The following is a 144,179-nucleotide window of genomic DNA, read 5'->3' on the forward strand; positions in this document are numbered from 1 at the left end:
TTAAATTCTATTTCAGCTTATTTAAGGGGTCCCTGGGTTGCTCAGTCAGTTAAGCCTCCAACTCCCAGTTTCACCCTAGGTCATGATCTCAAGTCACAAGATCAAGTCCCTTGTGGGGCTCAGCACTCACTGCAGAGTTTGCTTGGGTTTTTCACTGCTTCTCTCTCTGCTTCTCCCTTAACCTTGCACGTACACGCATGCATGCTCTGTCTCTCTCTCTCTCTAAAAAGTAAAATAAATCTTAAATAAATAAATAAATTCTATTTCAGCTGACTTGAAATAACGGTAAAACTGAAGACAGAGTTCACACTGGGAAGGAATCCCTAGTGGGGTTTGCCTGCACTTTTGTGAACTGCTAAGAAACTGAATAAACAAGACTGTGAGGTATCTTATCATTTTAAAAAATAATAAAGGAAAAGGCAATAAAACCCTTCTAATAATTACAAAAATAAATTCTCTTTTATAGATTAAGATAGCAATTGTTCGGAACAGAACTGCCGGCAGGCATGCATCATGTGCTAGTGCAAAGTGCTTGTTCATTAGCTCACATGCAGGCAGAATTGTGCAAGGTAAGGGTGCCAATACGTAATGTAGACAAAGTTAGTTGAATAAAAGTGAAACAAGTGAAAGTTGAAGACTACCTGTATTTATTGTTGTTGGCCTAAAAGATCAACTCATAGCATTGAAAATATTTTATTAAAAAGAGGACCAGGGTTAGAAATCCTGGTTATGGGTTAGAAATCCATAGAGTTGAGTTTCTCTGTGATTAGTAAGATGACTAAGCTAAATGTAAGAGAGATGTTGACTGTGTGCTTAATAAGGAGATAGTGAATATGTGTAGTGAGTGATGGTGAGGTGTTGGTACAAAAGTCACAGAGCACACGTGCAATCAGCATAAACACCGGTTGCCTGGGAATTCTTCATTATGTATTTAAATACACAGGAGGCACTGACTGGGTGGGGACTTTGGTATCAGGGAGACATGAGCCACCAGGTGTGGGGAATATGAAACTAGATAGGTATTTAAAGAGAGAAGAATAAAAAACCAAATATTTATTTATTATTATGCAAAGGATTACACTAATTGCTTTTCAAACATGTTCTTCTTTAATCCACTTATGATCTGTCTTCCTAGATGGATAAAACTGAGGAAAAGAAAAATTATGGGAACTACTGTGACCTAGTTCCAAAGCTCATTCATTCATTCATGAATTAAATGGTTTTTGATCATTTCACTATCTACCTGTGAGCTCATTGCTAGGAGTAGAGAGGTAAACTAAGGTCCTTGTCTCACAGTCCAATGCAGGAAGAAGTAGAGTTAAAATGATTTGACAACCGTTACCCAAGAGAATAAGTGAGTACTATGGGGGAAGACTGGGGGCATCCAGGCAAGTGGGAAGCGCTTCTGAGGCAAAATGACCTTTCAGCTGAGCCTGGAAGAACCCAGGAGAAAATGCCAGATGAAGAAATGGGAAGGGCCCTCAAAACTGGAAAGAATAGGAAAGAAGCAGAGAAACAGGGGACATGGAAAAAGAGATTAGCTCTTCTGAAAACTAGAAGTAGTTTGTTAAGGCTGGGGAATGAAGGAAGATGGTAGTATAGATAAGAAGTCAGAAGCCTAAATATAATGACATGCTAAGGAATTCTCATTTTAATCTAAAAGTTAAAGAGAACCACTGAAATATTTAAAGAATAGTGAATTTTATTTTATTTTATTTTTTTTAAGAATAGTGAATTATAAATCACTTGTAACGTTTGCTCTGGTACAGATGGGGCATGAGGCTATTGATAAGATCAGCCAGCCAGGAAGCTGTTCCAATGAACCAAGGCAGTGAGGGAATGATTTGAGTTTCATCAACTCATCATAATCTTTGGGATATTGGACCGATTAACTGCCCATGTCACAAAATGATATTATAATTGTGTATTTCATGTGACACCTGAGTGGCCCAGTCGGTCAATTATCCATCTCTTGATTTTGGCTCAGGTCATGATCTTAAGGTCTTGGGATTGAGCCCCTCATCAGGCTCCATGCTCAGTGGAGAGTCTGCTGAAGATCTCTCTCTCTTTTTCTCTCTCTCTCCCTCTCCCTCTATCCTTCCCCTTACTCCTCTCTTCCCAAAATAAATAAATCTTAAAAACAATTGTTGGGAACCTGGGTGGCTCAGTCAGTTAAGCAACTGCCTTCAGCTTCAGGTCATGATCAGGAGTCCACATCGGGCTCCCTGCTCATCAGGGAGTCTGCTTCTCCCTCTCCTTCTGCCTCTCCCCTGACTGGTGCTGGCTTTCTCTCCCTCTCTCGCTCTCACTCACTCACTTTCTAAGAAATGAATAAAATCTTTAAAAAAAATGTGTATTTTACATCATCAATAAATGGTGGCAACCAGTTATACCAGCCATGTCCCAAAGATGGCACTGTAACCTAAAGCCACCAAGCCCAGTAAATGCCCTTGAAATAGTAGTACTCTCCCTGAAGGACTATCTGCTAAAGGAGCAGAAAATGGATGCTAAGACCCAATCTTTCACCTCAAGAATAATATGCTTTCTACATTTATAAAGGTGAGGAACGAAAAATTTTGAAACAAATCAGTGTTAAGATTTTAAGGGTTTTTGCTTTTTATTTTTGCTATTCATGCAGCTTTCATTATTTTTCTAGTGTAAAACTGCTGTGTAGTTATTGTGAAAATATAGAAAGGTAATGGGAATCATATACCATTACCCAGAAACAACTACTGTTAACACCATGATAATTTTCCTTTCAATTAACACTTTCCCAGTTACCCTTTAGCTGATAGATTACCGCCCAAGAAACCCAAGTTCATGACTGTTAAACATTGTTTCTACATCCTTTTCTAACACGCTTATTTGTTGCATATCATTTTAAACTTGAGATTATTATATATAAAGGTTTGTGCCTATTTTTTATATTTAAAGTTTATTTATTTATTTATTTTTAAAGAGAGGGAGGGACAAGGAGAGAGGAAGAGCCTTTTTTTAAAAAAAAGATTTTATGTATCTATTTGAGATAGATAGCACATGGAGGGAAGGGCAGAAGGAGAGAATCTCAAGCAAACTCCCCACTGAGTGCAGAGCCTAATGCAGGGCTTGATCTCACAATCTTAAGATCATGACCTGAGCTGAAACCAACAGTCAGGTGCTCAACCCACTGCAACACTCAGGTGCCCCTATTTGAAATTCTTAATAAAAGTATTTTAAGGGATATTCAAGCTATGAATGAACACGGAGGTTTCCTTCATTCTTTTTATATTATAAATAATGATGTGGGACTTCACATGCACTTTACATTATTTCCATTGAAATTGAAATTTCTGGGCCAAAACTATGCATGTATTTAAGAATTTGTATATTACATACAACACTTATTAACAAGATAGCCCTAGATATTCCTGAAAACACCCTATACCCCAAAGTGCAATAACCAAAGCAGTAGTGTATATTTTTTTACTTCTAGGGTTCCAGTTTCCCTTCCAGTACTCTGATGGAGACCATGTGCCTAATAGATTTATCATTGAGTTATGATGCTTATATTTTCATCTGTAAGGATGCCAGCATTATACAGAAATATTTGGATAAATATCCCTTGTTCTCAAGGCTTAAATTATCCTAGGTGAGGGGCACCTGGGTGGCTCAATCGGTTAAGCATCCGACTCTTGATTTCAGCTCAGCTCTTGATCTCAGTGTCATGAGTTCACGCCCTGTGTTGGGCTCCACACTGGGCACGGAGATTACTTAAAAAAAATTATCTTAGGGCAGCCCAGGTGGCTCAGTGGTTGAGCACCGCCTTCAGTCCAGGATGTGGTCCTGGGGACCCAGGATCGAATCCCACGTCAGGCTTCCTGCATAGAACGGAGCGTGCTTCTCTCTCTGCCTGTGTCTGTGCCTCTCTCTGTGTGTCTCATGAATAACTAAATAAAATCTTTAAAAGAAATTATCCCAAGTTATTTTTGGTGGTCCTAAAACTTACTCTTTTTTCTCAAGTGAAGACAACATATCTATGTGTTCAGCCCTGATTGATGTATAGTATGATCCTAGAACCAAAGTTATGGGCTATAATTTTTTCTAAAAAGAACCCAATATTGTCTAACAATTTGAACCCTGAAAAAAATCTCTTCCCCCAAAAAGTATGAGAAAACCTAAACCACAATGCCACACTGGCTGGCATCTCCCAAGTATAGCCTATAGGCTGGTTGCTAGAACTAAGTTCACCATCCACCAAGAAAGATCTTTAAATTTAAATACATGCTTTAGAGGAAAAAAATTACACCCAGTAAAGATAGAACATGATCTGACATGATGATTGTAGATCCCATCCTGAAATGACACTTACTACTTATATTTGTTCTTAATTTAAAAAAAATGAGATTTTCTTACACTGTCCAGAATATATTTAACTATGACTAATCTTCCACAATGTGTGGATTTCAAGTACTAACCTGTTCCTCATGTTTTTCATTTCCACAATTTCAAATCAATGTTTCTCATCTGACTTCCTTAACTTAGGGAATTTACATGCTCTGTTTCACCTGCACTGAGATATTGGCAGGAGAGAAGTGACTATGACAAACGATGTTTAAAAACTACCATAAATGTTTTGTTTTACCCTTGAACAGCGAGAATGAAGACCTGGACACCTGATGGAACATCTGGCTTATACAGTAACCACTTTCATAACAATTACAAGCAAATTTCCCCCAAAACAAATATCACAAGCTAATAAGAAGCATTAGCTCTTGCTGATGGGTATCATCTATTCAATAGCACCATACTCTTCACAGTGTGGCTAGAGCCTAGAGCTTCCACCAGCTACCAAAATTGAGTAGTACTTTAGGACTGTATCACACAGCAAGCGCTATAAAAAGTCAAAGGGAGCCTTAACACTTTGTCACCCACCCCAATTTCAAAATATGTCAGTGAAAAATAATTGATTACCTAAAGAAATGAAAAGGAAAATCCATTACCGTATTCTGGTAACTGACTAAGTATTTAGTGCCTTCCTCTCTCAATCTTCAGATTTTCTGATGAGAGACCCTGGGTAGCCTTCCTTTCTACTGGGAGGAAGCAAACAGGAGACTCTGAAAGAGGGAGCAGTTCTTTATTGGAACAGGAGGGAACAGGGGTGCCTCCCCTCCTGTAATTCAAGCCTGTCCCAGTCTCTCAACAAGCCAACTGTGCCTTTCTGCCCTCACCACAGGCTGACTCAGAAAGGAAAACCCAGCAGGTCAAGAAGGCTGCACACTCCTCTTGGATTCCTCTCTTCTCTAGAGAGCAAAAGAAAGGGAGGGGAGAAAAGACTACAGAAAATCCCACTGGTTTAGGAATTACAGTTTCTGTGGAATCAAAGAGGGTGTCTTTTCTCTGAAATAAGGGTGTGTTCAGTTCATTGCATGTTTTGGCAGAGTACTTGTTACGTGCCCTCAGCTAAGACAGAACAGCATGTAGCTCAACAGGAAAAAGGCTGAGAAGTGAAATCTGAAGTTGGAACCACTAAGCTCCATGACATTCAGACTGATTAGCAGTGAATACATAAAAGAGAAAACATCCATCACTTTGTCAACTGGAAAATCTGGCCAAAATAAAAAGATGCTTTATAATTGGTTTTGAAATTTGGAGCAGTTGGTGATTCTTAGGGTTGAGTGCATAATTAATAGCATCATACTTCCTGGATTTCCAGGACAGGTTCACAATGATCACCATCCCTTTCAGTCTTAACTTTAAATCATCTATCTATTATCCATTACATACTCATTCTTGTTAGACAAGTTGAGTTTTAGAAAATACAGTCACCACTGTAAGCATTCATTTAATATTTGTCAATTTCACATGATGAGTTAGTCATGTAAAATCCTTCACAGCACTCGAATTAGTCACTTTCTTTCTATGCAAATGGGCACACCTTGATTCAAGATTCTATCACTATCTTATTCATTTCTGTGTCTCTAGGCCCAAACTGTGTCTGATACATAGTAGACAGTAAATGTCAGTGGAATAAGTACTTGTTGATTGAACTAGCCATCTTTGATCAATTCTTAATATTGTTTTAAAAATTACCTCTTCTACTAGCTATAGCTGTAGATAATGGGAGAATCTATCTTTCTAAAAGAGAAATCATTAAGAGTTATCAAAAACTTATCAGGAGGGAAAAACAATTAGATATTCATCTTCTGCCTCTCAAGGCTTGCAGCTCTACATAACTGGACTGAGAATTGTATTCATATTTGGGATCAATACATGAGTCTTGCATGAGTCACTTAAATCTGTTCACCTTACTTTGTTTATTTGTAAAACTAGAGAATTGGATTATACCAGTGTTTTTCACACTGTGAGTTATACTCCTTAATAATGGGTCTTTAAGTCAATTTACTATACCTATCTAGATGAACATTTTTAATGGAATTAAATAGAGTATAAAAGAAAAGGAAATAGAGGAGTACATCACACTCAGCAAGAGTATGTTTGTGTACATGTGCATTGGTTGGTGATATAAACTGTATTTTTGACTATGGTTAAAAGAAGTTTGAAAACCACTAAGATCATCTTAAGCTTCCTCAGGTTCTCAAATGTCTGAATTTTTTTAGTAAGTCAGAAGAGAAGTAAGCAGGGTTTTAGTGCTAGAAATGGGGAAGCTAGAACAACAGACAATGGGCACTGCATCTTGAAGCACAGCAAAAGCAGTGGAGGTAAGAGTATCAGAGTGTGCTTAACATTATTCAGATCACATGAAAATAAGCACTTAGTGATCCTCACCTACCATAGACCAATTGTAATTGTTCATAAAGAAAGGTAGTTCACGTACATAGAGAAAAGCCAGTGGACTGTAGGTGCATCAGATATTCATTTAAATTGAACCTAGTAAACCCATTTTTGACCCATCTTTGCTTTGATCTTCAACTTTTAGAGTATGAAATCGATGGCATATTGTAGATGCTGAGAAATGTGCCCATGATTTCTCCATGGCAATTTGTCATCCTAACCTGGACAGAGGATGGGATTCTTACCTATGCTTTATCACTGATGAGCCATGCAATGGTAGGCAAGTCCTTTACCCATCTGGACTTCCCAGTTACTACCTTCCAAATAGAAGTTTCTGGAACAACATATGTCCTTGAGTATCGAATTATATGAACTGCTCCTGCTTAACAAAGTGATCCCTATTAGACATTAAATCTTTCCTAAAATAAGAGTGACCTGAGGATTCCAGGCATTTTGTTCAAAAAGAAACCAGTTTTGGAGGAACCTCTGTGAGTAAAACTCCAGGTATGTAATCCCCAGGATGTTTTATGGTCAAGTGACAAAGTCAAGGATAAAGCCCTTAGAGAACAGTGAACTACTGTTCCCTGAGCAATAAGTCTTCCTAAAGAACCTCCACGATTTCTTGATATTTTGTTTCCCTCTCCCCATGTTGTCCTTCTTTATGGGCAGGGGGTTCCTGGGAGCTAGGCTCAGTGCATTCACTGCTCTCACCCTCACCAGACATACATGCTCCAGCAGAGTGGGTTTTAATTAAATTTAAATGAACAGTGAGCAGTTTTATTAGTTGGATCTTTTTGTTTAGTTGGATTTTCCTTTAAGAGTAAAAAAACAATGGGGGGATTTATGTTTTCCAGTGGAAAAAAAAAACAAAATAAAATTTTATCTGATAAACAGACTAATACAAATTTCAGATCTACACTCTATCCAGAGGTCATGAGGAAGAGGGAAAAGAAAAAAGGAGAAAACAATAGAAAGAAAAGAAAGAATGGATGGGAGGGGGGCCTGAAGAAGCAAGAAGGAGAAGGATGAGAGGGAAGGAGAGGAACAGGAATAGAGAGAGTGAGTTGCACCCATAGAGACAGGCTGGAGGAGGGCCATAGCAGAAAAGGAGTTCAGAGCCTGTACTGGACTCACTAGTCCTAAAATGCCTGCTGCACTCTGGAACCAGCCACACCTGCCCAACCTGATCTCTGACCTCACCAGGAAGCCGGCATAAGGCAGAGCAGAGACAGTTCTTGTTCTAGGATAGACAGTCATTTCCTGGTTTGGACCTGGGTAAACGGACTAGTTGCCTATTCTGATTCTTATTCCTAATTTGTATTCCATTCCCATTGTTGTTGTTGTCCTCATGCTAATCCTAAATGCCAAACTCAACTTTTATCAGACTGCTTCTCCCTCATACCTAACTTGGATTTTTGACTGCTAACATAACAAGAACTTTTCCAGACACTTAAGCTTGCCTGCAATGTACAGCCTGGTCTGGAAACTCTGAACCCAATCCTGGATTCCCCCCAGGACTCTCTGATCCATTCTTTCAATATAACAGAGGCATGATTCCCAATCCACATTTTGCTGACTTCAATCCACTAATTTCATTTTATTTCAAGAAATATGTGTTGAGTATCTGACGTGAACAAAGAGGAATAAGACACAGTTCCACCCTTGGGGACATTACAGAATAGTAAGAGGGATCAACTCTTGAAGCAAATACTTCAGTATAATCTTTCAGAAAGCTCAACCCAAGATGCTACGTACAGGCATGCAGACACAGAGCCCCACCTAGTCTGGGAGATCAGAGATGGTACTTGAAGTACATAGAATGGATTCTGGACAAAAATGTTTGACTTGAATCTGACAAACCTTTAAATACAGAATACAAGGGATTAGAAATACAAGGATAGGGGACAAGTTTAACACAAGGCCAATCCAAAAGTGGGATGTTTTATAAAATAACTGGCTCAGGCTCTTCAACAAGTCAGTGTCATTTTGAAAAGGAGCAGGGGCTGTGGGAGCAAAATAAATTTAAGGTGGAGGTACAGTCCTGAGTTAGATCCTAATTTGGAAATCTCACCTATTGCAAAAGCCATTTTTTGGATCACCTGAGGAAATCTGAATGTGGATTGAATATTAGAAGAGATAAATGTTTACTTTCATGGACAAGGAGAGAACACATAGGAGAAAAGTAAGTGACAAGAGAGCACATACAGCAGAATCTCCATTTAGCTAAAACAAAAAAAATCACATATATCTAAATAGAAAAATGAGTTGAAGGGACACATGGGTGGCTCAGCGGTTGAGTGTCTGCCTTAGGCCCAGGGTGTGATCCTAGAGTCCCAGGAGCGGGCTCTCTGAATGGAGCCTATTTCTCTCTCTGCCTATGTCTCTGCCTCTCTCTCTGTCTCTCATGAATAAATAAATAAAATCTTTTAAAAAATGAGTTGAAGAATTTCAAGCAGGAGAAGAAAATTATATTTACCTTCTAGGTACATATATGTTATGCTAGAAATTTTCTTTACATCATGTATTTAATTCTCCCAAATACCCTACAAAGAAAATGATATTAGCCTCATTTTCCAGAGACATGTATTTGAAAGGTGTTAATGGAATTAATCTCTGGGTGGTTGAAATTTGATGGCTTTATTTTCCTTTTGCTTGCTTGTATTCTCTAACTTTCTACAATATATGTTTACTACTCGTGTAATAATCAAAATCTAGGATGTTTTTTCCTTAATTAAGAAGAAAATGAAGACAAAATAGGCAAGTACAGTATTTTTCAATTTCTGCAAAGCCATATCTTCTATGTCTCTCTTTTTAGAGTCACTGGGGTTGAGTGAAGAGCATAAACTTTGAGTCACACAGATCTGGTTCAAATCCCACCTATAGCACTTACCAGTATGATGATCTTGAAAAAAACTACTGAACCTTGGTTGTCTCATCTGTAAAATGGGGTTAATAACATCTTCCTTGCAGAGTGTTTGGGGGAAAATAAATAATTAAATAAATGATGTAAAGAAAAGACTTTGTGCCACAATTAAGTACATAGGGAGTACTCAATAAATATCAGTTCGCTGCTGCCTGAAATGAAAGTGTGTTCAAGAGTTCAATGAGCTTGGGGCTCCAGCTTCCTTAGGGAAGCTCTGTGCCATTCATTCACCTACCAGGTCCTCTGTTCTACATCTTGCTCCGAACTATTATTTGGCTTTCCAGCTCAGTCTGGAACCCAACTAAAAACCACAGTCCAATTCTCTTCATTTCTAACTCCCCATCCAATCATTCATCCATTCACTTATTTACTCAACAAGTGGCTGTTGGGAGCCAAATGGTACACCAGATGAGAAATGGCCCCAGCTCTCTCAAAGCTTGTGGTCTAGATCTTATGAAGCAGGCGAGCTATGTGTTGTTTCCTGCATTGCTTGTATTAATTCAGGACTGCCTTGATTTATAATGGAGTCACTAACCTGAAGTAACTGCCTAGGGGCCCCACCATCTGTCCTCATGAACCACTGGATGGAGATGCTACCTCACAGCTGACTAGACTCTCCAAGAGAGTCCCCTTGGACTTGGTGATGAAGGCAACTGATCCCACTCTCACATACTGAAGTCATCTACCTACTACAGGCAAGGCTCTCCCACCAGGACAGCAGGGATCACTTTTTCAAATCTTTCATGCTTCTAGAAGTTGCCAATAAATCCAAGTGTACCTAGTAACATCACTTTTTGATTAATCCTCATTGCCAGAAGAGCAATTGCCTCTATCTTCAGCATTAAGAATGTTATATATAAAATAGTAAAATATTCTCTTCGGGATTTTCATTTCAAATTGTTATGAAAAATAATGCTTTTCCTGATTTTTGTCCTCTTAATTCAGTGTACATTTTTTACCAGTCATACCAGAAAATAATGCATACAATTGATCACTATGTCAACACCTTCAGCAGCATGTACACACCTGATCCATGTGTTTTCAGATCACATCATTCTCATTTACAGCAAAACACATGACTCAAGGGAATTCGATACCTCAGTATTTTATGCTTACTTTGTTATTAGACAAAGCCCTAAAATAATAATTATACATAACTCCTCATGTTTCTGGCCAGGTTTATCTTTTTGTAAATGTTTTAAACATAGAATTGTAAAATCTCTATTTTCTTAATAGCTAAGGCTTTGAAAGGAAAAATATTAAACATATAATTAAAATATTTTTAACTTGTAAGTTATATATATGTTTAATTTGACATAAATTAACAAATGTGCTATCAGGATACATTTTCAGTGCAATTAATTGGTTTTTACATTTCCTCCTCAGCTTAATTACCCCTCCTACTCCTACCCCTCCTACTCCTGAACACATAGTAATAGTATTCTCTTGCCTGAAAACCGATTCTAACAGTGTAGCGTTGTCCTTCAGGCTTTTCTCTATGTTCAAGTATTCATTTACAGTAATACATATATACATACACATCCACACAGACACACACACATACGTGAATGTTATACATGCTATTCTATATCTTTCTCTTTTGCTCAATAGTACCTCATACAAATATCTCTAAGTCAATTGGTATATCTTTAATTAATTATTTTTATCATCTGCAGAATATTCTACTTTCTGTGCTTTATCTATTCCTAGATCAGTACCTTATATTGTCACTTCCTCATATCCGAAATAATTGAGAAATAAGGCATAGGAGAAATAAATAAATATCAGTTTTACTATTTGTGACAAAATGTATGTGGATGATGTGGTTGAGATGGGCAGTCATGATGAGCATCCTAAGATTCATTCCAGAATTAAACTTATTCACTCAGTCACAAGCAACTCCCCTCCACCAGGACCAAAGGATGGAGCCTGCTCCTGTGAGCTTATAGCTAGAAGAAATGGAAAATGTGTCTTGTCAGCAGGCTGGCTCCAAAAGAGAAAAATCCTGCCTGGAAAGTTAGTGGTAGGAGGGAGCAGTACGCTGAACCCACTGTCTATAATTCCTTTTCCCAAGTTCATTAATCAGACTGTTTGTCCTCCATCCACAAAAAGGAGCACAGAAGAGATAGGGAGGGAATAAAGTCAGGTTTCCTGTAGCTGAATCTCCGTCACATAAAAACATGAATCCAGAAGCAACAGCTGTAGCTGAGTTGCTCTTATAATAAAAGCAGCATTAGAGTGATTTTTGATATCTAGTAAGACAAGAAAGACCCTACTATATCCTTCTTAATCATTCTTTTATTGGCTGTTGAGGGCATATTTTCTTCCATATATAGACTTTAATATTTTTTGTAACCTCCTCTGTTTCTATCCCTTGCAGAAACCAAGGGTCAAGTTTGAGAACTACATTCAGATTTTTGTCTTCGAGAAAGCTACATTTTATACTAGTAAGTCTTTTCATCCAGGAACATAATAATATCTTTTTATTTTCTTAGATGTTATTTTATGTCCTTTATTAATATTCTGTGCATTCTTAAGAAAGTTATTTCCACATATTTTGGAGTTTTTAACTGAGACTGAATGGATTCTTATCTCATTTCACTTTGTAGATCCTTATCATTAAGGTAAAGAATAGTTACTGATTTATTCTAAAAAAATCCACCTTAAAGTATCAAAAAAAAAAAGAAAGAAAGAAAGAAAGAAAGAAAGAAAGTACCATGTGAAAATGTGTGGTAATAAATTTGAAAACACTGGATGATATAATTTCCTCTCAAAACGTAAATTAATAAAACATACCTCCCCCAAAATGGAAAACCTCAACAGACCAACTCAATATTGAGGAGCTTTAGTAGAATAAAATGTGGAGTAACTGAAGACAAATTTCATAAACTCAAATAATTTCCTTCAAGTGTAGGCTAAACAACACAACTTATTAGAAATTGCACCACTTCAAAGTCTAAAGGAATAAAAAAGGTGTTTCAAGAATCTGTCAATCCTGCCATCACATGGAGAATTGGAGATTAACGTTAAATCACCATGTTGCACAAGTTAATCAGCATGCACAAATATCCATAAAATTGGCCTTGTGTTTCACACATCAAAAATGAAGCCCAAAGTGACTCATGAATGTGCTGTGCTAACAAGGAGAATAGCTTCTCTGCCTTTAATCTCTCTTTAGGTGTAGCCTTCTAGAAATAAGCCAAATATGTTGCGGCTGTGCCAGCACTGGATCAAAGAACATAAATTCACACTGCAAAGATTGTGCTTTGAGAAACATTCAGTCTAAATGAACCCATAGGAATATTCAGAAGTTTCACTAAAGGAAAGTAAATTGAAATGATGTTCAAAAAAGTTAATGTGATATACAATTTTAAAAAAATAGAAAAAAATTCTATAGCTAAACGTTTTTCTGTAAGGCATGTATTTATGACCAATTCAGGTAGGTAATGGATTCTGATCCTCTTCTTAATGTCAGTGAATAGAATAATGGTGTTTATCCAAAGGAAGGCCAATTAGACATGCCCAAAACTGAAGGAAAAACATGTTCATGTGTTTGAACTGAAAGTTCCGTGCTTCCCTAAGTACTATGTGAATACAAATCTGATCCACATGATATAAAAGCTACTCTGCCCCAGAAAAGTGGCAGCAAGAAAATAAACTTGAAATTCCTATTCTCTTTAATTAATCTTTTCAGAGGTTTTGTGGCCCCTCATCAGCACACAAATTATAAAATGCACAATGAGTTGTACAAGTTTTAAGGCTTACCAAACTTACTTGGAACTTATTAATCATAAAAGGATAGATACATGATGCCTCACTAGGGTAAAACACATGAGCCTGGTAGAGAAATGCACATCCCCTGAAGAGTAAAGAAGACAAGCTGCTTATTTTTAGAAGCATCCCCCTTCCTTACCATAGAACAGCTAGCAATATTCCCTGAAATCCTTGGAGATTTTTTTTTTAAGTGTCCCTGGTGTTTTTAGATTCCATCTTTCTGCAGATTGGTGTCTTTGGCATGACTGGGAGCATAGATGCATTGTATCTGTTTCCACTGGCAGTCACACCCTGTGTGTGGCATGTGGTTTAAGAAGCTGGTGGATCATTCCACATACTTCTTCCCATGGGTGGAGTAGTGGGTTGAAATTTAAATTAAAACAATTACAATTTTTTTTTTCCTCCTTAGGCATTACCAACAATATCGGTACAATTTGATTACTAGAAAAACAGAACATATAGCTCCCATTAAACCTAAAAATACTTGAGGACATATGTGACATGTACTACATATCATCAAAATGAAGATTAAAATGTATAAGTAAAGGGATCATAACAATAGCAACATAATATAGGAAATTACTATTTGATTGTGTATTTGTTTTCTCATATTTTTTCTATCCTATCATTATATCACCTGAAACGGTGAAAAGGCCAGGATGATGTTAGATCCAGGAAGGATGCTAGGCCCTTAGGATCTAATCAAAATCCAGAACTTACTTAGGTCTAGGTCCAATACATTAGATTGTTATGCTCAAAATCTTAACTTTAATTTATTATAATCTAATAAAGTATTAACATCTAAACAAACAATATTTAAATCTCTTAACAGAGCTAAAAAAATTTTTTTCCACAGGAGTACTATTTTCTCATAAAAGAACCAGAAAGGAATTACCCGTGACAAACTTTATGCCTGGCAGGGAGGAAAAACTGGCATTTTCTTACACTATACCTGGGAGTGCAAACTGGCACAACCTTTTGGATGACCATCTATTAAGAATTGAAACTTTCTGTGTCCTTTGATCTAGCAGATACACGCACAAAATTTTTAAGGATATGTTCATTTGTTCACCCTGCAAAGTCCTGGGAATATGCTATTAAATGAAACAGACATGATTGGTCCCTGATAGAGCTCATAGTCAAGTGGTGGAGAAAGACAATATAAACAATTTGACTAAGAAAAAGCAGTTTACACGTGGTAGGTACTAAGCCTGACCATGATGACTGATATAAAGATAATGACAAAAAGAGTGTCCAAGTGCAGGGAGTAGGAAGTAAAGACCTCTCCGAGAAGGTCATATTAGCTACTACCTGATAAGTTAGAAGAAGCTAGTCAGGAGAGAAAGAAACTAAGTAACGGCCTAAGGCAGGAAAAGAGCTGAGGGTTTTGGAGAACAAAAGAAGACACATGTGAGGGGATGAAGTGTGGGATGTGGTTGGAAAGGAAGTCAGAGTCCATGGGGCAGCTCCTTGTAGGCCTTGCCAGGCAGTGTTGCTTCTGTTCCAAGTACGCTGGAAGTCATGATCCTTTTAAAAGTAGCAGTCAGGGAGCAGAGTGAGGGGTGGAGTGGGTGAGAGAGAAGGTAGGAACAAGAGGTTGTCAACCTCCCACTGCCTGGGCTACATGAGAGATGTTAAGAATCTGGCTAGTGCAGAAGCCCATAGAAGTTGGGAACTATATGGATTCTGAATACATTTTGCAAAGAGATCCCACCTATACAATTTGATCTCCAGTAAACCACAGAACCAAATAAAAGCTATTCCTAAGGAAACTCTTTGTTTGAGTGAGCATGACGCACATTTTAAATATTCCTCCTTCATGCTAATTACCTGACAAAAATACTCTCACAAATAAGCAATTGATTAATCAGATTAAATCAAAGCAAAAAGATGTTGACCCCGGTCCATACCTTATGTAAAAATTTTTTAGATATGGAGTCACCCATAATTATCCTTCTGAAGTTTGGGCTACAGTCAATATATCATAAAAATTATACAAATCTTTTTAAAGAAGTAATTCCAGGAATCACAGAAACACGGTGAACCATGTTATACACCATCTAATAGAAAATTAGATTAACAGCTCTATTTTCACTAATGATTAAAGTGTAGACTATTTTCTGCTGATGCACAGTTATTGTATTCTCTGACATTTCTGCATGCCTTCAGGTATGATTGTAATGGAAGACATCTGATTTCTATCACCTTCAAAGACCAAGGATGACGGATCACAACTTTTGCAGGCCACTTCAAGATGTATGTATAATTCTGTTAACATATTATTCGTGAAATTAATACCTTAATTCATTATTTTGTGGATATTCAAGAACAATTAAATATCAGAAACTAGTAACATCTGGCTTATAAAATATATAACATACATGTTTCCAGTCAAAAAAAACAAAAACTGGCGAAGACTTGCCAGTGAAGGCAAAGTCTCATTAACAGTCTCTACTTTGTGAATAATAGAACTAGTATAGATAACAAGTGTTAGAAACATCATGGACACTTCAGAACTACTGCCCACTTGAATAAATATTCATCCTTATTACTTCACTCCTTATGCCATGGTTCAATTTTTAGCAAATTGATGAATGGTTTCTTTAGCTTTTCAAACCTATGATGTGCCCTACTGTCCAACTGTTATATAGTCAATATTGTGCATCAGTTGAACCACAATATACACATGCAATGAAGCTCCCTTCTAATGATTATAATTATTATTGTTATGATCCTCATTTTTATTTCAGCCTCCTGAGTCAGAGCCAGTTTCAAGTTGGGCTTAGGTTTCCAAAGCCATTATTCAGAGAGTAATAACCTAAGTATTCAATAGAAACCACTGGAAAATGCTCCCTTCTTTCCTTATCACTAACAAATGAAATGGCCAGTGAAAACATTGCTTAGTCCAAAGATGTTATGCAAATGCACTCCTCAGCTGAAGCAACCTCCACTACCTACCTTCCTGTCACCATGCAAATCAGGCCGCAACCTTACTGAGGTCCCAAATCCTTCAAATAAAAGGAAGTGTTGGCTTAAAGCACTGTCAATAGCACATAGAAGATCAGAGAGCACTGCCTGCCTGTAGAATGCACAACGGGATTTGTAATGGATTTCTACAATCCTCCTTGAGGGACACATAGATGGAGCCAGGCTGCAGTAGGCCAAGTCTGGTGTATTATTTTCCTACATGGGTGCCCACAGCTTTTATATACCACTTGGTTAAGAATCTGTAACTAGTATTTTTAAATACAAAAATAAAATACTTCTCTACCTATATTCAGGTAAGGAAAGTGTGGAATGATAATTTACATATTTAAGCCCTAAAGTTGTCAAGGAACTGGAATTTTAGAAAAGGTAAATGAGAACAAGTAAGCCGTATCTAGAATTTAGATTCAGTGCAACCTGCAGATATGCCTAGAAATATCATAATTCACTCCTATCATCTCTTTTGTCTTTAGTAGAGACTTTGAAGAATTACAAGATATTAAATCATGGAACAGGAAAGAATTGAAAGTTAACTATATTTTTCTCTTCTTTCCTGCCCCAAAGCTTAGAATGTTATTAAAAAAGGCTCTGCTCAACTATATCACAAAGGCAGTCATTCATAATATATAAACAAATGGCCATATCTATGTTCCAATGAAACTTTATTTACAAAAGTTTTATTACAAAAACAACATTTTTCTGGATATGGATGGTAGTGATGATTGCACAGCAATGTGAGTATACTTAATGCCACTCAGCTTTACGCTTAAAAATTTTTAAATAATAAATTTTGTTATGCGTATTTTGCCACAATTTTTTTTAAAAACCCACAAGATGTTGTCCACAAGGTGCTTTTTTTCCTAACATTTTTTTAAAGATTTTGTTTCTTTATTCATGAAAGACAGAGAGAGAGAGGCAGAGACGCAGGCGGAGGGAGAAGTAGGTTCCCTGTGGGGAGCCCAATGCGGGACTCAATTCCAGGACCCTGGGATCACAACCTGAGCCAAAGGCAGATGCTCAACCACTGTGCCACCCAGGTGCCCCTTCCCTTTTATTTATTTTTTTAAAAAATATTTTTATTTATTTGTTTATTCAGAGAGAAAGAGAGAGAGGCAGAGACACAGGCAGAGGGAAAAGCAGGCTCCATGCAGGCGCTCGAAGTGGGACTCGATCCCGAGTCTCCAGGATCACACCCCAGGCTGCAGGCGGCGCCAAACCGCTGCGCCACCAGGGCTGCCCCCTTCCCTAACTTTTAGACAAAGAAAATCCTTTTTGCCTAAAATACTCTGATGAAATGGTTTTCCTGAAACTAAAAAGCTTCTACAATCTGGTGCACAGATATTTACAAAGATAAAATTGTTCTACTGAAACTTTCTTTAAACGTTTTGAAATGTTTAAAATGTTTTTAACTCGAATGTTATAAGCAAACTAAAATGGTTAAGTAGATTTTTTCCCCTATCCCCTAACTTGGGTGGTGTGCACATATATAGAAGTGCATAAATACACAGCAGCAAGAAAGTTGACTACTCCAGAGGAAATGTTTTGAGTAATTAAAAGTGCACAAAGTTTATCTTCTTCACTAGGCAACCTACCTTTTCAAAAACTTATAAATGAAAAGGAATACAAGAGGAACGATGTCATCTGATTATTATCAGGGATGTGGTCTTGCAATGCATTATTTATATATTTCAAATATCCAAGGCACCCTATAGCTGTTTACGTTAATTTTATTCCTAATTATTTTCAATTATTTCTAATTATTTTTTTATTGTATTTCAATTATTTTTAACTGTATTCTTAACTATTCTTAATAGTTGCTTATCTTGATGGTTTTCTTCTTTAGATGTGTATTACTTTCAATAAAATATATTATTACTTAAAACCAACATTTCACTTAGTTCAATCTACCCACATATATGCAGGCTAAAAATAAATGCTCTTCTAGAAGTTAGTTTTCAGGGGATTTCTGTGTTTCATTTTGCTTTTCAGTTTTAATTGCAACCCTGAAGAAAAGCCAACTGGATTCTTTTTCAGTGTGGTCAGGACTGGCTTTTGCACTTCCATACCATGATTAATTTATTATTCATCTGGGACCTTCCTATTAAACTTTGTCTTCAGCCTGTGAACTTTTCTTTCAGCCTCCAACAAAGGATTTCATTGCTTTTGGAATTGAGGTGTGTCTAAATTTTTACCTGGGAGCAAAAGTGATGCAAGCGTTTCTGGTGAGACCAATCCTTGGTTTAGGGTGGGGAGGAGTCGCATAACAGACCATCTATAGACTCCAAGAGGCAGAGTCGCTAGCAAAGGGCTTTTCTTAGACTTATGCAGACAGTTGGAAGGATCCAAGCAGCAGCTTCCTTGGATTCGTCCAGCAGGGAAATCAGAGAAAATGACTTGGCTCCTGTTCAGAACATCAGGGGCTCTGGCCATTTTAATGGTAAGTCCAATTTTTTTTTTCAAATCATCACAACTTTCTCTGTTTCCTTCCTTGTTTGATCATACTATATTTGATTGCTGAATCCGTATTATATATTCTAAAAGGACTGCAGTGGAAATAAATATTAGAATAAAATCATAAAGATTATCAACCTCCTCCTTTTGCTGTTTTTTTAATGTTGTATTTTACACAGAAAAATAAACCAGAGAGAAGTAGAATTTGAAAGTCAGTATTTAGCATTTCTTTAGTTAATGAACTAAATAATCCTGGTCTTAGATCTATTTTCCACAAGGCCTTCACTTTCTTCAACATAATGCTTTTATTCATCTTTCCAAAACACGAACTAAAACACATGAAAGAGAACCAGGTCTATTTTCCAAGGTTACATATCTCTTAAGCATGTGGCTAAGAAGTGTACATGCCTGGTCTTGATACCTGGCATGTTTTTAAAATAGACCTTTGAATTAAAATCAAAGCAATGTTTGTAGGGAAGTTGACAGGATTATTAGGAAAACTATGGTCAGCCATTACGTTAAAAAATATCCCAACTTTGGGGGAGAAAAGACATACAACATTTTAGAGGCCATTTTATTTTCAGGAGAATAACACTTCTGTTCATTGAGGGGCACCTGTGTGGTTCAGTGGGTTAAGCGTCTGCCTTCAGCTCAGGTCATGATCCCACATCTGACTCCCTGCTCAGAGGAGAGCCTGCTTTATCCTTTCCCCCTGCCTGCCACTATCCCTACTTGTGTTCTCTCTCTCTCTCTCTCACAAATAAATAAATAAATAAAATCTTTTTTAAAAAGGAGAAAAATTTACATACTGTTATCTAAAAGAGAAGTGAAATCTGAGGAGCTGACTGGTTTGTTCCTTAATTATGTTGTTTCATGAAGAAAAAAAAAAGCCACAACTTTATCAGTTACATTAGGATATAAAATAGTGACATATACCATAAGTGAATTTTTTTAAAATCCTAATACTAATTCCCACTTCATAATAAACTGAGTTGACCTAGGCACCAGTTTCCCTCATCTCCTCATCTAAAAAGTTGAAATCATAATTGGACTTCAAGAAGTTACAGGAAGACAGATCTTCAGAGAGAACTTTCTAAAAATTAAAGGTGTCTAAAATTAGAATAGGCTGCCTCATGAGCCAGAGTTTCCCAGGTTGCCCTCTCAGGACAACATTTAAGCAGAAAATTGTTATCTTCCCTTCTGTTAGAGTCTATTTTCATCATAACAATGTAACTAATTGTTTTAGTTGTCTAATGACTTTGAGCTAAAAATATTCCAAAGAGAAATGAGACAGTTGTATGACATTCCCACCTTTCCAGATGGTAATTTCTAGACTAAACCTCAAAGAACCTGATAATCCACATGTCCAAACCAACGACCAACTTGGAAAGCTATGGCAAGGGTGGCGGGGGTATCAGAAGGTGTCATAAGAACACAGAATTGGGGATCCCTGGGTAGCGCAGCGGTTTGGTGCCTGCCTTTGGCCCAGGGCGCGATCCTGGAGACCCGGGATCGAGTCCCACATCAGGCTCCTGGTGCATGGAGCCTGCTTCTCCCTCTGTCTGTGTCTCTGCCTCTCTCTCTCTCTCTCTCTCTCTCTCTCTCTCTCTCTGTGACTATCATAAATAAATAAATAAAAATAAAAATAAAAAAAAAGAACACAGAATTGGACCACCACAAGCTTTGGGGAGCTCTTTTCTCTGCTTCGACACAGATCATTCTCAAGAACCTCTCTGGTTCTAGAGTGACCATTACATCATTATACTAAGGGCTGTTTCATCCATCTTCATATCCCTAATGCTTCCTATGATCTCTCTTACAATGGACACACAATTGTTTAAAAACTAGATAGATGAAGCCTCTCTATACTATAACCTCCCATAGTGTCTCTATAATGCTACTCATGAAGGAAAGTATGAAAAGGAAGACATTTTCCTCCCCTTAGAAAAATTTTACACACACACAAGCTATTTAAACAACAATATAACTTCATACATAATTAATTAAACTGAATGGTCTAGACCCGTTCTGTCCAGTATGGCAGCCACAGGCCACGTGTGGCTAATAGCCACTTAAAATGTGGTTGGTCTGAGATGAAATGTGTTGTTATGTGTAAAATATACATCATATTTTGAAGACTTTGTATGAAAAAAAGAATGTAAAATGTCAGTGTAGTTATGTTGGCTACAATGTAGTTAGGTTGACTACAAAATGATAGAATTTTGAATATATTGGATAAAAGATATGTTGTTAAAATTAATTTCACCTCTTTAAGCTTTTTAAATAGATGAATACTAGAACATTGGGATCCCTGGGTGGCGCAACGGTTTGGTGCCTGCCTTTGGCCCAGGGCATGATCCTGGGGACCCAGGATCGAATCCCACATTGGGCTCCCGGTGCATGGAGCCTGCTTCTCCCTCTGCCTGTGTCTCTGCCTCTCTCTCTCTCTCTGTGTGACTATCATAAATAAATAAAAATTTTAAAAAAAAACTAGAACATTTAAAATTACATATTTGGCTCACATTTATAGTTCTTATTGTTATTTCTATTGGACAGTGCTTGTCTATCATTAATGCTGTTCGTGTAATATAGTATCAGTTAAGAGTGAGGTTGACAAACAAGGCTCCATGGACTAGGTGAGATTTTAGCTGTTTTTTGATTAGCATGAATGGGCCAAAGGGGGATATCCTCAGTTGTCAGACCAGCATGAGCAAAGGAAAGCACAATTACAGCATTTGCCTAGGGGCAACGCACATACTGGTTTGGCTAGAATGACAGTTTGCATTGGACATGAGTTGGAAAGGTAGATGACAGATTGAAAAGTACATTCTGTGAAGGCTAATGAAATTTCTTTAGAAGTGGGGACTCACCCCAAGTTTTGAAATAGTGTAGTAAGGGGGAAAAAAAATCAATGTTTTTAAAAGCATTGTGGAGTGGGAATGTACATCTTTTGTTGTCGAAGGGTGAGGTCTGAAAGTTGGAAGACATATTTAGAGGTGCTGAATTGGAATTCCATCATCCTATGACCATAGAAGGGTTGCCTAGAGAAGCTAGTTATGACAGCAAAGTCACAGGCTTCAATCTATGCCTGTATGACTGACTCCAGGCCTTATTTTCTTAACTATCAAATGACAATAATCACAGCCTCCTGCCACAGTAAGAATAAAGAAGCAACATGTGTGTTGAGACGCCTGGGTGGCTCAGTTGGTTAAGCCAACTTGAGCTGACTCTTGGTTTCAGCTCAGGTACCTGAAATCAAGCCTTACATTGGATCTCCACTCAGTGAGGAGTCTGCTTCTCTCCTTCTCCCTCTCCTCCTGCTTACATTCTCTTTCTCTCTCTCTCTCTCTCTCTCTCTCAAATAAAGAAATAAATACATATTTTTTTTTTAAAGCAGCAACGTGCAAACAAGTGCTCTGGAAAATATAAAGTGTTTTCTAAGACTCCTATCATTTGAAGTATTTACATTAGTAATACAGGTTATTCTTGGTAACTTCTTAAAATTCTACCTTACTATTTTAAGTAACCACCACCACCAGTTTCAATAAGTCAAGAGAGGATCTATATTTTTTCTTGAGTGAAAGAGCATATCAAACTATATCTTATATTTGCATAATAGTGGGTGTGAGAAAATAACACTTTCAAACTTGGAGCATTACTCAAAATTTCAACTGTTTAGTCCAATTACTTGAAAGATGAAGGAATGGGGAACACCTACATATAGTAAAAAAAAAAAAAAAAAATGTAATAGTGACCAGTGTCCTGTGCATATTTGATCCATTTCACACATTAAAAAATAAATATTTTGGGGAAAATTTTGTGATTGAAAAATACTTATCAGGGCATCTGGGCAGAGTTTGTCTCCAGCTCAGGTCATGATCCCAAGGTCTTAGGATCGAGATTCATGTGGTGCTCCCTGCTCAGTAGGGGGCCTGCTTTTCCCTCTCCCTCTGTTCTGTTCCTTCTGCTTGTGCGCTCTCTCTCTCTCTCTCTTAAATAAATAAAATCTTAAAAAAGGAAAAATATTTATCTTCGGAGATTTAACCTTTTAAAAATGTCTATCCTCAAAAGAGATCATTGTTCAATGTTTTACAGTCCACAAATCCGCAAGTTTGTCATATAACACTTCTATTAGCATATGGACAATGAGCTATTTCATTTCATGTTACTATATTATGTAAAAGTTTACTTACTACAAAACTAATAGTGATACTTGAAATCCAAAGATTTTTAAAGCACAAAGTTTTAAAGAAATTAGTAGTGTTGGTTTAGTGCTGGGGAAAAAGAGAGTAGTTTAAATATCAAGTTCTGTGTTAGAATGTTTTCTAAACATAGTAGAACTATTTCCAACCACTTTCTTCTATAGAACATACAAAAAGGAAAATTTTTGATAAAGAATTGTAAGTAAATGGTCCAATTTTTTTAACTGAAGTGTAATTGATGTATGATATCCTATTAGTTTCAGGTGTACCTCATAGTGATTCGATATTTTTATGCATTACAAAATTATCCTCATGATGAGTCCAATACGTTACAGTTGCTACAATATCATTGACTATATTCCTTATGCTATACATTATATTCCCATAACTTACTAATTTTATAACCGGAAGCCTATACCTCTAAATATCCTTTGCCTATATTACCTGTTCCCTAATCCCTCCTCTCTCTGGTAACCAAAAGGTTATTTTCTGTATCTATAAGTCTCTGTCTGTTTTATTTTATCTGTTTATTTGTTTTGCTTTTTATATTCCATATATAAATAAATCACATGGTACTTGTTTTTCTCTGTTTGACTTATTTCACTTAGCATAATACCTTCTAGGTCCATCTATGTTGTCACAAATAGCAAGATTTCATTCCTTTTTATGGCTGAGTAATATTTCATTGCATGAGCATGCATGTATGTGTGTGTAATGTATATGTAATATATATGTATATATTACACCTTCTATATCCATTCATCTATTGATGGACATTCTATATCTTGGCTATTGCAAATAATGCTGCAGTGAATATAGGGGTACATTTATCTCTTTGAATTGATGTTTTCATTTTCCTTAGATAAATACACAGAAATGGAATTGCTGAATTATATAGTACTTCTATTTTTAATTTTTTGAGAAATATCTATACTGTTTTCCATAGTGGCCATATCAATTTATATTCCCGCCAAACTGGGGGTTTCCTTTTCCCCACATCCTTGCCAACTCATGTCATTTTTTATCTTTTTGGTTATAGCCAATGTGATATGTGTGAGGTGTGAGATGATATCGCCTGCATTTCCCTGATGATTAGTGATACTGAACATCTTTTCATGCCTGTTGGCTATCTGGATGTCTTCTCTGGAAATGCCTATTCAAATCTTCGCCTGTTTTTTAATTGGGGTTTTGTTTATACAAATTTGTGTAAGTTCTTTATAATGTATTGGGTATTAATCCCTTATCAGACACATGACTTGCAAATATCTTCCTCCATTCAATAGGCTGACTTTTTATTTCATTGGTGATTTCCTTCACTGTGCAAAAGCTTTTAAGTTTGATGTAGTCCCATCTGTTTATTTTAGTTTTTGTTCCCTTGGCCTAAGGAGACTGCTCCAAAAAAAATATTGCTGAGATAAATGTCAAGAGCTCACTGCCTATGTTTTCTTCTGGGAGTTTTGCGTTTTCAGTTCTCCATTCAAGTCTTTAATCCATTCGAATTTATTTTTGCATATGGTGTAAGTTGGTGGTCCAGTTTCATTATTTTTCATGTAGCTGTCCAATTTTTCCCATACCATTTGTGAAAGAGACTGTCTTTCTTGCCTCCTTCATTATGGATTCATTGACCATATATGTGTGGGTTTGTTTCTGGGCTCTATTCGATTGATCTATGTATCTATTTTTATGCCACTACTATACTGTTTACTATAGTTTGGTAGTACAGTTTGAAGTCAGGGAATGTGATACCTCCAGGTTTGTTCTTTTTCAAGATTGCTTTGGCTATTTGGGGTCTTGTGAGGTTTCACAAAAATTTCAAGATTCTTTGTTCTAGTTCTGTGAAAAATGTAAATGGCCCAAATTATTAATAGAAGGGTATCTTGCGGTATCTTTCCTCCTCTCGATTGATGAAACAATTCAGTTTCCAGGGCTAATAAATATGTGAAAATAAACGTGCTCCTGAATTTCTCCAAATGTTAAGATTCTAAATTCAGAATAAACTTGACAAGCAATTCTGGCCAGTCTTGCCTGATTGAGCAAATGTCAGGAAAGATATAATTACATCTTCCAATTACCACTCCCAATTGCTTAATACCTGAAACCGGTTTTCATTTGGAGCCAGAACATTTAGTGTCCCATGTGGTTTCTCATAAACCTCCTAGCCTTTGGCTCTTCATTTCCAGTTAAGAGTCAGGCTGATAGCCTAAGGTAAGGACTTGTTTTGGGAAGTTCATCACAAGAAAATTATATGGATAACTGGTTACTGTCCATAATTATACTATGAATAATTGAACCCACTAATATGCACATTTTTCTTATACGGCCACTGCACAGCTGATGAGGCTGTTAAATACTGCAAAACTCCAGAAGATACATTCACATAAACTACAATGTCAACAGTACCCCCCTAAAGTTGTGCACGGAGGAACCCACACAACTGTACAGTAGAATGCTGGTTCTTGACTCTTTCTGATGTGCCTTGATGTGAATAATAATAATAAAAGGCCACTTCATATTAAAGTGACTCTCATATCTTTTTTTAAAGTTTGGTGACAGGGCTCACTTTGGAAGCACATACATGAAAGTTTCGTGACAGAAGTGATTAACACTTATTAAGCACTTACTGTGAACTAGTGTTCATCTATGTGCTTTAGACCTATTAATTCATTTAATCTTCACAACAAACCTATAAGGTAAGTAGAATTATTATCCCTATTTTACAGACTGGGAAATTGAAAGATTAAGTAATGTTCCTAAATTATACAACCAGTAAGTGGTGGGACTGGTATTTAAGATCTGGTAGCCAATTCTGAATTACTACATTTGACTATATCCTGCACAGCATTTAAAATAGGCATTTACATTTAAGAATACCCAATTTGTTGAGAATATCTAGTATTTGTTTTCCTTAGCATTTCTATCATGATATGAGGCTTAGCTTTCTAAATTAATTGAGTTTACTCTTAAATCAATTATTGAAAATTGGATTGTCCAAAATTAAATAGTAATTTCTAAGTAATTAAATATATATCATTTTTGTTCAATAAAGGAATTTGTCCTGAAATATAAAGCTTATTAGAATGTTTTGGGGATTTTACATTTTAATTTTAAAAAACCTGTTATATATATGTGTGTGTATATATATAGAGAGAGAAACTACATATACATACATATATGCTATGAGATACCATAACAGACAAATCACTCATTTTTATATATATATTGTTTTCCAAAAATAATTAATAAAAATCATCTTTAAAACTTATAATGAAAAAAAAAAAAATAAAACTTATAATGATATCTTTGAGTCACCTAATTCACTTTACAAATTTCCCAGAAGGGACTGGATGTGGGACTACTCCTATCCCATTCTAGGGACTATCCCATTCTAGAGATGAAAAAGAGCTACCCTAGACTAGCTAGCACTACTTTCGTGGATCTCATGCATAATCTTAGAGTCTATCCCTGGCTTCCATTTCTTCATCCATAGAATAGTCTATAATAGTAGTATCTCCAACAGATGGGTACTATAAGTATTAAATGAGATAATAAATTTAAAGGTCTATAAACAGCAACTGATACAAAAATCATAATAAACTTTAGCTACTAATATTACTCTAATTCTTTTTCTTCTGATTTATTTTTCACAATCTTTTCCCTACCAGATTCTCCTCACATCAGATAATCAGTAGGTCAGCAAATATTTATTAAATATCTGCTGAGGAAAAGGTTATATCAATTACAAGAAACAAATAACATATACATACTGATTTGGAAAGCTTACAATTCTCTTGGCTTAACATCATAATGCATATAAAACAATAAGAAATAGTAAATTGTGGTAAACCCTTATGGGTTAAACTGCATGGTACAAAATATGTGTTGAAAAAACTCAGAAAAGAAGACAAGTAAGGGGCAGCCCCGGTGGCACAGTGGTTTAGCAATGCCTGCAGCCCAGGGCATGATCCTGGAGACCCAGGATCGAGTACCACATCGGGCTCCCTGCATGGGGCCTGCTTCTCCCTCTGCCTGTGTCTCTGCCTCTCTCTCTCCCTCTGTGTCTCTCATGAATAAATTATAAAAAATAAAATCTTTAAAAAATTTTTAAAAAGGGAAAAAAAAGACGAGTAAGGACAGCTTCATGGCAATTGTTGGAACTTGAACTGATCTTAAAAAATGAGAAATATTTAAGTGGGTAAAGGGGAGGTATCACCTTACCAGTTTGAATGGCTAAACTCAAAATGACAAGAAATAAAAAGTGTTTACAAGGATGTGTGGGGAAAAAACCCTTGTATACTGGTGGTGTGAATTGAAATCGGTACAGCCTCTGTGGAAAACAGCATGGAGGTTCCTCAAAAAATTAAAAATAGAATTACCATATAAGCCAATAATTCCACTATTGGATATCTACTCAAAAACACTTAGTCATAAAGACATATGCATCCCCATGCTTATTTCAACATCATTTATAATAACCAACATATGGAGTCAACTTACGTGTCCATCAATAGATGAATGGATAAGGACAATGTAATGGAATATTACATATCCATGAAAAAGGATGAGCTCATGCTATCTGAGACAACACAGATGGACCTAAAGGGTATTATGCTAAGTGAAATAAGTCAGACTGAGAAAGCCGAATACCCTACAATTCCACTCATAAGTGGAATCCAAAAGAAAAAGAAAAGAAAGAAAAGAAAAGAAAGAAAAGAAAAAAAGAAAGAAAAGAAAAGAAAAGAAAGAAAAGAAAAAAAGAAAGAAAAGAAAAGAAAAGAAAGAAATAAAAGAAAAGAAAAGAAAAGAAAAGAAGAGAAAGAAAAGAAAGAAAAAAAAGAAAAGAAAAGAAAAGAAAAGAAAAGAAAAGAAAAGAAAAAAGAAAAGAAAAGAAAAGAAAAGAAAAGAAAAAAGAAAAGAAAAGAAAAGAAAAGAAAAGAAAAGAAAAGAAAAAATAGAAAAGAAAGTGGAATCAGACCTTTCAATACAGACTGATGGTTGCCAGAGGGGAGAATAGTAAGGGGTTAAGCAAAATGAGTGAAAGTGAGTGAGAGATAATATAGGCTTCCAGGTATGGAATGAATAAGTTACAGGCATAAAAGGCACAGCATAAAGAATAGTGAATAATAGTCAATAGTCAATAATATTGTAAGAGCAATATAACAAGACAGATGGCAGCTGTGCTTGTGGCGAACACAGCATAATGTATACGCTTGTCAAATCACTCAGCTGAAACTAATATAACACTGTATGTCAACTATAGTCAAAAAAAAAAAATGTATTCCAGGTAGAAAACAAGGTGGAAAGCAACACAAATGAAGGTCCCATATGTTCTTGAGAAAGTAAAGACCGTAGATGGCCTAACTTCATTTTATCCTGATTTAATTTTTTCAGATCAGTGTAAAAATTAAGCTCAACATGTAAGTTGAAATAATAGGGCAGCCTGGGTGGCTCCGCAGTTTAGTGCCACCTTCAGCCCAGGGTGTGATCCTGGAGACCCAGGATCAAGTCTCATGTCAGGCTCCCTGCATGGAGCCTGCTTCTCCCTCTGCCTGTGTCTCTGCCTCTCTCTCTCTCTCTCTCTCTCTCTCTCTCCCATGAATAAATATATAAAATATTAAAAAAAAATAGGGCAGAGATTAGCAGGTCCGCATCCCACAGTAAACGGTACTTGTGATTGGAATAGCATCTCCCCATCATTTGTGTTCTACTCTCTAAATCTCACTAGTTCTGTTTCATCCTCTACGGTGTCAAACAACTAAGAAAGTGCAGCTAACTAATATCTTACCACAATGAAGCTCACCACTGTTTCTGAAAGTAGTTATCTCCCGTAGTTTCTGGAAAGTCTTTATAGAATAGCCAGGTAAGAAATATCTAGTAGCTGTAATTGGCTGTTAGGTACAGTTTTGCAGAATTCAATAGATTCTTTTGTATATCATTAAAATTCTGAGTCAGACTTAAAAAACTGGAAGAACTTGCTTATATTGAGAGTATTTTCTTTTTCCTGGGAAGATTTTACCCTTTGAATACTTCTCCAAATCCACTTCTTTTTAAATAGAAACAAACTACAGTATGAACAGAATTATCTTATACAGTTACTTATTTGAAGAATTCACATTTAACTTGACTTATTTAAATGTCTACAGGTGCTCACACTGGTTCATGGAGAATTGAGAATAGAGGTAACGTATGAAAAAGTTTTTTGTAACTAAAATAATAGTTAAGTTCAAAAAATTAAAATTGTATTGGGGAAAAATAAATATTTAATGTTTAAAACTATTAAGTAATTGTGAAAATAAAATTAAAATTAACCCAATTTTAAATACCAAGAATGTATAAATATCATTATTGTACTTTATCTCATGCATTCTTTCTTCTTATTTTAAACAAATCAACAAGTTTTAAGTAAGCAGGTCCTAGGTGCCCAGAGCAGTGAGATATTATGGAATATATAAAGGAAATATAAAATACAATTAAATGCCAATATTAAATATCATATGATTCTGTAATTGTTTTTAGATATTTAATGTTTTTCTTCTTTGCTTGATGAAGTATGATGCCAAGCAAAATAGACATTCAATAGTCCTAGATACCATGAAATACAGGGGGGCTCCTCAACCTAGGTGTTGATAAGCAATACTTGAAGCAAAAATTTCCAACAATGTGCATAATAAAATGAGATGCCCTTTTACATAAGACAAAGGGTCAACATGGAGAAGATGACACTGCAATACAAGGCAGAAGGAGATACAAACGTGAATGGGTGAAATTTGCGAAACCCTGCAGAGAAAGGGAAGACAATTCCAGAAGAAATCCAATTGCCAAAGTAAGTCAAATCACAAGGGCAATGTGAGGTTTTGGAATAAACATAATAAATGTAAATTAAAATGATATGGCAACTCCATTTATCAAAATGCATCCTGGGGAGTCCATAGAATAAATGACCTGATATCTTCAACCAAAAAAATACAATAATAATAATATAGAGTGAAATGAAAACACTATGGCTTCCAGAGTAATAAAAAATAATTAAAAGATATGTGGACCAATTTCAATCCTTATTTAGATTTGGATTCCAGCAAACAAATAGAAAAAAATATATGGATAAGACAATAAGATAAATGGTTGCAGGGGTCCATGTATTCATAATTATTAAAACTGGGTGATGAGATATATCAGGTTCATTATACTATTCTAAGTTTACATATATTTGAAATTTTCCATATTAAAAAGCTTAAAATTATAATAATAAAATAATTAATAATAAGCAATTTATTTTAATACATATTTTAACACTTACTGTATAATCCCTCTCTTCTATTTCTCTCCAGCTCCCCCTATTTAAACTAAAATAAATGTCTTTTTTAAAAAAATATTCTTTGTTAAAGAAAGGAGCATTTAGAAGTAGTCTTGTCAATATTAAGTATCCATGACTTTCTCTCCACCTTTTTCACATCACCATGGTGGCCACAATCTGAACAAACATTCCAAAGCCAAAATGATTAATGCATATTGGTCCATACTGGTTGGTCAATACAGTTTGAAATATTTCACATTCCTAGTATTCCTCAAAGCAAAGAGTAAACACCATAGTGTCAGAAAGAGTACATAAAATAAACAGAAAACTTAAGACTGTGAAGGTGGAGGGGCACCTTGGTGGCTCAGTGGTTGAGCATCTGCCTTCAGCTCAAGTTTAATCCCAGGGTTCTGAGATCTAGTCCTGTATCAGGCTCCCCACAGGGAGCCTGCTTCTCCCCCTGCCTGTGTCTTTGCCTCTCTCTCTCTCTCTCTCTGTGCCTTTCATGAATAAATAAATAAGATCTTAAAAAAAAAAAAAAAAGACTATGAAGGTGGAGAAAAGGGGAAGGAAAAGGTCTGATTGATGATCACATTCACATTTTGGGTATTTGGGGCTGCAGATTACTTCAGATTTCCAAGCAACTCAGAAAATTACCTATCGAATTTCTGGAATGGGAATTGATCAACCCCCTTTTGGAATCTTTGTTGTTGACAAAAACACTGGAGAAATAAACATAACAGCCATAGTTGATCGTGAGGAAACTCCAAGCTTCCAGGTAAGTTTGTGTCCTCAATATTCAGCACCCTTACCTTCATGGCTGGTGACTTTAGAATGTGATACTCTTCTACTGATTAATTTAGAAGAGAGATCAGTACATGAATCAATCCACCAACAAATAACAATGTTCATCCCTTTTATAAAGAGACTTCACTTATGGTTGTGCCCCTGAACGAGTGTGCATGGGTAGGCACTAAAATCCAACATGTTTCCTGCAAAAGATCTTCACCTTGCCAAAAGACAGTACCAGTCTGGAAGAAAGGACAGCTTGCCTAACTGGCCTGCCCAGTGTGGCCATCTTTTCTTCCTTTTGTCTACTTTTTGGGGAACCATTTTCTTCTGTGCACAAAAAGTCTATACATGCCAGTAGAGGCCTCATTTCTACAAATTTTAGTAGTATGCAAACTGTTTATAGAGTAAATAAGTAACATTTTCCTCTTTTTTCTAGATTACGTGTCATGCTCTAAATGTCCTAGGACAAGATGTAGAGAAACCACTTATATTAACAGTTAAAATTTTAGATGTCAATGACAATGCTCCAGTATTTTCACAAAGTATATTCATGGGTGAAATTGAAGAAAATAGTGCTTCAAGTAAGTCTTTTGACAGTATCTACCACTTCTATTTTTTTTATTTTAAAATACAGGACTCACTCTAGTATATCATTTTTATAAGCTAATTTATTCTCTTAGTTTCCTCAGTAGCTTTGCAGAAAAATTTATGAATATAACTTGGGTCTTCTTTTCTAAAATTCATCAAAATAACCTGGGTCTTCCTTCCTTCCTGAGCTAATTATCCACTGCTACCATATTTCTAGGTTGCGGCCCTGTTATCGAGTCAATAGTATCTTATTTTGTGTGTGTGTGTGTGTTTGTGTGTGTGTGTGTGTGTGTGTGTGTGTGTATCACATGAGTACCTGGTTGTCATAAAGCTAAAGGTGGTGGCCTTAAGCAGCCTGGATGCATCAGCTAGATTTTTTTAGATTATAAAGGACAGAGATACAATTACTTGGATTATTTGTGGAAAGGGGAAAATGACAATGCCATCCGTCCAGGGAAGAAATAAAGAGAAAATAGTCTCCACTCCAACACAACCATGGCTTAAGGGCAGCAGGAAGATTCTATGGAAGGCAGAACAGTTCCATCTGATCAAGAGAGACAATAAGAGATATTGCAAATACATATAATTCATTTTTGAGCACACAGATATATTTAAAATTTTAAAAAACAAAGGTCAATTTGAAATTGTGTTGAATATTTAATGTGAAAAGAATGTCAATTCTTACATATGTTTTAATGAGCTTTTTCTGAATTTCTAGACTCACTGGTGATGATATTAAATGCCACAGACGCAGATGAACCAAACCACCTGAATTCTAAAATTGCCTTCAAAATTGTCTCTCAGGAACCTGCAGGCACACCCATGTTCCTCCTAAGCAGACACACTGGGGAAGTCCGTACTTTGACCAATTCTCTTGATCGAGAGGTAAAGCAAGGCATTTGGGAACATTCAATAGTTAAAAAAACAAAAAAAAAAGTAATTGTAAGAAAAGCCCAGAAAGTTGACCCCATTTTACCTGCAAATGAAAGGATAAAGGAAAAGAGTTTCTCTAAATTCACCCAGACCAGTCTAGGGAAACTGTTTGCATTTCAATAGAATTCTGATGGGGTGAGATGTGAACCTCAGAACCGTATAATCAATTGTACACTAAACAAACAAGTATCAGCATATCAGTGGGAGGTAAACTGGAGAGTAAAAGGAGGCATCACGTGTTGGCATACATTGACAGATTCCTTATATGGTGGAGGAAAAATAAATTTTTCAGATGACAGAAGAAATTTCTTTCTGGAATAAAACCTTCTCTGATATTACACTTTTTCTTCTGACTAGATTTAATTTGACCCTGCTCCCAGAACACTAAAGAATCCTCTTTCTCTCTTTCCCATCACCCTACCACCATAATTACCATCACCACCACCACCATCTTTATCACCACACAATACCTTCAGACTTTATATTACTTCCGTGCAAATGATTCTTCAAATAGACCAATAGGAAAGTTCCATAAGTGAACTTCTCTCAAATAAGCTGCCCGTTTTGCTTCAAGTGTACTTTCTTGCCCTAAGAAGCTCACAAAAGAGAAACCTGTTCTGGCCCCATAAAAAACAACTATCCTGAGCCCCATATGCCTCCTCTATGATGGACAATGAACAACTCATGTGATTATTCTAGAGAATAAAACCATGAGCTCGAATACTTCCACCTCTTTACACATAACAAACAGATAGTTATTTGTATTCTTGGCACTGGAGATTAATTATTTTTCTTTATTTTTCTCCAAATTTAGCAAGTTAGCAGCTATCGTCTGGTTGTGAGTGGTGCAGACAAAGATGGAGAAGGACTATCAACTCAATGTGAATGTAGTATCAAAGTGAAAGATGTTAATGATAATTTCCCAATGTTCAAAGAATCTCAGGTATACCTTGCCCTCCTTAAAGAATAATTTAAATGCATCTTTTTATTTCATGTTTTGCCATTCTAATTTGGTATTTGCTTACTGGCTTCTATTTAAGTTCTCTGCACTTTTCTTAAAAAATAAGCTTATGTAAAATACAAGAATTTAGTAACCAGCAAGAGACAACACATAATTTGAGAATTAATGATTAATGCTATTCAGAATAAATATAACCTTTTTAGATAAAACCTGACACTGACTCTTAAATTCTGCTTCTCTCGTTTTTAGTATTCAGCACATATTAAGGAAAATACTTTAAGTTCTGAGTTGCTTCGATTTCAAGTTATAGATTGGGATGAAGAATTCACAGATAATTGGCTTGCAGTGTATTTCTTTACTTCTGGAAATGAAGGGAATTGGTTTGAAATACAAACTGATCCCAGAACTAATGAAGGCATTCTGAAGGTGGTTAAGGTAATAACATCTGTTTCCCTTCAGTGGTAAAAAAATATTCCATATTAGTCCAAACTATCATTTCTACAAATAAACTTTATTCACATATTAATAGTAATACCACTACTTTATAGAAAACTTAGAAAACACATAAAAGTAGATAGAATTTTTTAAAGACACACACATAGCCCTACTACTTAAGGACAGCTTTTTAAAAACATGTTGATTTATTTCCTTCTAAGCCACCATACGTTCTATAATAAACACAAATACACTAATATGCATATATTTATAGATGTGGTTGCTTTAAGCACAAGAACACAAAACACATTTCTTGACTTAATCTCATTAATCTCTACAACTGAAGTTAGGAAAACATAAGAATACATGATATTATGGCTTGTGAATTTGTCAAATTGCTTTAAGTGGATTATTACAGTCATAAGGTGGGAGAAAGGGCAACTTTTGGGGAAATGGGAATGTATAATTAAATCTGCAAGATAAAAAATAAAAATTGAGTAAACTTTCCACTTAACATGCCTGCCTATTAACAGACACCCCCCCACACACACACACACACACACAGAACCCAATCTGGAATAACGTAAGGATATTTCTGCCTGGACACTGTATAGACTAGAAAAAATAACCACTATTTAAAAACATTCCTTGGCACAGGACACTGGACTATAGGGGACCTTCTTTCTTTATTTCCTTGAGTCGAATAGAGTAACAAGCCCATAATATCCCCTTAACAAAGAAATTGCTGGAGTCCCTGAGTACTGGAAGCTATGCAAACAGTTCTTATTACTCTGCTTTTCAGAAAGAGGGCTATAACCATCACTTGCAAGGGTTTGTTATAAACTTTCAGCAATCCCTGAAGATGGTGTCTTCTCTCTCTCCTGTCTTGGAGTCATCTAGTTGTTCAAACCAGCAACTTGGGCCTTACCCTTCAATCATAACACTGGCACAACAGCCAGTCATCCAATTCTGCCCTAGAAATTGTCCTTAAAGTCTGGCCCTGGTCTTCCTTCCTGTGGCCTACAATCTATCTAGTCTTGTCTCCTTATTCTCAGATGACTGTAATCTCTCCTGATAGATGTCCTTACCTTCTGCTTCTACTCTGCTTCATTCTTCTACTACCACCAATCTATTGCCATGTTTTTCTTAAAACCTATGTGGATTACTCTGTTCTTTAAAACCTTTCCTTGTTCTCCATCAGCTGTGGAAGTAGCCCTCAACTCTTACTATTCACTTGTATCACCAGCAAATTTTCCTTGCCAGTGGAAATGTAGGAACTGTGGGGTAGCCCAGGCAGTGGCAGGTCTTAAAGGTTCTGCAGAGAACTCTAACTGCAGCCAGGATTGATGACCAGCTGCTGGGCTTGAAGATGACCTCCAGACTCCTCAGAATTATATACAAGCCCTCACTCACCATCTGCAACCAGCTCTCTGTCACCTTCTACAACTCTGGGCATTTGCAAATATTTCACCTTTGCCTGCATACTTTTCATCCTTCAACACTCAGCTCACCTGAAACCTCTCAGGTGTCCTAACTGTCCCCAGTACAAGTATTGACTCATTTTTGCACATAGACTCTAATTTCTTCTGTCACTTACCGCGTCTATTATAATTACTTGTTTACACTTTTTCATTCACTTACTCTTTCTCTTCCACTCCACTGAGGAGCGCTTGGGCCCACAAAACTAGTCACTACAAACCTAAAACTCAAATCCAGATCTCTTACTTTAATTATTTTCAGTAAGATATAAATATGACCCAAATGAACATTTCCTTATCTCATCACTTTCAAAAAATATATTAGTTAAAGAAAAGAGTTCTCCTGGAATTTCTCAGGCCTTGATTTGGGCCTCCTCAATTAGAGGGTCAAACAAATAGTTAGCATGTAAGACCATCTGAAAATGGTTCTACAAAGAGTTGGTGGATCACTCCCCACTGCTTTGCAGAGACATATTTGTCAACCAAATTTATTACAACAATTTGCCTTTGTCACCTAGGAATTTCCAGTTGGGAAAGATACTATTACACATGAATTCAGTAGCTAATCTGGGAATGGCTATAAGTGTCATTTGTAGGAATGTATTATGGGACTAAATTTGTGCAGTCCTCACCACGATCTGATCAGATAAAGTTTTGGGGTTTTTTCAGAAGTGAAAATTTGAGAATCAGAGAAATTAAATATCGTGCCATGAATCACACAGCTATTAGGCAGCAGAACCAGGACTCAAACCATGCTACCACAGCAAATTTGGGATTCTTTCCATTGTACCACATAGCTGAAAGAAATTTAATGATGTTTTAGTAGTCTGAAAAGAGGTATCCTATTTTGCAAATATTGGTTATGAGATCTTATGAGTTAAGAATATTAATGATTTCTCCATTTCAACATTACAATGATTTCTGAAGCTATCTTGCTATATAGAAATAAAAAGAGTAATTCATAACATAGAACATAGAGTTCTCTTGTCCTTTAGTGGGTTTGCTGGATTGTATCTCTGTGATACTTCTTTCCTTCTAATTTTTATTTTTTACTCTAGGCTCTAGATTATGAACAACTACAAAGTGTACAATTTAGTATTGCTGTCAAAAACAAAGCTGAATTTCACCAATCAGTAATTTCTCAGTATCAAGTGAAGTCAACACCAGTCACGATTCAAGTAGTCAATGTGAAAGAAGGAATTGCATTCCATCCTGCTTCCAAGACATTCACTGTACGGAAAGGCATAAGTAGTAAAAAACTGGTCAATTATGTCCTGGGAACATATCAAGCCATTGATGAAGACACTAACAAAGCTGCCTCATATGTCAAGTAAGACTGTTTTTACATATTTATTGATGTAGTTTTAATTTATAAGCTACTACAAAAAAATACCTAAACTATTATATGCCAAAAATAAAATGAGATTCAAAGTGGCCAACTCAAGAAACTGGCTAATTCAAGAAAAGACATATAGCCAAATCATTGGAACATACCGTGCTATGAGCAAAGATAACAAGCCTAAGTTAAAGTGGAAATGAAGAAAAGAATACCTTAGCCTTTGGAGAGAAATCAGGAAAATATTTCACAGAAACTTTCAATTGAGTCTTTAAAAAGAGTAGTTCCCAGAAGATCATGGTGCAATCAAATGAAACAGCATGTACAAAACATATACGCCCCAAATATAAGAACATCATGCAAAGTAGTTGCTGTAAGAGCAAGAACACAATTACTTTATTGCACAGAGTAGAAAACTGGAAAACGAGGCTAATACTTAAGGATTATGAAATATTGCTTGTTTGTGTTAATATACTAATTTTCTGCCACTGTTTGGAAGAATGTATTTCAGTATCTTAAATCACATATAAATACATTAAATATAAAATGAGTTATTTTCATTAAATAGGCAACATTTCATATTTGAAAGAATACTATATTTTTTCTGTCATAAAACAGGTATGTCATGGGACGTAATGATGGTGGTTTACTATTCATTGATCCAAAAACTGCTCAAATCAAATTTGTCAGAAACATTGATCGGGATTCTACTTTCATAGTTAACAAGACAATCACAGCTGAGGTTCTGGCCATTGATGGTAAGAAAAATATCTCAAAATGGGGCGCCTGGTTGGCTTGGTCAGTAGAACATGCAACTCTTTGATCTTGGGGCCATGAGTTTGAACCCCACATTGGGTGTAGACTTTACTTAAAAAATAAAAATCTTGGGCAGCCCGGGTGGCTCAGCGGTTTAGCGCCCCTGTCAGCCCAGGGCCTGATCCTGGAGACTGGGATCAAGTCCCACATCGGGCTCCCTGCATAGAGCCTGCTTCTCCTTCTGCCTGTGTCTCTGCCTCTCTCTCTCTCTCTCTCTCTCTCTCTCTCTATGTATCTCTCATGAATAAATAAAATCTTTAAAAATAAATAAAAATCTTAAAAATATACACTGCAATCATTTATTAAAGAAATCCCATTCTAATTGGCATTTCTTTATGAATAGATGATTCCAATTATTTAACATATTACTTTTACCACTAAATAATGTTACTTATCTTAGGGGCCTTGGGTCTCAAATCTGAAGCACCTGAATCTAGAAGGCTGAGTATTCCAACTACTCAGTGGAGTTTGTATACCATCAAATTCTATGTTCAGTCTCTGTGGTCTGCTGTGTTGAGGCAGAAATTTTTAGATCCAAAGAAATTTCTGGGTTTGAGACATGGAGGGATAAAAATTGATACAGAGGGCATGTCAGGAAAGCTCAACTCAAATGTGAGGTGCCTTTGTGAGTTATTTATAAAGTGAGTTATCTTACAGAGACCTCATGTGACTAGATCATTGAACAATAAAATCTTCTGGAATGTTTTATTGTTTCATTGGGTGTTCTGTGTTTCATCAAGTATAATTTGTGCTCAGGCAGTATGCGAACATAAGAAAATATAACAGAAGAATAACACCAAAGATCAAATCACCTAGGAAAAGAGCAAAAAGCTCTAAGGGAAACAACAGAAATTATTCATAGTCTTACCACTGAGAAATTTTTACTTTATTGTTTTTGATTGCCAATACTGAAAAATTTTTCTTCAATAAACTTTTATATCTTGTATAGTAAAAATAAATCTTTGCTTATTCCAAATACTTTAGCTCAAGCTTTAGAAGTAAAAATCTTTCACACAGTGCTGGGTTCACACAGTAGGATACACTTAAGAAAACTATTGTTTTTATGTTGATTTCATTTGTAATCAGTGAATTCATCACCTTACAGGTCTTGGTTCCAAGCATATTAATAAATTAATAGACAATGTTAATAAATTAGAGACATCAGCCAAGTTGATAAATTTGCTTTTTATAAGATGTGGCTTTTTACTTGTAAGAATAACCAATATAATTCTTCATGAGAAGACATACTAAGTTGGCTACATGCAGGAGACATTTAAAAGGTTTTTGGGGTACAACTTATTCTGAATATTTCTTTAACTCTAAAATGTTGTTCTTACAGAAAACACAGGTAAAACTGCTACAGGCACCATATATGTTGAAGTACCTGGTTTTAATGAAAATTGTCCAACAGTTGTCCTTGAAAAGAAAACAATTTGTAGTTCACTACGTTCTGTGGTTGTCTCAGCTAGAGTACCAGACAATAAATATACTGGCCCCTACACATTTTCCCTGGAGGAACAATCTCTAAAACTGCCAGTTGTGTGGAGTATCACAACACTCAATGGTAAGTCGTAGTAAACTTGCTCCCATAAATGAAAGTTGCCACTTCTTTATATTTCAAGAGGGATAAAAGAGCTAAATTAGGAGCAAGTCTTTTCCAAGAATAATTGAAAAAATTTTCTGCAGGGAAGATATAGTCCTAGTCTCGCAAATTTCTTCTCTCTTCAGAGGAGGAATGATATATGTTAATGCTTTTTAATGTTTTGTTTTTCATGTACAGTCTAATTGTTTTATATTTTTAATGTCTTATTTCTACTTCCATAGGATACCATAAAGAGAATAGAGTCGGGTATCTGTTTTATTGCAGAGCTGTTTAAATTTCTAAATATAAAACTTTTCCTAAATGAGCAGACTGTGAACAGACATGAAGCACTGGAGGCATCGCCCGTTCAAAGCTCATAGGAAGTGCTACTTAGTCTGTTACTAGTCAGGAATCTTGACAGCATGGCAGACTGAAACTCCCATTAGTCCATTAGCCAGTGAGTGGGAAAGAGTTCATCCATCCTTCCTTTTCTTCTAACCTTTTATCATGCTAATTTTGCATTTTCTATGTTTTCTAAGAGTCTCCTAGAAATAGCCATTGGACATAATAAGAATCTTCTCACTTTTCTCTAGCTTTTGCTGAACCAACCTTGCTTCCCTCTATGAATTGCTCCACGGGTTCTTAGTCATAGGTATCAGCCATTGCTACAGTCACCACAGGGATCTTGTTCTCAATGGCCTTCTTTCCTAGGACCTTACTGATCTTAGTGTAATTCCCTAGTTCCAGAGTATTCATGTAGCTTTGGGCTTCAAATGGGTTTACCAGCACATGGTCGGTGAAAAGGCTCCAAAAGAAACATCAGAGAGAGACAAAACCCAGCACTAGACATACCTGCTTGGATGAGGATCGACAAGGTGACAGTGGTTGAATAGGCATAATATCAAAGGGCATGGTAGGGTCGAGTGATTCAGTTGACACAACACTGCAACTTACAAGAGCTGCTACTGGAGCCTACTTAGAAAGGGACAACATAGGACTGGAGATTGGAGAATGATCAATGTTCATGAGTCAGATGGGCAACAGGCCCTCACCTCAGAGAATCTCATACAACTGGCATTTGGGCACGTGGGATGAAAACTATCAGGAACAGCTGAGGTAGTGGAAGCCAAAGCAGAAACTCAGTCTTGATATGTCAGGCACAAAAACATGGACTCTGAGGGAAGGCATACGTCCAGAGGGTCACATGCAAGTCCAGGGGGTTGGTACAGACATTCAGGAGGTTGGTTAAGCCCAGGAGAGGGGGGGTTGATATTGAAATGTTGCCTACCTCCCATCATCTTTCAGGGAGAAAATTAAGGTAGGACTGAGTCTTCATGGGGAATAACAGGCCCATCTGGGGCAGAAAAAAGGACAAGGAGGAAGTACAGGCTAATTTACCCAACTGAACTCCTTATCACTCTCAGAACTGCTCAAACCTCACCTTACTCTCAGCCTATTTGTGACAATGATGTTTAAGGCAACCCCAGTTCTGTTAACAAGAATAATTAGTTTTAAGAGCAAAAGACACCTTGTCCTGCTGTTGATTTGTGTGATTGTCTGTCTTTAGCTACTTCTGCACTCCTAAAGGCCCAGCAGCAGCTATCTCCTGGAGAGCACACAATCTCCCTCACAGTTACTGACAGTCAGGACAGACAGTGTGAGACACCAGAGAGCCTGACCCTGGAAGTCTGCCAGTGTGACAACAGGGACATCTGTAGATCTTCTAATGGGAACAAAGACCATGGACATCTAGATGGAAAGAGGCCATCAGGGAGCCTGGGGTCTGCAGCCATTGGCCTGCTACTCCTTGGTCTTTTGCTGTTGCTATGTGAGTATGCCAAACCTAAATTCTGTTTTTGATAGGGAATCAGCCTTTGCTGAGGGCTTCAGGATACATGGGCAATGCCATCTTTGAAATGCAGAACCATTCCTCAGCTGCGCTATAGGCAAAGATGGGGGTAACATTTTCAGAAAGAACCAGAAATGTTTATAAAGTTAACATGTCACTTGCCAACAATCTATATTCATAATACAACAAAGCAAGTCATATATGTCAGACATTTAGAAAACAGCATAAGAGAATCAAGAAGAAAAAAATCAAAGCATGAACACTTTCTACATACTGCCAGTAATGTTCATAATCAAAATAATGCCTTTATACACAATGCACTTTCTAAAATGTCTTCTCCACAGACATAAAATAGAAAAAGAATTCTTGCCAAATAAATCTAGGGAAAAATACAAAGTATATTATATATGAGCTTGATAATGAGCATTAATACATCACAGGCTCTGAAAAGTTATTTCTTAATCCAGCACTTCCTGAAAATAGCTTACCACCTATATATATATACACCCTCTTAAAGGCTTTCACTTAATAAGCTTACATTTATTGAACACATTTAGGGAAACTATACATGTTTTATTTTTCAATAATGTTGTGCCCAACATCGCGAATCGAGAAACCACGGAGGAGCCGACACCGATGCAAAAACACGAGGGTTTATTTACAAGCTCGAGCTTGGGTCCAAGTATACCCGACACAGTGGAGCAGGGATTTGGACCCCGAGACTAACAGGCATAGCAGCTTTATAGGGACCAGTGGCCAATGGGATACACAGAAAGTTGCACAGTCATGTGGGTCCACATGCAGGTGGCCAATTGAATTACATCTTACCCTATAGTATCCATTTGAGCTGGCCTATTACTTTGGTCAGAATTGGCGCGCAGTTTTGGCAGGCACAAAACAGGGTTACATTGTTATGAGCCGATTTCCGATTAGGGTGTGCCTAGCGGCTTGACTAGGGTGGGGCAGCGCCTTAAGCAATAAGCAGGTTATGTGGAGGCCATACAGGAGGTGGCAGGTGTAGCACAAAATGGAGTTAGTCCTGCTCTGCTTGTCCAGGGGTAGGGGATTTTTGTTAAATGTCCTGGGTCCCACAAATAAAGATAAAATTTATTTAGTCAATGGATAGGTTTCTAAAAAATTTCATTAAAATCAAAATCTCATGAATCAAACAGTATTTTTAATGTAATAGATCTCTATTGAAAAGACTTCATGGCAAATTCTTATATAAATAAGAAAAATCCTTGAAAAATTCACATCCATTTCTCAAATTTATTACAGAATTGTAGTTTTTAGAATTAAAATGGTTATTCATGATAATCAAGTAATCAAGTCCACTCCAACCCCTTCAACTAAAATTTTTTAAATTTATGAAATGTTTAAAACACAAAGAAGTGCAGAAAAATTACATGACAAGCACACATATACCCAACACTCAGATTTAACAGATCTTAATATATGCCATATCTGTTCAGGGCTCTTTTTTTTTTTTTAAAGATTTTATTTATTTATTCATGAGAGACAGAGAGAGAGAGAGGCAGAGACACAGGCAGAGGGAGAAGCAGGCTCCACGCAGGGAGCCCGATGTGGGACTCGATCCCAGGACTCCAGAATCACGCCCTAGGCTGAAGGCAGGCGTCAAACCACTGAGCCACCCAGGGATCCCATCAAATCCCTTTTTATAAAAAAAGAAAGAAGTTGTTATCCATACATCTAGTGGCCTCCCACACATGCCATATATTCTTCCTCTGTGTTCCCCAAAAGTGTTTACTATTCTGCAGTTAACATGCATCGTTCCATTTAATAGTTGAAACTGTTTCAACTTTTTTTCAGTTTTTCAATATCATATTAGCCAATTTCAAAACCAAAGTTTTTTCAAGTACATATATGTGAACCTTGATGCAAGCAGCCAGCTGAAAAGGGTACCTGATTCTGGTTTTCATATAGTTCACGGATTTATGCATGTCTAATTCTATGGAAAAAAAAAACTATACTATGATGCAGCTATAATAGAAATGAATACAAATGGGTATTATAGAGGCTTTGTGGAATAGGAGAATCGTCAATTTGAGCGTTAGAAAATGAGTAGGATATAACAAGTACAAAAAGAGGGAAAATTGGGATCCCTGGGTGGCTCAGCGGTTTAGCATCTGCCTTCAGCCCAGGGCATAATGAGACCCGGGATCAAGTCCACGTTAGGCTCCCTGTGTGGAGCCTGCCTCTCCCTCTGCCTCTCTGTTTCTCTCTGTGTCTCTCATAAATCAATCAATCAATAAATCAATCTTAAAAAAAAAGGAGGGAAAATTGTTCCCAAAGGGTAACAGCATGGACCAAAGCCAGAAAATGCTTTGCATGTTTTAAGAATTACACCTTGGTAGGCCAATGCATGGGGAAATTGTGGACAGTAAAGCAGATGAAACTGGAGAATCCACTGGTACCAATGTGAAAGGGCTTATGTGCATAGGTTATGGTACTTAAAGCTATGAGAGAAAAAAAGAGTTGATGAAAGTATCTGAATAAAAGCCTAGCATTTCATATTTGTGTTTTAAAAAAATAACATTGGCAGCACTGTGTAGGAAGGAAATAACAGGAGGTTACTCTACCAGTTTAGAAGAGATGATAGAAGCCAGATTTACAAGACCAGTGCTCTAACCACTGAGCCATGGAGCCAGAAGCCAGATTTAGATATGAGACTGGAAAGGAAAGGTTGTGTGTGTGAGGCATTACATGGAGAAGATTTGGAGATAATAAATATGAAGAGTGGACAAAAAAATCCAGATGAACCACTGAAGTCAGTTCTTGCTTAAACCATTAAATGAAACAGAAAATATCAGATGAAGCAAAGATACATATGGTGTTAGTGAGTTTAATTTTGAAATGCTGACGTTTAGGGTGTAAATATATTCTACAGGCAAGCATTGTACATTTGGGATTGTGGCTCAGGATGGCAATCAGAGAAAGTACATTGTGCTATTCCCAATTATATTTACTTCCTGTGCTCTTACCATTTGAAAAAAATGCCACGTTTTGATTTTTATGTAGGACAAAACATACATTTTTTAGTCTGTAGAAATGCACTCAACACTTTGAAAAACTTTTCCTGGATACATATATAAAAACCAAATATATATGCAGATACAATGATAAGCAAGATCTCTAAAAGATTATGCCCACCTAAAAATACTCACCAGACAGGTGTACATTCATCACCTTAAAAACTAATTTGTCAGCTCACAATATCCAATCCTTCCCACACACTTAACAAAGTAATAGAATTTAAAATGGCAATAACTTAAAAAACCCTATAGAAGTATCATTTATGTGAACATTATATTAGATTTTAAGAAAATACATCAAATATGTCTAACTTATTTTATTTATGTACTTGGCCTAACATTTTCCATTTTATATAAAATATTATATAGGACTGACCTCATTTGAATAACTGATGTAGCCCATCTGGACAACACTAGCAAATCCTCATAGTATTCACTATTGTCCTTTACTTATACTGCTAACTCATTTAATCCTCACAACAATCTGTGATGTAGATACTTACTCTTCTATTCTCTGGATGAATTACTAGAGGCAAGAAAAGATGATATAACCTACCCAGCTGGTAAGAGAGCCAGAATTCAAACCCTACCACCCCTCACTAAACTACCTTTAAGTGGATAGAATTCAAACATAAGGATTCAATAGACCTTAACCACCAGAGGTGGAGGTGGGGTCACTGACTACCTAGCTTTCCAGAACTTCAAGACAGAGTTTAGTATTTTCCTCTATTAGCATGAGAATGATGTTAATCTTTATTGCTGAGATGTGACAGATATGCACATAAAGAATGAAAGCTATCCTGACAGAAAAGCCTCTCCAAGCTAGGGATTCTTAAATCACAATTAAGAGTCCAATGGTATTAGCTCATCACTCCAGTTGCTGAGGGAGTTTGCTGGTTAAATGCAGTTTACTAAGAGATCAGTAGAGTACAAATTACAAAAACATTACCCTGTGCACCTAAAATCCTTTACCATTCACCAAACAGTGCCTATTTTAAGGCAAATATACCTATTACAAGAACAATCAGATCTGTCTCCTCCAGTTTAATAATCATCTGAAATTTTAGGATGCTTAGTTTATATTTTATTTTGTAGAAACTAATTTTGCTTTCTATTAGATTTTCCACAAGTACTGATATCATATATTCTTTCTAATGTTTCAGACAATTGTCATGTTGCATTGTTTCCAAATGATATAAATGTTCTGATATTTTGTTTTCCTTTATTAGTGGCCCCCCTTCTGCTGCTGACCTGTGACTGTGGGGTGGGTCCTATTGGGGGAGTGACAGGAGGATTTATCCCAGTTCCTGATGGTTCAGAAGGAACAATTCATCAGTGGGGAATAGAAGGAGCCCAACCTGAAGACAAGGTGAGGACCCAGTTTCTAAAACATTTATTTTAATCACATAGAACAAAATTAGATTTATATTCAGATAGGAAAAGGGGTAGTACGCACAAAAAATAAGACACTCCTTGACCTTTAAAGACCTTTGGGAATCAGTGCTGAAATGAATGGAGCCATTTAGAATTGTAGCTCTTCAGATATCTAATCCTAAAAATGGTTACTCCTGCAAGAATTTGGACTTCTTCTAAAGTCACCTTTCGCAAAGAGCCACATTTCACCCATTGTGTCATGAAATCTGGTTCATTTTTAAATGTACTGATTTTTTTTGAACATGGTTTGCAGGAAATCACAAATATTTGTGTGCCACCTATAACTACCAGTGGAGCCGATTTCATGGAAAATTCTGGTAAGTGAACATCAAATTGATTTTTGAAGGCAATACTGGGTTAAATAAGAAACATTGAAAAAATAATAAGTGTTCTAAATCTTTATTTTATTTTATTTTATTTATTTATTCATGAGAGACAGAGAGAGACAGAGAGAGAGAGAGAGGTAGAGACACAGGCGGCAGAGGGAGAAGCAGGCTCCATGCAGGAAGCCTGATGTGGGACTTGATCCTGGGACTCCAGGATCACACCCTGGGTCGAAGGCAGGCACTAAACCGCCGAGCCACCCAGGGATCCCCTCTAAATCATTTTCTTAATAATTTTCAAATATGAACATATGCTGGGAGATGTTACCACTGAAACAGGGTTTCAATGAAATGATTTACTATTAGTATATTAGTCATTCAGGACCAAGCTTGGGTTTCAATAAGTTCATTGAAATTCATTGTCTACTGATGCCATCATTTTTTTAAAAAGATTTTATTTATTTATTTGAGAGAGCGAGGGAAAGAGAATACAAGCAGGGGATGGGCACAGGGAGAGAGAGAAGCAGGCTCCTGGCTGAGCAGGGAGCCCAGTGTGGGGCTTGATCCCAGGACCCTAAGGTCATGACCTGAGCCAAAGGCAGATGCCTAACCTACTGAGTCACCCAAGAGCCCCAGTGTCACCATTTTTAATGTCCAAAGATTTGTTATACTTTTTCCAAACTTTAATAAACTGAACTATAGCTGTTATACGGCCAATTACTAATTTTTTTAATTAGAAAAGATTTCACACATATAGAAAAATGTAAAGGAAGATACAGCAAACCCTATGTATCTACCATTCAACACTGACTATTCTTAACATTGGTAATACTTGCAGTTAAACCTTGATCTTATTGCCCTTCTTTTTCCCAGAACTAACAATACCCTGTTTTGAGTTAAATTACCAATTTTATATTCAGTCATAATGGGACAAGATCGTTTGTTCTCATTTAGGTGAAATTATTTATTTCTTTGGTCTACCAAATGACTATTTTATTCATACTATCTCAATGCCACAATTAAGGCATAAACTAGAGGAACAATGAGACCTAATGCTGAATATTAAAATTTTTCTTAACTCCATATTTAGCAATAGATTGTTTTTAAATGTCTAGCCTATAAAATCTGCATAAGATCACCTCAAAATGTCTGGCTTTATCAGCTACCCCAATCCTCATCTGCTTCTCCCATTATAATCACATATCAAAAACCATAATCAAAATTCTCTAGGAAAAAAATAACTTTCCATAAAAGTGTAATGTAAAGGTAATAGGGAGAATAGTCATAGCTCTTTAAATTTTCTTTACACACCAAGACACTAAATTAGCATCTGCTAATTTGCATGATTACATTATATACATTTCCTCTTTGGTTTCCATATTGAAGCAATACGACAGCTTAATTTTAATTTCTTTTTTCCTGAAAACAAATAAGCATTGCATTATAAGCTTTCCATGTGCTGAATACTCTGTTTTTACCTCTCTATTTCTGGCTGTTGTCACTGAAAATCTATTTCCTGTGTATATTTTTTAATTAGTATGCTTCCAGAGCTATTCCATCTGTGAAGGTCCTCTGTACAGCTTCACCTCCTCGTTACAGCCTTACCTACTCTATTACTATCACATTAAATAGACCATTGGATATTATCACCTCTAGTCATATAATTGTAATTTCTCCCACTTATTTGCTTTACTTGGTGTCCACCCTTGGGTATCAAAAAGCAGCAAAAAAAAAAAAAAAAAAAAAAAAAAAAAGAAAGAAAGAAAGAGAAAAAAAAAAGAAAAATACAGCATAATACAGAATTTTCTCCCCCTTTTTAGAAGTTTGTACAAATACATATGCTGGAGGGACAGTGGTGGAAGGAGCCTCTGGAATGGAACTGACCACCAAGCTTGGAGCAGCTACAGGATCTGGAGTGGCTGCAGGATTTGGAGCAACTGCAGGATTTGGAGCAGCCACTGGACTTGGTATTGGTTCTGCAGGACAGACTGGAACTATGAGAACAAGGCATTCCACAGGAGGAACCAATAAAGACTATGGTGAAGGAGCAATAAGCATGAATTTCCTGGATTCCTATTTTTCTCAGGTAATTTGGTGGAAAACTCTATCTTATATTAGAGATCTTCATACTTGACTATACTTCAGTTTTGCAATTTGTTGTTGTTTTACTTATAGCTTGTTAAAATGTGAGGAAAAAAACAGGGTTCTTTGTCAAAATAATACAGATAACCTAAGGTGGCTGCCAAAATTAGGCTACTAGTCAAAAGGAAAAAACAGTAAATAGACACAAAGAGAGATAATATAGCAAGTAGAACCTCCTCCCTCTGACTGAAATAACAATGGAGAGTAAAATCTTTTGCATGTCAGGATCAGCAGCATCCTCTTGAGGAATACAAAGCAACTTATTTTGTGTTTCCTATACCATAAGTACATCAGAATACATGTGTGTATTTTTCTGAGGTAGGGTTATAGTATTCTCCACATTTTCAAAGGAGTCCATACCCAAAAAAGTTGAGGAACCATAGAATTATTGACCCAAAAATAAAAGTGAGAAAAAGGGATGTGATCAAAGATCAGATGAAGTGTCAGGAAGTATAGTACTGAAAGAACAAGGGTTTAAGAACAGGTAAGAGTTTCAGAGGCAGGTTTGTGCATCATTAGAACAGATTTTACACAGAGTTTTGGTAACAGAGCTGGTAAGTTCTGGGATCTAGCCTATTGCTGAGAAGATGGAGCCTGACACCGGCTGACAGGGAGATCTTGTTTGGGACAAGGACTCTTGGGATATTCTGAGGTGTGATGTGAGCCTTACTTTTGGGTCAGGCTCCTACATAGGTTGGGGAGTCTAAGCAAAGGCCCCAGTCTGGCTGAGAGCTGGCTTAGATGGTGCAAGTAAGATGCCTATCCCCCATCCCCAAACACAAAGATATGCATTAACAGAAGCCCCGTGAATTACCTCCAGGTTTTGAACACATTAGTTTTGTACACCTAAATCCATGTCAGTGCCTTCAAAACCTAGAATCAAAACATAATCCTAGGACAGACTCAATTTTGAAGGAATGTCAACTACATTGTTCCTGAAACACCAGAAATTTCTGTAACAAGATTGTTGATATACAGAGTATGTCGTTACTTCAATGGGTTATCTAAAATTATGCGTTCATGATCAAACCTTGAATTCTATGAACAGTATTATATTCTTCAATTAAGATTCTTTTAAAATTCTTTTTTTTTTTTCCCATTTTTCTCTATCTTTAGAAAGCATTTGCCTGTGCAGAGGAAGATGATGTCCAGGAAGCAAATGACTGCTTGCTGATCTATGATAATGAAGGAATGGGTGCCCCCAGTTCTCCCGTGGGATCCTTGGGTTGTTGCAGTTTTATTGCTGATGAGCTGGATGACAGCTTCTTGGACTCACTCGGCCCCAAATTCAAAAAACTTGCAGAGATAAGCCTCGGGATCGATGATGAAGCCAAACAATCTCAGCCACTTTCCAAAGCCAGCTTTTCTGGGATGGAATCCTGTGGCTATTCCCTAGAAGTGCAACAGCCAGAATCTGTTAGGGGCCAGACTTTGTTAGGCAGTCAAGGAGCTTCCGCTTTGTCTGCTTCCAGCTCTGTTCTCCAATCAGCCACTTCCATTCCCAACCCTGTGCAACATGGTAGCTATATGGTAACAGAGACTTACTCAGCCTCTGGTTCTCTCGTGCAACCTACCACTACAGTCCTTGAGCCACTACTCACGCAAAATGTGACAGTGACAGAAAGAGTGATTTGTCCCATTTCCAATGTTTCTGGCAACCTACAAACTCCGACGGAGCTACGGGGGTCACGTAATATGATCTGTACAGAAGATCCCTGTTCCCGTCTGATATGACCAAAATGAAATAGAATAATATATTGACCGGATATAAATATTTGGACCAAATTGCCCAAAGTAGCATAGCAAAGCTCACAGTATTGGTCTAATTGGACACTTATTTGGTACTCTCCTAAACTAAGCTTGATTAAATTTTCTAGTAAATATCCCCAAATTGGACATGTTGTCACTCTTACTTCTCAAATACCATTCAAGTAGTAGTAAATCTTGATGTTTTTCAAAAAAAACTTTAAGATCATGTTCAGTGGGAAATTTTCAACTGATAATTAACAACTTTTAAACTTCTGTTTTTGTAGTGCCAAAGAACGTATTTGCCACTTTAAATAAAATGAAGCGCGTTTTAGTGGATTAAGCACTTGGGAGTCAAGAGCCCCAGTTCTTGTCTGTCACCTTTTGTTATGTCACTAACTAAGAGTCATAAAGTCTTTGCTAAAGCATTTTGAGCTGCTTGGAAAAAGGAAGTAGCTGCAGTTGAGTTTTTGCCATCTTCTTGGTGTTGGGAGACCCTAAATGCATCTTTTGCTCAAGCTAAGGGCTATTGGCTTATGCATCAAACTTGCTGTATCTATATTCCTCAATGCTCAAAATAAGACTATTTTGAAACAGAACTATCACAGAAAATTTAGGAAAGTTTAGTATGGTATAAATAAATATTTTGTGTTTTTCTACATTACTTTGAAAGGATCTATCCAAAGAAAATATTTTACACTGATCTCCTTCCTACACACTTCTCAGCACAAATCCTGTGTTCTTGAAAATGACTCTATTTTTTTTAAATGTCAGTGGGTAGATGGAACTTGCATATGATATATAATGAAGTTTATGACATTAACAATGTCTACAGACTTTATGGTTTTGCTCATAAGAAAAAAGAGGCCTCTGACTAGGTTAACATATAGTGGAATTTTTGAATGTGTATTATAAACATCATTTCAAGTCAAAAAGGGATATGGAAAGGGATCATCAGTAACCTCTATTTTATTAAGCCTTACTCCCTTCAAACAGCTACAGCAACTTAATTCTCTGGCATAACAATGAAGATTTGGAATTTATTACTTCATACATGTTGCCATGTTAGCAATGCAGTTCTTCAAATCATTTCTGGTCATTCAAGATCTTCAGCCTTTATCCCATAGAGAGAATACCCTACCTTCTTATCAACATTCTTGTCTTAGCTGAGTCTTTACACAATCATCGTCCAGCTCCATTATCTCTAATTGTATATAAAATACTCTATTTTGTTTTGTTGCCATATTCAAAATATTTGTTTTTTGAGATGGAATGCAGAGTACTAAAGTGTGTTTTAACACAGAAGGATCCAGTCCTAAGGATACCTGGGGGAAAGACATCTAATTGTCACTACACCTAACATTCTTCCCTCTCCCTGGTGCCACGACTACAAGGAAGGTATGTGCCAGGATAACTAAGAAGTACAGGCAATCTGTTCTTTCAAGACAAGCCTGCTGTTTCAACAACACCTGCAGTGCGTCCATCTTGAACTGAGGGGAACCAGACCCTACCAAGCAGCTGCCAGGTCTCAAAGAAGTTGCCTCGCTATTACCACTGGGACCTGTTAATGGAAACTTGCTTTCGGGTCTAGATCACACATGGTTGATTTGTGCCTCTTTTATGCATGCGAATTAATAATCATAATAATCCTTACTTCAAGTTCAAAAGTGTTTTCAGGATCCTCCAAGTATTTTAGCATTGCCTCTGAAAACCCAATTTATCATGAAATGGGAATTTTGCTATATTGCCAAATGCAGAGGAAACTATGTCATAGTAGTGAAGGCTCTATAAAGCAAAATTGAAATTAAATGTGTTTTTAAATAAAAATAGATTAATCTTGTCTAGGAGGACCTCAGATTGATTTGCCATGTAAAAGTAAATTCAAAGCAAAAATATAGCTGTATTTTTCCACCAGAAATAAAAATCGTTTTAAGCAAAAGAAAAAAATGTGTAAAACTGTCTTTTTACTTAATGTATTATAAATTTTAAACAGTATATACTAAAACTTTAACAGTGTAACACTGTTATAATAAAACAGTTTGGGAACACACTTATGAGTACTTCCTTTGCCATTTCATAAAAGGTGAACTACTCTTTGTAATTAATAGTTACTAAGAAATAGAAGGTAAGAAACTGACTTACATATGTATTTTTATCAGTATTTCACCTTTTTTTCTAGCCCATACCTTTTTTCCGTCCTCCTAGGCAGGAAGGAAATACCTGGGGACTTAAGATCTCTTCTTCAGGTGGAAATAGTCCTAGTTGAGGTGCTGGGTGAGGTCAGGACAGACTTAACTGGATGCTTTAACTCATTTAGTATTTGTTTGGCAATTTGGAATGGTCTTTCAGGCAGAAATTCTGACACGCTAAAGAGAAGGCCAGGTTTCCAACCTACCATGATGAAAAATGTACCATGGCTCTGGTGACAGCTATCAGAGACTCAGCAGCCCACGTTTGTTTCCCAGTAAGTGCTTGTTATTTTTATGTCTCCCTTTAAAGGGATGTCACAAGTAAGTCCCTTTGGAACTTTAGATCTTGCCTTGGCTGACCTTCCTCATTCTTTAATTCACACAGTCCAACTTGGATCTGGTGGATGAGGAGCAGACGCTGGATGGGAATGGATATTGAGTGAAGAAAAGTGGATGGCTTGACTCAGATGTTCCAAATCAACCCCAGGAAAATGAAGGCCATGTACGTAAGTTCCAAAAATATTCCCCGATCTTCCTATTTATAGAAAATTTGAAGAATAAAAACAGCAAGATCAGTTCACCTTAACTTTCAAAAATCAAGTAAGACTGTGGAAAAAAAACACAACTGACAAGCTTCAATGCCACTAACAATTAAGAAACAGGTAAATGCTAAGGTCCCTTCCTTCTTGTTATTGGCAATTCAGCATCTTCTCACTCCTTTACTGGGTCTACAAGGAGTGACTCTGAATCAGAGATTATATGGCTTAATATTTGTTCAACAACACAGTCTGAAATTTTTAAGTAAGGGGCATAATTGTTAAGAAAGGAAGATAATTGTTTGAATTCCAGGTGCCAGAAACAACACATTTTCCATAGCAAATACTGAGATCCCTTCTGCTGCGCTCTGACAAAACATGGGACATTCTAGGTTGGTGTCTTAATTTCTTTTTCTTTTATGCATAGACTTTCTTTTTAACAAATGCATAACAGAAAAAATCTAAACATAATGCAGATATAGTTAAAACTCAAGAGAATGATGGTCTAAAAGAACAAGTGCAAATGGATACCGTTACCAGAGCAGGAAGAAAGAGGACACTGATAAGCCCTACCAGGTGGCCAAGACAAAGAGGTACATATTCTAATTTAATTCTTACAGTAACCCTGATTATAGTCAGGAAAAGAGAGACCCAGAGAAGCAAATTACTTTCTCAAGGTCATTCAATAAGGTGACATAAATGTAAAAGGTTTATCTATAGTTATTCAGTAATAATAATACATAATTATTACTCTGTCAAAATAAGCTGCTTGCTTTCTGCTCTGAGACTTGAGTAGAGCATTAAAAATTGTTAAGGATACAAAGAAAACAATCAAAATGATTTTTTAACAGACTAGAAATCTAGGTACAATTCTAAAGATTAAAGAAGCAGTACACTGGGGGCAAATGTATCTCTTTGGGAATAGAGGACAGAGCAATCTGTATATTTCTATATATATCTAAGACTGAGAGACAGAGAGAGATAAAAAGGAAGAGACAGGGGAATAGATAGAATGCAAATATATGGTTTGCTGCAATACTGAAGTATACGTGGGGTTATGTTTCAGGACACAATGACATCCCTTCCACATTTAATAAGGAAAACAAGCTACCCAAAAAAGCAAAAAAACAAACAAACAAAAAATAAAACAAGCTATCCAAAAGTCATGGACACTCTTTTTTGGTAAACTCCTTAAGAATTACTTTTTTTTTTTTTAAGACTTTATTCATGAGAGACACACAGAGAGAGAGAGGCAGAGACACAGGCAGAAGGAGAAGCAGGCTTCATGCAGGGAGCCTGACGTGGGACTCAATCCGGGATCTCCAGGATCACACCCTGGGCTGAAGGCAGCGCTAAACCACTGAGCCACCCAGGCTGCCCAAGAATTACTTTGATAGCACCCAATTTAGAAGAGGTTATGTGTGACACATAGCTAGACATAAAAATAATTTTACATGTACCGATTTTGATTCAATATTAATAGATACTATGAAATGACCACCACAGTACGTCTAAGTAACATCCATCACCATACATAGTTACAAAAATTTTTTTTTCTTGTTATAAGAACTTGTAAGATCTACCCTCTTCACAACTTGCAAATATGCAATTCAGAATTATTAACTATAGTGACCCTGCTGTATATTATATCCCCATGACTTATTTATAACTCTAAGTTTCTACATTTTGAACCCTTTCACCCATTTTCCCCACATCCCGTGCCCTACCTTTGGCAATCACCAATCTGTTCTCCATATCTAAGACCGTGATTTGTGTTTTATTCTGTTTCACTTTTTTTAAATGATAACTTTAAATGGGTCCTTCAACCTCAGTGTCTCTGTGATTTGTGAAAAACACATTTGAACAGCTACAACTATTTTACTCTTCAACACTATCTCCCTCTCCACCTTTATTCCATGAAGTAGTATTATATTTTAAAATTTATGCCTTGCAACGTCTGATGTTTTCTGCATCCTGAATTTGTTATTAAATTAGCAAACAGTAAATGATGTGTGAAAACACAGAGCGTCAAATTCTAATATAAGAGAAACACTGATATTGAAAGAATATGTATGTCCTCATTGCCTCAGAAGGCAGGGGAAGTATTTATATTCTTTCATAATCAAGAGAGGATTGCAAAGAATTCTGTTAATTATAAAGTAGCACAGAATCAGGTAATCTTGTATTTATATAAATGGGATAATGACATGGTTTCCACTCCTGCAAAAAGGCATTGTCACTAAGCCAAAAATGAGTATTTAAACACAAAATGTGAGTCATGTCTTTCCATGTCCAATGAACTATGTTGACAGTAAGATTTATGTGGCCCTAACCTGGAGGTAAAACACACACATACCCATACACACACGCCTCAGATAAGCAAGTAGCTTGGTGTAGCTGATTGAAGCAGTGTCTTTCCATCACCAGATCCACGAACCAGGCATGGTTGGTTTGTGTTGCAGATACAAAGTTTCTACATGCAGAGTCTGCTCTCTAGATTATTAGTAAAAAGAAAAGAACCACTTAGATTTTTCCACCTAATTTTCTTTAGGTAAGGCATAATGAAAAGACCTTGTTTTACCAAACTCTTAATTATTCTCATTCAGGGCCAACATCCACAACTTTAGTGGAAAACTGTGTCACAGGAAATGCAAGTATTAGTCAAAGGGCATAAAGTTTCATTTAGACAAGATGAATAAGTCCTAGAGATCTACTATACAGCACAGAACCTATAGTTAGCAACACTGTATTATATACTTAAATTTTGCTAAGAGGGTAAATCTTATGTTAAGTGTTCTTGGCACTGATGATGATGATGATGATGATGATGATAATAAATAAGAGGGAGAAAACTTTTGGAGGGGATGAATAGGTTCGTGGCATAGACTGTGGTGATGGTTTCATGGGTGTATACTTACCTCCAAACACATCAAGTTATACACATTAATTATGTACAATTTCTTGTTTAACAAAAAATTTAACATGTAATAAACACAGTCTCATAAGTTCTGACCATATTTCTTTCTGAATCTTCCCTCTTCCTCTCAGCTGTTATAAATTGCTCTGAATTTTTCCCCACAAGTTATGACTGCTACAGTTGAAACATAAGTTGATTTTCTAACTTGCCACTCTTCCTCTTTACACTTTCTCGGATCCTGAAACATCCTCTTTTATGCTGGTCTTTGGAAATTCTTTCAAAGAGGCAAATCAACAACAAAGGCATTTGTCGCCAAGATGATAGAAGCTCTTCTACTCTGTGCAACCCTATTTCACACCAGAGCCTCCAGAACAAGCCAACGCATGCTTATGGCTTCTTCTGCCAATTCTTGCTAGGAAAGATGTCTCTACTGAAAAAACAAGTCAGGAGATGTTGCTGAATATTTTGATAGGAAACACTGAGCTGTCGGGGAAAGAAAATCTGCTCAACTTTGCACAAAATTAAAGCTAATACTCAAAGGCCTATGAGAAAATTATAAAATGTCATTCCATCTATTAGTCAAAATAACTGTATTATGTTTTAATGATTAAGAAAAGATAAATTTGAATTTTTTAATGTGGTTTGTTTTTTTTAATTGTGTGTTTTAAATTAACAGTTAAAAGTTTAATCTTTGGAGACAACTAGTTGAGTTTAAACCCCAGCTTTACCATTTACTAGCTGTGTGTCTTTGGGCAAGTTACTTAACCTATTTGTACATCTCTGGACTATTTTGGAAATAACAGTCCCTACATAATAAGGTTTCTGTAAAGAAGTTATGAGAATGCACCTAGGACACAGTAAGTGCTCATGAAGATTGTTATTTTTTATTGTTTTTATTATTATAATTTAAATCTTCAAAATGAACTCACTCAAAGAGTAATGACATACAAACTCTGAAACCATGCAAACTCCAAACATTTATATTATCTGATCCAAAGCCTTGTTTTACAGATGGTCAAACTGGCTGAAAAGGAACTTGTTGATCAAAGGTAGAGTTAGGAATTGATCAGGTTAATTCTCTTTCTGCAACTCCAAACTGCCACTGTAATATTTCTTGTTCACTAATCTTTTGCCTCATTCACAAGGTTGGCCTGTTTAGGCCACTCTGCACTGGAAACTCCTCTGAACACAAGCAAAGAGAGACAAGAATTCAATTCATATCAAATTGTTATCTTGGGACACCTGGGTGGCTCAGTGGTTGAGCGTCTGCCTTTGGCTCAAGGTAAGATTCCCGGGTCCTGGGATTGAGTCCCACATCAGGCTCCTCCCAGCAAGGAGCCTGCTTCTCCCTCTGCCTATGTCTCTGCCTCTCTCTGTGTGTCTCTCATGAATAAATAAATAAACATTTGAAAAAAACTATTATCTTATATGGCCAAAATGATGAAGATCACCAGATTATTATAACTTTTCAGTTGAGCTTCCTTGGAAAAGGGCAGAGTGGAGAGCTCTTATTTCCCTTTGAGTTCTATTTTTTTTTTTTTTTTAAGTAGTCACCACACCCAGCATGGAGCCCAATGTGGAGCTTGGACTCAGGACCCTGAGTTCAAAACCTGAGTTGAGATTAAGAATTGGACACTTAACCAACTGAGCCACTCAGGCACCCCCTAAGAGTTCTTTTTTTTTTTTTTTTTTTTAAGATTTTATTTTTTCATGAGAGACACAGAAAGAGAGACAGGCAGAGACCCAGGCAGAGGGAGAAGCAGGCTCCATGAAGGGAGCCTGACATGGGACTCAATCTCAAGTCTCCAGGATCACACCCTGGGGCGGAAGGCGGCGCTAAACCGCTGAGCCACCCGGGCTGCCCCAAGAGTTCTAATTACATCATTTCCACCAAGTAGAATAGGGCAGCCAGGTGGCTTTGAGGGAAAAAAATGTTACTTGAAAATTAGCATTAAAGGAATGGTGCTCTTAACCCAGCCTCCAGTAATATTTATATGTTAGGTATCACTAATAGAATAGCAATTACTCCACACACAAAGGAGACCACACTTATGTTCAGTCTCTATCTAATATATGCTGCCAAGTTGCTGGCCAAGTGGAAAAGAGTTTTATGCGCAAAAGCTAGTTGACCCAACATAACATGGAAGGAAATGAAATTTGTCTTTTCTTTGGCATGTTTTTTTTTTTTACCTTATTTCTAGAACATGATATGCCCAATGTTTTGATAATCACTACCTCCTGCTTCCTTCAAAAAGCTGACCATAACTAGTTGATAGGTTTTTAAATTGTTTGATAAGTTAATTCACAATAAAGTATAAATCACAGAAGCACTTCATTATTTCTCCTTCGAGCATATATCTTTAATACTTAGAATATCTGTTCACTTAGAAAACAAAGTGATATTCTATTATCATTAAGTCATAGGTCAGTAGGTGAGGTGTTTTAAGCATAGACACTTTCTAGTGTCCCTCAATCACCTATTTGACGTCTGTCCATATGACCACAGAGCACACCTGGGACTCAGGTTTCACATTCTGATCAACTGACCTAATGTATCTAGTCTCTAAGAAATAAAAGTAAATAAAATATTTCATAGAAGTCCCACCAACTTATTATTCCTGAAAACCTAGAAGCCACAATATTCCTCTGCTGTTTTTTTGCAGATGGATTATCCATACTTTTGAAGTGAAATCCAAAGTAAAAAGAACAATAAACCATACTCTGTAGACTTAAGATTCCAACAATTGAAAATTTCAAGGTATAGACTGATTCTCCCACAGTGCCAAACAATGGAAACTCACAATGGCACTTTTATGAACCATAAAGCAATTCTTTACATGAGCTTTCACATGGGTTTTACTTTGTTCACCTCTAAGTCTTCCCTGTAATATTGCTCTGCTTAATTTGTTGACTTGTCATCGAATGCCCTGATTACTTCAGATGAATGCTCTAATCCTAAAATTAAGAAATATGATGATACACTCTCTTCCTCTTTCATACCCATAGAAGAATTAGTCACAAGAAGTCTTTGTTAACTGACTTACCTCTGTTGTAGCTGATTCTACATGAAATGGGTGTGACTCTCCCCAAAGGTATGACATCATTCAGATATTGTTTTCAGTAAAAGTTAAGAACGGTCCACCTGGAAAAAAAAATGTCATAATAAATTAGCAGACAATTGCCCAAACAGGAGGTCTACTTTCAAGGCATATAGTAATGTTCATAATGACCATTATGAATTAAAAAAATCGTTAACCACAAATGTCCTTAGAGAAGCTAAATATCACTGCGATATTTAAAGCTAAATTATCCAGAGCAATTTTTCCCATTGCCTTTTTTGTATCAATGTTTTGCTAAGCTGGTTTGCTTAGCATTTGAACATATTTCTGTCTAATAAAATTTCTAAGTGGGAACTAGAGAGGGAGATGAAATTCAAATTAGGTCCATTGCCAAAACAAAAACGTTAAGCAAAAAAAAAAAAAAAAAAAAAAATTTGTCCAACTCAAACAAAACAGGTTTAAAAACAAACATCTTCTTAAAGTGCTCAGGCACTAGAAACATTTTGAATCTCTCTTCTTATATCTGAAAGACTGCTTCAAATCTCCAATTCCCTGATGTATATAGATATAACTGAGTTAATTAAATTATTATTCATCATATCAAGAGATTTTCAATTACTTTTGTTACAAAAATGAAGTTACTGCACAGACATATCTGCCACTCACAATATCTAACTGGGGGTTTCAAGAACACCATTATAACTTTTAGTCAGCACAGCTCATGTAAACATGTCCTCCAAAGCAGTGGTTCCCCATATTTTTTTTTCTCCATGACATGTGTGACAGATGGCATTTGCAAGCTCATATCATCCTGTGCACAAGATCACCTTGAGGCTGTGCTGGCCTTCCCAGCTGGAATCAACTCTCTCCACAGAGACGGAAGTCAAAATGCAAGTAAGTAACATCATTATTGAATAACTTTAAATGTGCTCTAATCATTTTAACAAGTAAATCATTCACAAATTACAGAGCTTGATTATTAACAAATTACTACATCCACTGGCGTGGTACTGAAATAAAAAACCACCACTCATCAAGATGAATTCTGAAAAGTAACTAGAATGAGTGATTTCATTTCCTCAAATCCTGGTTTTTCTTTAAAATGAACATTGTTAACTATTTTTAAGATTCTGCTCCTCTCTACTCAAGTATTTATAATTATCATTCCAGATTATTTTCAAAGATCTTTAACAATCAGTGTTGCACTTCCAAGTTCACTCTCCAAAACCACTGAATTGCTTCTTTCACTTTTTCTTTACACATATGAACATCCCTTGTCTACGTGCAAATGAATGAAATCAATATTCTTTTCTGTCTTCTGAGGGTTTTTTTTCTGTGTATCTCCATAGGCTCATTAGTCACATTGAGTCAGTGTGATGGCTCTTGCCTGACACCCTCAGTAAACACTCCCATGCCTGCCTGGTAAGCCCTGCAAGTCCTGTCGTGCTGGGGATGGATTCCAGTCCAGAGCTGCTGCTAACAACCAAATGCTTTCCCCCTATCTCCCCCAGCCAGTGCTATTTCCCTTATCTTTCCAAGAATTCCCATAAACAAATCCTGGGGTAAAACTAAAGCCAGAAACTTATTCTGGAAAAAAAAAATTTTTTTTTCTAGAAACTGTAGTTTGGGGGTGTCTGGCTACCTCAGTCAACAGAGTACGCAACTCTTGATTTCAAGGTTCTGAGTTCAAGCCCCACATTGGGTGTGGAGCCTATTTAAAAAATAAAGAAAAGGCGGGATCCCTGGGTGGCGCAGCGGTTTGGCGCCTGTCTTTGGCCCAGGGCGCGATCCTGGAGACCCGGGATCGAATCCCACATCGGGCTCCCGGTGCATGGAGCCTGCTTCTCCCTCTGCCTGTGTCTCTGCCTCTCTCTCTCTCTCTCTGTGACTATCATAAAAAAAAAAAAAAAAAAAAAAATTAAAAAAAAAAATAAAGAAAGAAAGAAAAGGGGCAGCCCCGGTGGCTCAGCGGTTTAGCGCCACCTTCGGCCCAGGGTGTGATTCTGGAGACCCAGGATCGAGTCCCATGTCAGGCTCCCTGCATGGAGCCTGCTTCTCCCTCTGCCTGTGTCTCTGCCTCTCTCTCTCTCTCTCTCTCTCTCTCTCTCTCTCTCTCTCTCTCTCTGTCTCTCATGAATAAATAAATAAAATCTTAAAAAAAATAAAGAAAAGAAAAGAAAACATAGTTGGGTAGATAAAATCAACGTTCTCAAGTGTCAGGCTTCTGTTAATGAACGCTTGCTTTGTTCACCTCCAGAAGGAAAGAGATTTTCCATATTGTTTATGGTTTTGCACTTTGTCCCTTGGGAAAGGAAGGGAGTCTTAAAGAATGCAGAAATGTTCTCCATTGGCCTCTGAACTTCTTCACTTTACACTGTTCAGGCAGCCTTAGGCAAGACCCATTCTTGATAAAATGGTGAGGGAGAGGGATTTCGTCCACAGTGAACCAGCCTTCCCACCTTAGTCTGAGGACATTTACTCACATCCTTCCAGGAATATAGTTGTCTCTTGTTCTTTCCCTTTACTCTCACTTTAAAGGCACACTCACACGCGGATGTTCGTACACACCTTCTAGCCTCCAAAATAACCTCAAAGATGTATTCACTTATTTATTCATTTACACATTCAATTAATATTTACTGAAGATGTACAAAGGCTCAGGCAACATTCTAGGCGCTGAATATGCAGCAGTTCACAGAGAAAACACCCCATCCTCATGGAGCTTACATTCTAGTAAATGGCAACAGATAATTCATACATGCACAGTCTTTTATTTTATTTTTTTAAACATTTTTTAATCTTTATTTATTTATGATAGTCACAGAGAGAGAGAGAGAGAGAGGCAGAGACATAGGCAGAGGGAGAAGCAGGCTCCATGCACCGGGAGCCCGATGTGGGATTCGATCCCGGGTCTCCAGGATCGCGCCCTGGGCCAAAGGCAGGCGCCAAACCGCTGCGCCACCCAGGGATCCCCCCATGCACAGTCTTTTAGATTGTGATGTGCCAGAAAGAAAAATGAAGCAGGGAAGGGGCATGGGGATATCTAGGGATGGGAGTAATTTGATTTGTAAATGAGTGTTCGGAGAAGGCCTCACCGATTAGGTAATATTTGAGATGCGCAAAAAGTGAAAAGTGAGGGGGTAAAACATTGTACATGTCAGGACAGAACCTTCTAGGGAAAAGGAATGGAGAGCACAAAGGCTCCAAGGTGGAGCATGCCTGGTCTATCTGCGGTATCTGCTATGGTGTAAATGACTGAAAGAGATTAACATGCCGCCTTCCCTGTACAATGCGTGGAACAGCCAAGAGAACATTCAGCTAAAGGATTCCAGACGTCCATAACTGGGGAGAAGGAGCATCTGACAGGACCCCAGAGCCTTACTGAGGTTTCCTAGACACCTGAACTGCTGCTTTGTGCATACTGGGATCCAGCATTATCATAGTCCTATCACATTTTAAAACTAATGTGATTTATTTCAAAAAAAAAAAAATCTCTTAAGATGTCATCAGTACACTACTTAGACCCAAGAGTCAACAATTTTGGTTTTTTGGCTGAGCCAAATACTATTTTGAAATTGTAGCACCCTCCACTAATTCTCCTCCACCCTGTGAACAAGGATAAGGATTTCCTTCAGCCATTTGGTTCAGGGAGTTTGCATCCAAATAGCCAGTCCTCATATATTGACTCACAAGGAGGAGCCTGTGGGGAATAGCTCAGTTAGACACTATGACTCACTGCATGGGGCTCTCTCACTCTTTCAGGGTGTTGGTGTCTACACCTGTGGTCTCAGGGCTGATTGCTCCTGCCCCAGAATGTGGTGGCTGTTCATTAGGGATGTGCTGGCTTCTCTGTGCTATACCACAAGGCTTGCAGTCTGGTAGGCTTTGATTATTAGTCTGTAAATTCTAGCTCAGAAAGACAATAAAGTCATCCTCCACCCCAAGTCAGCCAGTTCTCCTTTTTCAATGCCCAAGTTGAAGGTGGCTCTTGATCCATCTAACTGGAAAGTCCATGAGAATCTCAACATTCTGACTCTAGTGTCTGTGACGTCACTCATGCCTGGGCATCTGTGGGAAAGGACCATAGTTCTTTCCCCAGGATTAAAAGGAAAAGTGATCCTCTCTCATTCTTCCATACTCAATGTAAATCTAATACACTATCTTCTCAACTGGCCCCTAAACTCCACCAGCTTGGTTCCTGCTCATCCCCTCGTGGCACATTCAGTTTCATATATACCCTGACATATCTCTTAACTATCAGCCAGGCCACCCTGCAACCCTAACCCGCATCACCATCTGCTGTCCTGTTCTTGAGCTGCAGTATGGTTGGGGAAAACACACATTCACAAACCAACAGACCAACATTTTCTGACTAGATCCACCATTAATTCATTCACAGTGTACATTTCAAACATGTTCCCTTTTAATACTGTAGGTTTTTTTTTTTTTTTTACTTCTAATTAGTTCCTTCTAGTATGTGGGCTAAGTTCAACAATTCTTTATCAATCGCCAAATATTTGCTGGCTACGAGGGGCTGGGCCACTATGAATATGATATGGCCTCTTCTTTCTAAGTACTAACAGTCTCGAGAGAGAGAAATGGGTGGAGTAGCAGACATGGATGAAATCACCATTAGCCACAATGTGATTGCTGCTACAAAGGTTGTATGAATCATTTCAAAAAGAACCACAGAGAACGAAGGGAAAGGTAACTAACTGGAGGCGGAGAGCATGGAACAAGGAGAATTGAGAATGACTCTCATGTTCTTGGCTTGGGTGGCCAAATTGACAAGGTGTGTGAGAGGCATATGAGGAAGTTGCAAGCTTGAATTGGAGAGGTGTAGAGGGACTGCAGAAATCTTTTCTGTCAGTATGTTAATTTGTTATCCAAAATGATTATGGTACTTTGAGATCCCCATGAAATATCCAAACGGTAGTATTCCCATGTTTGAAGCTTAGGAGAAAAAGCTGTAACAGGTTTGCACAAAGAGAATGCCTGTAGATCATACTCAGTACCAAGGAAGAAGAAAAGAAGGAAAGGAGAGAACTCAAAAGGCATAAATATTTAACAGGATGGTGGACAATAAGAAATGGATGGAGAAAGAAAGAAAATTAGGTGACTGTTTCTACCTCCTAAATCCACCTGAAATTATGTTTTCCTTCTCATTTCAAACTACTTGCTAGACTTTTCTAATTGGATATTGCTCTAACATCTCACTGGGGGGGGGGGGAAGCTATTACTTCTGACTCCCTTGTTTGTGTTAATGTGATTAAAAGAATGCTTTCTTCACAGAAATCTGAAACTCCTGACCCTCCACTAACAGTGTCTATGTTTTGAGTTACTCTGTCCTGCCAGATTCAGTGTCTCCTTCACAATTATTCATCCTTTAAGAATCAGCTCACCACACCACCCCATAGTCCCCACCGAAAGCCTTCTCTAATATCATGCCCTCACTGTGAATTAAGACCCTCTTCCCTAGGTTTGCATTATACCCTGCATATATTTTTACCACTGTGTTTATAATAGATTGTAAGTTCTGTAGTTATTTCATAAGTATCTATTTTTGTTTCTTGGAATGAAGAAATATTTATCTTTGTATTTCCAATAAAATGCAAATGAAATGTTTGGTGAGTAGGGACAAACTAAATGTTTGTGAAGGAGTACATGAAGGAGTAAATGAGTGGAGCTAAACCAGAAAAGAGATTCCTCCTTTTATTGCCCTTTTCACATCATGTGAAAGGTATTTCGTATTTTTTATCTACATATGCTTTATCAATAGACATTCTATAAGTAAGCCTCTTGACCACGATGGCCACTTTTTGTTGTTATAAAGGCCATACATTATGATTTAGAAATCAGAAATCAGGGGCACCTGGGTGGTTTGGTTGAGCATCTGCCTTTGGCTCAAGTCATGATCCCAGGGTCCTGGGATCAAGTTCCATATCGGGCTTCCCACAAGGAGCCTGCTTCTCCCTCTGTCTATGTCTCTGCCTCTCTGCCTCTCTCTCTCTGTCTCTCATGAATAAATACATAAAATCTTTTTTTTTTTAAGCAATCAAGTGCTTTGTTGGTAATGGTATTTGTTCCTATGTACAGAGATTTATAAAATAGATTTACTCTCATGCCAGGAGAAAGAAGTCAGGAGCTAGAGCTGTGTTTCATCTGACTTTCAACAACTGCCCTCAACTCACTGAGTCATAAGTTTCAGAATTTTTAAAGGAGAACTACTTCAAGGATGACATACAATGGCACTGGATAGCGCATGCACTGACACCTTCCCTCAAAGCCTTGGAATACACGTTTTATAGAATACTACAGTACTGAAACTGACTTTGTCAGCCTCCGGGAGAGACGAACAATCCAACAGAAATAAACTTTGCATTACGTATTTCTCACTCTGGAAACTACAATTATCTTCATCACTAAACAGAAACCAAACTTTTAATAATGAGACATAAATACTTGCCTATAGGACTCAAGGTGCAAGAGCACTAATTTTAGATAGGATTTATATATAGTCTCCAGGGCTGATTTGTGAAAGTAAAGGCTTTTGGTAAAGCCTGTCTTGCTTATTTAGGAGTTTTCCCATAGTGATGGGGAATGAGAATTATCACCAAGGTGCTACCACTCACGTCTAAGCTCAAGAAAAAGGAATGGAAACTAGAAGACATACTTCCCTCCTGATTTAATCATGCATCCAAGGCTTAAGAGTCTCCCTGGTACTCAACACTGTTCTAGGCACTGGAAACAGTGGAAAACTAAAGAGACGCCCTTCCTAGATACTTAGTCCTCTGCTCACCGAATTGCTAACACTTAAACAGTACTTTGAGAAAAGTCACTCAGCAGTTAAGCCCTAAACAAACAGAGGAGAATGTGGTTCTCTCCACTCAAAGAGGAAGTGGTCCTTGGAGGCCAGGGAAGAAAGCGACTAAAGAGGAGAGGCCAACTGTACTGGATCCGAAAAACTGGCAAAATCAGAGCTGGGGAGAAAAGGGCAGGATAAACCGGAGAAGAACAAAAGGGCACTTTTGATCACAGAAGGAACTCAGCTATTTTGCTCACCTTGAATGCCAACCAACCCTCTAGAATCTCACAGGCTCTTCCACTACTCCAACAGCTGTTAATCTTGCTTAGAGGTATCCTAACCTGGTGCTGATTCCAGCGTCTCTTGTTTTTTCAAATTCAACTTCATTCACATTTACACTTGCAACAAATAATTATACTACTAGCAACTACATTTATGGAGCCTGAGGTACTAAACACCACAGAAGGCTTCACATGGATTTTCTGGTTTAAGCTTCGGGCGCTGTTAATCCATTTAACAGATGTGGGATCTCTGCACACAAGGACAAAGAGAGGTAGTCCAGGCCTCACCACCAGTAACTACCGGTGCAAGGATTCCGGCTGTGCTTTGTGTAAGAGATTTTGTAAATCATATCGAAGAGTCTGTCTTTCCCTCAACACCCCTAGAATGTTTTCCCAGCTGTGTCCAGTCGACAAGAAGTCAAAGGAGTGTCCGTCTAGATCATCGGTGATTTTTCCGTTTCTCCCTTAACCGGATAAACTGCAAACCTGTTGGAAGCACTGAAGGGGCGCCGGGGAGAGGCAAGAAGCCGTCCCAGAGCGAGCCAGCACCTAAACCCAGCTGGAGGCCCAGCTCCCCGACCGCCTCCCCGGTGCAGGGAGGTCACGGAGGTCACGGATGCCCGGGCCGGCGCACGCTCACCCAGCGCTGGACCCCGGGGCGGCGGCGGCGGGGAGCCAGGTGCGCCCGCCCTGAGGCCGGGCCGAGCCTCCCCGGTGCCGGCCTCTCTCCCGAGAGGAGGGGGCGGGGCCTGCACCCAGAGTCCCCGGCCCGGGGACGTCACGGCCCCAGGTGCGTGTGCGACAGGGGCGGGCGTGCACCGCGCGCCTCCCCCTCCTCGGAGGAATCCCCACCTCGGCGCCGGGCGGGGCGGCGGCGGGCGGCCCTCGGGGCGGGTGCTGCGGGCGCGCTGGCGGGCAGCGGGGGAGCGGGCGGCGCCGAGCAGCGCGAGCGGCCCGAGGCGAGGGCGCGGGCGCGATGGCGCGGAGCGCGGAGGGCGCCGCGCTGCTCGTCCTGGTGAGTGCGGCCCGCGGGGGCGCGGGCGGGGGCGGGGGAGGGCGCGGGCGGGCGCCGGAGTCGCGCCGGGACCTGCCCGCCTGCCTCCGCCTGAGCGGAGCCCGGCGGCCCGCGCTCCTTGTTTGCGCCCGGGGCTGCAGGGAGGCGGGCAGGCTGTGGCGAGCTCGGGCGGAGGCCTCGGGAAGCCGCTGGGGCTCCGCGGGCGGGTGGGAACCTGCCGGACCTTCTGCCTCTCCGGCCGCCTCGCTGCGGCCCCGGCGCCTCTCGGGGCTGTGACGGGCGGGGGCGGCGAGCCCGGAGCCCCGAGCCCCGCTGCCGGAGCCGCGGCTCGGCCTGGTCCGCAGTCCTCTCCCTCCCGCGGGCAACATGGAGGCGGGCTCGGGCCGGTGGTGCGCCGCGGGGACCGGGCAGCGGGGAAGCCGGAGAAACCCTTCCTTTATTCCTAGAGGGCGACGAGCGCCGGGGCTCCAGTTACGGCTTTGCAAAACACGCACTTCAGCGGGTTTAATTTCTGTTGGATCCACGTTACTGTGAAAATCACGCACCCGAAGATCGGTTTAACTTCAAGCTCACAAAGTTTGGTGTTCGGAAGCTATTTCCGGGTGTTACAGATAATAGACCTATGTAATAGCGGGAAGGTTGTTTTTTTTTTTTTTTTTTTTTTTTCATTTTAAAAGGTGACAAAATCGAAGTGCCGAGCCTCAAACTGGCTTTTCAGAAGTTCTTAACGAAAAGGGCTTGAACCCCTGGAAAATAATGTTGGCACACTAGAGCTGCGCTTCTTATGCTTGGTTTCTGTGCTCAAATTGGATTTTCTTTTTAAGATTTTATTTATTTATTCATGAGAGACACAGAGAGAGAGAGAGAGGCAGAGACACAGGCGGAGGGAGAAGCAGGCTCCATGCAGGGAGCCCGACGTGGACTCGATCCTGGGACTCCAGGGTCACGCCCTGGGCCGAAGGCAGGCGCTAAACCGCTGAGCCACCCGGCCTGCCCTCAAATTGGATTTTAGATATATTTGCCTTCTGTTTAGTAAAGGAATTATACACGATTAAGAAATGTATCTGATTTATGGGGTTTTGTTAACTGGGTTTTGATAAAGTGACAGTCCTAATGTAAGTGCGGGTTCACCTTCCGGAGACTTAAAGATTTATGTTCGGAGAGATTAGATAAAATGTCATACTCCGTTTTCTTACGTAATGGTTAAGATTTAAAAAAAAAACACACACACACACACACAAGTTCATGCTTTATATTAAATAAAGTTCTAACTTCCCAGGTGCCTGAGTGGCCCCAGTGCACTGAGGGTCTGTCTTTGGCCCAGGTCCTGATCCCAGCTTCCTGGGATGCAGGCCCACCCACATCTGGCTCCCTGCTCAGCAGGGAGTCTGCCTCGCCCCCCAGCCCCTTCCCCTGCTCCCTCGCTCTTTCTTATTCTCTCTCTCAAATAAATAAAATCTTTTTAAAAAATAAAGTTCTAACTTCCAAAAGATTACCTTCTCTTTCTCCCAGAATTGTGATGGAGGGACAAATACGTTTATTTTTATAGTAATATGTCTACATATTATTAATATTAGTTAATTATACTAATATGCATTTTTCCTGTTTTGTGTCTGTGTGTATATCACAGAAAAACAAAGCAAAAAAAAAAAAAAATGACTAAGCCAATCTAGGGATTTCAGTGAAATCTCACTTGGAATAGCATACTATGTAAGACCTCCAGACCTTTGGCACACCAATTCATTTTCCTGCTGTGTTTATCCATTTCATTTTGCCAAAGTCATTGAGGTAATTTTCAGCCAAGTTCATTTTTTAAAAGATTTTATTTGTATATTCATGAGAGACACAGAGAGAGGCAGAGGCAGAGACAGAGGCAGAGGGAGAAGCAGGCTCCAAGCAGGGAGCCCGACTCAGTACTTGATCCGGGGTCTCCATGATCAGGTCCTGGGCCGAAGGCGGCGCTAAACGGCTGAGCCACCCTGGCTGCCCAATCAAGTTCATTTTGTTAATAAAACTTCTCTATTATAATTTAGGATTTTCATTTTGGCCTCCAGAATTAGAGAGTAACTAATTTTACCTCATTGTGATACCTCCTGGCTAAGTAGAATACCAAGCTAACATAGCACCTAGCTTACTTTGAGGGTTAAATATTAAATTCCTTTTTTTTTTTAAGATTTTATTTATTTATTCATGAGAGAGAGAGAGGCAGAGACACAGGCAGAGGGAGAAGCAGGGTCCATGCAGGGAGCCTGACATGGGACTCTATCTGGGGACTCAAGGATCATGCCCTGGGCTGAAGGCGGTGCTAAACCACTGAGCCACCCAGGCTGCCCTAAATTCCTTTCACATAGGAAAAGAATTGCCTTAATTCTCAAATGGTATGACAATTAGGCCAAGTCATGTATGTTTATGGAGAAATAGCTAATAATTTATGTATATTTTCTGTTTTAGCAATCCTGTATTTTTACTCTATTAGGCAATAATTTATGACGTGATTGTAACTAGCTGAATTGGAACAAATCTGAACTATTCTTTGTATTTTCTATTATGCTTTTGTGATATAAATTTGAAAAATTTGTTTTTGGTCAAAGAAAAGTGGGCATTTCAGCATTTTGCCCTCAGGGTGTTTGAAGTTGAAAGTATACTTTTTGGTAAAGAATGGAAAACAACTCCTCTGTTAGAGTTCTTGAGGAAATGGGTCATAGAAGGGAATGTAAATTGTATTCTGTATGGGTCGGAGTTCAGATAACAGAATTTATTCTAGCTAGTTAAAGTAAAAGGGATGTATTTCAGGGAATTAATTTGATAAGAAAAGAAAGGGCATAAGTATAAGAAAGATTGAGGAAACAGCAGACTTCATTTTCTTGTCTGTAAGGACTTCCAAGCCATACAGCCAATCCCACAGTGCAGAAAGTGCCATGATCTGGATGCTACTTTTGCTGCCAGGTTCAGAACCATGCCACATTTACTAGGATGCATGGCCAACTAAATGTGCCAGGACCCTGCCTCTTGGCCTCCACTATCGAGTGATAGACACTAGAATAGTAATAAACCCCAGCTGCATCCTACATACTGGGCTCACCAGCAAAAACAGCATACATACAGATTTTACTTCACTTCCTTCTTTCAGATCTTATATAAATGCTGATTGATTGAACTTAAATCATGCTTAGAACATTAGCTGCAAGGGAGTCTATGACCTGTGGTCTTTAGCTTTCCTCTGCAGTTCAGGGAGACACACAAGAAAGGAGATACTGAGTGGCACCCACACAACTATCACAGAGTCCTTTAGGCCAGTTCTATCAAAATGGAAATAGAAACAATTTCCTGACAGTCTTTCCTCTTCAAGAGTTTGTTGTTGTTGTTTTGGGTTTTTTGTTTTTACCTGGGATTCACCAGCTACCAAGTACTGCACAGATAGAATTCAAAGGGTCCTTAGACATGGCTGGGAATAAATTACATATCTGTGTTTATTCATCTCTATCTGAAATTTAGCATTTCTTTAAATTATGAGTGTAAGAAAGATACTGCGTCAGCTTTAGCAGTACTTGTGACTTTTTGGGTTAGATTTCAGATTGGGTTATCTGAAAATACCATTTGTTCCCATCACTAATAGACTTCTAGATTTTATTATTAATGGGTTGATAATGAAGTGCATTATATCACTGCGTCACAAATTGGTGTTTCTTAAATTCTGACAACCATTTCAATGTTGGAATGGAATTCCATTCATAATCCAGTGGTTTTTTTTAAATTTTACAGATTTCAAAATATTATTCTGAGAAGGGATCCATAGACTTCACCAGACTGCTAAAGATGGCACTCTGGTTACAGATTTTCTGATGGTTGCCTCCATTTGGCCTTTGACTAATTAAGCTTGCTTTAAAAAATCAAACTACATTTTAAGGATTCAGTGATAACAAATCATATTATGAACAGTTAATACCTACTGGTGTATTAGTTTGCTGGGGCTGCTGAAACAAAGTACTGAAAATTGGGTAGCTTAAAACAGCAGAAATTTATTGTCTCACAGTTCTACATATTAGTAGTCTGAAATCAAGATGTCAGCAAGGCCCTGTTCCCTCTGAAATCTGTAGATTTTCTTTCTTGCCTCTTCTAGCGTTTGGTGGTTTGCTAACTATCTCTGGCATTCCTTGCCTTTTAGATGCCTCGCTGCTATCCTCCAACTTCACATGACATTCTTCCTATATCTCTTCTTATCATCTTACCTCTGCACATGTCTGAGTCTATGTCCCAATTGCCCCTTTTTATAAAGATACGGGTTGTAATGTATTAGGGCTCACACTGATGACCTCAGCTTGGTTAAATCCACAAAGACCCTGTTTCCAAATAAGGTAACATTCTGAGACATTGAGGGTTAGGACTTCATCATGCCTTTTTTTGAGAGACACAGTTCAACCCATAATAAATAGGTTAAACTGTCTATAAATTATCAGTAACATTGGAGTTATGCTTGAGTTGTAATATACAACTGGATAATAGAATTTAGAGTAAATTCAAGTATAAATTAGGTGATAAATATTGAAGCCTATAAGAAAAATCAGTTATATCCAGGGATTTTAGAAATACATGCTTTCACATTCGTTTTTATTTCTAAAAATTAATAGGTTATGGGGAAATATCAACTGTTAACAGAAGTTTCCTTAATAATACACTTAGAAGGAAGTATCATACAAAAAGGTATGCACATTCATTTGGGCTAAATTCTTCCCAGTCACTAGACATTCCTGATGAGCTAAATTAAAATCCCCACTGTTGAGGCCCAGATATATGTATGATAGAAACTTTGCAGTTAATCTAATTATCAGACAGGTATAAGAGTGAGAATTACTGGTCTATATTTTACAAAACAGATTATTCATGAAGGAAGCATACAAATTTTTATAGGGAAAAAAATTACACATTGAATAGGGATTGGTATTTTTTAAACTGCCAAATGTAGGAAAAGTCAAAAACCTTTATTGAAATAATAAATGAGCTTTAGATCAATTTGAGCATATTTTAATCACAGCTTTTTTTTTCCCCTGTTTTTCAAAGTGCCACAAATTTTAAGAGCTAAATAATACTTTTCAAACATATAGTCCATATATGTATGATAAGAGATTGTTTTCTTAGTTAAGGTTATCTTAAAGTATCAAATGTATACCATAGATAATGTACTATTTTTGTTTATTTCAAACTATTAACAATTATTGAAATTTTTATTATATGTGAAGCTTAGGGATTAGAGTAAAAGAAACTAGAACACCAGAATTTGTATCATAGTCTAATGGTAATATAATGCTCACAAGAAAAGAAACTGTAGACACTAACCATATATGACCACTGTTTAGTAATGCCTTGCTCAGTTTTAAACAAAATACTGGACATTGGGAAACCATGAAAAAAGCAGACATGCTCTTCCCTCATGGTGCTTATAGTCTAGTAAACAAGTAAATGGCTAAATTCCAACTGGGTTATAGTAAGAGTAATGACAAAAGAACAGATAATACTATAGAGCCTACAGAAGGAGCTCCAGCAACATCCCAGCCAAGATCTGAGGATAATTATAAATTAGTGAAAAGAAGATATGAAGAGAAGGAGGGAGAAGAATGTTCTAAGTAGAGACGAGTATATGCAAAGGCCTGAAGACAAAGGTACATGGTTCTTTGGAAAAAAAGATAAAGGAGTTCATTGTAGCTGGAACATACAATGTGAGACAAAACCCATGCAGAAAGATGAGTGCAGCCTTCTTGATACTAAGGGAAGCCACAAAAGGCTAATAATTAACAAGTAAACATTTTTAGGGAGGTGTTCAAATCATTAAGAAATTAAAAAGATGAATCTTGGTTGATTTGGTCAAGAAAGAAGTGATAGTAGGTGACTGATTAGGAATAGTTTTTCCTCATTTTTTTTTTTTTTCGGAGATATTCCAAAATTTGGGATGTTGTGATTAAAGACAGGGAGAAAAGTACAGAGAGTAAAGTGGAGGGAGAGTGCTGCCTGGCAGGAGGGTTGCTCTGGGAGCAATTGGTCTCAAGAAAATGTTGAGGGGTTTGGAAGGTGTATTTTGGTTGTCACAAGGCCTAGGATAATACTGATATATAATACCTCAAATCCAGGGTTGCTAAACCTCCAGCATTCTTCAGGACCTTCAAGAAGAATTGGCCACTCATGAATATTTTTCTTATTGGAAATGCCGGTAGCACCCACATTGAGAAATGGTAATAGACAAATAGTGAGAAGTTCTAATTAGGGATTCATCTTACTTATCTCTATTCTCTTTTGAAAATGCAAATATCTCTCTGGTTGATTGAGCCTTGATGCATTCATTCATTCATTCATTCATTCAACAAATATTATTGAACACCTACTCTATGCCAAACACTTCTAGGTCTCACCCCTTCATGGGAATTATTTTCATCAGTCAAGTGGGTGCTCTCTGGCTGGTTGGAGAACGAGAGGGTAGATTTGGGTAGAGATGAGATGAGAAGAGAGTTCAAATTCCCTCTATTCTAGACTACCTCCATCCCACTATTCTTTCAAGTTCCCTACAATGCAAACCAAAATATATAAAATAGAACTAGGAGGAGGGTTCAAATGGCAGTGTAGGAAGATGCTGATCTCACCTCCTCCCACAGGCACAACAAATCTATAACTATATATGAAATAATTCCCTGTGAAGGGGACCTAGAAATTAGGTCAACTGAGCTTCCACAAAAAGGGACAGCAACAGATAGGTAGAAGAGAACAACAGTAGTAAAATCAACCATTTCTATAATAATTAGTTAAAGAAGGCACAAAATTAGACATATAAATATCACATCAAAAACATTAAACATAAGGGGCAGGGTCAAAAATGTAATGCTTTTAGAAAGCATTCAAACTTAAGTGACCACCAAGTTAAAATAAATGGCTATATGCATAGATTGTTATATATGAACTTCATCGTAACCACAAACCAAAAATGTAATAGATGCACAAAAAATAAAGTGAAGCTTTTGCACAGCAAAAGATACAGTCAGCAAAACTAAAAGACAACCTACAGAATGGGAGAAGATATTTGCAAATGACGTATCAGATAAAGAGCTAGTTTCCAAGATCTATAAAGAACTTATTAAACTCAGCAGCAAAGAAACAAACATCCAAAAAAAAAAAAAAAAGACATGAACAGAAATCTCACAGAGGAAGACATAGACATGGCCAACAAGCACATGAGAAAATGCTCCGCATCACTTGCCATCAGGGAAATACAAATCAAAACCACAATGAGATACCACCTCACACCAGTGAGAATGGGGAAAATTAACAAGGCAGGAAACCACAAATGTTGGAGAGGATGTGGAGAAAGGGGAACCCTCTTGCACTGTTGGTGGGAATGTGAACTGGTGCAGCCACTCTGGAAAACTGTGGAGGTTCCTCAAAGAGTTAAAAATAGATCTGCCCTATGACCCAGCAATTGCACTGCTGGGGATTTACCCCAAAGATACAGATGCATTGAAACGGCAGAACACCTGCACCCTGATGTTTATAGCAGCAATGTCCACAATAGCCAAACTGTGGAAGGCGCCTCAGTGTCCATCAAAAGTTGAATGGCTAAAGATGTGGTTTATGTATACAATGGAATATTACTCAGCCATTGGAAACGACAAATACCCACCATTTGCTTCGACATGGATGAACCTGGAGGGTATTATGTTGAGTGAAATAAGTCAATGGGAGAAGGACAAACATTATATGGTCTCATCCATTTGGGGAATATAAAAAATAGTGAAAGGGAATAAAGGGGAAAGGAGAAAAAAATGAGTGGGAAATATCAGGGAAGGAGACAGAACATGAGAGACTCCTAACTCTGGGAAAGGAACTAGGGGTGGTGGAAGGGGAGGTGGGCGGGGGTTGGTGGTGACGGGGTGGCGGGCACTGAGGGGGGGTACTTGATGGGATGAGCACTGGGTGTTATTCTATATGTTGGCAAAATTGAACACCAATAAAAAATAAATTTATTAAAAAAATAAAGTGAAAGGAATCCAAATAACACTAAATAATAATAATAATAACACTTGCTCTCACAAGAGAGCAAGAAAAGTAGAAAGGAACAAAGAACTACAAAAACAATGAGAAAACAATGAATAAAATGGCGATAAATACATACCTATCAATAATTACTTTAAATGTAAATAGACTAAATGCTCCAATCCAAAGACATAGAATGGCTAAATGGATAAAAAATACCAAGACCTACCTATATGCTGCCTACAGGTGACTCACTTCAGATCTAAAGACACACAGACTGAAAGTGAAGAGATAGAAAAACATATTCCATGTAAATGGAAGAAGAAAGAAGGCTAGGGTACTTATACCAATAAAAATACTTAAAAACAAATGGTGTAACAAGAGACAAGAGCATCACATAATGATAAACCGGTTGATTCGACAAGAAGATATACCACTTGTAAATATTTATGCACCCAACCTAAATATATAACGCAAATATTATCAGACACAAAGGGAGAAACTGACAGTAATTCAATAATTGTAGGGGACTTTAACACCCCAGTTACATCAATGGATAGAGATATCTAGACCCAAAATTAGTAAGGAAACATTGACCTTGAATGACACATTAGATCAGATGGGCTTAATAGATTTTTACAGATCATTCTATCCAGAAACAGTAGAATACGCATTCTTCTCAAGTGCACATGGTACATTCTCCAGGGTAGCTCACATGTTAGGCCACAAAACAATTCTCAGTAAATTTAAGGTTGAAATCATATCAGGAATTTTTTTCTGACCACAGTGGGATGGAACTAGAAATCAACTGCAAGAAAACTGGGAAAAAATGCAAACACAGAGACTAAAACATGTTACTAAACAACCATTGGGCCAATGAAGAAATCAAAGAGGAAATCAAAAGAAAATGAAAACACAATGTTCCAAAATCTATGAGATGAGATGCAACAAAAGCAGTTCTAAGAGCGAATTTTATAACAATAGAGACCCATCTTAAGAAACAAGAGAAATTTCAAATAGACAATTTAACCATATACCTAAGGGAAGCAGAAAAAGAGGGGCACCTGGGTGGCTCAGTTGGATAAGCATCTAACTCTTGATTTCCACTCAGCTCATGATCTCAGGGTCATGAGATTGAGCCTCATGGCAGGCTCCGACCTGGGCATGGAGTTAGCTTGATATTCTCTCTCTCCGTCTGCCCCCTCCTCAAATAAATAAATAAATCTTAAAAAAAAAAAAAAGAAAAAGAGCTAGATAAAGAACAGGGCCTAAAGTTAATAGAAGGAAGGAAATAATAAATATCAGAGCAGAAACCAATGAAATAGAGATTTAAAAAAAAAAAAATAGAAAAGAAACTAAAAGCTGATTCTTTGAAAAGATAAAATTCTTAAAAGTTTCAGCCAGACTCATCAAGAAAAATAGAAAAAGGGCTCAAATAGAATCAGAAATGAAAGAGAAGTTAAGGGGATCCCTGGGTGGCTCAGCGGTTTAGCACCTGCCTTTGGCCCAGGGTGCGATCCTGGAGTCCCGGGATCGAGTCCTGCATCGGGCTCCCGGCATGGAGCCTGCTTCTCCCTCCTCCTGTGTCTCTGCCTCTCTCTCTCTATGTCTATCATAAATAAATAAATAAATAAATAAATAAATAAATAAATCTTAAAAAAAAAGAGAGAAGTTAAAACCAATACCACAGAAATACAAATCATCATGAGACTACTATGAACAATTCATATGCCAACAAATTGACAACCTAGGAGAAATGGATAAATTCCTGGAAACATACAGTCTTCCAAGACAACGTAAATTGGTACAGCCACTATGGAAAACAATATGGAGTTTCCTCAAAAAATTAAAAATAGAATTACCATATAATCCTTCAATTCCTCTTCTAGGTATTTATCCAAGAATACGTAGGCACCCCTGTGTTCATTGCAAGCTAAGGTATGGAGGCAACCTAAATATCCATCAATAAATGGATGTGGTGTGTGTGTATGCTTGTGTGTAATGAAATATTACTCAGCCACAAAAAAAGAATGAAATCTTGCCATTTGCAACAACATGGGTGGACCTAGAGGATATAATGCTAAGTGAAATAAGTTAGACAGATAAAGACAAATACCATACAGTCTGCTTTATATGTGGAATCTAAAAAACAAAACAGAAGCACCTCTTAGATATAGACAAAGACTGATGGTTGCCAGAGGGGGCTGGGAGGTTAGATGAAATAGGCAAAGGGGATTAAGAGATACAATCTCCCAGTTATAAAATATATAAGACTATGTTGTACATAGAGAATATAGTCAATAATATTATAACAACTTGTATGAGAGCTCCTTACTGTCTAGATTTGTGACCATTTCATAATATATATAAATATCAAAAAACTGTGTTGTACACCCGAAACTAATGCAATATTATATATCCATTCTTCAATGAAAAATAAATTAGTTAAAAACTTAAAAATATCACATTAAATTAAATTGCTCTTACCCACTCTCTCAGAGATCTACTCTCCTTAGACCCCAAAAGTGCTAGCTGAGAAATTGGACAAGACATCCAGGTCAATCATCATATTTTAATGCTGTTAATCATCTCTCCTTTCAAATATCTCCTTCCTTTGCTTCCATAATACTCTACTAGGAGTTCTTTCACTTCTAGGAAGCTACAAGAGTTCTCATCTCGTTTTTCTGATCTAGCACAGTAGGGGCCTATGCTGTACACACATCACCGGGAGACATACTGGATATGAGTGGGAGGCAGAGGCAGTACAAGTGGTTGGTGACAGCTGTGGCTGGGAGAGTGCTGCCTTTAGGACAGAGTAAGTGTAACCCCTGCCTCCCTTTGAGCCACAGCACCCTACTCTTAATCGTCTAATATCTCTCCCCAGGATCCAAGCCTAACATGTCTACAAGCTGTGCTTTGAGAATTGCATACCTCTAGCCATTCGGACTTAGAACTTCAATATCCTCTGACCCCTTCCCCTGTCCTCCCCACACAGGACATTGCCAGTGATTAGTTGTGTCCTCATAGACCTCCTTCACCCGTGTATCCTTGTGCCGTTACCCTGTGCTGGTCCTCATTCCATCTCCTCTGGCTTATTACTTTAATGTTCAAACCGTCACCTGCCTTTCATCATACACAATATTGCAGAAAACTTTCCTGGAGCTCTAGTGTTAGAGCATCCCTGATCACAAGCTGTCAGAATCTTAGCACAACGTTTTGTCCTTTTTTCTTCCTTGCCACCATAACATAGTCTAGATACTAAACTGCCAAACTTCTTGTTCATTGCCTTCAATGTCCATGTTCTGGCACATGATGCCTTTGATATGGGTCATTTCCTTCTGTTTCCAATCTGCACAAAGATTCTTCTCCCTCTCAAGGCCAGAGAAGGCCCAGTGCCACTTCCTGCCCTAAATCTCTCCTGATTACCCTAGCAGAAAGTGATTTCTGTCTTTTCTGAGCTGCCCAGGTCCCCAGAGCTGTTTTTGCAGCTGTCATTCCCACAATTAAATTTTTCTACCTTACGTTATAGTAATTTATATACTCTTTATATTCTTCTACTAACCTAAGCTTCGGAGCAGGATCTACATGACCCTTGTCTATATACTAGCTAATTGTCTGGGACACAGAAGTATTCTTTAAAAACCCAAGAGTCAAAGTTCTTCCTATGTTTGGGAAAGCTGGAATAATAACCTGAATTTCATTTGTTTAAAATAAATATTTACTGTCCAGTTAGTCATTAGTCTGGCCTGAATGTCTAGATAATTGATTTAGTTTCATTACAAGTTTAGAATTATTTTTAAAAAGGGAAGAAAAGAGAGAGTGGAAATGCAAGTTAAGATTTCCCTAATTTCACAGATAATAATCCTCCAAAAAGATGCATACAACTTTCCAAAGCACTTGATTTTCACTTTTTTAAATTTTGCCTCCACTTATTTGAGGCAAATTGAAAATTCCTACTTTCCACTTTGAACCTTGGAGTCAACTGTTGCCTTACTGACAGACCAGTGCCATCCAATGGTGAAAAGGGACAACCTGAAGCTCTTGGTTTTCTTAAACTTCTGAGGAGAGTGGGTGGGAATCTGATTTTCTTCATTTTTTTAGTATAATTTGCAGGACTATATTGCAGGAAAAGGTGGAAGCAACCTGTAATTTTTGTCTATCAAATTATTGAGATACATTATTATTTACTAATATTTTGCCTGATTCCAAAAGCAGCACTCATAGCAGTTGTAGAAAACACATATCAATAAAATGGTAAAATATTTCAAAAATAATAAATGTTCAGCATCAGTAAAACTTAAATTACAAAAGGTGTAAAGTAGGGGAAAACCCTGTTTCAAGTAATCCTATTATATTGGTTATTACTTCTAAAATGACAAATCTTGTGATAGAAATCATTCAGTTACTGAATTTCTTAAATTAGAACTTGTTGTTTCACACATCTTTGTAATTGAGGATTTATTATCTAGTTTATGAATTATCCAAGCTCTCTTATTCCTTTTCTTTTACTGCTCTGCTTTTATACAGTAGTTTTCAAAAGTATGATCCCAGACCTGCAGCATCAGCATAACCAGGAAACTTGTTAGAATACAAATTCTTATGCCCCCTGACTCCCAGACTGGAAACTGGTGGAGCCCAGCAGTCTGTGTTTTAATAAGGTGATTCTGATGCCACTCGAGCTTGAGAAGCACTGCTAACATCCCTATTAGTAAATAGTCAGGAAGAGAAAAGATTAAATATTTTAAAAGGTTATATTTGATCACTTGTTAGCAATTCTGACTTCTTAAAAAATATTTTAAGGGCCAGGGTACATGGGTGCCTCAGTCAGTTAAGCGTCCAACTCTAATCTCAGCTAGAGTCTTGATCTTTTATTTATATATATATTTAAAGGCCAAAGAAATTTACACTAAATAAAATAACATTGATTTTTCTGGACCTTCATTTTATTTGTCTGTATTAAGGAAGAAATAGCTATCTATGATTACACAAAACTCAGCTTGAAATAAGAACTCACAATGTGATCTAACAACTCAAGGGTAGTATAGCATTGCCAAATCCATGTTTTAAAATTTTTTGAGGCATTAAATGTTGCCAAAGAAAATATCTTCCTCTTTAAAGGTAGCTTCAATATGACTCACTCTAAACCCTATTAATTACATTAAGATTAGCCCAAACATTGGAAAACCAGGTGAAAGGTTATGACAAATGATAGAATTTATTACTTCCAGACTTAAAGTATGTAGCTTTACTATCTAAAATTCAAATTCAGCATTGAAAAGTTAAGTTCAAAATACTGCTATTCTTGGCTATTGAGGTTTTTTAAGTACCAAATGTGAAAACAGATATAATTGTATATTTAAGTTAGTTTTTGAGTAAAAGCACTTTAGGAATTGTACTTATGTACGGGTCATAATATGGATAAAATATCATCAAATATATATTACATAAATTTTCAAGCTGGGATTTTCAAAATAAGTTATAATGTTTAGCCATAAAAAAAAGAAATTTTATAAAGACTACCTCTCCTCCCTTAAGAAAAAAAAATTAGAAAAAGAATATTAAGAGAAAGAATATGATAGGTGAAATTCTAACCTAAATCTAACCGGCATCAGGTTGTTCAGAGAAGCTCACCAAAATCACCGGCCCACTCTTACTGCACTGCATCACTTGAACTCTTCTGAATGTATACGTTTCTGCCATTACAGAGCTTCTTCCACGACTTTCTTGGGGCTACATTGGCTACGATGAACTAGACCTCTAGCTCTAGTTTATACAAATAGAAGTCAGGATATATGATCCATGGAAATAAACAAGTGGCATCCATGGCCCTTACCTCATTTTTATCTCTGGATTATTTTAGCCAAAGCTAAAAACACTTTAGGAATGGATTAGGAATAAACCAAAGATCCTTAGGGCAGTTTCTGATTTTGCCTTCCACACAGTAAAATGGAGAAACAAAGAGTTTTAAAACATTCTGCTTCTTTGGAAGGGTGGGTGAGAAAAGGAAATAACAGAGGTATTTCTGGGATTATCCCAGGGTGGGCATGAGTTTAAAGAACAACAGCGGGTGCGTGCTAGATCATCTATATTTGAGTCCTAAAGATTGTCTATTGACCACACTACTGACCTCTGTAAAGTTAATTCTGGCTGAGTGGAAATAGTAAGCCATTAGTATGCCTCAAAGTTGAAACAGTTTTTAGACTACTTTATATCCCTCCACATTTCATTTGCAATAAGATATTTATAAGTCTGAGTTATTAAAGTTTAAGGGATCACCTCACCATGGACTTAGAAACATGAGAGAAAGCTTCAAGATTATCTACTCCAGATCAAAAACATATCAGTCAGGAGGAGCTGTCATCCAGTGACTCATAAGTTCTCCTGGATTCTGCTTATTAAATCATCAAGGTGACTTCAGAACAGGAAATCTTTGCTAAAAGTGCTGACCTTGAGAACAAACAGTACATTGATTGGTAGTATTTTTGCGGTGATGTTTGACTTTCCCTAATGCCTCTGCCAAAAGAAAAATTATTTTCTTGCCAGTTACCAGGAAGGCCAGTTTTGACAAGATGCATAGGATTCAATGGTAAAAATGAAAACTTGCTTTTTTTATCTTCAGTAAATTGGAAAGCTTTTAAAGGATTTTTCTGTTTCGTCTAAAAACACTACTTTTGGGGTAGAGAGACTAGAAGTTTATTTTTCCTTGTCAGTCTTAAAGGCATATTGCACATGACACTTTTCTCTCACCAAGTTCCTATGAGGAAAAAAAGCCATAGATTTCAGTCGGGAGAAACTAATAGCTCACCTTGTCCAGACATTCTTCCAATATTTGAAACCCTTTTACAACATCCCACAGGATGTCACTCATACTTACAGAGCTGATATGTTTGAAGGGAAGTGGGAAGGAGTGGGAATGGAAGACAGAAGTCAGAGTCCGTTATTCCACTTACATTGTCTGCAACATGCTCTAATTTGGAAGTTTACGTAAATCCATGGTCCTCTGAAATTCGTATGACTTTCTTGACTCTAGTTATTATGGTAGCTTCCAATCAAAGATACACATCTAAGTCAGGATTTCTCAACCTCAGCACTTTGTCCTTTGAAGCTAGATAATGCTTTGTTGTGGGAGGCTGTCCTGTGCATATAGAATGTTTAGCTACATCTCTGGTCTCTACCCACTAAATGCCAGTAGCACCTCACCCCAGTTTGACAACCTCCCTGCCCTCCACACAGGTTTCAAAACCAAAAATGTCTCTAAACGTTACCAAATATCCCAACGGGCCCAAGGGTGGAGAAGGAAGTTGTACATGAAATCTCCCCCATATAAATTAAATATAAATTAAGAAAGTGCTCTGTGAGATACAGAGTCACAAGGAAACATCCAGATTATTTCCTTGGAGTAAGTAGAAAGGAATAGTTAAGATCTTAACTATTTCTATAATCAAATAAACAAATAGTTCCACAGTTGTTAAAATGTTTGTACAGTTCTCTTGGGGTTTTTTGTACAAGTGTGGAGCACATATTTGGTCCATCATACTTGAAGTGTCTGAGAATGGGCCACTGCCGTAGGTGTTATAAAAATGCAGATAGCGCAGATATTTGTAGAGCTAGACCATGATACCCTTGGCTTTAAGAAGTACATCAATTTTTATAACTTTTTAGTGTAACACGTGGAAAAGTGTGCATATCACAAGTGTACTAATTGCTGAATTTTCATAAACTGAACACAGCATGTGACTAGCAACCAGATCAAGAAACAAGATTACCAGCACCCCCAAAAGCCTTGACATCATATCCACTGACTCACTCTCTTACAGCACCAACCTTGATCTCTGATACCATTTCCACTTCATGCCTGGCTGTTTCTTTCCTTTGCAAGAAAATCTGCCTGATTTGCTCCCCCATTCCATTCCAGTCTCTATGAAGATAAAACCTCTTCTGAGAGCTTCTTCACAGTCCTAAACCACTCTCCACCACCCTGTCCCTGCTTTAATTTTCTTTTCAGCTATCACAACCTATTTTTGTCTCTCTCTCCAACGCGTAAGAATCCAAGAGGGTAAGAATTCTATTAGCCTATTGCAGGAGCTCAGGAAGTTGAAGGCATAAATGAATCCAAATTTCAGAAATCTTTAGATGAGGAAAATGCAAGTTATAGAATTACAGAAATACTCTGCCTCTCTCATGAATAAATAAATAAAATCTTAAAAAAAAAAGAATTAAGGAAATACCATTATAGTTCTATTGAGTGCCTGCTATGTGCCAGTCACAGCAATAATTACAGTTAGGTATTATTTCTTTTAATATGCACTGTAACCCTGCAACCTGGGTATATCATGTTGCTTTCCAATTCAAGTAACAAAACCCAACTGAAAGTAGATTAAACAAAAAGAATATTTAATATCTCAAAGAAAATGGTCCAGAGATGGGGCAGTTTCAGTTTTGAACAATTTTGTACCTCAAAGATGTTATGGTTTCAGTTTGGTTTCTCTGTCATTTTATTAGCTCTCTCCATGTGGTCACAGATGGCTCCACTCCAAATGTCATGAGATTGCTCAACAATCTCCAGAAGCAGGCAAAAAGAGAGAATGTTCATATACTTCTTCCTATCGATGAATAAAGTCTTCTTCCAGACTCTCTATAGATATCTCATTGGCCAAAATTTTATTATACATTGTTATAGGTTGAATGCTTGTCTCCCCTCTCCACCCCGCCCAGATTCTCATGTTGATGCCCTAACTCCCAAGGTGATGGGACTAGTGCCCTTATAAGAAGAGACCAGAGAGCTCAAGTACAAGCTGTTCTCCTTGTGTGAGGACATAGCAGGGAGGCTGCTGTCTGCAAGCCAAAAGGGAACCCTCTTGGAGTTCCCAGCCTGCATTACTATAAGATACAAATTTCTGTTGTTTAAGCCACCCAATCTATATATGGCAACCTTAGCTGACTAATACACACATTTATGCCTAAACTAGTAACCATCAAAGTGAATGAGACTGTGATGCTGGTATATACCAATCATTACTCAGCTCCATCAGCTAGGCAGGGTCTACTTGCTATCTGAACAAAATGGGGTTCTGTTCTCTAAAATGAGAGAAATGGCAATTAGCTATACAATTGAATATGTGTGCCACAGATATATTATGTTACAGATAAGGAAAAAATTAAAGCAGTTTATTGAGCAGAATCAGGATTTTAATCTAGGTAAGACTATTTCCAAAGTCATGCGCTTTCCACCAGGTGATACTGCTTCTCAAAGATAATCAAAACAGAGTCTCTTTTGTAATAACAAATTTAAGAAAAGCTGTATCTTTGTGCTTACCCTGAAAAAAGTGGCAGAGGAGACTGGGAACAATGTTGTAGTGTATGTGCTACATCTATATCCAGATCTTGGCTTCTTAATACCATCCTCCAATATTAGAAATCAGGACTTCTTGGAGAAATGGCTCATTATAAAGCTGGGATGGGAGAAGTATAAGATGACCCTGGAGCATCTCGTTATGCTAGACAATAAGGAGGAGCTCAAAAAACAAAAATGGGAACATAGGAACAGAATCTAACCTGAAAGATCTTCCAGTGCTCAAAGCTGGAACTATTGGAACAAAATTAATAAAATAGTATTGGTTTTTAACCCACAGAATAAAATAAATATGCATGAGTCCATACTGATGTAAATGATTAAATAAGTAAAGACATGAGGGAAGAAGAGATGAAGCTTTCTTGCCAAAGAATTCCAAGTAATATGCATACATGCTTCTGTCATAGGAAATGAGGTTTAATCTGTCTCCTCCCCCAGTCCCTAACTCAAGGGAGAGCTAGACTTCGTGACTCTCTTGTGGAGAATAGAGTAGGGAAAGGGAAAAGTAGTAACTTTACAGTGGAGAAACCTGCAAAGGATACCTTAATCAATAATGTCATATGGATATCATTTTCCTCTAATATAATATGAAAAGGCATTTACCTCTGATATAATATGAAAAGTGCCCTTTCCATATCATGAAAAGGGCACTTCAGAGCTCCGTGGCGTTCTTTCCAAAAACATATAACCCTGGTGTAATCATGAAATAAACCAACAGATAAAACCAAACTGAAGAACATTTTACAGGATACTTGACCAATATTAAAACTGTCAGGATCATAAACAAGGACAGACTGAAAAACAATCAGACCAGAGAAGATATTCTAGATCCAGTCTGGATCCTAGATGGATGCTGGAACAGAAAAAGGACATTAATGGAAAAAATGATAAAATCTGAATAAAGTCTGAATTTAGCTAACTCTGTATTATATAAATATATCATTATCTTAATTTTGCCAAGTGTACAATAGTTATTTAAGATGTCACTGCGGGAAATAGGTAATGGAACTCTGCACTACCTTTGCAGCATTTTTTTTTTAATTTTTATTTACTTATGATAGTCACAGAGAGAGAGAGAGGCAGAGACACAGGCAGGGGGAGAAGCAGGCTCCATGCACCGGGAGCCCGATGTGGGATTCGATCCCGGGTCTCCAGGATCGCACCCTGGGCCAAAGGCAGGCGCCAAACCGCTGCGCCACCCAGGGATCCCCTTTGCAGCATTTATATAAATCTAAAGTTATTCCTAAATTTCAAAAAATCTTTGTTTAAATTTTTTTACAGTTGTCAGGGGGATTTGGGGTTTGTTTGTTTATTTTTAAGTAAGCACCATACCCAGTGTGGAGCCCAACGTGGGGCTCGAGCTGACAACCCTGAGATAAGACCTGAGCTAAGATCAGGAGTTGGGCACTTAACCTACTGAGCCAGCCAGGTACTCCTAAAAAAAATCTATTTTTAAAGAAAATGTGTGCTAGATCATTGAAACTAGGTGTTCTTTTGTGGGTGTTCATTGTACTACTCACTCTACTTTTGAATACATTTGTAGTTAAAATTTTTTAATGTTAAATCCATGAAATACAAGATTCTCTGCTTTCAAGATATTAGTAATCAAGAATGACAAAGTTTCCACGTTAAGTACTGAGACAGTAATGAATAAGGTGAACTTCATTGTCTTTAACCCTAAATGAACAACTGATATTCCTATCACATTCTACAACCTTGCTATTTAAGAACCCGGCAATGTCAGCATCACCCAAGAGCTGTTTAGGAAAGCAGAGTATAAGGCTAAACTGCACAGCTACTGAATTGAAATCTTTATTTTAACAAAATCCAAATGAGCAAAATGCACATTTAAGTTTAAGAAGCACTGTTTGTAACTATATGATTGTGTTTCTAACAAATAACATCTAGAAAGGACATTCCAGGAAAAAAGATCAATGGAGATACTCCTGTGAGGAATTTGCATTTGAACAGGGAGCTATAAATTGCCTCCTTTTATTTATGTACTAATGAAACATGGTATTTAATCAGGATGATAACATTTAATAAAATATCATGTAGGGACGCCTGGGTGGCTCAGAGGTTGAGCATCTGCCTTTGGCTCAGGGCATGATCCCACGGTCCTGGGATCGAGTCCCACATCGGGCTCCCTGCATGCACCCTGCTTCTCCCTCTGCCTCTGTCTCTGTGTCTCTCATGAATAAATAAAATAAAATTTTTAAGATTGTATAATTATTATACCTTTTTTCCTAGGCCAAGTAAGATTTTAGGGAAGAATAAAAGTGGTAAATATTTGATCTAGCCAATTCCTCAATATGGCCAGTACAAGGTAAAGAAATGGTTAGGCAAGAAATATATTACTTAATTATACTTAATGTATTATGAGTATTTATCCTGATGGTGTGACACTGAGGAATGTTGGATCTAGTTACTACTTTTTCCTTTCAAAAATTCCCACTAGAGAGACATTCAGAGAGAAATAATCCTTTCATTGTTGCTTTCACTTTTTTTTTTATACCATGCCATCTTTGAAAATACATGAATTTGGGGAGCACAACTTTGAAGATATCTCTGGCTTTTTTAGCCAATAATAGGATGAAGTGCGAAAGAAATAATGTATCTGTCCATACAATAGATAATTAACCATGGTCGTTTGTCTGCCCCAGAGAGGCTCAGACTAAAGACTGAACATCACACCCACTATCCTTGAGTTTCTCCTTGCAGGTGTAGAGATAAGAACATGTACAAGATAGAGGAAAGAGTAAGGTGAAGAATCCACATGTAGAACACACCCTGCAAGAAGTCTTCAAAGAGATATGAATAAGTGAAAGAGACTTAGAAATTTCAGAGAAAGCCTTATTTTCCATGATTTATCAACAAGGGCTTCTTAGAACTTGGGATGTTGATAAAAGGCAAACAAGAGGGATCCCTGGGTGGCGCAGCGGTTTGGCGCCTGCCTTTGGCCCAGGGCGCGATCCTGGAGACCCGGGATCGAATCCCACGTCAGGCTCCCGGTGCATGGAGCCTGCTTCTCCCTCTGCCTGTGTCTCTGCCTCTCTCTCTCTCTCTGTGACTATCATAAAAAAAAAAAAAAAAAAAAAAAGGCAAACAAGACTGAGAAAATCTAAATTTAAGGTGAATTATAATGAATTAATACACAAATGGAAGGTGGGAAAATGAAGGCAATAAATATAGACAATTTCAGTTTAGAATCATAGTAAAATTAAAAATATGTAACAGATTAAATGTTAGCAGAAACAGGAGAAAGGTTTGCTTGTTTTTAAGGTAAGGATGATCTTAAATGTATTTGGTTAGCCAATGGGAAGGAAATAAACATGTTTAATTAGCCAGTGGTGAGTGAAGATAAAAGGTTAGTGGAAGGAACAAAGTTCTTGAGAAGGTAAACGTAGGACAATAAATAGAAAGATGAAGATAAAGCGTACAGATGATGGTTAACTTTGGAAGGGAATCAGGACACCTCTGTCTTGGAGAAGGCAGGGAAGGAGAGGAGGATCGAAGATAAAATCTCAGATAAAAAGTAGGGTAATCTAAGAGTAGTGGGTTCGGAGGTGTGGTCCGTGTGATTGGGATAGTCTCCTAAGTGTGGAATGGTGTGATAGGGCTACTATACAAAGATAAGACAACTATAATTTATGGTCTGAATGAGCACACTTTTTTGCAAATGAACAGATTATAACAGATAGGATGCTGTGTCTGCACAGCAGGTGTCATCCAGATTCTCCTGGGCAAAAATAAACAACGTGGTCACCCTAGGAAAGGAGCCACTCCCTTGTGGAGGGAGCAGCTATTAGGGAATGAATAGATATGATAGGTTCATTCAGCCTCTATGGCCCTGGGTAGCAGTGTTGCCAGTACAGGATCAGAATCAAAGAGAGTAATAGGCTTACAGACTTAGGGAAAAAGTGAGGCAGGAATATTAGAAAGTCAAGAGAATGAGGGGTCCTGGAGCCACTGTCTTTAGAATGGCTGGCAATAATCTACTAGCTTTGTCTAATAGGGAGTCGTCTACAATGTTGGAAGTGTTCTCAAGCCACTTGCCTTATGTGGATAGTGAGCAAATGAATTATTAATTTAAAATAATTTAAGTGTAAATAGCCACATGTGGCTATCATGTTAGAAAGAACAGGTTTAGGGGCGCTTGGGTGGCTGAGTTGGCTAAGCATCTGACTTGGGCTGAAGTCATGATCTCGGAGTCCTGGGTCAGGCCCCACAACAGGGTCCCCACTCAGCAGGCAGAGCATCTGTTTCTGCCTCTCCCTCTGCCCCTCCCTCTGTTCTTGTTCTCTGTCTTTCTCTCAAATAAATAAATAAAATCTTAAAAAAAAAAGAATTAAGGAAATACCATTATAGTTCTATTGAGTGCCTGCTATGTGCCAGTCACAGCAATAATTACAGTTAGGTATTATTTCTTTTAATATGCACTGTAACCCTGCAACCTGGGTATATCATGTTGCTTTCCAATTCAAGTAACAAAACCCAACTGAAAGTAGATTAAACAAAAAGAATATTTAATATCTCAAAGAAAATGGTCCAGAGATGGGGCAGTTTCAGTTTTGAACAATTTTGTACCTCAAAGATGTTATGGTTTCAGTTTGGTTTCTCTGTCATTTTATTAGCTCTCTCCATGTGGTCACAGATGGCTCCACTCCAAATGTCATGAGATTGCTCAACAATCTCCAGAAGCAGGCAAAAAGAGAGAATGTTCATATACTTCTTCCTATCGATGAATAAAGTCTTCTTCCAGACTCTCTATAGATATCTCATTGGCCAAAATTTTATTATACATTGTTATAGGTTGAATGCTTGTCTCCCCTCTCCACCCCGCCCAGATTCTCATGTTGATGCCCTAACTCCCAAGGTGATGGGACTAGTGCCCTTATAAGAAGAGACCAGAGAGCTCAAGTACAAGCTGTTCTCCTTGTGTGAGGACATAGCAGGGAGGCTGCTGTCTGCAAGCCAAAAGGGAACCCTCTTGGAGTTCCCAGCCTGCATTACTATAAGATACAAATTTCTGTTGTTTAAGCCACCCAATCTATATATGGCAACCTTAGCTGACTAATACACACATTTATGCCTAAACTAGTAACCATCAAAGTGAATGAGACTGTGATGCTGGTATATACCAATCATTACTCAGCTCCATCAGCTAGGCAGGGTCTACTTGCTATCTGAACAAAATGGGGTTCTGTTCTCTAAAATGAGAGAAATGGCAATTAGCTATACAATTGAATATGTGTGCCACAGATATATTATGTTACAGATAAGGAAAAAATTAAAGCAGTTTATTGAGCAGAATCAGGATTTTAATCTAGGTAAGACTATTTCCAAAGTCATGCGCTTTCCACCAGGTGATACTGCTTCTCAAAGATAATCAAAACAGAGTCTCTTTTGTAATAACAAATTTAAGAAAAGCTGTATCTTTGTGCTTACCCTGAAAAAAGTGGCAGAGGAGACTGGGAACAATGTTGTAGTGTATGTGCTACATCTATATCCAGATCTTGGCTTCTTAATACCATCCTCCAATATTAGAAATCAGGACTTCTTGGAGAAATGGCTCATTATAAAGCTGGGATGGGAGAAGTATAAGATGACCCTGGAGCATCTCGTTATGCTAGACAATAAGGAGGAGCTCAAAAAACAAAAATGGGAACATAGGAACAGAATCTAACCTGAAAGATCTTCCAGTGCTCAAAGCTGGAACTATTGGAACAAAATTAATAAAATAGTATTGGTTTTTAACCCACAGAATAAAATAAATATGCATGAGTCCATACTGATGTAAATGATTAAATAAGTAAAGACATGAGGGAAGAAGAGATGAAGCTTTCTTGCCAAAGAATTCCAAGTAATATGCATACATGCTTCTGTCATAGGAAATGAGGTTTAATCTGTCTCCTCCCCCAGTCCCTAACTCAAGGGAGAGCTAGACTTCGTGACTCTCTTGTGGAGAATAGAGTAGGGAAAGGGAAAAGTAGTAACTTTACAGTGGAGAAACCTGCAAAGGATACCTTAATCAATAATGTCATATGGATATCATTTTCCTCTAATATAATATGAAAAGGCATTTACCTCTGATATAATATGAAAAGTGCCCTTTCCATATCATGAAAAGGGCACTTCAGAGCTCCGTGGCGTTCTTTCCAAAAACATATAACCCTGGTGTAATCATGAAATAAACCAACAGATAAAACCAAACTGAAGAACATTTTACAGGATACTTGACCAATATTAAAACTGTCAGGATCATAAACAAGGACAGACTGAAAAACAATCAGACCAGAGAAGATATTCTAGATCCAGTCTGGATCCTAGATGGATGCTGGAACAGAAAAAGGACATTAATGGAAAAAATGATAAAATCTGAATAAAGTCTGAATTTAGCTAACTCTGTATTATATAAATATATCATTATCTTAATTTTGCCAAGTGTACAATAGTTATTTAAGATGTCACTGCGGGAAATAGGTAATGGAACTCTGCACTACCTTTGCAGCATTTTTTTTTTAATTTTTATTTACTTATGATAGTCACAGAGAGAGAGAGAGGCAGAGACACAGGCAGGGGGAGAAGCAGGCTCCATGCACCGGGAGCCCGATGTGGGATTCGATCCCGGGTCTCCAGGATCGCACCCTGGGCCAAAGGCAGGCGCCAAACCGCTGCGCCACCCAGGGATCCCCTTTGCAGCATTTATATAAATCTAAAGTTATTCCTAAATTTCAAAAAATCTTTGTTTAAATTTTTTTACAGTTGTCAGGGGGATTTGGGGTTTGTTTGTTTATTTTTTAAGTAAGCACCATACCCAGTGTGGAGCCCAACGTGGGGCTCGAGCTGACAACCCTGAGATAAGACCTGAGCTAAGATCAGGAGTTGGGCACTTAACCTACTGAGCCAGCCAGGTACTCCTAAAAAAAATCTATTTTTAAAGAAAATGTGTGCTAGATCATTGAAACTAGGTGTTCTTTTGTGGGTGTTCATTGTACTACTCACTCTACTTTTGAATACATTTGTAGTTAAAATTTTTTAATGTTAAATCCATGAAATACAAGATTCTCTGCTTTCAAGATATTAGTAATCAAGAATGACAAAGTTTCCACGTTAAGTACTGAGACAGTAATGAATAAGGTGAACTTCATTGTCTTTAACCCTAAATGAACAACTGATATTCCTATCACATTCTACAACCTTGCTATTTAAGAACCCGGCAATGTCAGCATCACCCAAGAGCTGTTTAGGAAAGCAGAGTATAAGGCTAAACTGCACAGCTACTGAATTGAAATCTTTATTTTAACAAAATCCAAATGAGCAAAATGCACATTTAAGTTTAAGAAGCACTGTTTGTAACTATATGATTGTGTTTCTAACAAATAACATCTAGAAAGGACATTCCAGGAAAAAAGATCAATGGAGATACTCCTGTGAGGAATTTGCATTTGAACAGGGAGCTATAAATTGCCTCCTTTTATTTATGTACTAATGAAACATGGTATTTAATCAGGATGATAACATTTAATAAAATATCATGTAGGGACGCCTGGGTGGCTCAGAGGTTGAGCATCTGCCTTTGGCTCAGGGCATGATCCCACGGTCCTGGGATCGAGTCCCACATCGGGCTCCCTGCATGCACCCTGCTTCTCCCTCTGCCTCTGTCTCTGTGTCTCTCATGAATAAATAAAATAAAATTTTTAAGATTGTATAATTATTATACCTTTTTTCCTAGGCCAAGTAAGATTTTAGGGAAGAATAAAAGTGGTAAATATTTGATCTAGCCAATTCCTCAATATGGCCAGTACAAGGTAAAGAAATGGTTAGGCAAGAAATATATTACTTAATTATACTTAATGTATTATGAGTATTTATCCTGATGGTGTGACACTGAGGAATGTTGGATCTAGTTACTACTTTTTCCTTTCAAAAATTCCCACTAGAGAGACATTCAGAGAGAAATAATCCTTTCATTGTTGCTTTCACTTTTTTTTTTTATACCATGCCATCTTTGAAAATACATGAATTTGGGGAGCACAACTTTGAAGATATCTCTGGCTTTTTTAGCCAATAATAGGATGAAGTGCGAAAGAAATAATGTATCTGTCCATACAATAGATAATTAACCATGGTCGTTTGTCTGCCCCAGAGAGGCTCAGACTAAAGACTGAACATCACACCCACTATCCTTGAGTTTCTCCTTGCAGGTGTAGAGATAAGAACATGTACAAGATAGAGGAAAGAGTAAGGTGAAGAATCCACATGTAGAACACACCCTGCAAGAAGTCTTCAAAGAGATATGAATAAGTGAAAGAGACTTAGAAATTTCAGAGAAAGCCTTATTTTCCATGATTTATCAACAAGGGCTTCTTAGAACTTGGGATGTTGATAAAAGGCAAACAAGAGGGATCCCTGGGTGGCGCAGCGGTTTGGCGCCTGCCTTTGGCCCAGGGCGCGATCCTGGAGACCCGGGATCGAATCCCACGTCAGGCTCCCGGTGCATGGAGCCTGCTTCTCCCTCTGCCTGTGTCTCTGCCTCTCTCTCTCTCTCTGTGACTATCATAAAAAAAAAAAAAAAAAAAAAAGGCAAACAAGACTGAGAAAATCTAAATTTAAGGTGAATTATAATGAATTAATACACAAATGGAAGGTGGGAAAATGAAGGCAATAAATATAGACAATTTCAGTTTAGAATCATAGTAAAATTAAAAATATGTAACAGATTAAATGTTAGCAGAAACAGGAGAAAGGTTTGCTTGTTTTTAAGGTAAGGATGATCTTAAATGTATTTGGTTAGCCAATGGGAAGGAAATAAACATGTTTAATTAGCCAGTGGTGAGTGAAGATAAAAGGTTAGTGGAAGGAACAAAGTTCTTGAGAAGGTAAACGTAGGACAATAAATAGAAAGATGAAGATAAAGCGTACAGATGATGGTTAACTTTGGAAGGGAATCAGGACACCTCTGTCTTGGAGAAGGCAGGGAAGGAGAGGAGGATCGAAGATAAAATCTCAGATAAAAAGTAGGGTAATCTAAGAGTAGTGGGTTCGGAGGTGTGGTCCGTGTGATTGGGATAGTCTCCTAAGTGTGGAATGGTGTGATAGGGCTACTATACAAAGATAAGACAACTATAATTTATGGTCTGAATGAGCACACTTTTTTGCAAATGAACAGATTATAACAGATAGGATGCTGTGTCTGCACAGCAGGTGTCATCCAGATTCTCCTGGGCAAAAATAAACAACGTGGTCACCCTAGGAAAGGAGCCACTCCCTTGTGGAGGGAGCAGCTATTAGGGAATGAATAGATATGATAGGTTCATTCAGCCTCTATGGCCCTGGGTAGCAGTGTTGCCAGTACAGGATCAGAATCAAAGAGAGTAATAGGCTTACAGACTTAGGGAAAAAGTGAGGCAGGAATATTAGAAAGTCAAGAGAATGAGGGGTCCTGGAGCCACTGTCTTTAGAATGGCTGGCAATAATCTACTAGCTTTGTCTAATAGGGAGTCGTCTACAATGTTGGAAGTGTTCTCAAGCCACTTGCCTTATGTGGATAGTGAGCAAATGAATTATTAATTTAAAATAATTTAAGTGTAAATAGCCACATGTGGCTATCATGTTAGAAAGAACAGGTTTAGGGGCGCTTGGGTGGCTGAGTTGGCTAAGCATCTGACTTGGGCTGAAGTCATGATCTCGGAGTCCTGGGTCAGGCCCCACAACAGGGTCCCCACTCAGCAGGCAGAGCATCTGTTTCTGCCTCTCCCTCTGCCCCTCCCTCTGTTCTTGTTCTCTGTCTTTCTCTCAAATAAATAAATAAAATCTTTTAAAAAAAAAGAAAGAAGAAAGAAGAAAGAAAGAAAGAAAGAAAGAAAGAAAGAAAGAAAGAAAAGAAAGAAAGAAAACTGGTCTAGATTAAGCCAAGGGAAAGTGAAACAAAGCGATTAATGCACTGTAAAGAAAGGGCAGCAAAAGTCAAAGACCAGGATAGGATTATATTGTGCAGTTTGTGTGTTTGTTTGTTTGTTTGATTATTTATTTATTTATTTTATTTATTTTAGAGAGCACACAAGGTGGAGGAGGGGCAGAGAGAGAGGGAGAAAGAGAATCTTAAGCAGGCTCCACGGTCAGCCGGGGTGGGGCTGGATCTTACAATTGTGGAATCATGACCTGAGCCAAAATCAAGAGTCAGCCACTTAACCCACTGAGCCACCCAGGCGCCCCCTATTATGCAGATTTTAGAGTAAGCATAACTGTATTTAGTTCTGTGTGATGATGAAGCCCAAAGTGTGACAGTCTTTGATAAGAACCAAAGAAAAGAGTTGGTGGGACTTATGTGTAATGTCTAAATATCAGTAGTTGTGTGGGTGGCCCTGGGAATGATGGGAGTTAGCAGAGTCAGGGATGAAGGGTGCATTTCACATCAAAGCCTTGAGGAAAGTTATGTGGGTCCCTGAGAACATGAGATGGAGAGTTTTTGTTTTTCAGATATTAGTTGTGTTCTGAGTTACCTGGAGGAGACAGTGTGAATCCAGGAGAATGTAGATTCCTGTCTCTGGGCCTGGTCATGACAGGGGGAAAAAGGGGAAAATTTAAATTTGCTTATTTTTGAGAAAAGAGGATAATAGTAATGGTTGTGTTTTTGTTTTTGTTTTTTTAAGATTTTTTGAATTTATTCATGAGAGACACACAGAGAGAGAGAGAGACTCAGGCAGAGGGAGAAGCAGGCTCCACACAGGGAGCCTGACATGGGACTCGATCCCGGGTCTCCAGGATCACACCCTGGGCTGAAGGCAGCGCTAAACCGCTGAGCCACCCAGGCTGCCCTTTTTTTTTTTTTTTTTTAAGATTTTATTTATTTATTCAAGTAATGGTGGTGGTTAACGGTTTTTTTAATGTCTATACTATTTTAGGTGGCAAGTTATTAACAAGTATTTAAACTGAATTGAGTGATAAATTATATTAAACAACAAATAAATAATTTTATTTTCCAGATCTGCTTTTACTTTGGAAATGGACTCCATTTGGAGGTAAGGAATCAAGGGGATTATTTCGGTCTTTTGGACTCAGAGGCTTAATTTCATGGATGGCATTTTGACTATGCCTTCCCAGATTAAAAATGCACATTCCCTTAGACCTAGCCATTCCCACTCAGCCAAGTGCATAGAACATAAATCCAGAAATGTTCAATGCAGCATTTTGTGACAACCTAAATGTTCATTGATAGAGTGATAAAACAATTTATGGTACATGAAGAATGTCCCTGATGAGGTAGTGAGTGAAAAATCAAGGGGCAGAATAAGATGTATAGGATAATTCTATTTTTATAGGAAAAAGAGCTTTAAACATGTGTATGAACAAAAGACAAGATCATTAAGCAGTTAACAGTGAAGACTCTGAAGTACAAGACAAAAAGTAGAATAAAGTTTTATATTTTACGTTATAAACTATAATGTTATTTTGCTGTTTTGTTGTATAATTTAATTTTTTAAGTTCTAGAAATATTTTTCAATTAGAAAAAAATCAGTGACCTAGTGATAACCAGTATTATGAAAAAATACATGTTATATAGAGCAACAAAATAAGTAAGATGATAAACCTAGCACAATAATCATTTCTGATCTTGGTATACTAGGTCAACTGTATTGAAGTTTTCCTTGCATAAAATGTTTATCTATTAAAGCCCAACTGAAAATATATAGAATAAATCTTTCTACTTGAGGTTCTAAAAACAAAAGATGGACAATTTAATCCTTTACCTCATCCTTTAAACAATAAATCCGGGATCCCTGGGTGGCTCAGTGGTTTGGCGCCTGCCTTTGGCCCGGGGCGCGATCCTGGAGTACCGGGATCGAGTCCCACATCAGGCTCCCGGCATGGAGCCTGCTTCTCCCTCCTCCTGTGTCTCTGCCTCTCTCTCTCTCTCTGTGTCTATCATGAATAAATAAATAGATAAAAATCTTAAAAAAAAAAAACAATAAATCCATTAACTGACAGTTTCACTAGGTTTTAGTTAAATTGATACCACAAGTTAGTTACTAAGATTTAGTTTTAAAACATTTAATAATTCATTTTTAACCTACATATCACTACAGAAAAATGAAACTTCATTTTTGGTAAGAAAATAATTTTTTACATCCTGTGTTATTTTTTAATTTGCCAATTTGTATGGTCACTCTATTACCCTAGCCTGCTAAAGGAACAATCCACTGATCACAAGTCTTGAAAAGATCTGGTTGGCTTTATTCAATGATTAATGAATAGGGAAGCATCCAGTCTAGCAAATAGAATCTTTTTTTTTTTTTTTTTGCAAATAGAATCTTTAACAATTGATCAAAGCAAGAGGGTTTAATAGACCAAAGCAAGAATAGGAAATTACCCTGAGTATTTGCTGATTGGTTAAAGCAGAGTCACTTTGGAACCGGGGCAGATAAGATAAGGTCCTGAGTAGGCAATGCCTGACTCCTAGGCCTTCCTTTTCTGGGAGAGCCAAGCACAGAAATTTAGTTATGTTCCAATTTATTGATGCAGGGCTTAGCATAGTAGACTCCATCCTGAGTCTTCATCTGGAAACTTTAATAAGCCTTTGTAACTCTTCACTCTTGGAAGTCTTTTCTTACTGATAAACAAAACTATACTGTTCTGCTGGTTTAGAGACAATTTCTTGAATGCCTATGGAGTTTGTTAGAGTGTATGTATTTCCTCTTTGAAAATGACATCTGTTTAATAATATGAAATCTGGGATGCCTGAGTGGCTCCCCGGTTGAGTGTCTGCCTTGGCTCAGGGTGTGATCCCAGTCCAGGGGTCAAGTCCCATACCAGGCTCCCCATGAGAGCCTGTCTCCCTCTGTCTATCTCTCTGCCTCTCTCTGTGTGTCTCTCATGAATAAATAAATAAAGTCTTTTAAAAAAATGAACTTTATACCTTAAGATTGGCATAACTATTTCTAAAGTTTTAATAAATTACAGATTACCATACTAATGTTTTAGGATACTTAATAATTTTTTGACAATATTTTATTGTTGTAGGTCTTAAACGCAAGAAATGGAAGTACTCTGCTTCCTAAACACAGACACTTAGTGCGGCAAAAGCGCGCCTGGATCACTGCCCCTGTGGCTCTTCGGGAAGGAGAGGATCTGTCCAAAAGGAATCCAATTGCCAAGGTACCATCTACAGAGAAATAGGAAATACATGTATATTATTGAGATATAGTAGGAGAAGACTTTTATGTTCATTTTTAAATTTAAGGAAAATAATATAACATACTTAGTGAGTCTTTCCCAGTATTCTGTGTGTATTATATAATGCGGGGCCTTAATTCAACTAAGAGTTAGGGATCTAGCATCAGTTGAGTCTTTGTTTAAGAGAGGGTTTTAACACTCAAAAGAGGATATCATACGTAGGGGACCAAGGACTATTTTTCTTGATACCTCCCCTAGGTTCACTGACTGGTGCCCTAAATGGACTGACAAAAGATCCACGGGAGAACAACAAACAAGTTTATTAATGTGTGTATTGCCCCTATAACATATGGGAATATGCAGAGATGAATAACTCAAAGATTTGAGTAGAATTGGGGCTTATAAAGCATCTTAGCAAAGCAATAGTAAACTTTTAGAGAAGTGCCACGATGGAGGAAAAGGTCCTTGAATCTTGAGAGATGGTAGATTGCAGGAAGGCAAATATATGGGAAACCAGTGGTAGAAAAAGGCTAGTTAATACAGTTTGTTTTGTGGATGCCTGGTGCAATCTCTAAGGGTCTAAAGTTATCTCTGATGATTAAATTCTATCCTGCCTGATAGAGAAGGGAAGGAGAACACCTTTACAAATTTATGTCCTGCTTTTAGACACATAAGGGAAGCACAGAGAACTTTCCTTAAATCTGCTTTTCAATTGCCTTCAGCTCAAAATAATCCTACCCCAAAGTCACATATTTGAGGATGGCATACCCTACCACCCTATATATAAAAAGTAATTTTCAAAGTGAAAAGAACTGGTATCTAATAGGGAGGATGACCATATATCCTTGGTTTATACCCATTGTCCTGGCCTAATAATTAATAACTCCCTTTCACCCTCAAAGTGTCCTATTTTTTGATAAATTCGATGGTAATCGACTAGTATATACCTCAGCCTTAGCATGTGCCAACCTGAGCCCTTGATTGTTCCCCTAAAGCTGTCCTCCATCAGTTCTACCCATTTCAGTCAATGGCACTATAATTCTATCCAGTTTTTCAAAAATGTAGCAGACACTATCAGTTTTCCCTCCGGAATATATTCCAGATCTGCTCACTTCTCTCCCGTATCATCCAGGTCAACGTGATCTCTGGCCTGCCTTGTCTGCCTGCTTCGCTCTTGCCATCCCTCACCCTGCCACAGTCCATTCTCCAGAGAGCAGCCAGAGTGATCTTTTAAAAAGACAAATCAAAGCATGTTCATCCCCTTAGTGAAATTATTCCAATGGTGTCCTGCTACAGTGGAAGGAATATTCTTTACTCTGACCTATAAGAGCTCTTAAACAAGACCTCCTCCCTAACATCAGCTCCTATCACACCCCATCTCCCACTTCGTACATCCCTAAGTCAACACAAACTCTTTCCAGCTCCTCACCCTTTGCCCTTGCTGCTCCCTGTGCCTAGAATCCCCTCTCCACAGATACTTGCAATATCTCATGGCATCAAGCCTCTGCCCAAGTGTCATCCCCCAAAAGAATTCCCTTTTCTGCCTCACCCCATCCCTTTACTCCTGTTTCAGTGTGGTTATAGTGCATTCCACTGTGTGACATGCCATACATTGCTTACTTGTATGGCTCCTTTAGTAGAGTGTCAGCTCCCTGAGGGCTTCTATGAGGTCTGTTGAAGAAAATTAAGGAACCAATAGGGGGCCACAAAAACACATTTACTAATGAAGAATTACAGACACAAAATGAAATTGTTTATAGAAAAAGATGACAACTACAAAAGACAGTAGAAATGGGTTAGATGCATGAATTTCCTCAGGCATTGCAACCAAGGAAGGTGCTTGACTTTTTTAATCCTTCTGTAGAAGGATGCCTTAGTCTTACTTTCCAAATGATCAAATGGATTTATAAAGGTGATTTTGACTCTCCAATTTTTACCTCATATGCTAACTATAAACTTTTAAAAAATTTTTTTAGAGAAAGGTTTGGTGGGGAGGGACAGAGATCAAGGAAGATCAAGGAAGAAGAGAATCTCAAGCAGACTCCACGCCCATCACAGAGCCCGACATTGGGCTTTATCTCATGACCCTGAGATCATGTCTTGAGCCGGAATCAAGAGTCTGATGCTTAACTGACTAAGCCAGCCAGGTGCCCCTCCTCAGGTTGCTAAATTTAAAATCTGTCCTCCTAAAATATACCCCTAATGATATCTTTGTTTCATAGCAACCCTAAGAGGTAGGCAGTAGTAGTTCTCTACTTTACAGATAGGAACACTGAGGCACAGAGTGGTTAAGTACCTCTTAGTAACCAGTAAGTGGCTGAGATAAGATTTGAATCCAGGTTGGCTAACATCAGCACATCTTCTCTTGAGTGTCCTCCCTACCCTCCCATTAAAAATATGTGTTACAGAGAGTTTAATGTGGGGCATTCTTCTGTTATTTTTATGTTAGATACATTCTGATGTGGCAGAAGAAAGAGGACTAAAGATTACATACAAATACACTGGAAAAGGGATCACAGAGCCACCTTTTGGTGTGTTTGTCTTTAATAAAGACACGGGAGAATTGAATGTTACCAGGATTCTTGATCGAGAAGAAACACCAAGTTTTCTGGTAAGAACAGTTTTACGTTAATTAGTTTGCAGTTCTTCTTTGGTAATAGTTATGATTGTTTTGTTTTTATATTGTGATAATTTAATTACCTTAGCTTACATTTAATCTATTATTTATGTCATGATTTCAGCTAATTGGTTATGCTTTGGATGAAAAAGGAAACAACCTCGAGAAACCATTAGAACTCCGCATTAAGGTTCTTGATATCAATGACAATGAGCCAGTGTTCACACAGGATGTCTTTGCTGGGTCTATTGAAGAACTGAGTGCAGCAGGTCAGAGTTGGTTAATTTTATGAATGAGTACCCCTAGTCATGTAAACCCCATTGTGTAACTGAACACTAAATCCTGTATCTTGATGGACGTTAAGTACTACCTGCAGGACAAATGGTAATAAACTTATCACTCTAGGTTTGGAACTGCTTTTTCTGTGATAAGTTCAAAAGACTTTACCTGATATCTTTTTTTATCTTCAGAACAAATATGGCAGATCAATGTGATGGGTTAGGTCTCCATAGCAACTATCCTGCCTTGTAGCTAGAAAGCAACCATAGACAACATATAAACAAATGATTGTGTGGCTGTGTGCCCATAAAATATTATCAGAAATAGGTGGCTGGCTGGCTTTGGCCTACTGGCAGTACTTTGCTGAACTTTGATTTACGTTATTTCTGTTGTCAGGCTTATTGATGACATGGTCCAATGCAGTGGTCTATGTGAAGACTTACAGGAAAGATTTTTCTTTGATAATAATATAAAGAACAGCTATTGCTTCTCCTGAATTGTTTGTATTTTAATAAGCATGTATTTGTTCCTTCTTCTTTCTTTGTGTTGATTATTAGACCTATTATAAATGAAATTTGTAGCCTTCCTGTAGGAAGTGTTCAGGACTTCACCTAAGACTTATCTGTACTAATGTCAGCCTTGCCCTCTTCTTATCTTTCCCATTTCTGCACTCCATTCACACTTACATTCTAATCCAATTAAAGTTTTTGGTCTTGATAAACTCTGATTTTGATAAGCCTTTGAAATAAATCCTTTTGGGAACAGGCTGAAATTATAGAGAGAATAATAACTTACATAACTGTGCTTAAAGTTGAGTTTCATCTTGGACATATTTGTTTCTAATGCCAGATACCCTTGTGATGAAAATCAGTGCCACAGATGCAGATGAGCCCAATACCCTGAATTCTAAAATTTCCTACAGAATTGTGTCTCAGGAGCCTACTTATCCACCAGTGTTCTACCTAAATAAAGACACAGGCGAGATTTATACAACCAGTTTCACATTGGACAGAGAGGTAAATTAGTGTTTTATGTTGTTTATTTTTTAAACTCTATCTTTTTAGCTTTTCCTTTCTCTTTATTTCTTTTCTAATTTTCTTGCTTTCTTATATATTCCTCGTGTATAGGATAACTCCTGAAAATGCCCTCTTCTAAATGATGTGCGGTCCAATATGGCAGCCATTAGCCATATGTAGCCATTGAACACTTGAAATGTGATTCATCCAAATTGAGATATGCTATTAATCTAAAAAAAAGTCACCCAGATTGAAGAGATTTAGCATGAATAAAAAATGTAACATACCACCTTAGTAATATTCTGTTGATTGCATGTTAACACAGTAATATTTTAGATACCATGGGTTAAATAAAATTCATTTAAAATCAGTAGCATCACCTCTTTTTTTTTTAACTTCAAAAGTTGACTGTTAGAAAAAATTACATAAGGACAGCACTGTTCTAGGGCCTCTCCAGTCAGAATTCTGTTTCCTAGAGTGTCCTAAAGCAATGTCCTGTGATTTGTGCTCCTGTAATGAAACTTCAGGAGTCTCCTCGACTGCTAATACAGATATATAGGGAAGAACAAAGACTGAGGTAGGAGTCCTACTTAGGATAATAGAAATATTCATAAAAGATTGTTGTAAATCCCAAACTGGAGGAAAATCTCAGTAGGTTTCCTGGACAGGGTATTCTCAAAAGGCTATTCACTTTTTAATTTCTAACTCAAAGGGAAAATTTTGGATGAAAACAGGAAATAGAAGACTTTTTAAATGCTACATATGTGAAGTTCTTAACAGTAGAATGCCAATAGAATGTTGATGATCTTAACACTGTATTGTCGTCAAACATAAGTCATGGTCTAGGTACAGTGACTATATTTTGTATTACTTAGGAAAATGATTTCATTTTCCCCAGAAAGGGAGAAGATGGTGCCCAACATTGCTAACAAGATCTCTGTAAAATTAAAGAATATTATTATTCCTAATATTCTACTCCACCTTTTCACATAAAATTAGAATGGAAAAGTATTATTTTTAATTATCCTGATTTTTTATAAGCTGCTGCCTAATGAAGTATGGCAAGCTTAGCCAATAATAAACAATGTCTGGCACTTATTGGGCATTTACCATGTGCCAAGTGCTACTGGAAGCCTTTTACATAGATTAATCCATTTAATCCAACTAAAAACTATACGAGGCAGATCTAGTTATTATCCCCATTTTACACAGAAGTAAAACAAGGGTCAAAAGGATTAAGTGTATATCCAACACAGCTAATAAGTTACAAAGACAGAATTGGAAGCCAAGCAACTGGCTCCAGAGCCTCAGTTACCTATTACTGAGCAGTTCTGTCCCACATAGGACCCCCATGCATTGGCACTGGCTGACCCCCATTCTTTTCTTAAACTCCAACTATCCCGAATGGAGCCATCATAAAGGGACCACGTGGAAGATAAGGACTCACTTTGGAGTAGCATGTAAGATCTCATTCTCTAGGACAGGTTCTCTAAGAATCATCTCTCTCAGAATATCTGGACAAAATCAACCACATTTTGTCTTCACTGGCCAAGTTTTCTTGGGGACTAGGTTTTTCTTGCTTAATTTCTGGCTGAAAATGAAGAAAGAACCAATTCCTATAGTCTCCTCCTTCCCCATCACTTCCATATAAAGCAAACTACATTTTGAAGGGCACTTCCTTGTGCACAGACTATTTTAATGAGAGACTCATTTCCTGATAATGTTACCAATGACATATTTAAGAATTTGACTACCAACAACTTCTCTAGGCCTTCCTGGCCTTCTAGAAATGCTCAGACGGCAAATAAACAGCATCTTCACATGAATAACAAATCATAAAACTTACTTATGAATAAGATACCCTGTGGTTCATTCTCTTGATGATCAAGAGAACTAAAAAGAAGATTTGGGAGTGGCTCATTTTCACCCCAGACGGATATTTTTCATTGCCTTGCAGGAACACAGCAGCTATACTTTGACAGTGGAAGCAAGAGACGGCAATGGACAAATAACAGATAAACCAGTAAAACAAGCTCAAGTTCAGATTCGTATTTTGGATGTCAATGACAATATACCTGTAGTCAAAAATGAAATGGTAACTATTATTTTTATAATAAACATATCTATTTACTCACATTTTAGTCCTAACTAAAAATAATATCACTTAAGTTTGTGCTACATTAAAATAAAAATCTGATTTTCATGTTTTACAGAATGAAGGGGTGGTTGAAGAAAACCAAGCCAATGTAGAAGTTATGCGCATAAAGGTGTTCGATGCAGATGAAATTGGCTCTGATAATTGGTTAGCAAATTTTACATTCGTATCAGGAAATGAAATGGGTTATTTCCACATAGAAACTGATACTCAAACTAATGAAGGAATCGTCACCCTTATTAAAGTAAGTACTTAATGTTCAAAATTGGCATGGGAAAAGTTGGTGAAGAAGAAGTGATTATATTTGGAGCGTCAAACGCTTAAAAGTGCTTTACATACTCAACCTACACAACTCTTTGAGGTGGCAGACTTCCCTATTTGCCCAAGTTCTGTAGTTAGTAAATGGTCACACTACAGTCCAACTTCAGATCAGGGGACTCGAATCCTGATCTGATAACATGATACCAGCAACATTATTGTTCAGCGTACTTTCTGTCTTGCTTGCATCCTGTGCCTGCCTAGAACATCCTTACATCATGACCTCTTACATCTGCTAAGTATCCTCAATTTACTATCTCTTATTTGGTCAACTTAACATAAAGCCATACCTCACTAATAGCATCTAAAAACAAAAGCTATAATAACTCGACAAAGCTTGAATCCAGTTGTCCTCATACTTAAATAAGAGTCACTTTGTAAAGTTACAAGTCCCAAATGCAGATTCCTGGGCCCTGTCCTCAAATCCAATGGGGTGGAGCTCAGGAACTTGCCTTTATAACAGAAATCCACTTGTGACTGTAAGTGGATAAGTAGTATGAGGATCACATTTAAAACATAGTGTTCTAACTTCTTGTGCTTAATTGAACCAATGAAAGGAAAATAATCTTATTAAGTATCTGGGTCTTATACATTTGAAATGTATTACCCTCACAGAATTTTTTAAACAAAAATATAGGATGAATTTTTATCTAACATTTTAAGTAAGGAAAAATATCAATGTATTTTTAAATGGTGTATGATAGGGCAGCCTGGTGGCTCAGCGATTTAGCGCTGCCTTCAGCCTAGGGCCTGATCCTGGAGACCCAGGATCTAGTCCTATGTCGGGCTCCCTGCATGGAGCCTGCTTCTCCCTCTGCCTGTGTCTCTGCCTCTCTCTCTCTCTCTCTTTTTCTCTCTGTGTCTCTCATGAATAAATAAATAAAATCATAAATAAATAAATAAATAAATAAATAAATAAATAAATGGCTTATGATAGAATTGCCGTATCAGATTTTGAAATAAAATGCAAAGCTACAGCTTTCTTTTTTTTAAAAGCTACAGCTTTCAAAATACTATCCCATTAAGTCATATACAGACAAAAATTGATTCTAGAAGTTTCTAAACTTTTACAGAAACTTAAATATGACAAAGTAGGTAAAGTCTAACCATAGGAAGAGGAATAATGATAATATAAATATATAACAGAATAGAGAAATATTAAACTGAACTTTCATGATAATAATTATGTGCACCATGCATTAATAGACTATTATATGCACTTTAGACTACCACTTTGTAAAGCAGAGGAATATAGAATAAGATCACCTCAAGTTTAAAGGGAAGACACAATTTATTATTATGCAAGAAGTGGATAATGGCATCAGAGACAAATAGATTTGCCTACTTATATAGAAGTAAGGGATCCTCTTACTCATAGAAGTTACAACCTTGCTAGATGCTTAGACAAAAAGCCAGTAACACACCAGGAGAAAGTTACTTAGTGATGAACCATAGAAGTACTGAAAGTATTCTCACTGTACCATGGTAGCACAAAAAGGGATATAGTTATTTCTACCAAAGGGGGCATAGCAAAAAATAGTAAAATTAGCATTAAAGTGATAACAGCAGATTGAGAATGTTATAAATTGACTGATTTGTATAAAGAACTTTTTTCTGGGACGCCTGGGTGGCTTAGTGGTTAAATATCTGCCTTCATCTCAGGTTATTATCCCGGGGTTGGGATTGAGTCCTGCATCAGGCTCCCCAAAGGGAGCTTGCTTCTCCCTCTGCCTATCTCTCTCTCTCTCTCTCTCTCTGTCTCTCATGAATAAATAAATAAAATCTTTAAAAAAGAAAGGACAACTTGGAAGATAAAGTATGTATTCAGTGATAAACTGACTATATCAAATGTACTTTGTAAGTTTCACGAAGAACAGATTATTTGGAGGAAGGTTATTCTTTTATGGAATTAATAGCAAACCAGATATTAATAGACATTATGCTAAAAAAGGGTGGGAAGTAGGTTCTTTGTTTAAATACATTTGCAAACCCTGGGTTTAGGAAAGTTAAGCCAGGAAGCCAGCTTTTTGGTATGCTAATGTGCAGTATAAGTCTATACTAGGGAAACAGCTGGCAGTGCTACCACTAGGCATGTGACCCTTTTCACTGGAACAAACCCATAGAACACATTTTAAGGAATATTATATTGTATGTCCATTAACTTTTTTCAGTAAAGTTAAAAAAAATCACTTCAGATTATTAAATATATGTTTGTGTGTGTGTATATATAAAATATATTTTAAATAATTTGGACTTAAAAAAATAAAATTGGGGATGCTCCCTAAATCATCCTTAACATTTATGAATATCCAAATTGACAGACTTTTTAATTTCTTGATATCGATAGGAGTTAGAATACTGAGTGCTACTCTCTTCCCCATATGTTAAACTGTTATATCTAACATTAAAACTAAACGTGAGTGTGTATGTATGTTCTATGTATGTTCTAGTTGTTTTCTCTTTTGAAAGAATTCCCTTTGATTTTTGTCTTCCTAGGAAGTAGATTATGAAGAAGTGAAAAATCTTGATTTCAGCATTGTTGTCACTAACAAAGCAGCTTTTCACAAATCAGTCAAGAATAAATATAAGCCTACATCCATCCCCTTCAAAGTAAAGGTGAAAAATGTGAAAGAAGGTATTCATTTTAAAAGTAGCACTGTCTCCGTTCATGTTAGCGAGAGCATGGATAAATCAAGCCAAAGCCAGATAATTGGAAAATTTCAAGTTTTTGACGAAGACACTGGACAACAAGCCCGTGTAAAGTAAGAGATAGCTGTGAACATATTTCCTTACTTTAAGTTACTTGAAATGCCTGTCTTCAAAAAATCATAATGAAATTTCCATACTTCATTCCTTTCCTCCCAGCATTGTAATCCCCCAAAGGTCTGGAGATTAAACTTTCTAGAGTTGTACCTGCAACTGAGAGGCAGGGAGAAATTTCCTCCCAGACCATCTTCTCTCCACCAGTTGAGTGTGAGGCAGAGGCGGGGTGCTTCACCTCAAAGTAATTCCGGCTAGGGAAAGCAAAAAAACAACAAAGATAAAGTTCAGAAAGAAACTTACTGTCTTATTCTGTCTACACCTGTCTTACTTCCTGAAAGAGTATTAGAAGTAAGAAAGTGGCAAATAAATTTTCCATATACCAGTTATTGGGTAATTAAATTCCTCTTCAATGGTTTACCCCAGATTTAAAATGGGAGACTAGACAACAGAGCACTTGCAAACTTTCTGGGTTTGTAGGCAAGAAACGGTCACCCTGGCATATATCTTGGGTATGTTATAGAAACACGGAAGGTTTCCAAAAAGTGTGATATGCAAGAAAGAGTAAAGAGAGGGAACTTTTAGGACAGCTTCAAGAAATTAAAGACATTTCAAACTAATGCCTAAAACAAGAACACAGATAATGAACCATTAATTAAGCTTGAAAGAGTTGTAGATGATGAGAGATTATCACCTTATCCATAAATGAAAATTAATTTTATGTTTATTTTATAACAGATATGCCAAATTGGAAGATATAGACAACTGGATCTCTGTGGATTCTGTTACATCTGAAATTAGACTTGTAAAAATTCCTGATTTTGAATCCAGATATGTCCAAAATGGTACATACACTGCAAAGATTTTGGCAATATCCGAAAGTAAGTTATTAAATATACTTTTTTCTTGGCTGATATATGTATCTAAATATTACTTTGTAACATCCAAGACCTTCATTTTGTTCTTGTAGGAAAACCAAGTCTCTCCAATGGGCAAACCTTCACATTTCTACTCATTTAGCAGATTAAAAAACATGACTTGATCTGAATATTAAAACGTATCTAGGATAGGAAGTGCCACAGTTTGTTAGGACCTTCTCCTTTCCAAACCGGAAAAAGAATTCAAATGATGTCTGTTGTCAGCAATAGAGGCAATACATACATATTTTTTCTTTCTTATTTTTAAGGTTATCCAAGAAAAACCATCACTGGCACTGTTGTTATCACAGTGGAAGACATCAATGACAATTGTCCCACACTGGTCGACCCTGTGCAAAATATCTGCGATGACGTGCAGTATGTGAATGTGACTGCAGAGGATCTGGATGGACCCCAAAACAGTGGGCCTTTCAGTTTCTCCATCATTGACAAACCGGCTGGAATGGCAGAAAAATGGCAAATAGTGCACCAAGAAAGTAAGCAAAATCATTGGACTACATTTTTCAATACTAAACATGAGAGAAATCTAAAATCAATGTAATATAGGCTGTGCTTTTTTTTTCTTCCATAAGTTATATTTCCGATACAATTTTGTATGGAAGTTTCTAAAATAAGGTTCTGAATCTCAGGTATGGTGTCTTTCGTCAGCCTATAGTAAATACCCCATTTGGAGTAACCAAAGAGAGAGAGAAGAAAAATAACCCAATGTTGTAAAGAGTATTCCCTAAAGTTGTAGCTGAGTATTCCCTAAATTGCTCTTGAAATAGTTGTTTTGTCTTGTAAGCTGAGGTGTACCTTTCCTGTCTAAGCACAGTAATCAGAATAGATGGCTTCTAAAATCTTAAGCTATGATAACAATTGCATTGAAATAATGTCTGTGGATCACCTACTGTGTACGAGGCACACTGCTGGCCCTTCGTAGGCATTATCTCATTTAATCCTTTCATCTATAACATTATGTCCTGATTACAGCTGAGGAATCTTAGCTTAACCAGAATTAAGTAGCTGTTCAAAGTCATAAAGTGGGTAAGTGATGGACACAGTATGAAGAAGGGTCTCTCTAGCCCCCAGCCATCCCAGGTGGCCATGTGCATATATATCCATGTTTTAGATGTACTCTCTTTGTCAATGTAGCTTTTGGGTGTTCTTCAGGGTGGTTCTGAATACCACAGACTATCCAGGAGACTCTTTTGTTTTAAACAATTAGTGTTCATTTTAGAAAAGTTTCAAATATAATACCCAGCTTTTTTTGGTTAACAAATTTATTGTTATTTTAAATCTAAGAAATTTTTATGCCATTTTAAGAAGCATTAAATAACACATTTGGTCCAGTCTACAGAGCAAACAAATACCGTCAACATCTCAAAATACATTTATAAATTTAATATATTTTGGTTTTTGCCAATGTATTTCAGTGATCTGAATTAACAGGTCAAATGCATTACCTCACTTCTTGTGATCCCTATACTCTAAAATTCCAATAAATGTGACTCATAAATATACTGAACCTGAAATCCTCCTCAGTGGTCCACTACCGAACAAATCATTGATATTCCAGTCTACAGCTATAAGGCCAAATCAGTAACATAATCACACATTTTAAATCGGAGTTACAAAGCTATCCTTTTAATAGGGCTAATTTTCCTAAAAGTGATGCATGTATAAAAACACAGTAACAACACAATTTCTGTATGATACAAAAATATTAAAACCATGTCTTTAATTTGCTTTAAAGAAACTAATTTTAAATCTTCTTAAGGGTTTATGTACTCACTGGCAGAAGACAGTTATTCTCTCAATTAACTAAAGTTGCCTCGCTCTGAGGACGACAGTCACCAACCTGATTCATGGAGGCTACTTTCAGTCAAGTTTTTAGCTAGCATGAGCCCTGGCTGGTAGACATCCAGGTAATTCCTCTTAGGATAATTAAGTCACAGGCCTCAAAACTTGAAAAGTGGTTGGTCTCCTTGTTCAGTGTCTAATTCCGTATTCACAGAACTCTAGGAACTCCCATCTAGGCTGAATACTTGATTGGAGCTGGCCTTTCTTTGACTAAGATGTGTAAACGTGTTTTGCATTGAACTTACTGAGTTTTCAACTCTTCTTTCTATCTAAGAAATATATGATGTTTGGGAGATGCCAGGCTCTGTCCTAAGCACTTTGCTCATGGTTACCCCCTTAGAAGTTTAGCCCTCCTGTCACCAGCATTTTACAGATGAAGAAAGAAAGGTACAGAGAGTCTCTTAATATTCTCAAGGTCACATCTAGCTAAAAGTTGGGACTAGGATTTGACCCCAATTAGTCTGGCCCAGGCGTCTTTCCAGATATGTAGATAAGTTTTCTAGCTTAAAATCAAGATGTTTGGATTTGATGGGTCTCTGAATTTTTTGTAGTCTTAGGAACGTGAAACTCTTAAGGACATGCATGTTGAGTGTTATTAGAGGAAGTCACTGAGATTTATACTCTATATATCTAGACCCTTTTTTTTTTTTTTTTTTTATCTAGACACTTTAAAGAGAGAGGATTCCATAAACTGTGCTCTCTTCTCCTTGGTTACATAATTAGATGATCAGTCAACTGTCATGATAATAAATAGCTCCTATCTATTTTTATTTGGGAAAATTTTAAAGCACAGAAAATCCCAGTGCCCAATATGGCAGACATCTTTGTACCTGCCACTTAGAATTAAAGGAATATTAACTGGTTCTCATATTTGAATGAGACCTCTTTTTTTTTTGTAATAGATAAGATAAAAGTTCTCTTTTTGCCTTTTCTCTCCTCCACTTGCCCTCTCCGAGCCAATCATGAATTTAATTATGTTCTTCTTCCCGGTTATGTTTTCATGGATTTTTTTTTTCGTGAATTCATACTCCTTTAAATGATTAGATGCTTTTTTCTCACTTCTCCAAAACCTTAAGGATGATTTAATAAGTAGATTCTACCCATGCAGATCAAACTTCATAAAATTTGGACCTTAAGATGAAAAGAAGCTGTTTCCTACTTCCAAAAATAAATAAAACAACAAAACAAAACCCAAACACTCACTTTTAATTTTTGTATCCATCCAGGTTTACATATCTTGCAAGTTGATTATTTTTATATAAATGCTATGAATATGTAAGGATAATTTTTAAGCTCTTAGATAACTGATCGTTATTTTTACTCATGTGTAACTGGTCATTATTTTTATTAAAGTAAATGAAAAATTTGAAAATAATCGTCAGTCACGTTTTAAAAAAAATAAGATAAAAGGTCATTCATACAACGCTTTGTGTCATGTTCTTGCCAAAATGTATAACTTGAATCCAATCATGAGGAAGTCATCAGACAAATTCAAACTGCAGAGCATCCTTTAAAATAAGCGGCCTTCAAAAATGGCAAGGGCATGAAGGCTGGAAAAAAAAAAAAGGTGGGACTGATCTAGATCATCCATAGAGATTAGGGTGACAACTAAAAGCAATGCATAATTCTTGATAGACTTCAGGATCAAGAAAAAAAAACCAAAGAACTATCAAGGGCATTTTTGCAACAATTGAAAAGTTTGACTATGGGTTATATCAATACTAAATTTTTTTTGAGAGGGCTAATGTCCCTTGGTCTTAGATATATGCTGATGGGTATCATAATATCCACAACTTACTTTAAAATATCTCAGAAAAAAGTGTGTGGATAGAATGTATTGTAATAACATGTAAACAAGTCATAAAGGGTATATTGATATTTATTGTAATATTCTTTTTTAAAAAATATTTTATTTATTTATTTATTCATGAAAGACACAGAGAGAGAGAGGCAGAGACACAGGCAGAGGGCGAAGCAGGCTTCTCTCAGGGAGCCCAGTGTAGGACTTGATCCCAGAACTCCAGAATCACGCCCTGAGCTGAAGGCAGACGCTCAACCACTGAGCCACCCAGGTGTCCCTTATTGTAGTATTACAGTTTTTCTGTAGATTTGAAATTTTTCAAAATTTTGAATGTATTGTGATATAATGTCAGGAACAAAATGGGAGGGACAAAATGAAATGAGATTGGCCTAATACTGAAAGTTGTCAAAACTGGGGACAGGTACCATGAGGGTTAACTACAGCCTTCTATTATTGTCTGTTTGAAAATGGCTTTAACAGAGTTTTTTAAGAAATGGTAAAATAAAGGTCTTTTAATGGAAATGTCACTTAAGTTACCACATATTTGTTACTATATTCCCCATACATAGAACATTTCCTAGCATTTGGTGGACATCACACATACTTGTTAAAATTAATCATCATAAAAGGAAAATGTGTCCAAATCTGATCCTTTGCTGTTAACCTGCCTTTTGGGGGTAGTCTGGACTAATTTTAGCAAGCACACGGTGTGAATTCAATAGAGAAGTTAAGCAATAATAAAGCTTCTAACTGGAGCTAACTACTATCAGCAATTAAAGAATGTTTCTCTTCACCTCTTCCTTGGTAATCACCCATTTTTATTTCCTTTTGCCCCCTACCCTTGCAGGTACCAGTGTGCTACTGCAACAAAAAGAGCAAAAGCTTGGGCGAAGTGAAATTCAGTTTCTGATTTCAGATAGTCAGGGCTTCAGTTGCTCTGAAAAGCAGGTGCTTCAGCTCACAGTTTGTAAGTGTCTGGATGGCAGTGGTTGTGTAGAACCTCTGCGTGGCACATATGTTGGCCTGGGACCCGCCGCAATTGCACTAATAATTTTTGCCCTTCTGCTGTTGCTACGTAAGTATTTTAAAAGCCACTCTTTAGCTCATGTAGTAATTTCCATGCACTACCAGTGTTTGGTTACGGTAGTTAGTAGTCACTGATTTCTGTACAGTAATTCTTTAACCGCACTAGAACACTTCGAGGGTGATTAGGGAAACAATAAGTGATCATTGATAAATTCACCAAAGATGATTCTAGCCCTCTTGAGAATTTTGTTTTAGAAAAATGAATTTTTGTCTTGGAGAAATACATAATTTCCCGAATTAAGTAACCAAGGTTACCAGACAACCTTGTTGGTGATAAGCTCTGTGAGGAAGGGATGTTGCCTATTTCACACCAGTGCTTAGAATATGTCTTGCACAGAGTAGGCTCTCAGAAAAGATTTGTTGCATGAATTTGGATTCTGGATACAAAGTTGTTTTACAGACTCATCTTGTTCCCATCAATTCTTGCTTTTGCACATTCAGCTTGTCAGGGTTTAACCTCCTCCTGCCCTCTGCTTTGCTTGGCCCTTTATCTGGGCAACAGCAGCTCGACCCTCTGAGTGACAACCAGCCTTGCCTTCCCTGCATGACCTCCAAACACTTCAGGTTTCCTTTCATGAAAGAACAAAGTACTGCAGCTATAGAATACCACTCCACTTGGCCACTGAACAAGGGTGGAGAACCACCTCTGAGGCACCCTCAGTGATTTCAGTGATGAAGGAGGTGCTAGTAAATGTACAATTGAATGCACAGCACTCAACAGTTTATGGTGTACTTTTATACCACTGTCTCTGTTTTATGGGTAAAAATACAGACATGCATGGAGAAATGACTAGTTTCAGCTCACCAAGTCTGTAGGTATGGACTGGAACTGGGACTCTTTTACCCAGAGACTACTCGCCTTACCTTCTCATCTCAGACTATCTGGGGCCCAGTGTGGTGCTTGGCACATGGTAGACACTAGATAAGCATTTGTTAAATTTGTTGAAATTGTTGAGTTGCCACTGGCTAATTTCAGCTTTTTACCCACAGTGTAGCTACTCACAGTGGCTATATTTACTGAACTGTCAACTATTTAACATAAAAGAGACTGTAGGAAGTAGTCAACTGATCATTGGAAGCTGCCAAACAGAAATGGCAATAAAAACTAATTTGAGAAGGGCAGCTTGCAGGTGAATTCTTTACTGCATTGATCAAGAAGATGAACATTGGCTTTCCCCTCCTCCCTGAGGTAGAATAAAATTTAAGGAGGGAGCTCTGAAATTTTATTGAATTTGTGATGAAATATTACATATATTTTAAAGGCTTTTTTTAAAAAGATTTTATTTATTTATTCATGAAAGACAGAGAGAGAGAGGCAGAGACACAGGCAGAGAGAGAGGTGGCAGGCTCCCTGCAGGGAGCCCGATGTGGGACTCCATCCTGGGACTCCAGGATCACACCCTGAGCCGAAGGCAGAGGCTTAACCACTGAGCCACCCAGGGATCCCCCATTATAAAGGCTTTTAATGTAGAGTCATTTTAGAAAATAATACTCAGGTAATTCAGATGTTAATTTGAACCTCAGTGTGCCATGCCTTTGCCAAATTCTACTCCAGGATGAAGTGGTGAAGTATTTTAGAAGTTCCAATGTTCTAGAATATTTTAACATATTAAAATTTATCTACCCCTAGGAGCTTTTGATCTTTTTAGCATATATATAAATATATATGTATTTTCTTGGATAGTGAATTTTGTCATATTAAAAAACTGACTTAAAAGAACAACAAAAGATTTAAGTCTTTAAACTGGTTTTGATGATTTGTATGCTGTCGAATCCAGCCTTCATGTTCCATCCGGCAGCCCCATACAGCCTTTTTGTGATGAATGCAGACTGCCTCATGCTGCCTTTAGGCTTTGGTGTAATTCACCAAAACAAGTTTGGTGAGGTTGAACCAGAGTGAAGAAAAGAAAATGCAAAAATAGGGCTGTAAATAAGTGAAGACTAAACTCTAAAAAGCAAAATGCAAATTCTAAAGTTATGCAATATAAATTTAGAAATGTTGAGGCTAACCTTCTCTGGACTCAATTTTGTTTCTGTCCAGTTGTACCACTTTTACTGCTGATGTGCCACTGTGGAGAAGGCGCCAAGGGCTTCACCCCCATTCCTGGCACTATAGAGATGCTGCATCCTTGGAATAACGAAGGGGCGCCACCTGAAGACAAGGTCAGATAATCAGATGTCAGTGGTATTTATCTTCTTTCCTGACATTAAAGGGCCTTTAGAAAGGGTTTTTAGCATTTTAAGTCATGAGAGAGTAAAGTCATCATTATAGATTTCACTTACGTATCTTTGTTAAACAGAGGGTTCGAATGACAATATATTTTGTGTTTGCTGCCAGGGCAAGTTGAAGTGGTCTTGTTCTGCTGTGATAGGTCCTATGATAAGTACTATGTTACAGAGAATGTTAAAAATGTTAGGAATGATACAGGGAATGAAACATGTGTTTCGCCATTTCTGTTTCGAACCTCAATACATAGGGTTAGGAGAGGTAAACCCCACCACCCCCATGAGAGTTGTAAAATGCTGCAAAACCTCCTCTCCTCCCTATTTAATAGACAGGGGGAGATCCCATTGTCTCTCTATTGCAACTTCACCCCTAGTGTCTCATCACTACCTACAATAAGCACTAAGTTCAACAGGATACTATTTAGCATCAAGTGTCAGAGAACTCAGAATAACAGAGGCCTAAATATGAATGTGGGCCATTGAAGACCAGCATGATGATTCCCCTCCTTTCTCGTTGTTCCTCCAACGGATGATGATTCCCCTTCTTTCTCGTTGTTCCTCCAACTCAATGGATGAATTCCATTCCCATACTGTCTTCATGCTCCAGACACTAGTTGCTGTGCCCACATTCCAACAAGCAGATAGGAGAACTGCTCTTAAAGAACACTTCCCAAAAGCTGCATACCTCATTTCTGCTTGAAATCACATTAACCAGAACTTAGGTAGCTATTCCAAGGAACAGTGGAAGCTTGTATAGATAGTCTTTATTTAGAGCAGCATGTGTCCAGCTAGGAAAAAAAGAAAAATGGTTTAATATAGAAGGAGGCATTAAACCCTAGAGGAAAGTTGATGACAATACAGTAATGACAATGAGCTGAGACCATATTTAAATAATTTTTGTTTTCTCCAGTTATGATCAGCTCACAAAACAAGAAGTGGAATGGAGATCTTCAAAAGACTCAAATACAAGTTATTCAACCCAAAATATTTCTCCTAATTTGCCTCTGCAGAAATAGCTCATTGCTTTCGCATGTCCACTTAGCTCAGATCGCTTTACCAACTGTACTGACCCTCCATCCTTCTCAGTTCTAACTGTATTTTCCCTCAGGTGGTACCATTGCACCTAACAGCAGATCATGGAGAGAGTGTAGCAGCAGACATCAGACTGGGAGTGGTAACTACCAAGGAAACCACAAAAGAAAGTAGCTCTGCCCTCATCAAAGACCATCATGAGATGTCTGAGATTGATGGAAGATGGGAAGAACACAGAAGCCTTATTTCTGGTGGAGTTACCCAAGTGACAGGAACAACAGGAGCCAACATAGGTGCTGAAGCTCTAAGGATCACAAAAGCCACAGGGTCTTCCAGAGACTTGGCTGGAGCTCAAGTGGCTGCTGCTGCAGTGAACGAAGAATTCTTAAAAAGTTATTTCACTGAGGTGAGGGTTCATTTATATATGCTGGGGTGATGGTGGACATTTATATGTGAATGTGGTATTATTAAGATAATCGTTGCCTTGGACCTAAATAGAACTTTGTCATTTTTTAAGAGAATGTGTATAGGCAGTGAGGAAAGACAGATGTGGCCCATTTGATGGGTTTGCCCAATTACATGGTGATAACGAATGACCCCACCATCCTACTTCTTGCAGAAGCTGACTTCTCACATTCTTGTTTCTGTCAGTTGACACAACTCTGCTTTTCCCCATGTTGTCTTCATGCAAAGATACATGCCGAGAAAGCAGACGGTACTGGGCAGGTGCCATCCCTGGAGAATGGGGAACAGAGCCACACAGAACCAGCCAATGACACACTCCTAAAGCATCTGCCTTTTCTGTGCTCATATTTCATTGGTCAGAACAAGTAATATGTCAAAGCCATATGTCAGTGGGTCAGAAAGTCCAGTCCATCTGTGGGAGCAGACTTGCTAGGGATGAGCCTGCTAGGAGTGGAGAGAATATGTGACCTAAAAATCACAATCTGTGATGTCTGTTTAAATTTTGTCTCCTTGGCTTCACTATTGAGGCGATTCATAAAAAATCAGGAGGAAAGTTGTAGGAAGGATGATGGGATGCATTCAGAAAGCTCATGCCTGGAATGAGGAATTAGAAGAAGACTGGAGGGACGCCTGGGTGGCTCAATGGTTGAGTGTCTGCCTTTGGCTCAGGTCATGATCCTGGGGTCCTGGGATCAAGTCCCACATCAGGCTCCATTGGAAGTCTGCTTCTCTCTGCCTATGTCTCTGCCTCTCTCTCTGTGTCTCTCATGAATAAATAAATAAAACCTTAAAAAAAAAAAAAAAGAAACAGGGCTGGTTAACTTTCTTGAGAACAAGGCCCACATGGCCCACACTGGGATGGGCTGAGTGTTGGGCATCTGAAGGACCCTTGAGACCAGTGAAGGGATGAGCTCCTAGAAGGAGGTCAGTTTATTTCTGTCTCCTGTCTACATGGTAGCAAATTACTGGAGTGCTTTTCCACTTCCTGTCTCCTACCCCCTCGCTTCTTTGAGACCATCTGCCCAACCAAGTTTGCATGAGGGGAAGATGATGATGCCATCGGTATTGGGAAAAGCATTTCTCCTCATCCCCTTTCTGCCTTACGGCCAGGCTCTACCCTGCGGTGCCCTATTAGTTTCATCTTGATAGTTCTCCCTCCCCACTCTAATCCTGCTTGAGTCAGACTCAGTTGTGTGTGTATGTGAGAAATTTTGTATTCGGAAATCCTTTCAAACTTACCAGAGAATTTCCAAGAACAATAGAAATTTTGAACTCCTGCATATTCTTTACCCAGATTACCCAATTATTAACCCTTTGCCACATTTGCTATTTGGTTTCTTAATCTCTCCCTCCCCCTGGCCCTCTTTCTCTCTCACACACACATACATGCGTGTGCACATGCATATACACACGCATATTTTCTTACATAATACAGTGAACAGATTTAACAGTGCCATATTCCATATTTCAATTTTGCCAATTATCGCAGTAATATCTTCCGTACCCATTGTTTTTCCCATCCCAGAACCAATCCTGAGTCTTGTCTTTCTTATCTCTTACAATACTAATATTTTTTTAAGAATCCAGGCCAGCCGTGTTGTAGGATGTCCTTCCATTTGTATATCTCTGATGTTTTCTTATAAGGAGACTCGGGTTATACATTTGGGCCAGAAATATAGTCTTACTCTTAAGTGAAGTTGTGTCACTAATTCTGTGCCTCTGTTTTTATTTCTATCTTAGAAAGCTGCCTCTTACACTGATGAAGATGACATTCACACAGGCAAAGATTGCCTTCTGGTTTATTCTCAGGAAGACACTGCATCTCTCCATGGTTCCATTGGCTGCTGCAGTTTTATTGAAGGAGAACTTGACGATGGCTTTCTAGATGATTTAGGGTTTAAATTCAGGACACTAGCTGAAATTTGCTTGGGTCAAAAAATAGATATGGATGTGGAAATGGAGCAGAGACAAAAACATGCGGGAGAGTCAAGTATGAAAGCAGCTTCACATTCATTCAGCGAGCAAACTAATATTAATTCAGAGAATGCTTACTTCTCCGGTAGTAGCTTTCAAGTTCCAAAACCTGTGGATGAAGCAAATGCAGAGAAAGTAACTCAGGAAGTAGTCACTGAAAGCTCTGTATCTTCTAGGCAGGGTCACAAGGTAGCTACGCTGCTCCCTGATCCACTGGCTTCTGGTAATGTTGTAGTGACAGAAACTTCCTATGGTACAGGCTCCACTATGCCACCGAGCACTGTGGTCCTAGGCCCTGGCCAGTCCCAGGCCCTAATTGTGACAGAGCGTGTGTATGCTCCAGCCCCTCCCTTGGTAGAGCAGCGCTATGCTAACGACACCAATGTCATGGTTACCGAGACAATAATACAGCCTAACGGGGGCTTCCCTGGTCCTCTGGAAGGTACGCAGCATCTGCCAGATGGGCGTTATGTTGTGGTGAGGGAGAGAGAGAGCTTTCTTGCCCCCAGATCAGGTGCACAGCCCACCCTGGCCATGCCCGGTGTAGCTGTAGGACAGAACATGACAGTGACAGAAAGGGTGCAAACCCCTGCCTCCAGTTACTGGATTCCTGCCCAAACCTCTGTGATGGCCAGAAAGACAGAGGTTTCTGGAGCTGGAGTCCGCGGCCCCCTGCCAAATTGCAGTTTAGAGGAGTCCAGTCATTCTAATTCTACGCTAACCGCATCCTCCACCAGGGTCTCCAAGCATAGCATCGTGCAGCATTCTTACTCCTAAACCACAGCATACCACAGCCCGACCCAGAGTTTAGCTGGCAGTGACTGGTTTTCGTGTTTTCCACGAGCCTGTCTTTTGATGAGCCTGTAGACATGAAAGATGTACACCCTGGGCTTGAAACTCCTCTCAATCACTAATGCCCAACAGGTTGCCCCTGTGCCAGCCCTAGATTGCACTGCAGAGATGCTCAGGGCTCCCTGATGGCTGCGTCTTAGTGCCTTTTAGTGAGTTATGACCTTTTAGTGAGCGTCTCACGATGCGTGTCTTAAGTGCCTTTTAGTGAGTTATGACCAAACAATATTCACAAAGCAAGTTAAGTAGAGAATCAGTCCAACTTGTAAGAGTTTATACCAAATGGACACAGAGTATCCAGCGCCTTAGCTCTCCAGTAGAGTCACCCATAAAGCTGAGTGGGCCCTTTGCATCCTGCAGTGGTGTTTCCCATTGCCGTTCTATATTCTAGACCATACTGCACCTGGCAGATTACTGACACCTCATTTATCCAAAAATAAGCATGCAGTCTGGACAACTGTTTTGTTCATTTTCTTTAAGATGAGAAGCCTAGCCTTTTGAATCTGTCTTAGGTTGATTGAGTTTTGGAACATTAACATGGTAAAGAATACACATTGTATTTCTCTGAGCTTGTGTGTTGTATAACCTTAAAAATAGCATTATTGCTTCCCTGTGTCTCCGCAAAGTTGTGAAGATATGGAACACTTCAAATTCAGTTGAGTAATCCAGGGAAAAATTCACAAATATAAAATCACTTTACTTTTTATAATAATATAGTATTTTTTAAAACTCAGGATACATCATCTTCTAATTTTGTACAGCTAATTAACCACTAGACTGGATTCTCCACTGTGATAAGAACTTGCCTGTTTCAGCGCTATATATCCTCAGCACATAACATGAGTGCCAAATAAATATTTGTGGAATTAAACCAAATTTTAGAAATCATCCTCTTTTATTTACAATTGCAGAGAATACTAGAAAATCGTATAATATCAGTAATTGTGATTTTGAAATTATGATTTTTATTCTATGTCCCAAAGTCCCTGACTGTCCAGTCATGACTTACTATGTGAATATTAAATATTCAGTTGAACAATTGACCTGAATTTGTACAACATCCTTGCCTTTCATTTTGAAAACTTATTTGGATGTTTCGGCTTCTAAGTAAATTGTACTTTTATGACTCCTTGAAAAAAATAGTGCATATAAGGTTTTGAAATACATGTGCATATCAGTATGTGGATATAGCTTATGTGAATATTTCCCACAACAAAATAATTTTCATAAATTTTAAAGACTGTAATTTTGTGATTTTTTTTTCAAGGTATTTTGCTAAGGAAATGAATCTTGAAAAGTTCTTTTTTTAGACATGTTTTTGACTTGAGTTACATTATACAAGAGATTGGTATGTTTTGCGTTTACTATCTATGAGTAAAAGGCAAGTATCTTTAAATATTGTAAGTGCGTGGCCAAGATGAAGGTCAATCTTCCGTGATCTAAATTTTTTACTCTCTACTTAGTAATTGTTGCTTTTTCTTTTCTCTTTTATACGTAGTAGTTATATTTTGCTATGTATGAAACAGGAATTTCACTACTGTGTGAAATGTGAATAGGACCTCTATACTCCAAAAATCCAAACTTGGTTTTAACTGTCCTCCGTGGACAGATGGAGAAAACCTAACCTGTCTCTTGTATGTAGCAGAGTCATGTTTTTTAAATGGTTTTTTGTACCTGAAATGGTGATTTGTATTAGGTTTTTACATTTGTTCCTTGGGAAATGATATTTGTATATGCATCATCATAAAATATTTAAATAAAAAGATGACCTTTAGAGCAACCCCTTTCCATAATCTTTTTATTGCTCTGTCATATTTTACAAGGACTATCATTTTGCATCAGAGGAGAGAGCTCTCTGAAAGCAGGAGTTTTTGTTCGACTTCGGCATTTGAATTAGAACTGCTTATATCGGGCTCAGCCAGACTCCTTGGAAGAGCCTCATTTTCCCAAAGTCCTGGTTAAATTTTAATTTCAGATGTATTTTAGGGTAAATATGTTCCATAGTAAAAAATTATCTGTTGTTTATCTGAAATTCAAATTTAGCTGGGCACTCCGTACTTGGCCAAGCTAGCAACCCTGTTCCGAAAGGACTGGAATTTGCTCTCTGCCCACATTAGAGGAAGCTGTTGGGTTCAGCTAAAGAAAGCTTGCACATCTAGCCCAGAGAGATGAAATCACTCAATCAGTGTCAAAAAGCTGTTTTAGTTACTTGTTACATTTACAAGAGAAAAGATCAGAGTTTCTGCCTACAGTATGTCACGTTAGTAAATATTTCACAACACTGGCATATCAAGACGTCCCAAAGCATAAAGACCATGTAGTATTGTGTGACTTCAGGGTTCCCACCCCAAGTGGCAGATGGGAACAATTTTTGGTTGGTCTCTACAGACCATGTTCCAATCACCACCACATCAAAATGTATACAGTAAAGATGTTGCTTATCAAGTAACACCTAGAAATGAGGCATTTCAAAAGACAGTGGTAAGATAATTACCTCCTTAACCTCCCCAAATTTCTTGCCTTCCCAATTATAGTGGAGTTCAAGTCCTCTATAACATGGATTTTTTTTTTTTTTTTTTTGTCTACTGTTTCTATGAATTGCTGAGAGAGGGATATGAAAATCTCCGGCTGAACCACCTGGGTGGCTCAGTGGTTGAGAGTCTGCCTTCAGCTCAGGGCATGATCCCGGGGTCCTGGAATCAAGTCCCGCATCTGGCTCCCCACAAGGACCCTGCTTCTCCCTCTGCCTAGCTCTCTGCCTCTCTGTGTCTCTCATGAATAAATAAAATCTTCAAATTAAATCTCCATCTGATTATGGCTCTGCCTACTTGTTTAGTGTTTTCTAGTTTTGCTACCTTATATTTAAACTTGTTATACTTGTGTTAATGAGTACAAATACATATAGCATTATTGTGCCTCCTTAAAGAATTGACCCTTTTATCATTATGGAATCTCTATGATTATATTCTTTTTCTTGAAATCCTCTCTGCCTGACATAAATATTTCCATACTGGCTTATTATGCTTAGTGCTTTTTACTCTCAAGTTTATAGTTCTAATGTGTTTCTTATACATATTGAGATAGGTCTTGCTGTCTTACCCATTTCAACACTTTCTGACTTTGAATGAATGGTTTTAGTCTACATGCCACAATTTATATTGATGAGTATAAACCTGCCATCTTGGTATTTGTTTTCTCTTGGTCCCATCTGTTTGTTCATTTCTTTGTTCCTTTCCTGCCTTCCTTTGTGTGTTAAATGTTCTAGGATTCCACTGTAGCTCCTTTACTGACCTTTTAACTGGTTGCTCTTTTGGAAATCCAATTTAAAAAATCTGCTAACCCAAAAAAACTTTCCAAGAGAGCAGAAGAGAAAGAAAGCAGTTTTATTACTGAATAAGCACTATACCAGGATGCCATGTGCATCATAAGCAACTCATAAAGAATTGTAAAGACAGAAATCTCACTATTATAAAGCCAGGCAAACACAACCCATTACATGCATGCTCACAACATGATGAGAACATCCTGAAGCAAGACTTGCCAGTACCATTGGTCATACACAAATCATCTTAAATTCACCTGGCAATTAGGTAGCCATTGTGTTGCTGATTGTCTTTATCCAAAGAAATAATAAGACTTGTAATATCTATGATAGGTAGCTAGTTACAAACTGGAGGCAGACACCCAAGGAGAAGGGGAGATAGAGGTGTTATCATCTTTGATGTTCAAAGAGATGACTCTCAAGTCTGAGAGAAAGACATTGCTACTTGTGAAGCTGACAAAAAGCTCATTTAGTTTAAAATTTTCTGTAGTGCCTCAAAAGGGCAGAGAAAGAATTTGTAATTATAAGATTTCTAAAGTAAATGCTCTGAGAAAGAGGAGAGAGGAGGGACAATATGTCCCCGTTTGTACCCAGAAAAATTTAATTTTTCTCTCTTAGATTTGTCCTTACCCACACCTTAGGGCTCTGTTCCTTGTGGCAAGCGGTTGGTTACCAATTGGATAACACAAATTTAGACCATTTCTATAGCTGTGGAAAGGTTTTTTGAGGGGGCAGCACAGCTCTAGAACTTAGAGTATGTATCTTTTTTTTAAAGATTTTATTTATTTGCTAATGAGAGACACAGAGAGAGAGGAAGAGACATAGGCAAGAGGGAGAAGCAGGCTCCTAGAGGGGAGCCCGATGTGGGACTCGATCCTAGTACACTGGGACCACGCCCTGAGCTGAAGGCAGATGCTCAATTGCCGAGTCACCCAGGCACCCTTACATACCCAGTGTGTATCTTTAATTTATCATAGGCTACCTTCAACTATTCTACTACTTCACAGACAATGTACATAAACCTCGAAATTTCACTTTGTGGATCTTTTTGTCACTAGATCTCTGACCTTCACATTCAACGCTAATGAAGAGGCCTTCATTCATTGTCTCCTGTCTCCCACACTTTCCTCCATACTCCTGCCCCATTGGCTATTATTGGCACGAATATTCTGAAACCTGTATCAAGTCCATGAGTGATGGGAAATAGACTTCTTATTACAGATTACACAGATTACAGAACTTCCACCAACCCATGCACCAAGTAGAGAAAATGAGATGAGGAAGTTGTGTCTCCGCTAAAATCCAAAATTTAGCTCCTGGCTGAACATTTTCCATTTGCATCTTTATGCCCACTCTCTATCCTTCATTTTCACCTTGTTCTGAGACCCAGGAGCTCTCCTTTTAGATGCTTCAAGGGGTATCCTTGCCCTCTGGCTACAAGTTGATCATGGTCAGTGGGAAGCAATGTCTGGAAATGCCAGTAAGAAAAATACAAGGTCAGAGCATGTCTTCCCTTCTTTTCCTCTGCCAACACCTGCCAGGCATCTCTCTCTGTACAGAAACTCCTTTCCTGGATTCTAGGACCCACTCCTTCTCCTTGTTCCTCGAGGCCTGTTAGTGGTGATGGCTCCCTCCTCAACTATGTCAGACTCAGGACCCTGGACTATCCCTTGAGGCTTTCCTCACCTGCCTCCCTTCCTGTATAGAATCCATTAAACTCTCCTCATTTCCATCTGCTTCCCCCTGGGACACACAATGACATAGTAAAAATCCTGTTGTATCAGTCTGCTTGGGCTACCATAACGAAGTCCCCAAAGACCGAGGGATTTAAACCACATTTATTTTCTCACAATGCTAGAGGCCAGGAGTCCTGGATCAAAATGTCAGCAAGGTCTGTTTCTTCCAAGGCCTCATTCCTTGGCCTGTAGATGGCAGTCTTCTTCCTGTGTTTTCACATGGTCTTCCCTCTGAGCATATCTATGTCCTAACTTCTTGATCTAGGGCCCATCCTGATGACTTCTTTTTAACTTAATTACGTCAGTAAAGACCTTATCTACAAAAATAGTCACATCCTGAGGTATTGGTGCTTAGGATTTCAGCATATGTATTTTGAGGGAAAGCAACTCAGATGGTAAGATCTGGTAAACAGGCTTAACTTGAAAAGCTGTACTATTTTTTCCCATGAAAGGCACAAATTTCTTCATCCCACGATTTGGTTAATTATTAATAAAAGTTGCTTGTCACAGTAATAAAGTTTTAAACCTGGGTTGAAAGCAGCCTGAATGAGGAGATTTCAGAGTGTCTACTGAGCCTTCAGAGATATTTCAAAGGTAATCAAAGCAAAAGCAAATCTGGCTGTTCTAAGCCATGGACCTAAATATTGTTGACAGCAGCTAACATTCCCAGCTTGGTGGCAATGACCACGTGTTTTACATTGCTTTTCAGTTTCCTCAGATATTTGTAGTATAAATACCACCAATGACTCTTCAGTAAGCTAGAGGAAGCATAGTGATCCTCTCCCTTGGAACTCATTCTAAGGATTATGATTTTTTTTTCTTACTTGCTTCTGAGGCTTCTATACATAGCACAGTGGCCTTCCCTGGTTTTCTTTTATATTCTAAATTTAAGTCAGTACAAATTATTCTTTCTCTGTCTTTCCTCCTAGTTAAAAAAATGTTGATACAAAGACCTTAAAATAAAATATATTGATCTGCTTCTTCATTATGACTTCTGTTACCATGTCCATGAAGTAATTCATTTCAAAATACTTCAGGATCAGGTATGTGATAAACATTTATACCAATTAATTCTAATTTATTCTCACTTAACACTAGTGGGATTTGAAGAATCCTGATCAGAAATTGAAATTCCAGGGGTGGTTACTTAGTCCTTCAAATATTGTTAAAATCAACCATCAGGGCAGCCCCGGGGGGTTAGCGGTTTAGTGCTGCCTTTAGCCCAGGGCGTGATCCTTGGAGACCCAGGATCGAGCCCCATGTTGGGCTCCCTGCATGGAGCCTCCTTCTCCCTCTGCCTGTGTCTCTGCCTCTCTCTCTCTCTCTCTCTCTCATGAATAAATAAATAAAATCTTAAAAAATCAACCATCAGAGGGTTCGCTAATTTTAACAGAAGGGATAGAAGTGATTTTTCATTAGTGAAATTAGTGGTTTTGCAACTGGCTATGGTTGAGGCATTGGGTACAGCTCCCCTTGCACTTCCATGAATGAGGCACAAGAATGTGGCTACTAGCTTCTGTGAAGTACTTGTGGTCTAGAGTCAGATCCTGAGTCCTTCCACCTCCTGGAGAATGCTGCTATCTGATCAACCAACAATGCTGGTGTCATCTGAACACAATTCCATCTACCTCAGAACATACCTTTCACATCGACCACTGGTCAGAAGGGACTAGGGCAGAGACTAGAAGTGCCCTGAGTTACAAAATCTGCTTAACTGACTTTTTGTGCCTGTCTGCTCATAAATATTTATATATTTTGTGGAATTGGTTTAATATTTGCTTGCTTTGTAATAAACCACTAGTATGACCCCCTACCTGTCCCTAACTAACAGAAATGATCAATATTTAAAAATTTTCAAATTGTTTTTTGCTTAATGGTAAGATAGCTAAGGAAAATTAGCAATGAGGCTTTCTTGGAAGTACTGCCTGGGCTCAACCCCTTCTTCATTTTGCTCCAATTTTTTTAAAGTGCTATTTTATCAAAATATTTTGCCGAATTGCATGTACTTTTTTGGAAAACAGCAAAATATGGATGAAAGAAGAAAAAGCAAATGTTTTTCTCTATTTCTCTAATTGCTTCATCCTTGCTTGTATCACCCTGCCTGCTAGAAACTGAGATCGCTGAAGGCAGGCATGGGCCCTTTTGGTCTTTGTCTCCTCATGATACACCCAAACAGGACAACAGTAAATTTTGAAAAACCAACGAAATTTTCAAAATGGATTTCCTGAGCCTGTGTGTGATGAGTGATGTGTGTCCCATTAGTCCATCCTTCATTTAATTTGTAAGCTCTTAATTGGCTGCATCCCAGACCCAAGTTTGTTCTCATTGTGAAGTCTTAATTGGTGGACTCAGAAGGGTTTGAGGGGTTTTGGTGTGTAGATTTAAGCACACAGATGGAACTGCAGTGGCTCAAATACTGTTATATTTCTTCCAGAGTTTCTTTCTGTGCATTGATTCCTTGGACTGTCAGAGATTTTACTCCGTGTATTATTTGTTTTATTATTCTTCCCTTTCACCCAAGGCTGACATTAGGATGAAACCCACAAAACCTGTCTCACCCCATCTACTGCTCCTTCTAGCAGAAAGTTTGGTTTTACAATCCTCTTAAGGTGAACCCTGCTGGAGATCTGTCATTCCCTACCCCTCCAAGAACCACTGGTGCTGTAGCCCCAGTCTTACATGGCTCTCTCTCAAAGGAAAAACACTAGGTTGAGGAGGGGAAAATGACCCTTGAGGAAAACTATGAAGGAAGTGAGGAAGTGCACAAAATACAAACTTCCCAAATTCTTCTAAATATATTTCTGCTAGGTAAAGCCCAAGTTGAGTTGGCTTCGCCGTAAACTATGAGTACATTCGCCTAGTAATAATTTACATGTTTCTACACCTGGAGGCCCTCTGGCTACGGAAACAAATGGAATAACAGAAACACAATTATCTAAGCCTAGGCACACCCAAAAGCCATTGCTTCACTTTTGGAGTAAATGAGTATTTATGCTTCTTGGCCACAAGATGGCACTCTGCACGCAGCAAAAGAAGCAAAATTTATCAATGTCAAAACTTGGAAGAAAAAGAATTGAGCAATTTAATAAGTTGATAAGCATTGTAAACTCACAAAGGCCCATACATGCCTTTCCTAACAGTGCCCTTCCCAGATAGAGTGTGATATGTTTCAGGATTGCCTGGGAAACTAGGCCCAGACTTACAGAACCCAATAGAACTCACATGGTTCCTTTGGTGGTAAAATACAAACATCTCTCTGAAGGTCAGTCATGAGCCTTTGGTTCTATTAGAAAGGCTACTTTAGGGGTGTCTGGGTGGCTGTGCGGGTGAAGCATCGGACTCTTGGTTTTGACTTAGGTCAGGATCTGAGGGGTAATGAGATTCAGTCCCCCTGTGGGCTGGCTACACACTCAGCAAGGAGTCCACTTGGGATTCTCTCTCCCTCTCCATCTGCCCCTCCTCACCTTTCTAAAATAAATAAATCAAAAGAAAGAGAAGAAAGAAAGAAAGAAAGAAAGAAAGAAAGAAAGAAAGAAAGAAAGAAAGAAAGAAAGAAGAAAGAAAGAAAGAAAGAAAGAAAGAAAGAAAGAAAGAAAGAAAGAAAGAAAGAAAGGTTGCACTTTGGAGGAAATTATGCTGGCCAGTGCATTTACAAACAATATACTCAGCCTGGTGTGGGATAATTTTAAGAATAAATGTTGATACTCAATTAAACAACCCTTGTTGAATTCTCACTATGTGCTGAGCACTGTTTAGTGGCTTTAAATTCATCCAAAGATGAGTAAGGCCCAGCCCTCGCCCTCCAAGGGCCCACACAGTGGTGGAGGTGGTGGTTACAAACTCCTTATTCTGAAAACCAAGACAACTTACAATAAATAAGCCATCAAAGACAGAGAGATAATTCCAAGACTGCGTGGAGAGATTAGTAGCTCTATGAGGTTGGGATGGGAATATCTAAGAGGCTTTCTTAGAGAGATGGGCTGTTCATGAAAAGTGAAGATAAATCAACAGGAATCAGGTGGATCAGAGGCACACCTCACACCATGTCATCTGGAAGATGACATGTAGGGGGCCCACATTTTCCCCAAAATACTATTAGGAAATTTTTCACACTCAGAAAATTTGAACGAATTTTAATGAATACCCACATTCCATCACCTAGATTCCACCATTAAACACTTTACTGTTCTTGCTTTATCACATATTTATCCACCTATCCATTTCTCTATTTATCAATTCATCTTATTTTTTATGAATTTCAAATTACATAATAGCCATAATTACACTTTGCTCTAAATATGGCATGTCCATATCTTTAACTAGAGCTCAAGATTTGTCTACATTTTTTCCTCTGAGAAAAAATTGCATACAATGAAATGCACCAATTTTAAGTGCATGTTTGCTAAGTTTTGACAAGTGCATACACCTGTCTAATCCAAATCCCTTTCAAGATGTATTGGTGATATTACTATCACACCCAAAAATACTAATGCCCTTTTTACTCAGTCTCCACTTCCACCCCACAGAAGCAACAAATTTTTTATTATATTTGTATTATTTTGTTTTTGCCTCTTCTAGAACTTCATATAAATGGAGTCATATAGTATGTGCCCTTTGAAACAAGGCTTCTTTCACTCAGTGTAATGTTTTTGAGATTCACCTGTGTTGTATCAGTAATGCATTTCTTTTCATTGGCATTAGTGTTCTAGAGAATAATTATGTCATAGTTGCTTATCCCCTTTTATTTTGATGAACACCTAGACTGTTTTATAATTCTGTGTTACCAAGAAGAAAACTACATGAATATTCTTACTCAAGTCTTCGTGACCATGTGTTTCCATTCCCCTTTGGGCAAATAACTAGGATTGCAATTCTTTCATCATAGGGTAAATGCTTAGGTATTATCAGGAGTTTCTTTTTACCAGATGCTTGGCAGTTCTTGCCATGCTTTATCTCGCACTGTTTGATAGTCTAAGAGAAATCTTTGAGTAAGAGTATCCATCAGGTCCATTAAATGCTATATAGCACACTCAAAATTCCAGAACATCAGTGGGGTATTTCCACTCCAAGCAATGCACACCTGCTATAGACTAAATGTGTCCCCACAGAATTCACATGCTGAAACGTAGCTTTCAATAAGATAATGTTTGGAAGTGGGAGCTTTTGGGAGGTGATTAGGTTATGAGGGTGGAGCACTCAAAAATGGGATTGGTGCTCTTACAAAAGGGACCCTAGAGAATTCTTCATCTCTATACCATGTGAAGACACAGTGCCTTGTCAAGCAGGAAGCAAGTCCTGACCAGACATTGAATCTGCCAGCTTTTTGGTCTTGGACAGAAGTCCAAGAATAGCCTCCAGAACCCTGAGAAATACCTTTCTGTTGTTTATAAGTCACCCAGTCTATGGTATTGTGTTATAGCAGCCCAAATGGACTGGGACAACACACACACACACACACACACACAACTGATTAGATAGAGGGGTGCTTGGCCCAAGAATAGCCAACTACAGGCTGTCTAGAGGCCTAAGAAATAGACATATTCAAAGATCTGCCCATAACATAACGATGGTGAATACCTGGTCTGGTTCATTCCTTTCTCTGAGAATTGAAATGGAGACACTGGAAAGAGGCATTTAGTTAGAGGTAAATGCAAAAGGAACAAGACACGCAAACAAAGCATTCTTCAGATTTCTTTGAGAACTGCTAAATTGGTGGTTAAAGAGAGATAGGTGGAGATTCTTACTTTCCCAAGGGATGAGCTTGTCTATCCAGGAGTTTTCCTTGCAAATGAAGAGAAATAAAAGTCTCACCTAACCTGGAACATTCTCAGGAGGGGTAGTGTAATCCACAATGTTGCTACTAGTACAGGATCTAGTCTTAAAAATTAGAAAGATGGCTTAAGGATCTATCTATCCAGTTCAGAGTCAAAAGCAAGGATAAAATAAAAATGAAGATAGATAATGATCAAAAGAAATAATGTCTCTCTCTCCAATAATATTTGGTTATCGGTAAAAATCAGGAAGTTAAAACAAGTTTTCTTTCTGAGCATAGAGGCAAACAAATTCTCCCGATCTTTCCCCAACTCTCATATGGCCCTGGTAATGGGAGATGAAGAACATCTGCTACCAGATGCATCCTATGATAATTCCAATAACCCATCAAAAGATAATCAGCTTCTGCAGCTCAGCTTCTAAAATTTTACCTCAAGACATCATCTTACAATCATGACAAGATGCATGTATAAGGATGCTCATTATAGTGCTGTTTGTTGTGTAAAAATTGTAAACAGTAGGTGACTGACAGGGTTCATTAAAAATCAATTCTATGTAAAAAAAAAAAAAGTTGAAGAACTTTAAAAATTAAAATAAATAAATAAAAGGCTATCCCATGCAGTGCTACATGTGGATTAAGAAGGCATTTTACAGTTACAAGACCGCTGTTTCTAAATTACTTTCAGTAATTGCAAGGATACAAGGGAACCTGGCACAGACCTTCCGGCCACTACACAGCCCTTTCTAACCATGTGTTGTCAGTACAGGAGGCTTAATGACCCACTTTTCAGATGAGCAAGCAAAGGTGGAACTCACAGGCATGAGGCTCATGTGCACACCCAGCAAAGGAAGCTTTCGGATGACTGCCCTTCACTCTTCAGTGGTTCTCACTTGGGTCTAGACTTGTAACTGCAGGCAGTCTTTGAGAGAGGAAACTAAGTGTGCGTTTCACTTTAGAATAATAATACTCTGGAGCCACACAGAGATACTGACATATGACAACAGTAGTGGCAATAATAGTAGTTCAAGTTATTTACTGGGGACTTTCTATTGGCAGGCACTATGCTAACTAAGCATTTCTCATACTATTATCACAGCAAACTTAGAGATACATCATATTATTTTCTCCCATTTTATGAAGGAGGAAGCTAAGGGTGAGAGCAGGATGTGATAGGCACAGCTGGACAATCTACCTCATGTTTTCTACACCATCAAACACGTAGCCCTAGCTAGAGAAATGATAACAAGCAGGACAAAAGCCAAGAGTGAGAGGTGCCTCAGGAAGGCAGAAAATGATATATTGCCTCTTCCAGTCTTTGAGTTTGTTGAGGGAGAGAGGGACTCTTTAAAAACAATTCAAGAGCCAACGACACAAGAGAGGATTTTTTTTCCCCTCAAATACCCTAAACTATTTTTCATCACTTCAAACAAAAGCACAGGGCAGAAATTTCCATTCACCTATGATCTATGATTGCTAATCTTCTTTAGCTATCACTTAGCAACCACTAACAAATGGAGGTTGGCAAAGCCAGGCTGATTAGCATTCTTTTTTAGTCAAAAGATTAGAGTTTTTACAAGGTACAGCCAACTGCCCTCAGGCTTACAGGGATTTTAAAGGCCAGGCAAAGTTGCTGTTGCTTTGGTTTGGTGTTTTCCTTTAGCGCAAAACAAGTTTTCATTGTTTGGTTTCTAAAACTCATATAGGTCTTTGAAAGAGACCAGATGACCAGATTCTGGAGTTTAGGTTGAGGCCGGTCACTCAGTCTCTGAATTCCTGCTCTCATCCACATCAACCCATGATAACGAAGATCAGCTGTGAAATGCTCTGAAGACTACAAAAAGTATTGTCAAGGCTAGCTTTCACTGTAGAGAAAACAGCAATGATTTGCAATAGGTGAAAAAACAACTAAAAAAAGACAGTCTCAGAGAGAGCTGTACCAAGCTAGCTCAAGCCTCCCATTCAGGGGCATCTACTGACCAATGAAAGGAGGGAGGCCACTATGGTTCTTTGTTATCCACTCCCATTCACAGCTTCTGTGCCAGAAAATTCTTCCTTGAGTCTCACCCTAATACCTCAAGCTACGGGTTTCAAACTAACCTCCTCTTGTACTCTTCATAACAGAGGCATCTATCTTTCTTCAGATTTTTTCTTAATCTTTCATTAACTTGATATGTGTCAGGAATTCTTGTGGACCTTTCTCTTCTCCAGATTCAATTTTTAAATCACTCACTAGAATGATAGATATTTACTGGGCCTGACACAAGACAGACTAGGCCCTTGGCCATACAAAGATCATCATGACACATTCCTTGCAAGAAGCCTAAGGTCTCAGGGGGCAAAGCAGATATTTAAAGAAATAATGGCAGCAGAGTGTGATGTGTGAAGTTCAGGACTTTTCTATTTTTGAAACTTGGTGGTTTGATGATTGCCTGTTCAAAACTACCCTAATTGTTCCATTTCAAAGTGTTCTATTTTTGTCACTCAAGTGGGGGGGGGGGGGAGCAATAGGAGAATAAACATGCCATCTAGTGGCAAATCGAGATGAAAAAAGAACACAAAGCTTGTATCTCATCCCCTTGGAAGCAAATAATAGATTTCCTGGAGTCAATATATTGGAGTCATCCATAAATTATAGGGTGCACCATTGCTTCAGTAAGAGAACAAAAAGGCCAAAAAATGGGAGATACACAGATTCTAGAAATCCAAGAGGAAGTGCAGGGCATCTTGAGGAAATACAGTGATGCGTTTTTAACTATTTTACTTTCTAGCAACTGACAGCTAATGACAAATGTGCCTCATGAGGGAACACCGTGCACCAAGTGCCTACTGTACGCTGAATATTTCGCAATCATCTGGCAGAAGGGCTGTCACCATCCCCAGTAGCACCTGAGGAAAGCAAGGCTCAAGAAAGGATTGACCTTCGAGCCGAGGTATGCAGGTTTAAACTCAAGAGGTTGGCTAACAACAACCAAAAAAAAAAAAAAAAAATCCACGTTTATTTTATTCTCCTGTTTTCCTTCTGCTCTTCCCCAAACCATAGGGTTTCCAGGCTGCTGTCCTTGACCCCTCCCCCAAGCACACTCGACAAAGTCAGATTGCAGGAAGGAGGGTCACTTCTCTGCACTCCCTTTCTGCCCTGTGATGTTCCCATGCCCGGGGAATGCCCCAGAGCCTGGCAGTTCCTGGAACTGACTGTTCCACCTCCATAACCTCTACCTCCATTCCCTGCTTTCCAAGGCACATCTCCATTCCCACTACATCTACTCTTCAACCACCTGGGAGATTTCTAGGAACCTTTCCCTCCCTGTTTGTGGATCCCCCTAATCTTGCAAAAGCCTCCAAAGTGAATCTGACATAGCACCCTGCTTTCCCCCCAACCCACACCTGGAGCCTTGGGGTGGAATTCAGGAAACCAGGAATGCCCCAGTGGAGGGATGTGGAGATGTTAGGAAGACAGGTGAGCCAGTGGAGATGTGGGGTCAGGAGGTGAGGCCAGAGACGGTGGTCGCCTGGTCAGTGGAGGCAAATGTCAGGTGTCTTGGAAATCAGCAGCAGGTCACAGCATAGCGGTTCAAAGGACCACATGGAAGTCACCACATCTCGAGAGAGAGAGCAACACAGGGCATCCGGGGTAGCCCAGCCGCACCACAGCAGAGCGCGGCATGCCAGGAGAGGGCTGTCCTGCCAGGAGCATGGGTGCATCTGCCCTGACATTCCCTTACACCCCCAAGACTGCACCTACGAGGAAGGGGGGGAGGAATGCCCCTTTTCAGTTATACCAGAAATGATGACTTTAAAGTATAAGGGACAGAATTTCCTTACTTTGTCAAGTTTAAATAGTATCCCACCCCTTCTTATCATTGGTAAAAATAGGAGTTAGAGAAAATACTGAAGGCTTATTTTTTTTTTAAGATTGTATTTATTAGAAAGAGAGAGCATGTGAGCAAGCGTGTGCAGGGGTGGTGCAGAGGGAGAGGAAGAAGCAGACTCCCGCTGAGCAGGGAGCCTGATGTGGGACTCGATCCCAGGACCCTGGAATCATGACCTGAGCGGAAGGCAGATGCTTAACCGACTGAGCCAGGAAGGTGTTCCCTGAAGGCTAACTTTCCATATGTTTGAGCAGCAGTATATCTCAGTCATGTTGTGCTCAGGAAAGGAGAGCTGCCATGAGCACTGTGGGACGAGATTTGTATGGGCTTAGACCTGACACAATGGTGGGAGGTGTCTTGAAAGGAAAAATCTGGAAGATGAAGTAAGAGAATCAGAGAAAACTCACCGTCTAGTAGTCCCGAAGAACTAGCCACATGAACCAGTTAAAACTGCCTGGGAAACAGGAAAGCCAGGTGTTATTCAGTAACTGAGGCCAATGACTCTCTAATTAGTGAGGGAGGCAAGGAGGGGATGGGGTGTTATAGCCACCGCAGATCCACAACCGTGTGGCTGCTGATGGACTGTCCACTGGGCCAACAATCAGAAAGAAGAACTGGACAGGGGCGACTGGGTGGCTCAGTCAGCTAAGCAGCTGACAATCTCAGGGTTGTGAGATCCAGCCCAGAGTTGGACTCCATGCTCAGTGAGGAGACTGCTAGAGACTCTCTCTCTTCCTCTCCCTTTACCCCTCCCCCTGCTCATGCACTCACACTTCATCTCCAAGAAAGGAAGGGAGGAAGGAAGGAAGGAAGGAAGGAAGGAAGGTAGGTAGGAAGGAAGGAAGGAAAAGAAGAAAGAGCTGGACCATGGAGGAGTACAGCAGTGAGGACAGGCTGGAACCCGCTGGGGGCTGCCCATCCCACGACCACCATATCATTTTGGAACATGTAGTTTTTCAAGTAACAAAGCTGGACATGGAACAATCCAGCACATTGTATATGAATTTTGATTCTGCTACAGGATTATTATTAGACACATGCACACATTGCAGTGCCAAACAAAGTCAGCTGAATTCAGAGAAAGCCATGGGAGAAGTTGACTCTGAGAGTGGGACCTGATATTAAAACGCATTTCATAGCTTGTATATTTGTCAGACGGTAGCAGGCATGGGACAGATTCTTTGTTGAGTAATACAATTTATGACCTACACATTCCATTACTGATACCAACATTTCCCCCCAAAGCTTCCTTCCTCCTTAGTCCAGAGCTCTCCATCGTGACCTGCCATCTCCAGTTGCGTCACCAACAGGGACAGGATATGGGCAACAGAGGGACAGGGAATATCAGCTTCCTGTCTGTCTCACATTTAGGGTTTTCAAGAGTAGTTTTGATGCATCCATAACTGTTCTTCCCACCGGGATAAAGAACAACCCAAAAGGTGGGCTGAGATATGAAACAGCAGTGAAGTTGAAGTTTGTATCGTCTGAATAAGACCCCAGGACATTAAAAGGTCAAAAATACCAGGCACTGGCTTCATATTCCCCTCCCTTGGAGCCAGGATGTGGGCCTGTGGCTGGATCCTGGCTAACAGGTTCAGGAGGAAAAGTCTAGCAAAGATTTTTCTCCCTGGGAAGCAGAGCAGCCCGTGGGCCTCAGGCTGCTTCTGGAGAAAGGCACATGGGGACAGCTGTTGTGGCTGCCTTGCAAGCCTGTGGGAGACACCAAGAGAATCACAGAGAAGCTGGACCCACAGCTCTGATACTCATTAAGCCCTGTTGCCCAAGCCAGTCTGGCCTAGGTGTTCCATTATACAGACTCACACTTAAGCTTGGTACAATATTAATATTCTTTTTTTTTTTAAGATTTTACTTATTTATTCATGAGAGACACACACAGAGAGAGGCAGAGACACAGGCACAAGGAGAATCAGGCTCCTCAAAGGGAGCCTCATGTGGGAGTTTATCCCAGGACCCCAGAATCACGCCCGAGCCAAAAGTATATGCTCAACCACTGAACCCAATATTAACATTCTCAAGTTTGCAAGGAACTCACTGCCTCTTCACAGTCCCTTATCTGAGCAAACCTACTCAGTGGCCACACACAAGAACCCTGATGGTCTGCACTGGACCTCCAAGATTGCTCAAGCCACTCTCCTTCTCCCTGTCAGAGTCCCCACTCCTGTTGGCTGCTTGACCTTGCCGAAGACTTGGCTTATGCCAACCACCTGGTCTTTTACCTCGATCATCAGGCCTTGGATGTGTTAACACAATTTTGACCTTGGTTCTCCTTCAGAATAGGATTTCCATTTCCTACTCAGTTTAGCCTATACCCCAGATAACTGCCAGGCTGGGCCTACCCCAGGATCTCCAGACCCAGCTCACTCACTCCTTCTCTGGGCAGAAAAAGGGATAAAATGGACACAGATGGGGTTTCCTCCACATGATTATATGTGGTAAAACCTCGTGGGATTTTTTTTTCTGGATTTACAATATACTTTTCCCTAAGTAATTCCTTAGAGTTGAATGTATATACACCTTAGAAGGGGGAACTTTGAAAATCAGACAGTGTACTAAGAAGAAATCACTTGTCAGAGAAGAAATAATATCAAACTCTTCAGAGTCCTAGACATTCTTCTGTATCAATTCTAGTTATATATTTGTTTGTACGGAGGTCTTTTGCGGTAATTGTTATAGCGATACTTACTCCCGTCAGTGGATAGCGCATCCAACAAATAATTTTTATCCCACTACTCTAGAGGCTGTCATTATCAATCAATATGGAGATTATGATTGAATTTCCACTGTGGGCACAGGTGGGAATTTTACCACTGTCTTTTTCAAAGATAAATACTAATTCAGTCATTATATTTAAAAATATTTATGAGTTATAATTAAGGTATCCAATTGGCTTTGAGTTATACATATACATACTTCACCATAAGAAGTAAGCAGGATCCTGGTGCATGAATTTTGTAAATCATCCATCCTTCTTGGTTGAGGATTTCAGTCCTGGCTACCACCTGGCATCAGATGCACTTGCTAGCAAATTATCCCAACACTCTTACCTAGGCTCTTGAACTTGGCCCTCATGAACAGTGGTAGCCTTGACAAGTAGGTCTGCCAAGGTGTACAGTTCCACCCAGAGATCCACATTAAGCTGCTGTAAGTGTGGCTCCATCACCCAGGCCCACCCCCAGCCCTTCCAGAGCCCTTGGACCCACCCACAACCCCATCTCTGATAGCCTCCCTTTATGTAGTCATCTCCAAGTATGATAAACCACCCAGGTGTATCAATGTAGACACATATATGAGTGTATTTTTACACATGACTTATGAAAAAATGTGTGTCTCCAGGGCTCTTTCATTGACACTAGAAAAAAATGTCTGCCTCTTTTTATTTCTGTCTTCTCTCAATTTCTTCCCTTGTTTCCAATATTAGCAACTAAAGAAAGGGGTATTTTGATTAGATCACTCAAGAAAACCCTTCCTAAAAGGTCACAGGAATATATTGTTATTTTTATTGAAAGTTGACTAAGTTTATCGGGAAGATTATAAAATCATAATAAAATGAGAAGCCTAGTAAAACAAATATCTGAAACACAACATACTGCCATCACTAGCACAACCAGCCAGGGCAGCTTTTCCTAGCAGGGTTCTGTCTTACAGAGGCAAAGGAATGTTAAATCTTTGGTGAGAAGAGAAATGGCCATGTAAAAATAGGAGGAAATAGAACATGAGAAGCCTGCTAGTCTCAGCTCCTCAGTAAAAGAAAGGGAAGGACTGAGCCTCCAGAGTGATTGGGAAACATGACAGTCTCCACAGCCCCATTGCCAAAATAGTGACAAAGCATTAAAATTCAGGTATTTCCCACTTGGTTTACATGTGGAATATGTCCCTCTGCCCCCCCCCTCCACCTGCATCACTCCACATACTTATCCACATACCCCATTACCTCACATTCTTCATTCACTCCACATTGAGCTCTGGAGAGCAGTAGCTGTTGAGAAATTGTTCTTTCCTGAGCCAACTTTAGGAGTAGGAACAATGGGATTGAAAGTTATGATGAATCTTGCCTATGCCCAAAGTGCCCTAAATGGCCACAGTGTGTCAAAGCTTCCATGTGGGGATCCTGGGTGGCTCAGTGGTTTAGCGCCTGCCTTTGGCCCAGGGCGCGATCCTGGAGTCCCAGGATCAAGTCCCACGTCAGGCTCCCGGCATGGAGCCTGCTTCTCCCTCTGCCTGTGTCTCTGCCTTTCTCTCTATGTCTATCATAAATAAATAAATAAATAAATAAATAAATAAATAAATAAATAAACAAACAAATAAATCTTTTTTTTTTTTTAAATTTATTTATGATAGTCACAGAGAGAAAGAGAGGCAGAGACACAGGCGGAGGGAGAAGCAGGCTCCATGCACCAGGAGCCTGATATGGGATTCGATCCCGGGTCTCCAGGATCACGCCCTGGGCCAAAGGCAGGCGCCAAACCGCTGCGCCACCCAGGGATCCCAAAACAAATAAATCTTAAAAAAAAAAAAAACCATCTTCCATGTGAGATTTTTCTCTGGGTTAAGACTCCATGGTTGCCAACTATTTCTGAGTGTAAGTTCCCCCAAATCTAATAAATTCTGAGGGCCCCAAAGGGACATTGTGTGAACTTAGGCCCTGAGAGGTTCCCAAGCCCCAGAGGTCTGTTAGTTATATGATATAGATTGTTCCTCTCTCAATAAAGGAGCACATGCTCAAAGAAATGAGGAATCCTTGCGTGTGATGAGGGAAGCAGATCAGATTGAAATAAGTAAATGTAATTGGAGAAGTTGAAGCTGGGCCAGTAATTCTAGCTGCCAATTGAGAACCAATTTCTGTTATACAAAAATCTGCACACAACTTGGAAGGAACCAAGATGACCTTCAGTAGGTAAATGGATAAACAAAGTGTAACACATCCAGACAATGGAACATCATTTAGCCAGAAAGGGAAATGAGCTATCAAGTCACAAAATGACATGGAAGAACTTTAAATGCCTATTGCTAAATGAAAGAAGGCAATCCGAAGAAAAGGCTACATATTGTATCATTCTCGCTATATGCCATTCTAGAAAAGATGAAACTATGGAGACAATAAAAGATCAATGTTGCTAGGGATTCGGGAGAGAGGGGGATGAATAGGAGGAGCATGGACGATTTTTAAGGCAGTAAATCCATTCTATGTGACACATGTCATTAGATATTTGTCAAAACCATAGAATATACAACACAAAGAATAAACCCTAATGTAAACTATGGGGTTTTGTTAATAATAAGATATCAGTGTTGGCTTATCAATTGGAACAAGTATACCTACTCATGAATTGTGGGGTGGGCCATTGAGGGGGTGTATGGAAATTCTCTACACTCTTCACTCATTTTTTTTTTATAAACCTGAAACTGCTCTAAAAAAATAGTCTATTCATTTCAAAAAAAACACATTTAAAAAATTTCTAGGTTTTTTTCTCTGGATGATCTTCTCAGAGCTTTAACTAAGGACTTTTCTTGATCTCAGAGAAGACATAAAAACCTTGAGATAGATTGTCCCATTCAGGTGTTGGAAAGGCATCCTTGAGTAGAACAAAGTGGAGCCCAGAGAATCTATTTCAGTCACAACTGTGGTTTCCTCGCTGAAGGTTTGTGTGGCCTAAACTGGTAGAGTGTAGGTTAATTCCCCAAATCTTTCTCCATTTGTCACCTATAAAATGCAGATTAAAAATTATCTCTTAAGACTATTATAAGGGTGAAATGTGTGTTGCTTAGTACATAGCAAGCTCTCCACTGATGCTTGTTGGGTACTACTCTGTGCAAGCTGTGCACTTCTCTGGACCTCAGTCTTCTAATCTGTAAAGTGGAAAGTTGTACCAGGGGCTACTGAGGTACCTTCCAGACCGGACATCCTAGGTTTCTAAATGGGGCAGCTAAAGAACAGGACCTGGCTGAATGAAGGCAACAAACTGAAACTAGGTGTAATGAGCAGCCGTTTAAGGTGGGTGAGTGGGGGAGAAAAGGAAGAGATAGATACTAAGAGCTGGTTCTTTGTTAAATGAGTGCTTCCTACATCTTATTTCCTCTAATCCTCACTCTTATCTCTCCCTCTCTGGAAAATTCTCCACTCACCCAGCAGATAATCAAGACGGAGTTTGAACACAGAGCTGTCTGACCCAAAGCTCACGTTCTTTCCTCTACACCATGCTATCCTTATCTACATCTGGGAGACCTCAGTTTGTCTTCCATGTGGGGCAGGAGGAGGCATGGAGATTCTAGGACCAACTCACAATAGCATGATACTGACTATGGAGATGTTCTCTACAAAAACAGAACGTAATGAATCCTACTAATGAATAAGAAAAATCCCTACAGTAAATAAATATACAAATATCCCAAGTTCACAGCCACAATGATGCCCCAGCAAGATAGCAGTAAATGAGGGTCTTTTCTGTCTTTTCCAAACACCTCTCTCTCCTCATTCCCTGCTGATTCAGCAGCTCCAGCCCTAGAGGTAGGAGGAAGGTGGGATGAGAAGAATAGTTTTCCCAAATTCTAATGCTGAGACATGCCTCATTTTGTGCATACATCTCATTTTTCCTTGTAGCCCCCGCCCTCCCGCTTTCACTCACCTAGGTTGGCCCCCTGTAGACTTGAAATTGCAACCCTTACACATTCATGTCCAGATTATCCTTCTCAAAGGAAATCAACCGTTGTGGAAATCCCCAGATTAAACCTTTTTTTAAATACTGCTTTCCCAGAAAGTTCAAGCTCTAAATTGAAAGAACAAGCAAAGTCAAGTTGATGGCTTTGAATATCAAATCTCAGCCAAGAATCCAACCATGCGAGGTACCAGGGCTCCAATGATGTCCCCTGTTCCCCAGCTCCCAGCTGCTCCCAGCTGCCAAGCCCATTCTTCTTCAGAAAGTCACTGACCGGGGCACCTGGGGGGCTCAGTTGGTTAAACATCTGCCTTCAGCTCAGGTGGTGATCCTGGGGTCCTGGGATCTTGGGCTCCCTACTCATGCTCTCTGTTGCTGTCTCTGTGTGTGTATATCTCTCTCAAATAAAATCTTTAAAAATAAATTAATTTAAAAAAAAAAGTCATGAGCATATGCTGACAGCCTCAGAAGAAGGAAGGAGGCCACTTTCAGGCAAGAGTAGCCAGCACCACACAGCCCCCTCCTGTGAGCCCAGCTCAGAGCAGATTGGCTACCTCAGAGGTTTGGACCTTAATCTCTGATGTGGCTCTAAGAGCTGCACAGGAAAAGCATCTAGCACAACTGCAGAGCAAAACCAGAAAGCAAGCAGCAAGAAAAGCCAGAGTGGTTTCAAAGCAACTGTGCACCTTCCTAAATCCTGCACAGTGAGCCTGGGGACGTTAGGCTCTGCATGGTCCACAGGGTCCTTCTTCCCAGGATCCCCTCTTAACTGGCCTCCCTGCTAAGGGTGGAGCATATTGGGCTTGACTCAATATACCTTTTAGTGGAAGAGTGACCCTCCTCATTCTCTGCCAGAAGTACTAGCAAGCCACAAAACAGAGACACCAAACTCACAGGATGGACGAAATGGGGGCATAATAAGGGAGAGGTAGGAGGGGAACATTGAGGAGGTGAAGGTGTGGTCTAGAGAAGCAAAGATTCATGGAAAGCTCCCTCTCAATTCTCTTTCTTTTCCGGATCTTCAAATGTTCTCTTTTACTCTCGCCTCCACCAAAAATCTCCCTCTACAGAGCCTTCTTCAATGCTGCAAGCCAACATCGGCTCCTCTCCTTTTCCCAAGCACATTGGGCAATTTTAGTCTGAACTACCAGCAGAGTTCTTTATACCTGCTTCTGGTTTCAGATGTGTGGACCGGGGTCCTAACAGACTCTCCTGGAAAGAGGTTTTAGATGCTCAAGAGCAAAGTTATACTTGAAACTTCCTTTGCGGCTTCGCCACAAGACCTACATTGTTCACTGAACTTCCTCTGTGCGCTGTCGTAGATGGGGGCATTAGCAGAAGAAACCTCAAGAATTCCCTCCTGTAGGACCACCAACATGGGTCTCATAGATAGGGCAAAGGACCTGCCAATCCTTGGCACAAACTACTAAAGGTGACTGAAGTTGTTACGTCATCCAGAAAATGGGTTACCATTTGTCAAACACATGCATGCACATTTGATTTACCGAATACAAAGCCCTTTCAAGGCAATGCTGCCTTTTTATTCGCTTTTTATCATAGACCTTTTCCCCCCTAAATAGAGGTTCAAGTCCAAGAAATTTTTTTTTTTACTTTAAAAGAAAAAAAAAGAATTTCTATGTCATATAAGAAAAGGTTATAATCACTGAACCACATGCCAAATGCTGAGATTGCTCCCCAATTAGTCAGGCAAACATTCTGCTAACTGGAGCCCAGGGTCCAGATTCCCCATTTATGAGCTCAACCTGCTGCAGAGTCAGTTCCTTTGAATGGATATTTTTTGAGCCTGCCAAAGAGAAGCTTCTGAAATCACAGAAGCTCAAAGCCTAGGACAAAGTCTAAATGCTACTGATGCAATTGTCACCCTTGACCTATTTGCTGGGAGCTGCAATCTGAAGCAATACGATTTAACAGTTCTATTTTAGCTTACAATAAACAACAAGGCCCAGTTCCAATTGCTGTCCCTCCACAATGATGATTATTCAGAGTCCCATCCTTGCATGGCTGGGAGGAGGAGACCATCAAACCTCATCATATTTCCGAGCGTTAACAGGAACAGTGGGGCTCCTAGGCTTCCTTGATTCACTATGTCCACAAACTATCTGGAGTGATAGCCATTCAGCATAACGAGCCCCACTGAACTAAGTGGACACCACTTGAATGCCCTGATAACTACTTACATGTCTACATGTGTTGTAATCCAAGAATCAACTACCAAGTTAATTAACCTTCCAAGTTCTGACAGGACTTCTATAATTTATGATGGCAGTGATTGCATTCAGGGTAAAAATGAGACAGGTTTAAAAGAGTTGTCATATAGTGGTTCCTTCATCAGCCACAGCTGACTTATCTTCATCAGGACTTTGGGGCAGGTCTCAGAACTAAACAGTAGGAAGAAGGCCAACTGGAGTTATCCGTGACTCAAATAAAGCTATGGATAGATTCATTTTGTTTTTTTTTTTATGCAGACATTTGTCCCAACGGAAGAATTATAGTGTTGGCATGAATATGCATTAAAAGAATAGAAGTTGAGTTGTGTTCCAAGGGAATTGTATTGACTATACAGGCAGCTAATGACATGGTTTACTTCTCTAGAAGAATCAGCACTCATTTTCAGAGTGACCTTGTAGTTTAAACTCTTTAAATTGAGAACACAATGGACAAGCTCCTCTGCTGAATTCATAAGTAACTAAAACACAAAGACAAGCAGCACTAAGCCACCATCTGGGAAATTCTTTTGCCTGTTGGAATCTGGGTTGATCATTGTTCATGCACCAGTCTCCCTAAGTTACTAATATCTTCAAATAACTCCTTCTATATAGGTTAAGAGACTCTGACTCAGGGACGCCTGAGTGGCTCAGCAGTTGAGCGTCTGCCTTTGGCTCAGGGTGTGATTCTGGAGTCCCAAGATCAAGTCCCACATCGGGATCCCTGCATGGAGCCTGCTTCCATGCACGGAGCCTGCTTCTCCTCCCTCTGACATCTGCCTATGTCTCTGCCTCTCTCTGATAAATAAATAAAATCTAAAAAAAAAAAAGAGAGAGAGAGAGAGAGAAAGACTCTGACTCAATAGAACCCATATGTCACAGATTCTTTGCTTAACCTCTCTCAACACAGAACTTTGGCTAAGAGGTTCTTATTTGCCCCCATGGACACCTGGCCGAATGCATTTGTTTCTGAACAAGGTTGGAGGTCATTAAAGGTAGGAGGCACCTGGTCACTGGCCAGCCTTGCCCTTTTAATATACCTAGCTAGCCCTGAAGCTCTGCCCCATTAGCTGACACCATGAGAATTTGTGTTGTTGTCTTTGTGGGTGTGCAAAGAGCCGTAGAGTACTACATCTCCAATTTGTGATCAACTGACTAAAAAAAATGTATCTTATAAAGAAAAAAACCTGAAGTCTACAAAAGTTAAGTAACTTCACCAAGGCTACCCACCTAGAGGGTGGCAGATCTGCTAAAGGAACCAGACTCTGGACTCCAAGGCCCAACCTCACTCCTGAACGTGAGTTATAACCAACTTCAGGGCACATCATAAACTATCTGGAGATCTTGTGAAACCAGATGGTTGGGCACCCGCACCCCCAGAGTTTCATATTCAGAATGTCCGGCGTGATTCCCTAAAATTTACATTTTAGTAAGTTCCCAGGGAATGCTGCCACTCTTGGTCTGGGGCCACACGATTTTAGGAAACACTGGGTGCCTGGGTGGCTCAGTTGGTTAAGTGTCTGACCTCAGGGTGTTGGGATCCAGCCTTGAGTTGGGCTTTCTGCTCAGCGACGAGTCTGCTTCTCCCTATCTGTGATTTCTCTCACTTTTGCCCTCCATCAAATAAATAAATAAAATTAAAAAGAAAAAGAAAAAAAGATCTAGGGTGTGAGGTAGGGAAGAAGTTGCTCCTCTGACCCCAAAGACACAAAAGATTTATCTAACAACTCAGAATAAAGCAGTTTATTCCAGTTTCCAAATCTGCTCTCAGCTAAGGAAAAAGTGAAGTGAAACTATCTTCTAGAGTGCATGCTCTCGAAGCAATCCAATGTCAAGGGAGCAGCCCATCAGGCTGAACCACAGCAAAGGAGTTTTGGAGTTGAGTCTGTCATCAAAGATGCAGAAATGAATCCTCAGGCAAATACAGAAGCCAGATTGAGGTCCATGGAAAATCACTGGGGTGGAGATGGGCCCAGGTGAGCAGGCTGGGGAAAAAAGGTGCAGGAAGGAACTC

At 38.5% G+C, this 144,179-nt stretch overlaps 2 protein-coding genes across 4 annotated transcripts; both read left to right on the forward strand.

Annotated features, from left to right (window-relative positions):
* Nucleotides 1-27,373: 27,373 nt before the first annotated feature.
* Nucleotides 27,374-50,107, forward strand: DSG3 (desmoglein 3). The gene is made up of 16 exons (XM_041749225.1): nt 27,374-27,421; nt 29,247-29,282; nt 29,798-29,926; nt 31,020-31,175; nt 31,626-31,770; nt 32,496-32,662; nt 33,525-33,653; nt 33,921-34,106; nt 36,643-36,914; nt 37,539-37,678; nt 39,076-39,300; nt 40,886-41,146; nt 45,450-45,589; nt 45,908-45,971; nt 47,798-48,063; nt 49,236-50,107. The coding sequence occupies exons 1-16, from the start codon at nt 27,374-27,376 to the stop codon at nt 49,851-49,853; spliced, it is 2,982 nt and encodes a 993-aa protein (XP_041605159.1). The 3' UTR covers nt 49,854-50,107.
* Nucleotides 50,108-52,438: 2,331 nt separating this feature from the next.
* On the forward strand, nt 52,439-120,346 carry DSG2 (desmoglein 2). 3 transcript variants are annotated; one of them, XM_041762319.1, is made up of 16 exons: nt 52,439-52,556; nt 59,353-59,460; nt 95,021-95,056; nt 97,056-97,190; nt 99,658-99,819; nt 99,950-100,094; nt 100,954-101,120; nt 103,078-103,215; nt 103,334-103,519; nt 106,090-106,355; nt 107,092-107,234; nt 107,540-107,767; nt 111,782-112,009; nt 114,062-114,183; nt 115,355-115,684; nt 117,484-120,346. In XM_041762319.1, exons 2-16 carry the CDS (start codon nt 59,353-59,355, stop codon nt 118,492-118,494), a joined length of 3,405 nt encoding a protein of 1,134 aa, XP_041618253.1. In that variant the 5' UTR covers nt 52,439-52,556; the 3' UTR covers nt 118,495-120,346. The 3 variants fall into 3 exon arrangements, with proteins under 3 accessions (XP_041618253.1, XP_041618245.1, XP_041618263.1); XM_041762311.1 differs by having other exon boundaries at nt 52,531-52,560; XM_041762329.1 differs by lacking the exons at nt 52,439-52,556; nt 59,353-59,460 and adding an exon at nt 66,361-66,667.
* The last annotated feature ends 23,833 nt before the right edge of the window (nt 120,347-144,179 follow it).

Source organism: Vulpes lagopus, chromosome 1, assembly GCF_018345385.1.
Source record: "Vulpes lagopus strain Blue_001 chromosome 1, ASM1834538v1, whole genome shotgun sequence".
Taxonomy (NCBI): Eukaryota; Metazoa; Chordata; class Mammalia; order Carnivora; family Canidae; genus Vulpes; species Vulpes lagopus.

Excerpts from the sequence above, each read along its gene's own strand:
- DSG3 (XM_041749225.1), top strand. The coding sequence starts at position 27,374 with ATGTGTGGGGAAAAAACCCTTGTATACTGGTGGTGTGAATTGAAATCG. Across the intron at positions 37,679-39,075 it reads TGAGGTTCTGGCCATTGATG|AAAACACAGGTAAAACTGCT; the intron begins GTAAGAAAAATA and ends TTGTTCTTACAG. Across the intron at positions 45,590-45,907 it reads GAGCCCAACCTGAAGACAAG|GAAATCACAAATATTTGTGT; the intron begins GTGAGGACCCAG and ends CATGGTTTGCAG.
- DSG2 (XM_041762311.1), top strand. Across the intron at positions 101,121-103,077 it reads GTTTCACATTGGACAGAGAG|GAACACAGCAGCTATACTTT; the intron begins GTAAATTAGTGT and ends ATTGCCTTGCAG. Across the intron at positions 107,235-107,539 it reads GATTTTGGCAATATCCGAAA|GTTATCCAAGAAAAACCATC; the intron begins GTAAGTTATTAA and ends CTTATTTTTAAG.